The sequence below is a fragment of the Cnephaeus nilssonii genome (assembly GCF_951640355.1).
Source record: "Cnephaeus nilssonii genome assembly, chromosome: 14".
NCBI classification, from domain to species: domain Eukaryota; kingdom Metazoa; phylum Chordata; class Mammalia; order Chiroptera; family Vespertilionidae; genus Cnephaeus; species Cnephaeus nilssonii.
This window is the reverse complement of record NC_137085.1, coordinates 34,849,539-34,992,716: the sequence shown is the minus strand read 5'-3', so window position 1 is coordinate 34,992,716 and position 143,178 is coordinate 34,849,539. Positions and strand designations below refer to the sequence as shown.

General features: G+C 42.4%; 1 protein-coding gene and 1 pseudogene across 8 annotated transcripts; one reads left to right on the top strand and one right to left on the bottom strand.

The window, feature by feature from the left end:
* The first annotated feature begins 32,966 nt into the window (after positions 1–32,966).
* On the top strand, positions 32,967–35,285 carry LOC307110671 (protein FAM161A-like; annotated as a pseudogene). Its single transcript has one exon. The product of its transcript is annotated as a protein FAM161A-like (transcript).
* Positions 35,286–43,774: 8,489 nt separating this feature from the next.
* On the bottom strand, positions 43,775–129,293 carry TLE1 (TLE family member 1, transcriptional corepressor). Of its 7 annotated transcripts, none has more exons than XM_079790306.1 (20): positions 127,950–129,293; positions 127,036–127,136; positions 125,061–125,124; positions 124,905–124,949; positions 100,009–100,071; positions 98,482–98,586; positions 85,714–85,918; positions 84,964–84,980; positions 72,784–72,900; positions 70,120–70,173; positions 69,476–69,628; positions 67,945–68,089; positions 66,856–67,046; positions 65,464–65,540; positions 52,433–52,682; positions 50,665–50,912; positions 47,124–47,271; positions 45,467–45,617; positions 44,505–44,581; positions 43,775–44,362 (listed from the first exon to the last, which is right to left on the bottom strand). In XM_079790306.1, the coding sequence occupies exons 1-20, from the start codon at positions 127,971–127,973 to the stop codon at positions 44,255–44,257; spliced, it is 2,343 nt and encodes a 780-aa protein (XP_079646432.1). In that variant the 5' UTR covers positions 127,974–129,293; the 3' UTR covers positions 43,775–44,254. The 7 variants fall into 7 exon arrangements, with proteins under 7 accessions (XP_079646432.1, XP_079646433.1, XP_079646434.1 ...); XM_079790307.1 differs by having other exon boundaries at positions 85,714–85,915; XM_079790308.1 differs by having other exon boundaries at positions 98,512–98,586.
* Positions 129,294–143,178: the final 13,885 nt, after the last annotated feature.

Below are 143,178 nucleotides of genomic sequence, written 5' to 3'. Positions count from 1 at the left end.
ATGTCTAACAGTACAATGTCAGATATTATAGGGCTTTAGCCTCCTGCAAGGCTATCCCATTGGACAACCAAATCTATGTGAATCTTGCACATGATGGAAATTGGAAAGCAGTCTCACGTATATTCATACAACCTCCTAAAGTTATTTCTCCTCTGCCCTGGAATGCACAGGAAACAGTGTGTTTGGTCCACTTTCACCAGATCCAACCACCAGGTTTAGGTAAGCAACTCTGTCTTAAAATCTCTCTCTCCCCCTCTCCCTTCCTCTTCCTCTAAAAAATTCAATAAATTACACACACACACACACACACACACACACAGGTGAGTATGAGCTAGGAGACAGCAAAGCATAATCTGAGAGAGTCTTTTCACCCAAACGGGCAGGAACTAGTACAGACTCTCCGGATTGATTTGTGGCTATCCCAATGAAGAGAACATAATTATGTAGATCCAACCCTAGTTTGGCAAGAGATAATACTAGCCTGGATGCCCCTTAATAAAGAAGTACAAAGTGGTTCTTGTGGGGTTTCAAGGAGAGGAAAGTTAATGATTGTGCTACAGAAGTCTGTTCTGGATTGAAAAAAAAGAACTCTGTTTTTATCCCCTAAATCTAGGAAAAATTCTTCCAGAATAGCAAAACTAATGGTAGCCAAAGCTAATGGTGTGTTCTAAAATGCATTTTATTCTTTCTCAATGAAGCTCCACGAGTATGATGACATTTTCAGAAGGAGCTGAAAGCTATTTTGCCAAAATTAAAAGCATGGTTAGAAAATCTGCTCCAAATACAATGGTCTGCTGGATTTGAAATATTCCTCCAGAGACAAGCCCCACGTTGCAGAATACCTGAATCAGCAGAAGGTGGGAGGAAGTGTGAAGATGGTATTTATTATGTCTTGAGATGACTCCATAGGTCACTGCTGATTTCTGTTTATACTGCGCTGACCTTTCACACTCCAGAGCAGTTTGTTCAGCTGTGATCTACAATCAAGAGTACATGCAGTATTTCATCCGGTGGGCCCTGCTCTAACCTCCTGGTATACCCAAGGAAAGATGCAGTACATAGAAGGAAATGCCCATCAGACTATAGTTCTTTAAATTGTCTGTTTTCTCACTGTGCACTTTCGTATTAATAAAAATTTACGTGTTGGGTTACTAGTATAAACCATGATCCCAATGGACTGGGTTTTAATAAAGCAATTGTTTTCACTTTACATTATGGTAATTGGAAAATGAGCCTCTGGAAACAATCCTATCTTTAGGTCATTTGTTCACTCATCTCAATTAGGATATGTTCAAATACTGAAGAGCAGTCTAATACTTTTTGTAATGGTCTGTGCCAACTCTTTTGCAAAGGATTACTTGAGGTCACCAACCTGTGATCATAAAGAAACCATGGGCAGTTTAGTTAGCCTTTCAGGTTGATATTTATGTTTAAACTTACTGGAAGTCTGTTACTTGGAGCTCCCTGATCATTTTATCCATCCATTCAATAGCAGAAGATTCCTCCTGTTTTTCCTGGACGTGAGAACTCAATTATACTGCCACAAGAAAATGTTTTGTGATTTTTTAGGCCAAAAAGTCTTATGCATGTGTAATATAAGCAATAATAATATAGTATTGTTTCCCAGATAAAACTACAATTCCAGGGACTGGACTACTTCAGTCACTCATTCCTGAAGTACAGCTTAGCCTGTGTGGGTCTCTTAAAGACGAACTTCCATATGCAGATTACCTTTAATGATTACTTCCCTAAGAAACTTTCCACATATGCCCCTAACCTGTGTACATTTAGCACCTTGTACTACTCCCCCCGACCCCCATCCAGCACTCAACACTGCACAATAACCCCACACAAATTAGCTCTTTGAGATAAGGATCTTATTCATCCATAGAGCCCTAGTGCCTAGCACAGTACCTGACATACAGTAGGCCCTCAATAAAGTCATGAGAGTCCACAGTGATAATAAACTCATGTCCTTCATCAATAGGCCTCTGTCTGTTCTTCCTTTCTCCAATCATTGTGTGCTGTTCTGACACCAAATGAGAGGCATGCATAGTAGGAAGCATATGCTTAGTGACTGAACCAATGTGTAAGCATCTCTGAATGGTAGGTAAGGGCTTCAGGGCAGGGACCATGACTAATTTCTCTTGGGTCCTCAGTCACTGGTTTATAGCAGGTGCTTAATAGATTTATTTGTATTGAATAGGCCTGATCTTTTAATCTGTAAAAAAGTTTTGAAACATGATATGCCTTGTAATACAAATGCCTATAAATTGAAAGTTCACAATATATTCTTGAATGGAGGAGTAGACACTGATTCTTTTGCTTCTTCCTTAAAACCCACTGTTATCTTGGGTTCTGGGTCCCTGATTCCTTAAAAATAATTGAGAGGGAGGGGGATAAAAAGAAGGAGGAGGAGGAGAAAGTGAAGGAAGGAGGAGGTGATGGAGGAGAGGAAAGATAGAAAGAGGAGGAATAATAAAATAAAAGATTAAAGGAAGAAAGAAAAGAAGGAACTGAAGGGAAACCCATAACTCTATGTCTAACATAAAGGATGATGGAGTAATAAAAGGAATAATGTTGATGAATATAAAGTGATCAAGTAAGCACTATTTTTCAAAGATGAAACAAAACAGAATTTATAATTCTATTTTCAATAACATGGTAGACTAATCCCTCCAGGCATAACTAAAATGCTGAATAAAATATTTAAATTGTCATTTGAATACATGGCTTGGCTGGCAGGAAACTATGGATGGATTGGAGACCAAAGATGAAAAGTGTGAATCTAGAAATATAAGTAAGCAATAGAGAAAGCCCTTGTCCTAGGATTATCTAAAAATCCTCGAGACCTATAACTCATTTTTTACTGGGCTGCACCCATAGAACTTGGGGCTCTAGCAAGGGTATAGGTCAAATTGAAAAGCTTTGGCATAAAGCAGCCTACCCTCTCCCCTCCAACCTGTAATAGATACACTCTCAGAAGGGAGAGGAAAAGAAAAAACATTCCACACACTTTACAGAGGGAGATGTTGGGCATAAATGCCTTGTTAGGCTCTGACCTCGGGTTTAGGTGAAAAAGGGGGGAAAAATAAGCCTTGAGAATTTCTAACCACAAGCCCTGTTTATGTTAGTGTAATCTCAGAATTCCCTCTGTGTGACTCCCAAGAAAATACATACTGAAAAAAATTTTTTTTCTTAAGTGGTCCAGCCATCACATCCATATGCTGGAATGAGAGAGAGAATGAGGAGAAAAGCAAGAAAAGCAAGCCACCTCCATTTCCCAGAAGTCGTACACACCGATTCTGGCCCCCAACTTACTCATATACCGATCCTAGCTTTGTATAGGTTGTCTTTATTCTGGGTTCCAAAATTTATTGATGACGAAAAATGCAAGAATGAATATTGGACGTTGTTGTGTGGGAGTAAACTCTGCCTTTATCTTCAAATATTGAGAAGTAAGGTAATACTTGTTCCTTGGACATCTTTCTGGTTAGAAATGGACAGGATTTTTGAGTCATATTGTGGAATAAATCCGTTTTGCTAGTCTTCAACTTTTCATTAAGAAAAATAACTTGATAAAAAATATATATGAAACTGGTAATCAATGCTTAAATAAAAAGAAAGATGAAAGAAGAATCCAAGATCAAAAAAATTATATAAATTGTAACTAAAGTTCTTTTTCTAGGATATTTGAAGTCACTAGGACACATAAAACTGATTAGAACTGAAGCAACCTTATTGTTTCCTTTTATTTTGCTCATCTTAACACAAATTTCCTCAAAAGAGTGTAGTGGCCAAGCCCTCCTGCAGAGCTAGAAAAACAAGGAAATCACTGAACATTTTCTTTTGATGGAATGCCTTGCTTAGGGCTTTTTGTTTGCTTGTTTGTTTTTGCTTTGGTTTGGGGTTTTTTGGTTTCTGACTAAACCATAGGAAATAGTCATTTTAAATTTTATAAAAGGTTAAAAAAAAGACATCTTCTGTAATAAGATAGCATCTTTTTAAAAAATCCTCAGTTAGTGCTATTAATTATTCTTGGAAGAAGGGAAATGTAAGTTTCTCTTTATAGGAGTAGGTTTACATTTTTTTAAAAAAAATCACAGCACTATATCTGAAAATCTACAATAGAGGCATGTGCAATTTCCCAAAAATAAGGGAGGTATTTTCTTTTTCTGTGCCATGCTTCCAGCATTTTACAAGAAAAAAAATAAAATGTACTGTTGTGCAAATATCAAAATAACACTGACTCATGACAATACTTAACGCTGGCTAAATTAGTCTCTCTTCAATTCTGGGTTAATCTGGAGATGCAAAGAGGAAATTTCTACTGCTGAAGGTTCTCACACACTCACACACAAACATACACCTATGTATGTATACTTGTGTATGAGTCACAGCAACCACGTATTAGCACAAAAATTTCCAGCCCAGCTGGTGTGGCTCAGTGATTGAGCATCAACTCATGAACCAAGAGGTCACCCATTTGATTGCTGGTCAGGGCACATGCCTAGGTTTCCAGCTCAATCCCCAGTAGGAGGCATGCAGGAGGCAGCCAATCAATAAGTCTCTCTCATCAGTGATGTTTCTATTTCTCTCTCCCTTTCCCTTCTTCTCTGAAATCAATAAAAATTAAAATAAAAAATAAAAAGCTTAACCAAGTAAGGTTTTATTTTTCTCTTGTAACAAATACAGGAATAGGCCATCCTCTTCTATTTCTATATTTTCATTCTGCCACATTTAGCATTTTGCTTTCATCCTCATGGTCTCAAATGGCAGCTATACCTCCAGGTATCACATCCACATTCCAGACAGGAAAAAGAAACAAGTGATAAAGAGGAACAGGAAATGTCTACACCAGAAAAGCAAAACTTTCCTAGATGTCCCCAATAGAATCAAACTTATTTTTTGTTGGCCAGAATTGAAAGAAAGTCTAGACAATGGGCTAATTTTACCAGACATATTGCCATCTCAAATTGAGGTTCTAATAGGAATAAAAAAGAATGATATAAATATTTAATGCCAAAATTCTAGCATTTCAATGCATGAAGGAAGTTATTAAGCTTCTCAGAGAAAAGTATAATATCGTATTTATTTTCTGTTCACCAAGTGCTGACATATAGTTCATAGTCATTTAACAACTATTTCTTCAGCTCCTATTGTATGTCAGGTACTATTTTAGGTGTTGGGGATACACCCAGATAAAAATTCTTGTCCCCTTAGATCTCTCATTCTAGCAGGCAGAGACAGCTAGTAAACTACAGTCACAATAAATAAAGTCTACAGTTTATTCAAAGGTGATAAATTATACGGAAAAAACACACAGCTGGGTAAAGAGAGTTAGGCATAGAGGACAGAATAAGAAAGAATGGTATAAATATTTCATGCCAAAATTTTAGCATTTCAATCCATGGAGGAAGTTGTAACAAAAATAAACAAGGTAATGTACTAATTTGTTTTTCTTTTTATATCTCAGTCCCTTCTGATTTCTGGAACGTATTGCATGTTTTATCTTTAAAAATAATTTTTTTAAAAATAGGTCAGTATTCTTTTCAACTCCCATTCTTAAAAGTGTTGAATCCAACTGCTGTTATTTACACAAGAAATGTCAATGATTGTGTCAGGTAGCGTGGTAGACTAGACATTGCTTCACACAGTGCAAACTGTTTGCAATTTGTTTAAAGGGTCTGATTCCAGGAGGAAGAATGAAAATTGCAAGGGAAAAAAGGAGCAATTAACAAAGAGAAAATGCTCTCCTGACCTGGTGCCTCCTAAGTGTCAGAAGCCTGGCTTTTCTAGGGAATGTGCTTCTCAATAGGCATAGTGCAACTGGTTAACTCTCCTCTCCTCTACTTTAAATCATAAATATAAGAACTACATTCACACAAGAAATTACATTTCAGAGTTTTAAAAAAATTCCAAAATCAACAACATCTCCCAAGGGATTGAGGTTTGATTGATTTTATTTAAAATCTGAGTGGGTTTTGACCACTAAATATTTGTTTAATGATCTCAGCAGTGAAGAGTGATGCTCTCATTAGCAGGGGTTAGAAGCCCATCTGTGTTCTCTGTCTATCTTTTGTACATAATTGTAAACCCGCCAATTGAATGTACAGTTGGGGAGTTGGGAAGTTGTAATTGCAGCTCTGATTATCCTGTGAACGTGGGTAAAACCATTTATTTTCCCTGGGCCTTGGCCTATTTGTGCATAAAATGTAGTTAATGCTACTCCACTAAAATGCAAAATTTCAATATTTAATGCTAAGCTAAAGAGTGTTGCCTTGTATACTGCTCACTGGCAAAAAGTGATGTTCTCCCAGTCCCTGAAGCTGGAGAGCCCAATGACAGTAAGAGGAATCTGATCCCTATGAAACTTGCAAACACAGAATCACAAAGGTGCCATGTCCCTGCAGAAAACCGAAAGTGAAGGCTTCTCCAGAAGGACAGGAAGCACAGTGAATTTCACAAATGTTAGGGAAATGAGCCAAAGTCATTTGATAGTTACTTTCAGCAGAGGCAAATGCAGATTTTGTGAGACTTTGAGCTTTTATTTTATTTTTTCAGGGAGAGGGAGGTACTCTTCAGTGAAAAGAATACTTAGTGAATGTTTCTGTAGCATGAAAAACAAAGTCACAATGAGTTATAAAAATTTTTAATGGAAAATATCACTAGGTCACAAAATGTGTAAAAATACTGACACTTGGAACTGACACACCTCTATATGTTCCCTTCATTTTTTGTCTACATCTTTAATGATCTCTTCAGACAATTTTTTTTAATTCATTGATTTTTAGAGAGAGAAGGGAGAGAGAGAAATATTGACTTGTTGTTCCATTCATCCATGCACTCATTGGCAGGGGATCAAACCCACAACCTTGGCCTATTGGAATGACGCTCTAACCAACTGAGCTACCCAACAGAGCCCATCTCTATATATAAAAAGCCAGCGACCAGAACACTATAACAACCGGAACGCTGTAATGACCACAGTCGCTATGACGCCCACTGTGCCAGCAAACTGGCCTGATCGGGGGCGGGGCCGGCCAGCCAACCACCCCCCCCCCCAGGCCTCTATCCTCTGGCCAGCCCCGCCCCCGATCACCACCCCTCACCCCAATAGGGGGCCGGGCCAGCCAGCCAACCTCCTGCAGCCCCACCCCCAGCTGGCCCCACCCCTGATCGCCCCCCCACACAAATCGGGGGCAGGGCCAGCTGGCCCACCACCCGCAGTCCCTCCCCATGGCTGACCCTGCCCACAATTGCCCCCCCCCCACCCCAAACAGGGGCAGGGCCCGGCGGCCAATTACCCGCAGCCCCTCCCCACCGGCTGACCTGGCCCTGATTGGGCCCTGATCAGGGCGGGCCGACTGGCAAACCTCCCACCGTCTCCTCCCAACAGGCCCTGCTCCAATCTGCCCCGATCAGGGCTGGGCCGGCTGGACCCCACCCATGCACGAATTCGTGCACTGGGCCTCTAGTACAATAATGACTTTGATAAACATTCTCAGAGGCAGATTTACCATGAAGCAAATGAAGTTACAGTTCCAGGGTCCCTCACTTCCATGGGTCCCTGGCAAGGCCCTACACCAATTTTGTATTTTCCTCATTCCTATCACAAAAGAAAAAATTATTGTATCTTTATAATTGTGCATGTTGTTGCATTATTGTGTTTCTATTCCTGAGAGGAAAGAACTTCCATTTACTAGGCTTCCATGAGAACCAAATTTTCTATTAAGAGATGACAACTGGACAAAATCTCCATACTAGCTTCTGACTCCACATGTTTCAAATTATTGTCTTCCTCCACTACAACCATCCTTACAATGCCAGGCTCTATAAGACACACTCCCAAAGCAAGACAACTTCCCATGCCTTCATGGCACAACAGTGCATCAGTTATCACAATGGACAACAGGAGCATTCCTGGATGCATTCTCATAGCAGTACACCTAGCCTAATTCTCATTCTAAATAAACGTTCACTATGTACTTCTATAAGTGACTATGAACCACATAAAACCATCTCACTAAACACAAACTGCATATACCGCCAACTCAACTTCCTCTTAGCTAGTTCTCCAACATACAAAGCCATTCCAATGCCATCTCTATGAAAGAGAAAGAATAAAGGGAAGTTAGAATGGAAAGAGACTATGATCTTAAACAACGTTTTAAATGTTTTACTTTTATAAATTTTATACATATGGCCTTTCAAGTGTCCCTTTAGTTTAAGCATCATTAATTTAATGGTAAATCTTTGCTAATGCTGAGTCCTGATGGCTTGGGTTTGATGGCTCAGAGGAAACAGAAAGCTGTGCAGGTATATAATATTCTGAGCTTCAGAAATAGCATTTTGGCATTTCTAGCTTCTATGCATCCAAAGATGTGAATTCTGATTTGGATTTCTGAGGACACAAATTATTCATTCAGTTGCAGTTCACTTATATATCAAGTCACACAAAAAAAATGCTTATTGAATTTTATCATCATTAAGAAACTACTAAAAGCTGTAGGTGATTGAAAAGTAAGCCATAGTCCCTGCCTTTAAGGGATCTAGAGTCCAGAAGAGGAGACAAAAACAAAATCACAATGCAAGGCAAACTGCACTGGAAGAACAAAGGAAGTAATGTCCAAGTAGGAGTCCACATGATCAAACTGCGGGCTGTTTATTTAAATGACTTTAAAACCTCTGATCCTCAGCTTCCCCATATACAAAATGCAGGTAATTAAATACTGATCTCACAAGACTAATGTAAAGATTAAAGGAGATAAAACTGCCTAAATAGAAGGATTTCTATAAATATCACTCCCTAGAGGCCAAAACAATCTTATTCTTTTATATATTTGCTTCTGTTCCAATGCTCAATAAATCTCTGTTGAAAGTACAATAATAAATAACAGGATGAATGAAATCCTATATAATAAAAGAGAAACATGTAAATTGACCGTACCTCTGCTACGTTCACCAGCCAATCAGGAGTGAGTATGCAAATTAGCCTGACAAAGCTGGCAGGTTAATTTGCATATGCAGGCACTGAGCACCCTGGGTCCTGGGAACATCCTCCAGACCCAGGCCGCTCCTAGTCTGTAGGCCCGCGCATAGGCCCTGAGTGGCTGGGATACCAGAATGCCCCCAGCCACTCCAGGCCTATGGGCGCAGGCGCCAAGTGGCTGGGGGCAGGGCGGGAACATTACTGCGTTGCCATGGCGATAGAGCAGATGTTCCCGCCCTGTGGTCGCTTGTGTGTGCACTAGCACCAAGTGGTGGCCCAGGTCCAAGCCATCTGTAGGACATCCCCTAAGGGCTCCCAGTCTGTGAGAAGGGGCAGGCTGGGCTGAGGGAACTGCCCCTCCCATGCACAAATTTTGTGCACCGTGTCACTAGTAAAAATATAAGAAGAGATAGTGAGGGCTTTCCAGAAAACATTTGCTCTTACTCAGGCCTTAAAGAGCTATCAAGAATGTCTTGGGCAGTAGTCTTTGAATGACAAATGGCAGAAACCCAACTCAAACTGGCTTCAGCAAAAAAGAGGAACAGTTGATTTATGAAACTGAGAAGTCCAGGAGAACCCTGGTATCCAAACAATATTCCCGGAACAAGTCTCTCTCCAGTGTTCCTCTTTGCTTTTTCTCATGTTAGCTTTGTTCTCAGGCAAACTCTCCCCGCTCCATGGCAAATAGTCACCTTCAGCTCCAGGTCTACGTGGCCCAACTCTGCAATATCTGTGGGGTCTCAGATTTGGAATATGCTGATTTGGAATATGCATCAAGGTGGTTGCTGGGGTGGTATACAAATGGGGTGGTATTTCAGGGATTGAGAATAAGAAGGGGTTGATTCTTAAAAATATCCAGCAGCTAAGTAGGAGGAGGGAAAGGACTGCTGTGGAATTCACCTACAAAGCACATTTCAGGTAAAGAAGAAAACAAGAGCAAAAGCGCAAATGTTTACTGAGTATATGCTTCCCTGGTGTCTGGGAGCATACAAAGGTGAGGGCGATGTGATTCCGACCTCGAGTAGGGAGGTGAAGCATGTCTGAAAAATAAACAACCATAATCCAAGATGGGACGCGAGCAAAGCCCTAAAAAGGTTGGTTAAATGCCATTTGCTCAGAGAAGGCAGAGATCTCTTTCAGCTTGAAGGATTATAAACTTTCCAGCAGACAAGGCACTTGAATTGGATTTTGAAGGAGACTATAGGAAGAATGGTTATAAATCATCTGAAAATTGAAATATCAGCCCCATTTCCCCACCCCCTTGAGAAGAACCCCAACATTGGCTTTTAGAGTTGAGGAGTTATAGTTTTGATACATGAGAACATCCAGTCATTTCTCAAACCATTATCATGGACAGAGATTAGAAACAAAGGCAGATAAGAAAGGTCACAGAGTGGTTTGTAATGTGGCACAAGTAATACTGCCTGGGCTAAAATTTTAAGTAATTATATCTTTTCTCATTTGTTCTTTTATGCATCAATTTAACTAGACTTTTTTTATTGAGGTAATAGTTGCATAACATAAAATCAACCATTTTAAAGTATATAATTCAATGGCGTTTAGTACATTCACCATGTTGTTTAATCATCACCTAGGTCTAGTTCCAAAACATTCTCAATCTCCCCAAAAGGGAAATCTGTACCCATTAAGCAATCATTCCCTCCATTACCCCATTCCCTGTTTCTCCCGGCCCCTGACAACCACTAGTCTGCTTTCTGTCCCTATGAATTTACCTGTTCCAGATATTTCATATAAATGGAATCATATAATATGTGACTCTTTGTGCCTGGCTTTTTTCACTTATCATATTTTCCAAAGTTAACTGGACCTCTTCTGATACTCCTTCCAAAATTCCATAACGTGGGGCTATGTACAGTGAGTCTAGCAGCACTCCTATGACAGGCTTTCTACCACCCACTGTCCACTGACCCTGGCAGTCAGTATGAATCCAGGGATCATGTCATAAGAACTCCTTTGGGCTCTTCTGGACTCATAAACAAGTACTCACTTGGTATATAATAACAAATTAGCTGGTTGCATATTGGGTGCTTGTAAACTCCAAAATAAATTGTTTGACCAACAGAACTCTGTTTATCCTGGGATTTGAAATCTGGAAGGTTCTTAGATAACATCAATTTTTTAATCTGTTCTTTAGATAATGAAACTGAGGCCCTAAAAGCTTTAAAAAATTACCCAAGAGCACAGAGCCCATATAAAAGCTCAGAAATTCTCGGGCTAAATTCAGCACTCTCTGATATGATATGGTTTCCAAGACTTTGCCTCTAGAAGCAAGAACAAAATGCAAGAAGACAGCAGATCTAAAGAAAACCTCTCAACTCTGGAAAAACCAAGAGGAGTCTCATTTCACTATTTAGGAATCTGTGCAAATAATAGGGGAGTTAGGGGTAACACTGTAGTTCACAGAGGAAGAAAAGCTGGTGTATCAAAACTGAGACCAGTTTTTTTTAAAGACCAATTTTGATCTTAAATTATGAGCATATAAATGGGTGGACAATGCTTTCTACCATGTATAAATTTGGAGCGACCATTGGAGTATTTTTCCCTGCGGGGGTGTTCTCCTTGTCAACATGGCTTATGTCTTATATTATTATAGCAATGATGATCTACATCCTGCCATCTCATTTCAGATTTGCTGCCGGGGACACTGAAAATGAATGACCCAGCAACGGGGAAGGGGTTGGGGGTAGGGGGCAGTGTTTAGGATGCAAAGGCAGTGAGAGCACTCAGGAGCAGCTAAACTGTTCTCCCTCTCCAAAGATATCCTTTGTAAATGAGAGCTCAGATCCTTCTAGGTAGAAATGTAGGCCTCTAAATATCATGTCAGGAACCTTACTTTTTTTTTGTAACATAAAGTCAATGATGCTTAAAATATGCACAATATGTACCCCTGTGGAACACTCAATTATCTTGATGTCTGAACTTCTGGGGATGGTCTATAAAAAAATAATTCAGAGGTGAGCAGAAATAGACAGAAATGTAAAACACAATTAGGGAGGGGTTGTGGGGAAGCCCCAGAAGAATATGCAGCAGAACAAGGGAGAAACAAAACAATGCTCCAATGTGGTCATCTTTGTTCTTTAATCTCATCTTTGAAAGATGTATTTCCTGGATTTTTGTCTGAGAGATTCATAGCATTTCCTGGAGACAATTTACTTTTTTCTTTTTAACTTGAGGCAAAAAGGTGTTTTCAAAAACAAGCCAACTGAACCATTCTCTCCCTGCAAAGCTACAACACACAAACTCTCTGTACCTAAAACAAGTAAACAAACAAAATCTCCTAACTAATATTTAGGCTTTCAAAAGCTGGTCAGCTGCGAGCCTGGCTAGGATAATAATTTGCACCCTCCTTCAGCCACACATAATACAGTCTTTATGCAGCAAATAGCAAAGTTGTTTCCCCGCAAGTCAAAGGTCACTTTCTGCTGAATTAATAGCTGCTCTGGGAGGGTCAGTGTTGTGCTATCCTACATTTTTTCCAAGGCCTGGAGATGCAATTTCCTCCAATCTGCAGGCAATTTCCCACCAATTTTCTTGGGGAGCTAATAGGCTGTGACAGGAGATGGAGCTAGCAACTAGCAGGCATCTTCAGAAAAGACAAATTGCATCTCTGCCACCTAACTGGGCAATCTAGATCGACAGAGTTTATAGCTTTGTAGTGTTATTGGGCCCCATGCTAACAGCAAATCATTCACGCTGCTCGCTGAATTTCATATTCCCTTCCTTCTGAATTTGTTATTACCACATATCACTTTGTAGCACTTTCCCTGGAAATTGCAGTAAAAAGGGGGATCGCACATATATTAGTGACTTAAATGTCTCCTAAATTGCTTACCAGAAATGATTAGCTTTCAGTAATTTCTGTTTACAGGGTTGGGGCTAAGCTGGTACTTTTTAAGTGATGGGGTGGGAAGGTTGGAAAGATGAGCCAGAAAGGAATGAAGAAGTGCTGTGCAGCAGGTTGCAGCCTTTGGCCAGCACATAGAGACTGTGTCTTCTATCTGGTAGGTGCTTATGAATAGTCAAATGCATTTCAAAAATAAACATTTGCAAAACATGTTTGCAACACTGCTTTATGCTTTGCCTAGATTGTGTTTTAAAAGCTAACAGTTTAATGTAACAGTGGAAATGTTTTCATAGAATTAAAAGGAAACACCCTTATTTTCATTTATTTTTTTCTCATTACATAAGTAATACATGTTCAAACTAAAAGATTTAATAAGGATAAGAGAAGGGAAGAAAAGAAAGGCTGATTAAAGAAACACCTACTCATTGTTCCACTCAAGCATTTTTTAATTGCCTGAATTAAAAATGCACAAAAATGAACAAGCTAGGCTCCTGCTGCTGGGGAGTCAGCCGAGTGGAGGAGATAGGCAAATGAGCAGATACACTGTAAGACACTGTGTCCCAGTAGTCTGAAGACCACTTTTGAAGAAAGGGGGAACAGACTGCCTGCTCCACTAAACTGAGGTGAGCAGAACAGGTCAGGTGGAGTTAAATGGGGCAGGTAAATTAACAGCAGAGATTTGAGTCAGCTTTGCTTTCCTAAAGTGATGCTAGCTGAGAGGATCAAAATGAAAGTAAGTAACCATTGCACTCTCATTATTTGTATCTAGAGACCATCACTTGACAAGCATATAAACAATAATGCTTTGGACAACATGCTCTATGCTGTAATAATGACTGTACTAACATTAGAGTAATATTAGGGTATAAAAACGATAAGAGTGAACCTTAGGATTACTGAGGCCCGCCCCAGGAAAGGTGTTGAGCAGAGACTATGCTAGAGAAAAATGCAGACATCCTAGTAATCTTAAGAACCTCATTCCTAAATGATACCTATCTCTAGAACTTAGAGAAAACTAAAATGCTTTAAAAAATTTTTTTCCTATTTAAAAAAAACTTCAGGAAGGCTAATTAAATGTTAGGAAGCACCTGACCTTGACAGATAAGTAAAAACTAAAGCAGAAATACGCCCCATTTCATTAGATCAGGAGGCCACTGGAAGGATCATATAGTCTCTGCTCTATTTGCCAACACCTTCATAAAGAGTAGTGTTATGGCTCAGCTAGCGTGGCTCAGTGGTTGAGCATCGGCCTAAGAACCAAGAGATCACAATTCCATCCAAATCAGGGCACATGCCCAGGTTGTGGGGATCCCGGTATGGGTTGTGTGAGAGGTAGCCAATCAATGATTCTTTTTCATCATTGATGTTTCTAATTTCTCCCTCCCTTCCTCTCTGAAATAAATAAATATATATATATTTTAAACATAGTAGTGTTATGATGTCTTCTTTTTCAGCTCATTATCATACCAGTATGCCTAAAGGTAAGCAAAAAGGATCTCCTCAAAAGGAAAAGGAACTAAGTTTGGTGTGGAACTTGTTAAACCTTGGGGGTTGTCATGTTGATGTGAGCAGATCACCCTGGCTTGCTGGTTTTGAGGGCAAGTTCACTCAAGCAGTAGAAATGTGAAGGGTGCAGCAAGATGCCTGCTCTAACTGATCTCCTCCACTTGCTAGCTATGAAATCTGAAACTTCATCATCCATATTTTTCCTACCCAGAAGGCCTATTTAGGTGACCCTGAGCCTTAAAGGCAGAGTGTGTTTTGAATCTAAAGGTGTTCAGAGGTAGGCCTACAATAATCCTCCATATATATTAACTGACTGAATTGAATAGAATCAAGTCCCCTAATTAAAATGCAAATACCCTCTGATAGACACCAGTCATTATCCATGGGCCTCACCCAAGCAGGTTCCCATTAAATGGGTCTGAGCAAAGGCCTCAGCATCTGCACAATTCCCCTGCAGAGCTAGTTTTGGAAACCCCTGTCTAGATGTGGGCTGAGAGGAGTGGGGTGGACATGAAATGTATACCCATAAGAACAGCAATGTCACATTGTGGCAAAAGCCTGGGAATGGCCCCTCAAGTCAAAGCTGCCCTTTAAATCTTAGGAGCTATGGGAACTCAGCCAAGTGACCTAATCAGAACTTTTTGTGTCCTTAACCCAGTGGTCAGCAAACTCATTAGTCAACAGAGCCAAACAAATATCAACAGTACAACAATTGAAATTTCTTTTGAGAGCCAAATTTTTTAAACTTAAACTTCTTCTAACTCCACTTCTTCAAAATAGACTCGCCCAGGCCGTGATACTTTGTGGAAGAGCCACACTCAAGGGGCCAAAGAGCCACATGTGGCTCGCGAGCCGCAGTTTGCCGACCACGGCCTTATCCTGTTATCGCGAGGTGGTTGTGAGGGTCACAAGAGGCAATGCTTGTGAACCTCACCCCATCATGGTCAGCACTGGCAGGGCACCTTGCACAGGGGAGGCTTATAAAAAATGGCAGCTCCTTCTGCCCCCCCTTCCCCCCACCCCCCTCCCCCTGCCCCTCCCCCTCCTCCTCCTAGGTTAGCAATGGATCTTCCCCCCCTGCCCAAGCCACTCCCTGACTCATGAAGTAAGTGCAAAGCTTCTCCCAGGTTTCAAGGTTCCACATGGATTCAGCTCAAGCACTGGGCATAGTGTTCTCTCCCGTCCTCCCACTTCCCTGTTATTGCATTTCTCTTGGGCATAACTTCCCAATGGGTGAACCATTACAGCGCCACGACTGGCTGTCCTCAGTTCCTGCTTAAGCATGTTGGCTTTTAATCCAATCTGTACCACTTCTTGCATGCTATATTCACTTCTCTCTGTCCATATGAGAACCCTCAAGTTAATACCACTAGAACCGGTAAGACACAAAATGGCACCCTGTGGCTGGAAAGAGTCAAAGGGCTTCACTGAGCATTTCAATTGCTACTTCAAGAATTAGGTAAGGGAGAGAATGTAACTCATTAAATTTCTTCCACAGGCAAAGAAAAGTTAAGGACTTGTCCAAGATCACACAGCATTTCATATATTCTTCAATTTCAAAACTAAAAAAAAAAACACACACACACAAAACACTTTTAGACAAATTTTATGGCCTTCATGAACAAGGGTTCAGACCCCATGGCTTTTCTGGGGACACCCAAGAATTCAGAATGAACTAGGAAAGGTCACTGGTGAGAAAAAAAAATTCCATCTTTCATTTCTGTTTAACCTTTAATACTAAATGCCTATCAGTTACTGAACCTAAGAATATTTAGAAAAAATGATGTTGAATAAAATTAGTAAAGTTTGCAATTTTTCATAATATGAATAAATGAGATAGAATTAAATATGTTTCCTACTTAAATTAACACTGTCCAGTGGGAAAGAAAATTAGTTTATGCTTACTAGAAGGATACATAAAATTTTACTATAATTCAGCCCTAAGGAATTTTTTAATTACCTCAGTAATGAAAAATGTAAAATTACTGTGAGTGCAAGTGCTGGGATCTTTCAACACCCATTCCTCAGCTTTAAACCATTTGCCATTTTAATATCCAACTTCATAAATATTTTATTTCCAAAATGTTTGGCCCTTCAGAAGACAGGAATGAATGCAAGATAAGATCTAGCAATAACTAGCACTCAACAAGGGCGGGGGGAGGGGGGTGGAATGGTAATATCCACAGAGTGTACAGATCCAACCGAGTTTAAATGCCAACCAGTCATTTCTTAATCAGGAGCAGTGACAAAAATCACAAATTTCATTGCTGCTGTGTCTTCAGAATTAGGTCCAAGAAATAAAAAATAACGACCTTCACTTGTTTGTGTGGTCTGGCAAAGGATTAAGCCAAAAAAAATAAAATATTTTCCCAATCAGCAAATGTTCCTATGAATGGATTGGCCAGCAACCCCAAGAACATTTCTTTGAATTATATCTTGCATGCAATCCCATTTTTCCAGTGATCCATTAGTTAACCAGAAATACTGTACAGAATTTAATGGGTTAGGAGACCTTAAGGGAATTGATGCATCTCAAATGAATGCCTCAGGGGATGCTGGTTTATTGCACAGAAGATAATTCTTTCCTGAAAAGGAGCAAGCTTCATTTGAAATTAAGATTTGAAGATCATAAACGGAATCAACTGAGCCAAGAAGTCTTTTGTGATGTACCGCACCTGGGAGGCAAAGGCGCATTTGCAGAGAACGTGAGGAGTGAGAGGAAGGCCTCATGGAGTGACAGAAACTTCCCCCCCCCCCACCTGAAAACAGTATGTCTTGTGAAGGAAACGTAAAGGTTTTTTTTCCATGTCAGTGTGCCACACTAAAAAATTTGTTTTTGAGATACAGATAGATGATAGGCAGGTAGGTAGGTTGGTAGATAGGTAGATAATAAATGTTGGTTGTGTTCCAGAATATCTTGATGCAGTTAACCCCAAAATAAATAATTAGCTTATTGTAAATGCAGCCAGTTTTTACAGTCCTGGAGTAATCCACTGTGGACCGCAGCAAGGAAGTGGAACAAAGAGTGTGAAATGAACAGATGGATTTGATTTTAAACAAATTAGACCCATGACAAGGGATGTAACAAGTCATTTTTCAGTTTTCCATGCTATGGGTGAGCTTCCCTGTGCCCTTTCCAGCCTGCTAGCTCACTTTTCCCCTTCTGGGAATGCAGGCCTTTCAGCTCTGGGCTCTGTGATTGTAAACTAAGGTCTCCTGCTTCTACTAAACTCATCAAACGAGGCACCAGAGGGACTGAAACAACAGAACGCTTGATTAGTTCATCTCCAAACTATTTGTTCTCTTAATCTCCGACTCGTTCCTAGACACACTCATAAATACAGGAACAAATGTTCAGGAGATATCACACCTTTGAAACTCTGGACTCTGGGAGTATTCCACAATCCCTTATTGCCATACCCATCGATGCGGCTGACGTCATCCCCAGGCTGGCTCATTGACATGAACCATCCTTGTCCTTTCCACGGTTTTTTAAAATCCCACCCCTGCCTCCCTGCCCCAATTTCATGGGTTCCGTGGCTGAAAGCTGCCAGAGGTGGCCCCTGTGCACTGAGGCACACCCCTCCACCAAACCTGAACTCCCCAGCTGCATCCACGGCCTCGAAATGTCCTGCTGCCGTCTCACTACCTCAGTAAAACTCACATCTCCTTACTGCCCATATCAACTAGAGCTTTGAAGGGAAACAATGGGTCTCTGTAAATTTATACTAACAGGTGAATGACTGACTGGCCCCTCTGACCTAAATGATAAGTCCCCTAACTGACCCTTCCCTCTAGGCCACCTTCACAGAGCATCTAGGGGTGATCTGTGACCCACAGAAAACATTGCAGCCCCCACCCTCACTCCATCGGCGAGCCCACCCTACCCAAATACCCACCCGCTCTGCCCAGAACTTAACCATTGCTCCTCCCTCTTCCTGTCACAGAACGATACTGAGGTTTTCACCTTGCCTCTGAACTCCCTTGATGCACTCAGAACACACTTCCTCTGTCACAAGAGTTTCGCGAAATCTGTGTTCAGAATCTTTCTTTTTTTAAAAAATATATTTTATTGATTTTTTTTTTAACAGAGAGGAAGGGAGAGGAATAGAAAGGAATAGAGTTAGAAACATCGATGAGAGAGAAACATCGATCAGCTGCCTCCTGCACACCCCCTACTGGGGATGTGCCCGCAACCAAGGTACATGCCCTTGACCGGAATCGAACCTGGGACCCTTCAGTCCACAGGCCGACGCTCTATCCACTGAGCCACACCGGTCAGGGCTGTGTTCGCAATCTTGTAGTTCAAGCACCATTTTATCTGGAGACACTCCCGGCTCACACCCACCCAGGAAAGGTCGCGGCTCCCGTCTTGGCGTCAAACTCTTACCTAGTTCACGACGGCGACTCTCGGCAGCCTTCACTTGACTTCTGCAAGTTCCAATGTATCCAAACTTGTCCAGTAGTCGGCTACGAAAGGTGACCGCCGTGCACTTCTGGATTCAGTACAGAAAAGCAAAACCATCCAGTGTGTAAATAAACGTCAAAAAAAAATGAGTGTGCGGTAGAAAGCGGGGAGGCTTGTGGCTGGTTCACGTCCCCCGCGAGCTGCGCGGGGAAGGGCCCAGTGGGGCCGAGGTCGGCGGGAGCTGCCACGTTTCCAGCGACGGCAGGGACAGGCCCAGGATCTCCCAAATATGCCCCCCAAAGCCCTCTTCTCGTCAGCCTGCTGTTGGGTTTTGTGGGGGTGCAGAATCCGGAAGACGGCCAGCAGGTACCGCAGGAGCCAGGCGACCGGGGTGCAGGAGCGGTCTCGCTGCGGGCCCTGTGCGCCGCGCTGCCTCCCCGGCGTGGAGCGGCAGGACCAGAGCGGACCCAGCAGCTGGCAGGTCGCGGAGAGTGAGGAGGTGGCGGAGGGAAACCGAAGGGGACACGGGTTTCGTCTCCGAGACGCTTCCGCTTGAACAAGGGGGAAGCTTCGAGACCGTTCCACGGAGAGAGAAATTGCACAAGGGGGAAGGCCTCGTGGGGAGGCCTCGTGGGGAGGCGTGGCTGTGGATCTCGCGAGAAGTGACCCTGGAGTGGTGCTTGCTTTGCGGGGAGGGCAGTCATGCACCACTTAACGGGAAACAGCTGGTGGAGGTGGAGGAGGGTAGAAGGGAAATAAGAGGTGGTGGGGGGGGGGGGGGAAATAGTAAAATAAAGAGGGGGAAACACGGGGAAACGTTTTTGAGAAATGGTCCTTAGGTGGTTTTGACATTGTGGACATTGTGCAAATGTCCTACCAAGAATGCACTTACACAAAAGTTTGGGAACCTTTGCTTAAGAGAATTGAATGATTGTGTACGTTCATATAGATACATAGCGCACTATTTTGCAGTTTTTGAAAATGTGTGTCTTTCCTCCTTAAGGAAAGAAATTGTCTTTTTCATCTTTGCCCAAAGACAATGAATGTTTGCTGCGTGACTTTTGAATGAAGGGTAAAAAAAATGTCTATTTATTTACTTATTTATTTTTAAAACCACTTTTATTAAGATATTATTGTCATACGAAAAGCTGAATATTGCTCACTTGGCATGGCTCAGTGGTTGAGTGTCGACCTATGAACCAGGAGGTCACGGTTTGATTCCTGGTCAGGGCACATGCCCAGGTTGCAGCTCAATCCCCAGTGTGGAGCATGCAGGAGGCAGCTGATCAATGATTTTCTCTCATCATTGATGTTTCTCTCTCTCTCTCTCTCTCTCTCTCTCTCTCTCTCTCTCTCTCTCTTCTCCTCTATGACATAAATACAAATATATATATTTTAAAAACAACGAAAAGCTGGGTATTTTTAACACACACAACTTGATGAATTCAGAGATAAGTATATATCTGTGAAACCATCCCTACCACAAAGAGGGGGGGGAAAAAACCCTTTTTAAAAGGAAGCTCGCTAACTCCTAGAAGAATGTAGCTCATATGTGATTTCAGTCAATGGGATAAAATAGGAAAACCTACAAATAAGAGAAGGAAAGAAGGAAAATTTGGGATCAGGAGATTTGAGGAACAGCGTTTTCTTTCCCTGAGTCTTAAAATGACAATACAGACACAGTGGCTCCCTCTGTTATGGGAGTAGCGCGGCCTTTGTGAGAGCAACAAACACAAGATAAAATTCTTTGGGCCGAACATTAGAGCAGCTGATGTCACCACATCTATCGCGCCATCGCCAGTGGAAAACCGCCCATTCCTCCTTGAGTTAGCATAGAATTTTTCAGCTGTGTCCAAAGCATTGCCACAGGTGTGCTCATTTTGTCACCTGCTTCTCGGCAAACAGCACAGACCCCTCTGGGCCCCAAGCCTGGCCCTGGCTCAAATTCCCTGGCTTTCCAGAAGGCATCCAAGCCTCTCTGCTTTTATACAGGCAGTATCCCCTTGACCTTTTGCAGTTTTCCACAGTTGTGCCATAACTGGTCACTTGCAGGCAAGCACAATTATTTGCACTGCCTGGTGCCAGGGGAGAAATGCCAAGCTGGTGAGGAAATGAATCAAAATGAATTGAAATTAACCTGCAGAGAACTGATGAGGAAGACTCATGCTGCAGCAAAAATCAATGAATAAAAAAAAATGATCTGCCTAAGAAAAATCAATGAAACCAAATGGGCTGCCCATGGAGAAGAATTCTCTCATATACACAGGCTACGCCTGACCTCAGATGTGCTCAGCTAATCCAGCACTTGTCAGCTTGCTGAAGAGAGCATAACCTGTCTTTCCCCCCGCAGCAGAGGTTCTCAAACTTTAATGTGCACGAGTTACCTGGGGATCTTGTTAACATGAAGATTCTGATCTAGTAGGTGTGGGGTGGGGCTCGAGAATCTACACTTCAAACAAGCTTCCAGGAGATACTGATGTTGCTGGTATGTGGACCACACTTTGAGTAGGAGGCAGCAAAGTGTGTAGTCTCTGGACCAGCATCATCAGCATCATCTGGGAACTTGTTAGAAATGCAAATTCTTGAACCCCGACTCCAAACTGACTGAAGCAGAAACTCTGGAGATAGGGTCTAGAACTCTGAGTTTTTACAAGCTCTCCAGGTGATTCTGATGCACTCTAAAGTTTGAGAACCGTAAATATTCTAGATCTAAGCCATGTTTTTTCATGTAGGTCCATGACCATCTCTACCATGAAAACTTCTCAGGGTAAGCAAACTTGAAGATCTCTTGCCTCCCTTTAAAATCATCATCCTTTAATTTCTAGTTTATGTTAACTTTTTAAATGCTCTTTTTTGTCTCCTAAATTCCATCAAGAGAGATTCTCTTGGCTTTTAAATTCTATCAGGAGCCACTTGAGAGCCTGGGCCATACCTTGTTCATCTCTGTATCTCTAGTTTAGCAGTGTTTGTCATAAAGCATGTAATCATTAAACACTTGTGGATAGGCTGATGATAGAATGTGGATTCACAGTGAAGCCAAATATGGTTAAGTGAAGGGCAGGAATTCAGTTGCCAGTTTGAGCATTCTTTTCAAGTGAATAAAATATAGATATCTGCATTAATTATCTAATGCTGCATAACAAACCACCAAAAAAACTGAATAATTTAAAACAGCAATGCTCACTTATTATCACTCATGGTCTCTGTGGATCAGGAATGTGAGTCTGGCTTGGCTTGGGGGTCTCTGATGAGGTTGCAGTCAGATATTGGCAGGCTAAAGTCGATGAAAGGCTTGACTGGGCCTGAAGGATCTGCTGGCTCACTCACATAGCTGGCAAATTGGCGCTGGTTGTTAGAAGAGGCCTCAGTTCTCTCCACGGGGCTACTTGAATGACCTCACAACATGGCTGCTGGCTTCTCCCAAAGGAAGCAATCCAAGCAAAGAAAGCAAGACTCCCATGCTGTCATTTATTATTATTATTATTCTATTGGTCACATAGATTAACCCTGATTCAGTGTATGAAGGGACTCCACAGGGCCTGGAAGCCATGTTGGCACCTGGCTATCATAATGTGTATCTTCAGGTTGCCACAGATATTGACTTTGCTTTCAAGGAGTGAACAGCCTTGCGGGGGAAGAAAAATAGTGAACAAGTTCACAAATAAGGATTTAAGATAGAAATACAAGCATGAAAAAATAAAACAGTAGCAAGGGGACAAGGTGGGAGGGTGGTGACTTTAGATAATGATGTCAGGGACTCTCTAAGGCAAGCATGTCAAACTCGCGGCCCACGGGCCACATGCCTTGTTTATTTGGCCCATGTTAGCCTTTGAGTTTGACATGCTTGCTCTAAGGTAACGATATTTGAGCTGAATGATGAGGAGGAACCTCCATGTGAAAAACAGGCAGAAAGAACAGTTTGTGCAAAGGTACTGGACAAACTTGAACAAGCTTGGCATGTTTTAGAGATGGAAAGCAAGGGTGGCTGGAGGGTTATAAAGAAACTAGAGGCCCGTTGCATGAAGATTCGTGCAATAGGCCTTCCTTCCCCTGGCTTCCGGCACTGGTTTTCCTCCAGCACCCTGGACCCAGGCCTTCACTCTGGCCGCTGCCTTCCACCTTCACTCTGGCCAGAGTCTACCGTCTTCATCTTCGCTGCAGCCAGAGTGCCACTCCTATAGATCCTTCGCCCCCCCCCTGCCCTCCCTCTCATAGCAGGCGTCCTGCCCTGCCCAGCTGCTCCACACCTGGAGTGGCTGGGAGGTGGGCTGCTGCCAGCTTTGTCCTTCTAATTTGCATATTCCCTCCTGATTGGCTGGTGGGCGTCACAGAGGTATGGTCAATTTGCATCTTTCTCTTTTATTAGTGTAGATAGGGAGTGACATGAGGGAAGGCCAGCCTCCAGAGAGGTGGGAGGCAACCTGGCAGAGTTTGGCATCTCCAAAGTAAAGAAGGTGTTTCTGGAAGGACAGAGTAGTCAACTGTTTTAAAAGCTGCTCAGAGTTAGAACAAGGAAAACATGAAGACCTTGCCAGTGGGCTTGGCAAGAGAGCACTGGAGACCTTGTCAGGGGCAGTTTCCATGGTGTGGATGGGATCGAAAGCCTGATGGGTGTGTTGAATGGAGGCAGAGGGTGAAGGAATGGAGGCTGGGGAATGGAATTCTTCTGAAAAGAACTGATGTGATAAGAAGAAGACAAATGGAGTAGTACCTCTGGGGCATGGAGTTAAGGAAATTTTTTTGTTTTGATGTTTGTCTTTGACTTTTGGTTTTGAGATGGGAGATAGGACAGCCTACATGGGCTGAAGTATGCTGAAAGGAATGAGGTAAATACAGGTCTCTGAAACATAGATAGCAATCTCTTAATATATGTAGTTCCCATCTTTACCCTTGTGACTGAGTTTTATTTAGACCCAACTAATTCTAGATAGCTAATTTGGCAACTTGGAACATTTTTGTACTTTATTTAATTGGGAATTATAGTTCTTTTATTAGCTCTTCTGATTTAACCCATGAGTAGATATTTAGACTTTAGTGTCTAATTTATAGAGTTTATGAAAGTAATAACGTGACATTTTTTTCTACAATATACAGTTTTAAACTCCCATTAATTTAGACTTGTCTACTGAGTTTTGTGACTGCGGTGACCAGGTACAGAGACTCACAGTGATATCACAGGGTAGTGAAAATTTTCCTAACAATTATAGAAATAGTCAACTTTTATTGACTTTAATTATATATGTGTTACATGATAGAAGGCTTTTGTGTGTGTTTTAAACAAATAGCCAGAACTTCCCATTGTTGCCCTGCGGGTCTGGAATAGTCAGTACCAGCAGCTTCTATGTCTCCCCCCTCTCTACCCCGCCACTGTATCTTTTCAGTATTTGTGTGTGTGTGCCCTGACCTGAAAAAGTGGAGAAATAATGATTTTAAAACACTGAGTGGGAGTCAAAAGTCAGACCAGGCCTTGTTTTTTTCCTGATTCCTCCTAGATGGGCCCCTGAGCGTCCTCCCAGCCTCCACTCAGTCCTGTCCTGCTCCCTTGGGAAGTTCCTCTCCTCTTGCAGTTCAGTGGCCTTGTATATATAGGAGGGGGTTTGCAAAAGTAGGTTTGCAGTTGTGAGTGAACGAAACACAGAGTTTATTCTTTTATTATTACTTAATTATTGTATTGTTTTCCACACGATCAACTGTAAACCTACTTTTGCCCCACCCTGACCCCTTATTCACAGGGGCTAGATTCATTCCAAGACCCCCAGTGCCTGAAAGTATGCATAATACCAAACACTATGTGTACTGTTGTTGTTTTTTCTGTATATACATGCATGCCTATAATAAAGTTTAATTTATAAACTAGGCACAATAAGAGATTGACAATGATAACTAATAATAATATAGAACAATTATACTGAATTAAAAGTTATGTGAATGCGGTCTCTCAAATAACCTACTGTGCTATACTCACCCTTCTTCTTGTGATGATGTGAGAGGATAAAACATCTACGTGATGGATGAAGTGAGGTGAATGACGTAAGCATTGTTGTCAGAAGGAGGATCAAAACTAGAACAAATGTGTTTTTCCTTCTTCACAATTTTACAGATAGAAGACTCGTTCTTACCATATATCTTAGCATCCTCAGCATACAATTTTTTTTTCTTTCTTTATTAAGTTGAGAACTTTCACCTCTTCACTTAACGGAAGCACTTTATGGCTTCTCTTTGGCATATCCATTGCACTTGTGGCCATTATTAAGTAAAACGAGGGTTACTTGGACACAGGCACTGTGATACAGACAGTTGATCTGATAACTCATATGGCTCCTAAGTGACTAAAGGGCAGGGAGTGTCTACAGTGTGGATACGCTGGACAAGGATGATTCACGTCTCAGGCCTGAGAGAGTAGAATAGCACAAAATTTCACCATGCTGCTCAGAATGACATGCAATTTAAAACTTACGAGTTGTTTATTTCTGGAATGTTCCATTTAATATTTTCAGACTGTGGTTGACTGAGGGTAACTGAAGCCGTGGGAAGAGAAACTTTGGATAAGGAGGGACTTATGTAGGTCTGAGGTTTCTGCCTGGAGGAAGGAGAAAGGAAAGAGACGTCAATAAAATCATGGATCCACAGGATGTGTAGGTTATGTCCATCTCCCTGGTAGTTGTGAGCACTTGTCTAGTCAGGGATCCCTACTCTAGGGGCAGTGAATTGGGAAGTAAAGGACCCGAGTCCAGAGTTCATACTCCAGATTCTGCAAATGCTTCAAATATCATTATCTAAATTAGCTTTGAGGGTTCCTTAATTAGCTTAGAAATGTTAGGTTTATGTTTTTCATTGGAAGAATAAGTGTTTCCAAGCTGTATGGTTAGCTAGAATGATTATGCATCATCCTGCAGGAACAAAGTGATAAGCCCTGGGAGCCCTGCAGCCCAACAACTTCAGAGCTTTCCCAGAAGTCCATGCGGTCCTGAATGAATCTGCTGCCTGATCCAACTCAAAAAAACTTGCTGAGCCTCCCATGCAGGGTGCTATTCAGAATGCTCATGAGGACGGAGAACAGGGGCTGCACCACGCCGAGAGGACAGGTTGGACGATATTTTCTTACACAAGTTGGTACATTCTGAGACCAGCTATCATTTTTAACAATCACCTATGTGAGTTACCTGTTGCTGTGTGACCAACACCACCCCGCCAAACTTAGTGGCTTGAAGCAATGATTTATTAATGTTCACAATTCCGTTTGTTGGAAGTCTGGTCATTGTCCTGCTGGCCTTGTGCAGGCACCATCTTCTGAGGGTTTGACTGGGGCTGTCTTCAGTTATGTCTGGCTGTTGCTTCTGGCTGTCAGTACCCCGTTATCCTCCACATGAGCACTCAACCCCAGGAGACTAGACTAGACTTCTTCACACATGAGAGTGTGAGAGTGGAAGCTAAAGGACCTCTAGAGAAACTAGCTGAAGTCACTTCCCCCATGTGCTTTTGGTCAAAGGGAGTCACAAGGCCAGCTCATATTCTAGAGGACAGAAAAATACACCCCGACTTTTGGTGGGACTAGCAGTAACCTCACATTGCAAAGAGGTGCACAGGGAGGAATAATCCACAGGGGCCATTTAACAAAAGAATCCAACAACATTAGGCTGAAGTGCATCCTTACCCACTTTTGTCAAACAGTCTTCTTGATCATTTTGAATTTTTCTTCGGGACAAACTTCTTATTAGATCTAAAGAAAACCTCATCTTTTTTTAATCTAATAATTATTAGATCTAAAGAAAACCTCATCTTTTTTTAATCTAATAATTTGATGAAGAGTTCCCGATACACGAAGTACAAGTGCCAGCACTGATATTTTGGGTTTCTTATGCTTGTATTATTTTCAACCTCCAACCCCACTGCTGGAAATCCTTAGTACAGAAATCCACTTCACCTGTACACGGAATCTGCAACACATCACAATTTGCTTTTAGGACACCACTGTCAACTCCCTCCACTGCGCCTACCATCCCTGAGGCACCTTGTGAACCGAATGGGCCATGTAACCATGTGTGAAAGATGCTCCACTGAGGCATGGGAGAAAACAGTAACATTTTAATTCATATTTATGTATGTATATTTACATTTATTTGCAACCTAAATTAATAAAATAAGGCTTACTGATATTAAAAGCAGAGTTAACAATATAACCCCTACTTGGTTCATATGCTATATGGTTGAAATCATACAGTATGTAGCATTTTCAGATTAGCTTTTTTTTACTTAGTAATATACATTTAAAGTTCATCCATTCTTTTCATGGTTTGATAGCTGATTTCTTTTTAGTGCTGAATAATACTTCTTTGTCTTGATGTATCACAGCTTATTTATCCATTGTATTAATATGGGCTCTCTGGGGAAAAAGAACCAATAGCTTAGATATAGACAGATAGATAATGCAATATATATTATAGATAATGCAATATACACACACACAACACACACACAGGGTGGGCAAAAGTATACTTACAATTGTGAGTACCTGAAACACAGAGTTTGTTCTTGTTTTATTATTATTGTATTATTTTCCATATGAACAACTGTAAACCTACTTTTGCCAACCCCTGAATGTATTACATAGTATTACTCAATATATTACTATATATATAGTAGTGGCCCAGTGCATGAAATTCGTGCACATTAAAAGGGAATTAATTAGAGGAAATATTTTAATATTGCTATTTGCCCTTTCTCTATAATAGAAGTGTCAGAGATGAAAGAAAATTAGTAAAATGTATATAAAATCTCCCTCCTGTCAGAGTCTGGGGCGCACCGCAGGACCTAGAGCCCACCACCCGCATGCGCTTTGAAAATGCAGGAGACCCAGACCCGGCTGGCCCCACCCCCATTGGGTGAGACCCAGACCAGGCCGGCCCCACCCCCATCAAGCCCCTCCAGGTGGGGGGGCACAGCCTCAGGTCCCCCATCAAGCCCCACCAGACGGGGGCATGGCCTGAGGTCCCCGTCAAGCCCTGCCGGGCAGGGGTTGCAGCCTGAGGTCCCCCGGCCTAGTGCTGGGGTGGGAGGCGCAGCGTGAGGTGTCCTGGCCTGGCACCGGGGCGGGGGGGTGTGGTCTGAGGTCCCCCATCAAGCCCCACCAGGCGAGGGGCGTGGCCTGAGGTCCCCTTCAAGCCCCACGGGGCAGGGGGCGCGGCCTGAGGTTCCTCGCCCTGGCCAAGCACCATGCAGCCTCAGGTCCCTGCTGTTCAGTTGTGACATTACGGTGTCCTGGCTAATTTGCATATTATATATATATATAAAGAATCAAGCTGGAGACCCAGAAGGTCCGAAGGTATAGTTTCAGTCCAAGTCCAAGTAGGAAGAAACAGAAGACTGTCCCAGCTGGAAGACAGGCAGGAAGAGTGAATTCTATCTTACTCAGCCTTTTTGTTCTATTCAGTGATTGAAGGAAGCCCACCTCAATGAAGGAAGAGGGATATGCTTTACTCAGTCTATCTATTCTAATGCCAATCTTATCTAGAAACACCCTCCTAGACACACCCAGAATAATGTTTAATCAAATATCTGGGCATCCTGGGCCCCAGTCAAGTAGACACACAAAATTAACCATCATATCCACTCACTTACTGAAGGACCTCTGGTTACTTCCAATTTAACAATTATGAATCATAAACATCCTTGTGCAGGTTTCATTTTGACTGCTTTGTGAAGATACCAAGGAACATGTTTGCTGGATGGTATGGTAAGCATATGTTTAATCCCAACTGGTTTAGCTCAGTGGATAGAGCATCGGCCCTTGGACCAAAGAGTCTCAGGTTCAAGTCTGGTCAAGGTCACGTGCCTGGGTTGCAGGCTCAATCCCCAGCCCTGGTTGGGGTGTATATGAGAGGCAACCAAATCAATGGAAAAATATCCTTGGATGAGGATTAACAATAAGAGTATGTTTAGTTTTTTAAGAAGCTGCCAAACTATCTTCCAAAGTGACTTTTTTTATTGCAATTCCACCAGCAATAAATGAGTTTCTGTTGTTCCATTTCCTTACGGATATCTTGATTACTGAGGTTTTTTTTTTGTCATCACCTTAAACTTTGAGCTTGAGTAGTGTGCCTTCCTCAACTTATTCTAGTCCTGGCCCTGGACTCGGATTTTTTTTTAGGGCAGAAACTAGGTCTTATTATTATTTTTTAAATGAAATGTGGCAAGTAGAGTACTTAGTAAAGTACCTGATGTACAGTCAGTGCTAAATAAGTGTTAACCATAGTAATTACTATTGTATCTCTCAAATAACACCTACCAAAGTTACCTGCACGTAGTAAATGTTTGTTAAATGAAGTAATAAGCTTGTTATACAACTGACATATCTGTATCTAGGGTTTGGGCTAATGTTTTTATCAACTCTAGTTTTATTTGATTGGCACGTATTTCTTCTATGATTTCCCCCACATTCTATAATCATTGAGGTGTTGATGCAAATGACTTAGAATATTTCAGTTACTGGCAAATTACAGAATGGTAATTCCTAAAATTGAAATAGCCATAAGACAGAGTGACTCAGAATACAGACAAGGAGGAAAATCTTGTGAAATAGATTGTGGAAATGCTGGGAGAAAAAATTCCCATTGGAACAGGAGAGTCACTGATACTTTTGTGACTGGGCCTGGAAGCTATTCCAAAAGGTCTCACCATTATGCAAGGCTAGCCATTTCACCACCTGCCTTTGAACAACTGTCAACTGCCAACATCAGGAGCCACACACACCCTACAAGGAAATTTCTGTTCAAATCAAATCAAAATCTTATTTATGCACATTTCTGTATCTCCCAACTTAACTTAAAGAAATCATACGTGTATGATTTTACGGAAGCCCAGGTGGGATGTCAGCCTCACCCACTTCACAGTCAATTTGAGGAAAGAAGAGAAATGGTAGGTTTAATGTCTTTTTCGCTAATGATAATATTATCTAACAGATTTATCTTACTGTTTCTCCACCCCCATGAGTGGGGATAAAGGCCAGTACTGAAATCCATTTCAGCATTTTTCTTATTGAGTCATTCAACCAACCAACTCGTCCTCACGTCGCCCTTAGAAAATATTGCTCAGCTGTGGCTAACGGGAAGGCATCCTCAGCTGTGGGTGCTAAGAGGTACATGGCTGACAAGGGCAGCATGGACTTGGGTTTGAGTTACTCTTACACAGGTATAACTCTACAAGGTGTGTTTTATCAGAGAGGTAGGTTTGGCTAAAAAATTTAAGAGTTTATATATTTTGTACCACCATTAATAGGTAGCAAGTTGATATTTACTATGTGCAAATAATCAATTGAAGTTTAAAACTTAAACAGCAAACGTCTCCTGTATTTAATATAAATCATTTAAATCTAATAGTAACAGAGGAGCTCAGAGTAGATGACATGTAGAATTATATTTTGTTTTTAGCAGAAGCCTACTAGAAAAACAAAAATCCATAGAACGGGTGAGCTAGCATTTCTACACAGCAACGGTAAGAATTGATATCCCTTTAAAGCACGCTGCTCCTTCCTATAGTCCCTTCTAGTAATTTTTCCACGTTCATCCAGTGTTGAAATGTTCAATTGAATTATGGCCATCGCGAGACATTTTTTTTAAACAGTATCTCGCTTACCTGCGGGGGATTGGCTCTGCAGATGCTGGGGACTACCTAGAGCTTTTCAATGATTTCAATGTCAATGTTAAGATTTCTAACTATTTCATCCCGAGAGTCTATGTCTTCTAAAAGGCAAAACATCTAAAAATGGACATAAATTAGTAGACAATGTGACACCTATTTAGACACTGGTGCAGAGATTAAAAACAACACTAACATTTACACTCTCAATATTGAAGGTATGGAAAGCCTCATATTCTGTCAAAATATAATAAATTACAGCCCAGAAGAGATGGCTATCACGCTGTTAAGTATTAGCCCCAATATTAGAAAGACAAACATGACTGACACGGAGGTTTGTGTATTGACAAAGTGTGTGTCATGGAAAGCAATAATAACAGACTGGACCACATTCCTGAATGATTGTTTAATAAAACATAGAAGGACAGACATCTTGGCTGGGTAGATTCTGTTTTATTCACTCTTCAAATAAGAGAGTCTTTCCAGCCCGACGATATGTCACAGGATTGTACAAATTGGCATTTGCAGATATCAAAAGGATGCCTGCCACCTAGAGAGCAGGTTGCATTTACTGTCAGTTGCTGGCTGTCAGCGGCCTTTCTGATCCTGTTTCCATGGAAATTGACATTAGATAGGTGGGGGGAGAAGGGAGTTACGGGTTGCGTTCTTATTTCATTATTTCAAATAAGATGTTTGAACCTTTTACCTGCTTTGCACCCATCTGAAACTGGTTTCCCTGGTAACGGAATCAGGGATGTGGCCCCCCAGTTGCTGAGAGCAGGTACTCTTCCCCTGCTGATCTCAGAACACAGCACGGAAGGGGAGAGTCAGCAAGGCCAAGAGTCCTGGATTAGCTGAAAGGGTGTAAGGAAGGAAAGAAATTGGAAGTGACCTAAAACTTCATAAGGTTGTTGTTTTTTTAAATACAAGTTTTTCTTTAATTAAAAATCTAGTCATTCAATTAAAAACAAATATACAGGTGGTGACGGTCTGCCATGGACCTTAAAAACGGCCGCCCCTCAACTGCTAATCCCGCTGCTCTACCCAGCCCCGTCCCTGAGGCTCCGACCCGCTGCCCATGCATTTTCCTATACATCATGCTTACTTTTCTTAGAGGGTTAAAAGAGAAAAAGGAACAGTATAGACAAGGGCTCACTGGCTCCTCCTCCATGCCCCTCCCACTCCCCCCTCTCCCCCCCCCCCCCACCCCCCCGACCCCGAGATCAATGTTTCCTCATCCTGAGTGACTTGCTTTTCAAGGGACTATAGTTGTTTTTAAAAGGCTTTTCACTGCAGAGGATATGCATGGGGTGGCACTAAAATGGCAGTCTTCTTTAAAAAACACTAATATACAAGTAACCTTAGGGGAAAGAAAAGAGTGGCCAATAAACTAAACTATTAAGAATGGTTGCGCTTTACATTCCAAATGTGAAGTTATGTATCGGGGCTATTCCAATCGCAGAGTGCTATGCGCTGGATTCAGTAGAATGGCCATGTAAATTGAAAAGCAAACTAATGTCTCTTCAAGCTCTGGAAATCACAGAAGGAATTTGCTCCCAAGTGGAAAACGCTAGGCAATCAACCAATGAATCACTCACCCAAAGAACAAAAGCTTTGTCTTTCTCATCAAGTGTCTTTTATGCAGAAGTAGGATACGGGTCACTTCATGCAATATCAGGAAGAAAACCAGAAGGGCAGAGGTTTCGGCACATAGACCTCACTTGAGTTCTGATGTGTTGTATTATGGAAAGGGGAACAGTGTATTTCCTTCCTTTAATTTTGCCATATATAAAACATTCCCCCCAAAATATTACACCTGAAATGCTTGATAAAAATAAAACTCCTGACTGAGATGCTAGTGTTGGGTGAAGGGAAGAGATTTTACTTTTATGCAAACAAGAAAGCTAACTATAGAAATGAAATACAGGCTTATAATGCATTCCCACCCTACGATCTAGTAATTCCATTCTTGACATTATTTCAAGGAAATATTTCAAAAGAAGAAACAGTTCTATATTTGAAGATTATTAATGCACTATTAGTTATCGGAGTTAAAATATGGTAAAAATAACCATGCAACATTGCAGAAGTAGTCTAATAAATGGTGGTGTATCATTCAATGTTGCCAAAAAAAAGAACTGAAGACTGCAGAAATATTGGGGGGGGGGGGGCAGGGGGACTTATGATAGCTTAATGTGAAGAGCAGAAAAACCTTATACACTGCTAATGGGAATGTAAATTGCTGCAGCCACTATGGAAAACACTACGGAGGTTTCTCAGGAAATGAAAAATAGAATTACCATTATGACCCAGGATTCCCAATTCTGGGTATATATCCAAGGAAACAAAATCATAATCTCAAAGAAATACCTGCACTCCCACGTTCATTGCAGTATTATTCACAATAGCCAAGGTTTGGAAACAACCGAAGTGTCCCTCAACAGATGAATAAAGAAAATGTCACACACACACATACACACACACACCCCAAGAATATTATTCAGTCTTTAAAATAAGGAAATCCTGCCATTTGGGACAATATGGAAAAACTTGGAGGGCATTATGCTAAGTGATATAAGCCAGACAAGACTATCACACGTTATCAGTTATATGTGGAATTTTTTAACAAGTCAAACTTAGAAACAGTAGAATGGTGATCGTCAGGGCTGGGGGAGAGAGGGAGACGTTAGAAAAGAGTACAAGGCGGAGCTGGCGGCCTCCAGAGTCCATGCCCCCGTAAAGCCCAACACCCCTGCGCGGCCGCCCAGGTCGAGGACCCTTTAGGATCTGGTGGCCGCGGTGGCGGCCTTGGAGGAAAAGGAGGATGAAGAAGAAGAGGAGGAGGAACAGGAAGATGAGAAGAAAGCAGTGCGACAGGCGCAGGCGATGACTGACTTTAACATCATTTCCGGGGTGAATAACCTAACATATATGAACTCTGAGGCTCCTGTGGACTTTTCTGATATTTATCACTCTAATGAAGAATATTTCAGGAAACTAGAAGAGCTGAAGACTGCCCACATGGAAACTATGGCAAAGTTAGAGAAAATGTACCAGAATAAATTAAATTTAAAGGAAGTGCAGCCAGTGATCATCAGGGATGAAGCTTCTAGCGTCTCTTCCATGTGTGTATCAGAAAAGAACTATCACCCTATCTCGTTAATCACATCACTTTCAGAACCTGATTTAGGTCATTCTTCCTCCTTGATTGTGTCTTCCTCTGAAGATGAGCTGCCCAACTTGGAAAAAGACCATCCTGAGAAAAGCAGAATGATGACCTATGCTAAGGAGCTCATCAACATGTGGACCAACGTTTCTGTTAAAGATTACATTCAGTGTGAAGATGCTGACTTCCCAGCAATTAAAAAAACAAGGAAGAAATCAAAAGAATGGGTGCCAAAGATTACAGTACCTGAGCCTTTTCAAATGATTAGAGAACAGAAGAAAAAAGAAGAGAACATGAAATATAAATCAGATGTTGAAATGGTACACAAACTGCTCAAAAAACAAGAAGATTCAGAGTGTAAGAAAATATTCCGAGCCAACCCAGTTCCAGAATTTGTCTTTTTCCCCCTTCATCATGATATAGTCAAGCAAAATGAAGAGCGAGGACTATGAAGGAGAAAAACAAAGGGGCGCTTTGGCCTCACAAAAGCCATTAAAGTTTATTGCAAGGGAGGAACAAAAGCGAGCAATCCGGGAAAAGCCGCTGAGAGGCTTTGTTAAGTCTAAAAAGAAAACAAATCGATTTAAAGCCAGACCTATACCTCGATCTACTTACGGGTTCAACTACCAGTTACAGGTTAAAAGAAGAAGAGCTCTTTAGAAACATTAAGACACAGCGGAGAGCCCAAGAACTTTTACCGAATTCATCCCCTCCGCCTTAGAGTCCACCTCACAGAAGTTTTGCTGCAAGGAAGCCCAAGGATCCCGAACGGGCTGAAAAGTTGAAGTGTAAATGCAAGTCTAAGAGCCGGATTGCTGATTCTGGAGAACCTCCTGAGAGATATCAGAAGCACCTCTCAGAACAGAAAAGTCCAAAAATCCTGTTAGTTTACAAACCATCTGATCTTCATGCAGCCTCACATGCATCCACTAAAAGAGAGAAAAATTAGGCAGATAATAAAGCAGATAAAGAAAATTTGAAAGAAACACATTGGGCTTATCAGTCTCTAAGGCACAAGTCACCAGTAAGAAGTCCAAATGCAAAGCATGTGCCTTATAACTACAACCCTCCGATGCCCACAGTATCTTCCAGAGGAAGAGAACAAGCCACCAGATCGCTTGAGGAAAAGAAAATGTTGGAAGAGAGAACTCGGATCCTAACTAAGCAGAAACAAAGAATGAAAGAATTGCAGAAACTCCTGACAACCCGGACTAAGGCTTATGACTCACAGCCAAGTTTAGCTGAAATGTCTAAATCCAGAATAAAATCTCTCAGAAAGAGTGAAAAGGAAAGGATGAGAGAATACCGACGAGAACTAGGAGAAAAATTAAAACACAGGCCACTGCTATTTCAAAGAGCTGCTCAGAAAAATGCAAGAATGGCAGCAGAAAAGCATTATTCTAACACCCTAAAAGGACTAGGAATATCTGATGAGTTTGTTCCAAAGAAAGGCCAAAGTGGAAAAATATTTGAGTCCTTCAGCAATCACGAGATGAAAAGTTTCACTGAAGATAAAGAAAGCTTTAATGAAGAAGAAAATATAGGAAAAAGAGAGAATGGGGAAGAAAATTATTTTACTGAAACCAACAGCCAGGATTCTTGCAAGGAAAAAGAAGCCGAAGAAGAAAGTGGAGAAGAGAAATCTGTTGAAGAATAAAACAGAATCAGCAGGGCCTCCTCTCTGTGCCTTTGCTGTTATTTGCAGCATCCAGTGTTAGCAGCTTTGCTTGTTTTGTTAGGAACATGGATGGGAAGGAACCCTTCTGATGTGTGCAGGGCTCTTTAGCAAAGTTATCTGTAGCCAAAAAGGCAAGTCCAGCTGATTAGTCATTTAGTCCGAGTAAGGCTTTGCCTATTCAGTTTTTTAAATGGCTACATGTGCTCTGTTTGCAACTTTGCTCTTACTTGTATTTTTTAAAAGCAGTTGAGAATCACAGCTGTCACAAACTGATTAGTTATTATGTCATTATTTTTGGTAGAAAAAACTGGCTTAGCATTGAGGGCAGAGAAAAGTATTGTCCTCTGGTGATTTGTTTGAAAAAAAATTTCTGGAAAGCATGAATCAATACATATTTTAAAATTGTACTGTTTGCCCATTCTTTTTCTCTGCAGTACATCTCACAAAATGAACCTTCACAGTTGTTTTACTAGTTAACTTTCTTATCTGAACCATTTTTATTTTTATTTAATTTTTAAAATCTGGACCATTTTTTAAAGTAATAAAATATAGGAAAAAATAGGTACTTGCAAATTTACATTTATTTCTGCACTGAAAGTTTATTATTAAATTATCCACCCTATTATCAGTTTTTCTTTTTATCTCTGGTTTTATTCTAAATTATTTTTGACATATAAATTATTAGAAAAGTTTTTATACTTATTTTTTAACCTTGTGTATTATGGCAGATAGAAATAATTATAGCATTCTGAATTATAATCATAATAAATAACAAGCTGGTTTTAAATGAGATGAAATTGTGCATAATAACTTGTCCAAGGTAAGTCTCCAAAGTAATTCAGGCTTACCTCTTTAATACTAGAACCAGGGTGTTCAATTTTTTACACATTATTGCAGACACACTTTGTCTTTCTGAGAATGATGTTATGACTTTTATCATTCTTCCTCTGTAAGCAAATTTTTTGTTATAAGAATTTAAACCAGTCATAAAGATGTGATAGAGTGAGACATTTTCTTTTATAAAAATAATCAACTTATAAAGAGGATTAACTAATAAAGGTATATAATAGTAGTATTTACTTACTGAAAATTTATGCTTTAAATGAAGAAATAAGGTGATTTTTTTCTAATTAAGGGCAAAGGTTTATTTGCTATTCCTTTTTTATAGTTTGTGTTAAACTATTTGCCACTACCATTAGATTGTAAACTCCTTGATAGTTGGCATCATTTTAAAATTCATATTTGTATTCCTTTAATATTTTGCACAGGATTGTGCATATCATAGGTACTTAATAAAGGTTTGGATGAGTAAGTAAAAAAAAGAAAGAAAGAAAGAAAAATAAATAATATAAACTTACCTATAAGGTGAATAAGGTCTAAGGCTAATACTGTTTAACTGAAATTTGCTTGAGAGTAGAATTTGTGATGTCACCAAAAAAAGTAAATATGTGAGGTGGTGGATGTGTTAATTCTATGGAGGGAATCCTTTCACAGTGTATACATGTATCAAATCATCATGTTGTATATACTTTAAATAGCTTAGAATTTTATGTGTCAGTTACACCTCAAGCAGAAAAAAAGACAGAAAAAGGAAGTGAGAAGCAGGTTCTAAAACCATGTGGACAAGGAGGTAGAACAGTACCATTAAGACAATGGGGCTTTGGATGGTGACCTGCCTTTGGAGGCTTAAAGCAGACTCCAACAATTAGCTGTCTGATCTCAGGCTGTTTACTGAATCCGTGTGCCTCAGTTTCCTCATCTGTTAAATGATATGAAACCAGTAACCACTTCACTGAGCTCTTGTGACAATTCAGTGAGATAACACGAAGAGCTCACCTATCCTTGACACATGGTAACACTCAACCAGTGCTCTTATTATTAATCACCTGTGTTATTTTTCCTAATAATAGAGAAACATGTAAATTGACCATACCTCTGCTACGCACACAGCCAATCAGAGTGAGTATGCAAATTAACCCAATAAAGATGGCGGTTAACTTGCATACATACCTGGGTCCCGGGAACCTCCTCGGTACCCAGGTCACTCCCAGCCGGCCATCCTGCGGAGGCTTTAGGCTTGGGAAGGGGCCGAGCCTGCCATTGGAGGGGCGGGGGGTGCCTACTTCTCAAGCCTACAGCCTGTTCAATTCCCATTCAGGGCACATGCCCAGGTTGTGGGTTCCATCCCCAGTAGGAGCTTGCAGGAGGCAGCCAATAATGATTCTCTCTCATCATGATGTTTCTGTCTCCCTCTCCCTGCCTGGGATGGAGCAGGGATTGGAGGGGCGGGGGTGCCCACTTCCCAAGCCTACAGCCTGGGGCGGAGCCTGTAGGCTTGGGAAGCGGGCACCCCTGCCATCGGAGGGAACGGGGAAAAAATCAATGGAAACATATCCTCAGGTGAGGATAAAAAGAAAAAGAAAAAAAGAAATGTCATATCTTATGAAAGGCACATCTTGAAAATGCCTAAAGAAAGTTGTCATTTTTTCATGGTGAAGGGACTGGAGTCCATGTTGATGAAAATACCTTGGTGGCTGCGGTGGCTGGCAATGGCTGCAGTAGCAGAGTGATGGGACTGGCGCCTTCCCCTGATCAGCCCGGTCGCCTCCCACATAGGGAGGCCAGACTGCTCCAACAGGGAGTGGGCCTAAGCCATCAGTAGGACATCCCCTGAGGGCTCCCAGCATGTGAGAGGGGGCAGGCTGGGCTGAGGGACCCCTCCCCAATGCACGAATTTCATGCACCAGGCCCCTAGTATTTGACATAATTGGCATACAAAGTATATTTTTCCTTGGTGGTGCAATTGGGGATTTTAATTTCCTTCTTTGTACCTTGCCATGTTTTCCAAATGGAGAATCAGAGTTGTACGATACTTTTATAGAATGAAAAATATATATATCAGGAGAGAACATCTGGAAGCCCTTGGCTCAGTGCCTGGTGCACAGTTCTGCCAGCCACTTGTTGGAATGGCATCACTGGTGGTCCTAGCCAACTAATGTCAACGTAGTAATTCACATCCAAGATGCTGAGAGCTGCCTGCCCTTCCCTTGCTGTCGGTTTCCTCAGGGCAGTGCCTCACCCACATCCTTCCACTGCTATCAGCAGGTTCTTCCTCAGGCCCCTCACTGGAACAATTTCACCTTGGTCATCTGCCCAGAGGCCACCTTGCCACGTGCTAAGTGAGATCACATCCTCCATAAATGCTGGCCGGCTGAATCTTACGATCATTTGAATAAAAACATTCTATAACAGTCAGCAGCTTGTTGTTCAACACACAGTAAGTATTCCACTTTTTCAGAGAACAATTTCTAACCTTTAATTATGCATCATCTCTCTAATTAAACACATGGACATTCTTGAGGCTTCCACTGTACATTAGGTCATCTCAGTAGGTTTTCCAAGCTGTAGAAGACTCACATAACTCACATTAAGTTATGGCTAAGTTAAAAAGCAACATTTTAAAAAACTTGACTTTGGTTTAGACCTATTATAACATTCAGCTTCAAAAGTTAGTTTTGGGGACAAGAACCATATGATTTCACTCATATGTGGGACATAAAACAAAAAGCAACAGACAAAACAAAACAAACTCATAGACAGATAACAGAATGGTGGTTACTAGAGGGGAAGGAGGGTGGGGGAAGTAGAGGGTAAAGGGGGTCAAATATATGGTGATAAGCACACAATGCAATATACAGATGATGTATAATAAAATTTTATACCTGAAACTTCTATAGCGTTAACCAATGTTATCCAAAAAAAACTTTTATTAAAAAGAAAAAAATAGTTTTGGGAACAGGGACTAATGCAAGAACAGCAACTTCAAAACAGTATCCCTTGCCCGGCCGGTGTGGCTCAGTGGTTGAGCATCAACCTATAAATTAGGAGGTCATCGTTCAATTCCAGGTCAGGGTACATGTCCAGATTGTGGGCTCGATGCCCAGAAGGCGGGGTGTGGGAGGCAGCTGATCAATGATTCTCTCATCATTGCTGTTTCTTTCTCTCCCTCTCCCTTATTCTCTGAAATCAATAAAACACACATACACACACACAAACAGTATGCCTTGCATTTTATTGTCATTTTTCTTTTAAACCTCAGCCCCAAAGCCTAAACTGTGGTATGGTTCCAGTCTTAAGAGAATATGAATATATTCAAACATTTTCTGAATATACTAATAGCTCTATTGTTAGGAATGCTGCTCCAAACCAGCACCCTCAGGATCACCGGGCAACTTAGTTTGAGAAATGCAAATTCTCGGCTCCCATACGGACCCACTGAGCCAAAACTCGGACAATGGGGTGCAGAAATTTGAATTTTAACTAGTCCTCTTGGTGATTTGGATGCAGACAAAAAGTTTGGGAAAAGCTTCCCTAGAAAAACGAACTCAATTAAAACCACTGAACTGTTTAAGTGCAAGAAGTCCGGGGAGTAAGTTCCCCTGGTCGTTACCCTTAAAGACAAGCGTCATCTTGCTCAGGGGAGCTTGAAACTGGTGATCTGCCGACTTCATTGCCAAGCGAGAGTGAAGAGAAGACATCCTTGAGAAGCAAACAATCCATGAACCTGCAGCGGCGGGGACTTGAAATGTCATCACTCCGGCTCAAGCTGACGAGGGGCAGCCGTCTCTTGATGGAATTACACAGGATGCTGAAATTAAGAACTAGATCCCTGGCTCTGATTTGTTGGAAAACTTTTGGGAAAGTCACAACCTCAGTGAGCCATTAGCAAAAGTGCAATTTTTAAAAGCCCTGTATAAACGCTCCACGGGTTTAGAACCAGCTGCTGCTTCTCAGTCACGAAGTCTTAAATAACCCATTAAAAATCCCATCTCTGCCCTAACCCAGTGGTCGGCAAACCACGGCTCCCGAGCCACATGAGGCTCTTTGGCCCCTTGAGTGTTCTAACGCCACTTCTTCAAAATAGACTCGCCCAGGCCGTAAACCGACTTCTGTGCATGGGCCACGAAGTTTCAATCGCACTGTATGTGCGCACCCGCACATGGTATTTTGTGGAAGAGGCACACTCAAGGGACCAAAGAGCCGCAGTTTGCTGACCACTGCCCTAACCGGTTGGGCTCAGTGGATAGAGCGTCAGCCTGTGGACTCAAGGGTGTCCCAGGTTCGATTCTGGTCAAGGGCAAGGACCTTGATTGTGGGCACATCCCCAATAAGGGGTGTACAGGAGGCGGCTGATTGATGTTTCTCCATCATTGATGTTTCTAACTCTCTCTCCCTCTCCCTTCCTCTCTGTAAAAAATCAATAAAATATATATTTTTTAAAAATCCCATCTCTCAGACACTGAGAATCATAATTTGTCAAACACTTCCCTATCGCCTGGTAAATAACAGAAACAATAAAGGTGAATGAGCCTATTGATGAAATATGTTGATATTCTTATTGTGATAAAAACATCTAGTTATAAAAAAGGCACTACAAACCTATCATACTAGAACTTCAGTTTTTACACAATGAACTTCAATTCCATGGAAGAGTTACATGGCAAAAACTTGCATGCAATGTATCAGTAAAGACTGAGTGATTAAAAAAAAGGTAAATATATATAAGGTAAACCTATTACAAAGAATGAAGAAAACAATTATCTGCATAAATTATGTTAGTGAACACAAACCTACCTACTCTTTTCTTATATATATATATACTAGAGGCCCGGTGCACGAAATTCGTGCACTTGGCGGGGGCAAGAGGGTGTCCCTCAGCCCAGCCTGCACCCTCTCACAATCTGGGACTGTTGGCTCCTAACCACTCACCTGCCTGCCTGCCTGGTCAGCCCCTAACCACTTCTGCCTGTCAGCCTGATCACCCCCTAACCGCTCCCCTGCTGGCCCAATCGACACCTAACTGCTCCCCTGCCGGCCCAATCACCCCCAACGGCCCTCCCGGCTTGCCCAGTTGCCCACAACTGCCCTCCCCTGCCAGCCATCTTGTGACAACATGGAGATAGCCATCTTGTGGCAACATGGGGGCGGGGCGGCCATTTTGTGATGACGCGAGGGCAAGACACCACCTAGGCTTTTATTAGTATAAATATTTTTATTGATTTCAGAGAGGAAAAGGGAGAGAGAGATAGAAACATCAATGATGAGAGAGAATCATTTATTGGCTGCCTCCTGCATGCCCCGCACTGGGGTTCGAGCCCGCAACCCTTGACCAGAATCAAACCTGGGACCGAGCCAAACCGGCTAGAGCAAACCTACCTACTCTTATACTATTGCACCAGACCAGTACCTAGGGAATTGAAGGTAAGAGGCATTTTGAACCGCTTGGAAAAATCACAACCCACTCAGTTTGAAGGAACACAGACAAGACCCATGGTAAACCCGAATCTGGTTCTGACTCCTATGAAGCCACAGTTTTCCTGAGTCTTGCTTACTTAAGGATGACGATGGTCACCTCAATTTTTATATGTACAACTGACGAGCATGACTCTTGGCACATACTGGTGATCAATGTCTAGCTGAATCTGTAATTTATTGAACCCTAACTTGTAATCCACATTCAAGACAAGAGGTACACAAACGTTTGGCTCACCTGGGTTTCAATAACCATGATTCCCACCACTTGGAGAGGAGTGTTAATTCAGTTACTTCCTAAATTCACAGCTTAGGAAGAAATCTCCCATGCATGCCCCCTCCACTCACAATCCTGTTTCACATGCCCATTTCTGATCCTCAAACCCTGAAAACTGGGCATGACAATTTTATTATTTTCATTTTTATGAGTGGGGAGACAATTTATCCAGGCAATTCTCTACGATTCCAAGCCCCCTGAGCAGAAGGACTAGCTCTAGAATGCCTCTTCCAGGACCAAACGAGTGCCTCATCCAAAAGCAAATCCTTAAGTTGATAAGATCTAGACCTTATTAGAGAAAATCCAATTAGAGAAAGAATATCGGAATCTGGGGAACCTACAAAGCATGAAGGGAGAAAATGCAGAACAAAAAAAAAAACAGGACTATTTCTTTAACTCAGAATTCTTTTGAATGTGCCCCCCCCCTACACCCCACTTCATGGACACACCGACACCCAGCTGGAGACTACATTTCCCAGTCTAGTAAGTGACTAAGTCCTTGCTAATCAACAGGACGGGAGGGATGGAGGGATGAACCAATGCCTAGTCACCTGCTTGAGCACACATCCCTGCCCCTGGACTTCCACTCTGTCCACTGCCGGCTGGGAGTGGGGACGATGAAGCCACCCCGGAGGCAGAGCGGCACTGCTGGCCTAAGTCTCTGGGTCTTATGTGGGAGAGACGCAAACCTTTGTGGTCTCTAAGCCACTGTATAGTGGGGTCTCTGTTCCAGTAGCTTAACCTCTATCCTAGTATTACAGAAAATGGGGAAGTGAGGCAGGGAAGAAGAGAGATCAGAGAAGGTACACGGTCCTTTAATCAGCCATCAGAGTCTGTGGTACAGAAACCTGCTTCATTACACAAGGAAAGGATGAGAGAAATCAAGTTAGTAATTAGGGCTTTGCCATTCGCTTAATAAGAGAAAATATTTAACAAACTCTGTACATAAACAAGCATTATTTTGGCAAAAAGCAAACAAAATAATGTTGTTAAATGTATAAAAATAAGGTCTGGATAGCAAACAAAAAATATATTACGACAAACTTACCAACAGCTTTCGGGATCATAAGAAAGCAAGAACATTAAAAAGCCCTTAGATGCGATTTTTAAACAGCCAGGGAATGTGACTTAACAACATTGCTCATTATTTTCTAAAATATAACAGTAAACAATAGGTATATATAGAATGAGCCCTGGACACTTTTCAGGAGGAAACATGTATGGCAACTTATTCAAAGCCCAGGGTTAGATTTCATCTAGTCTAATCAGTAAAAGCTCACTCACAAAGAGGAACAGACTCACGACGGAGAGCAATGGCTGAGCTGCAGGGGAAGCCTTAATGAGGAGAATGAGGTGAAGCACTGGGTGTGGTTGGCTTAAGAACAGTAAGTTAATATAACAGATCAAATAAGTATTAATGGAGACAAAACCAGTTGACAGCTCACCTTTCTTTTACAGGTTAATAAACTTGACAGCTTCGTGAACATCATCAATCTTAACAGTAGGCCCCAGTTACCTCCACTCCTTGAGACGTGAAGCTTGTGAAGGAGAGATTAAAGGTTTGAAAAAGCTGAGCCTTCCCAGAGAAAAGAACATTCTGTTCCCCAATGAATCACCAAGGGAAGCAGAACTTTCACCTGTGACCTTGAATGACAAGAGTATCCTAACAAAAGAATAAATTTTGACCAAGTTATCTTAGCTTCCCAAATAAAACTTATTTATATACCTTCGATTTACTCGCGATACCTAGTGTTGGGTTTCCAGTAACTCAAAAGTGTTGCCTGGGATGCCATGCAGCAGAAACCCATGACCAAATACATTAACAAAATCAGAAGTGCTTTTAAAACTTCCTCTACAAATGTTTGGACTTTGCTTATAAAACCCACATCTATGATCCCAAAGTGTTGATAAAAACAAGAAGGCAAAGGAAAACCACTTATTGGTACTAAAGCCTTTACTGTAATAAACCAAATATATTTACAATTTATACAAATGTTTAACCTTCAACAAAAATACAAAAAAACATTTCACAAGATGCAAAACCAGGAAACAAGTTCATTGGAGACACCACTGCGCTACCAAGGACGGAACGTGAGGGAACCGCAAGGAACACAAAGGTAATCTGTGCAGATCACACAGAAAGAAAAGGACCGGCTCTGCCTGGGCCACAGGCTCTGTCCCTCAAGCCCGCAGCCCCGGCCCCTCTGTCCACCTGGCCTTGGTGCTCCATTTGGTCTAGGCAGATAGGTGACCTTCTGTTGATGGACGCGTCGCCTCCTCTTTGTAGACTCAAAGTCGTTTTGTGTCAAGGTTTAAAAACAGGTTTTCTTGTTTTTAAAGTTACAACTCTTCTATTTCTACAAATTCAAAACATTTTGGCCCAATTCAACTATAAACATTAAACCACATAATGTTTTCAGTAGATGACTTCGTAGACTGTAGCCTTCTTGTCCCCTGAGCCAGTGACTATGTACTTGTCATCCACAGAGATGTCGCAGCTGAGCACAGAGGAGGACTCTTTGGACTGGAAGAGAGAACAGTGGGGGCATGTTTACTGTGGAACAGAGATACTCAGGGGCCCTGCTCCCTCCAAGGCACCTTCCACTTGGGGTGTCACTGGACCGCCGAAGCCAAACTGTCCTCCTCGGTAAGGAACACTGACTCACCTGGAATATACTAGCTCCGTAGGGGGTCCGCCAAGCGTTGAGGAGGTTATCTTTCCCAGTACTCACAAACCACTTACCTAGAATTAGCAAAGGAAGATGGAGTTTAACAAGATAAAATCTCTACTATACTATTAACTCCATGGACTTAATCAAACTCAGTGCATTTTTAGTCATGAACTATCTTGTCCAAGGGCTGGGCTATGCTATGAGTAGAGACAGCAGTTTTAAATCCAGGCTCTGCTGTGAATCACCTGTGATCTTGGTTTAATGAAAGCAGCGGCAAGGACCACGTCAGCGTCCTTAGCCACGATGGGTAGCACCACACCCAGCACACAGTGGGTCCTCAAACAGGGAATCAGTGACTTTGCTGTCCTTGTTAGTCTCCCCATGACAAGATGGGGCTAAGAAGGATTAAATGACAGACCTAAGTAAAATGCCAGACACGACGCATGGCGCACAGAGTGCCATCAGGGGTGATAGCTACTCATCCAGCATTGACCTTGCGAACAAGTGTTTGATCCTGTGTGGACTTCTTTCCTCTGTATCCTCACTGCAGGGTGCAACCTTCAGGCTCAGCTACACATTACATCCTGACTGTGGGCTCCTTACCCTGGTCACTCCCCCATGACTCCCTCCACTCCTGCCTGCCTCTTCAATAAATCCCCTCCCAGCCCTCTTCAGAGCTGCAACTAACTGTGCCCCACCCTGACCCCAGACTCTCCCTACCAAAAACAAACGTGTCAAAACCTTGTATGAGGCAATTTCATTGCCTGCTGACTTCTCTCGAATTAGGAAAACAGACATCATTGTGCTCTGAGGGACATATTAAGACAGTGGAATTATTACTTCCAGCTGCTCAGAGCACAATATTTTTTTCCAGATATGATCTCGGCTCTATGTTTCTAAAAGTCTTTTCCACAGAGGCCATCGCTGTCCTCGGGGGTCCCTTCAGCTGCACTCACCACAATAAGCAAACTTCAGGGACAGCACGCAGCTCTCGTGGAGGTGCAGCTGGTACTTGTCGGGCTTGTTCACGTGGAGGACCTCCACGTTGCTGCTCTCCATGCCCACGGCCAGCCACTCCCCGGTGGGGCAGTACCCCAGGGAGAAGATCTACAAGAACAGAGCAGCTCACTGATGAGTTTGCCTAGTAAACTTACGATGGAAAAAGGCAATAGGGAAGGGGGAAAAATAGCAAGAACAGGAGGATGGAATCAGCAAACTCCAGACTGTGGTCAAGTCGACAACAAGCAACTCAACCCAGATGAGCCAAGTGTTAAACATCTTTATATGAGACAACTGGAAGAATGGGAGCAGTTATATGTGATGAAACTAAGAGGTTATTCTCAATATTAGTGGTATTTTTGTGTGTGTTGTTTCAAGGATCCTTGTCTTTACAGATACTAACTGAAATACTTATGGCTGAAATGACAGAATGTCTGGCATTTACTATAACATAAGCTAGTGTTTGGGGCAGGAGTGATAGATGAGACAAGACGGGCCACGTTCACTAACTGTGAAAGCTGGGTGAAGGGCAGGTGGGGTTTACTGTACAATCCTCTGTCCTCTCATATATGCCTCCACATTCTCTGTACTCTCTTATGTATTTGAAAATTTCCACAAGAAGTTAAAGGAGGGCAGACCAACAGAATCCTACTCATACTGGGGGAAAAGGGCTAAAACAGGGAAGAAACTCCACAAAATTTTAACAGGGACACAAAATTTAGTAGTATATATAATTATTTTCCATTTTTATCCCATTTTTTTCTGAGTGGAATGATTTCATTACAAAAAAATAAGTCTAATGTTGAAAAGAATACTTTTTCCCATCAGAAAGCACTTAAAATGGCAGTCTTTCCCCAAACACACCTAGATTCAGAAGCTTGTCATCTAAATAATCTTCACAACCCACAATCAAAGTTGAGAGTTTTATATCATTTCAAAACTCTATAAATTTAGTCAGCCATGAGTCTATTTTCTAAAGGGTGAGTAATAAAACAGGCACCCATGGAGAGGCTGCAGCACTTTTTTATGTTCCCTGATGCAAGAAAAATGAATTAACTTTCAGAGCTGTTGTGACTTTCCTCTACTCCGTGTGATGTGCCTGCATGCTTTTCAAGCTGTTTATATGTGAATCAAATTATCAGCTCTCACCCTCACATGAGGCGGGGAGAAGCAGACCCAACCCGCTGCGGGAAAGCTGGATATTCCTGATTGCACCGACTCCTTAAATGAACTCATATATGACTGTAACAGCTAGCAGGGCTTAACCTACAGGAGTTTAGACACCACTCTAAGTGTGTCTGGGGCAGGAGTGATAGATGAGACAAGACGGGCCACGTGTCGCTGTTAAAACTGGGTGATGTGGGGGCAGGCAGCTGTTTCAAGGGCTTTTTGTTTGTTGGTGTTTAAAAGAAAAAAATCAGTATCTCAAATTTAAGCCCGGTCTGTTTGTATAGCCACTGCTGTCATGGGGTATGAAGGGAGGGAGAGTGCGTACACACACACACACACACACACACACACACACACTCTCTCTCTCTCTCTCTCTCTCTCTCTCTCTCTCTCTCTCTCTCTCTCTCACCACCTCCCAGATTCCAGGTAGGAGGAGCCGGGCACCTGTGAGGTGAAGTCGTGCTGCTGCAGCTGCCGCCCTTCGCGCAGGTCCCAGGATCTGACCGTGTTGTCCAGGCCGCCCGTCCAGAGCTTGGTGCCATCATTAGAAATGTCAATACAGCTGGCCCCGTCTGTGTGGCCCTGGAATTGCCTGATAAAACAAACCAGATTGAATAATGATTTCCTGCCAGAGCTCAAGGTAAACACTGTTGTGTTGTTGGTTTTGGACTCGGGGTGTGTGTGTCATCTCTTCAGTGTCTGCTGATGTACAAGATCAAACCACCCTTCCCCGAGGAGGAAGACGGTGCACCTGCAGGTTTTCTTTTTCTTTCTTCATGATCCAAGTGCTAAAGAAATGGAATGCCATCTTAGGTCACTGCACAGAAGTCAAACACGCTACTATAGTTGTTCTTACAGACCCGCCTGGAAGGTAAAACCTCTCCCAGGTCTGGAAAAATGTTTTATGTGTTAGAAGAAGAAAAAAAGAGACAACCACACAGAATCCCAGCCGTATTCCTCAAAGAAACATGAAGGCCCGGCTTTAATCCTGCAGGCCCGCATCGCCACATTACAGGCTCGGGGTCTAGCAGCGCTCACAACACAGCAGTGAGTCAACACTGCATTGCCCTTCTAGCCAACAGAGGCTGAGCTCACAGTGACTCACCCTTGCTCTCTGTGTTAGAAGGAGCCCTACATTCCAAATCTGGACTCCCAAAGGCAAAGGGTTGTGCCCACCTCCGGACTCGAAGGTGCTGAGCAGAGATAAAGCTAACAGCTGAAGCTGACCCCTGACACCTCAGCAAGACTGAGCACAAGGTCGGTCTCTTAAAGGGAACCCTCGAGCTTCAATCACAAAGTGACACCAAGAACAATCAGCCAACAGGATCTGCTGAGCACAGATGCTCTGCTAGGCAGCAGGTGGGGGCCGCTGGGGGAGGGGATCAATGTAAGTCGCTGCAGGGCTGGCAGTCTGGGGGTCCGGGACCCGGTTCTGCATGCTCAGAGGGAGCTGGCGGGAGAGCCACCAGAACAGGTGAGAGATGCTCAGGGGCCCAATCTCGATGGTAACAGGACCCAGTATAGAGCTGCTTGGGAATTTCAATGCCAAGAGGGGATTTTCCATACCTGTCTTTCCACTCACTTATTATTCCCACAGGTCTGCATACTTTTATAAGCTGAGCTTGGAATTTAGTAAGCGTGTAAGGGAATAAAACAGCACCGCTGTTGCCCAGAATTCTGAGACAACATGAGAACCATCCCTTCAAAAATCTTTCCTCTGCGAGCCACTCTGAACTTCTGTCTCTGTCCTCCTCTTCCCCAACAACCCTGTTCTCCCAAACTCTCACCATGCACGTGCACCCCAGTGGGCTCCAGACTTCCCACCAGTCGCACAGGCCTACGGCAGACCCTGCTCCACGTGCTGCAAGTGCAGCTTCTCTTTCCTCCAAGCACTCTTGAAACCCAGTGACTCCCCTCCATTTCATCCTCCACTTCGTCTTACTTCCAGAACTCATGAAATACTCTCACTCCTTGACTACAAATGTCTTTGCTGACTTACAGCGGTTGGTAGGTGTCCCTCCATCCCTCTGTCCACACATCTCTGCACTGCTCTCAGGCTCCGACAAGGCAGGCCCCAGGACTGTTCGGAAGGTGCGGTTCACAGTAGATACAAAGGTATTCATAGACTCTACACTGCCTGGTTGCTCAGAGCAGCCGGTATCCATAGGTGGCCGGCCAAACTGAGAAAGAGGTTTGTGAAGCACCACCCCATTATATGAAACAGGTACTGATATCCAGGGGGCTGGCACCGAGCAGGGGTTCAGAACACAGACATGAGAACAGAATGCCCGGACCCAACCACAGCTCCATCATGCCGGGCAGTGTGACCCTGGGCAGGTAAACTTAAACTCTGTGCCTCCAGCTCCTCTTCTATAAAATCAGAATAACAGGAGTGCTGACATTATGAGGATTAAATGGGTTAAGAGTTGAAAGCACTGAGAACTGGTATTTTGAAAATGCTATTTCCTAAGTTAAAAAACAAACACACAGAGAGAAAAAACAACGAACACTTGCTAGGCTAAAAGTCTGAAGCAGTTGTCAGCTCTAGCTCCATTAATTTGCTCATTCTGCCCAGTTAGTGGCAAGAGAGAAATAACCACCACACCGTCACGTGCACACAGGGACAGAGCCTGGCTCAGAGACTCTCACTGGAACGAGAGGGAGCTGCTCTGATGACCTCCACGGTCTGTCCAACCCTTCCTCCAGCACACAGGCCCAAAGCACTGGGAGGAAGCCTGCTAAGCAATTCATGAGCCTAAAATCACACCATAAACGAGCGTTTCAGAGTGAAGATGAACTGTGAAATGAAAGGGCGAGAGATGCTAGTTTTGCCTGGATGTTTTATTGCTTACATTTTCAAAGATTTTTCTGTAAAATCTCTGGTGTGAGCAGTGACTTAGGTGGAGGGAGTGAGCTGCCGGAGCTGAGAAGAGACACAAAGGTGGTGACTTCAGCTCTCACTACGGTTAGGAGCACAGGTTCCAGGAAGTCAGGCTCATTCCTGGTGAGTGGCCCTGGACAGGGCTTAGTTAGCTAGTTATCAAGAAACACGGATATGCCCTGGCCAGTTTGGCTCAATGGAGAGTGCCAGACTGAAGGGTCCCAGATTTGATTCTGATCAAGGGCACATGCCCATGGTGTGGGCTCGACCCCAGTGGAGGGTGTGCAGGAGAGGCAGCCAATCAATGATTCTCTCTCATCATTGATGTTTCTTTCTCTTTCTCCCTCTCCCTTTCTCTCTGAAATCAAAATAAATACATAGATAGAAACAAACACAGATATTTGAAAAACAGTGTGTGTGAAATTCGTGCAATCTCCTCTTCAAATGTTCGTTTTGTTATCCTTTATTAGTTGGCTGTTTGCACAAACAAGGTTCTAGCCAAAGCCAAAACTATCTGCCCTAGCTGGTTTGGCTCAGTGGATAGAGTGTCAGCCTGAAGACTGAAGGATCCCAGGTTCGAGTCTAGTCAAAGGCATGTACCTCAGCTGCAGGTGTGCAGGAGGCAATCAATCAATGTATCTCTTTCACATCGATACTTCTCTCTCTCCATCTCTCTCCCTCCCTTCCACACTCTCTAAAAATCAATGGGAAAATATCCTCAGGTAAGGATTAACAAAAACAAGCCAAAACCATCTACCACTGAGGACCCTTCATACCACCATGGAATCCATAATGTGCTGCCATGTGGCGAAAGCCAGGAATACTTTTTAAACAAGCCTGGCATCTATATGTGCCTGAAGAATGGAAATGGGAACATTAGGGAGCTAAATATAAAGTCTAGGGGACACTCGAGCACAGCATCAAGATGGTGAGTCCGCCAAGGGAAGCCACACAATTCCGTCTTTGCACTCCCAATACCCGGCTCCCAGCCTGGCACACAGTGAGATCTGAATGTGTGGGCTGAGTGCCTGGGGGCAGCTGGAGAAGCAGGGGAGACAGGAGGCCTTCTGACCTCCCCACTAATAGAAAACCACCTGTGCTCACCTCACCAGCGTCTGGTTGTGCAGGTCCCACACAGCGATGTTGCCGTCGCTGCAGCAGGAGAAGCAGACCTTGGAGTCAGGGCTGATGGCCAGGGCATAGCAGGCGGGGGCTGAGGACGTCAGCTCTGCCTTGATGCGTGGGGTTGGCGCGGCCAGATCCCAGATGGACAGAGTGCTGGCTTCCCCTCCCACTATCAGAGTGCAGCCATCGGGGAGCAATTTGCAGGAACGGATGTAGTTATCTCTGTTCTGTGAAATAAATACAATTCAATCGCTGCATGTACTATACACTAAACCATAACAATGCCATGTTCTCTAACTGCTATCTTGGTTTTTTGACCTGAAAAGTGGTATTTCACGGACACTAACAAGCAAGAATTCTGTCGTAAAAATCGGGATCCGATTGCAGCTGTCTCCCTCGAAAGAGTAAACGAAACGAACTCAAAGGATTGCATGCTCAGACAGGACTGTCCCTCATGTTCAGTTCTCGCCGAGTAGACAGAACTGAAGTTATCAGTAGATGTGAGGTAGATACACACAGACTTCTCTATGAAGAAACCTCTTTTCAAAGCTAGTTTATAAATATTTGATCTCATCATTCTCTGTTATTTACTAGTATTTGGGGACTGTAGACCCCCTGCCTATGCTCTGGTGTCCATTACTCTTACCTGTACCTAGGCCTGCACCGTGTCCTCATTAGCCAGGTGCCTCCTTGTCTAGGAATTTAACAGAGCTGCTTTCCTGTAACCTCGCTGCTGTCATTATTTATGCCTCTCAATCCAAAGACAAAAGAAATTAATAAAAGAGGGCATCTCTCCATCAAAATCAACACATCTTAAAAAGAGAAGTGGGACCTAAAATGATAGCCCTACCCCTGAAAGAAATAACTGCTATCCTCCAACCCAAATAGACACACAGTAAGATTTTTGCTATGCTTTCACCATGGTCTCTCAATCAAAGACTGGAAATCCTGCCACCCTTCCTTTTGGAAGCACTCTCCAGAGTCCAGGCAGGCAGTGAGTGAAGGGTACCACCTGTACAGCCGAGTGCAAGCAGACTCCACCCAGGGGCAGGGTGGCCTTTGCCTGCCTCAGGCCAACCATATGTGGTCTGTAGATCCCAGGGTTACAGCTTAGCGACCGGAGCATGCCCAGCATGTCCAATGATCCTGGAAAATGCATAGTGGTATTCTCGGATGCTGAGAGGTGGACGGGGCACCTGGGAAAGCCTTCTCACCACTCCTGTTTTGATGCCCTGATTTCTCACAGCGTGATCCATTAACCCTTTCCTGAAGTTAAGGTAATAAAACCCAGCCAGCTCCCCAGGCCTCCCTGGAAACACAGACCCTGTTCAGACTGGTTTTAATGCCACGTTATCAAATGTTTACTATTCAATATTTATCCAAAGGCTGCAGGGAAATTAAAAGTTGAGTGGGTTGCAGGGCTCGGAGTCCAGGGCTAGCTGAGCTTTCATCCATTAAATGGGAAACCCCCTTTTGAATACACATTTGAACAAGGACAGCTTCTGTAAACGACTCTAAAATATTTTTCTAAAAGAAATCCATCATGGGATTTAACCACCGAAAGAGCAGCAAATGAAAACTTCACATCTACAGCAGAGGGGTGGCAGGGAGCTAAATCGCTAACACAGGAAACAGAATGGGCTTCCATTTCCTCCTAATGGGAATTAAAACCCAGGCCCGGACAGCTATTTCCTTACTGAGTCTCCAGGGAGAAATTACCCTTGTGCACCAGGTTCTGCTCACTCACCAGACAGTCAAGCTGAGAGACAGGGCTCTTATTGCCGGGGTGGCTGATGTCCCAGACCTTGACGCAGCCCTTCCCACCCGTGTACACGTGTCTCGTGGGGTTGCTGATGGTCACTGCGCACACCACCTCCCCGTGGTTCAGGGTGTTGATCTGGCGAGCGTGTCGGGGGATGCCGGGTCCGATGAGGGCATCGGGGGGGAAAGGGACAGGCTGCATCTGCCCGTCTGCTGTCACGTGGAAGGAGTAGGCACTTTGGGACGGGGTGATTGGAGAAGAGAGAAGGGCAGGAGAGGAAAACAGAAAAAAACATCTATCATAAAGCAATTAGTCACAACCTCCACACACTTCTGTGAGAAAGACAAAGAAAAGGAAAGATTCGTTTGTTAGGATTTTCTTTTAAAATCAATGTAAGTTGAAGTATTTACTGATGGAACAAATTTAAAAGAGTAACAGAACAAAAGACACATATTGAACTGTATTTATATTTTTAAATTGTGTGTATCCATTCCATAAAGCATTCCTTCAAATCCAATTATAAAACACTAAATGTGCCTCCAAATGAACATAATATGCCTCCTTCCATGTACTTATAACTGTATCATTTCTTTATATAATGTTAAATGATTCTTTTTGATGCTTATGTCAACCACTTATGAACTTATAATAATTATAAACAGTAAACAGTGCCTCTCAAAACAAACAAATACAGCTTTCTAAAGTACCAATTTCAAACTCTTGTTTTGCATAACCAAGACAAAAGAAAAGAGATTCTCTTAGGTCAATGGCTTTGTGACAGCAATTTCACGTTTCTCCTGCAACAATCTCCCTGTACATGAACTCCAACAAAGCTCCCAGCTAAAAGACTACTCTTCCCAGCTTCCTTATAGCCAGCCGAGTCCCTGTTCTGACCACAGAGACATAGGTCAAGTTCTTAATCTAAAACAAAGGGGACCCAGTGGGGGCATGAGTGTTATCTGTACTTTCCTCTCAACTTTGCTGCGAACCTAAAACTGCTCTAAGAAATAAGTTTATTAATTAAAGAAACAAAAGAAAGAAAAGAATTATAAAAGGGGAGGTGTGCCTGCCCTCTTCTCTTCCTCCTTCCTGCTGCCTACAAGATGAGCAAAAGGACTGGAGCTTCAGCAGCCTTTTGGGGCCAAAAGGTGACTCTGAAGGTGGAAATCAATTGCTGAGGGAAGCAGAACAGAAAGACAGGATGCAGAGGCCTTCGTGACACTCTGGGAGAGAGAAATAAACTTCTCTGCTATTTAAGCTTTTGTTTTCTTCTCCTATTAAATACAAACAAACTAATCGTAGTGCACACTTCTGTTTCCACACAAAATCTCAACGTGTATTTTCTCTCTCATGTAAAAGTGCTTAAACTCCCAGCACTAATATATAACAGATGTTATAAAAGATACACAAAGTTAATAAGGTACTTTAGAGAATGGAACTACTAATATGTTCACCCCACATCCAAACTGATGGAATTCGGCACATGGCACTAAAGACTACTCTTACTTTCTCTCGTCGGAAGGTCCACATTAAACCTTTTCTATATGTCCATATACATAAACAATAAATGAAGTATGTAAAGTTTCCTCCTTCCCATAACCCTCTGGGGTAAATCTGGACACTCTCTGAAACTTGTCATTGTCACCTAGCAGTCCCTTTACAGATCTAAAGACCATGAGTATTAATAAAGAATTTAAGTTTTTATTTTGATGCCAACTCAAAATTTGTAAAATAACTTAGCAAGCACAAAATTGAAAAGTCATACAAGATATCAGGTCTCTACTGGCCTGCACATAAAACCCACATACATGCTTAGCTTGAAAATTAAATATACGCTATTATTTTTCCTATAAAAGCAAAATATCAAACACATGACTTTTAAAAGAATCCCTCCTGCCCCCAATCAAAGGATACAATCTTACATATCTGCTCTCTCCTGGCAAATTGGTTACAATAAATAATATTAAATGGTTCAGTGGCCCAAATCCTTAAAGTTACTCTTCATCTGAATAATTGAGCACACAAAATGGGGACCACACAGACTGCCCCAGGCAGTAAATACACACATAAAACTAAGACAGCTCAAAGCCTTATGTTACCAAACCACTAAACCTCATACTTTTTAATCCAACAGTATTCTTTGCTACCCTTAGTGATGTATCAAGTCCACATGATAGTTCAATACGTGCACATTATATAGCTAATCGAACCTATGCCATTTATTATATTTGAAATCAAATCGCATTTTATTGCCCTGGGAAGAAAACTAATACAAAATAATATTGACTATAAACTGTGAGTTAAAAAAACACAATCGAATTGAATGTATTTAGGGAGAACAGTGGTTGGCACAGGGAGAGAACTTGCCTCTCAAAGCTTTCTGTGCTGTGACGACAGTGGCAGGAGTGAAGGTCAGTTTCTCTGCCATAAGTCACTTCCACAAAGGCGAAGTTTCCCATCAGAAGCCCTTTCGGCAATTCTGGGTTTTTAAGGGAAGGAAATTTTTTCTTACTTCCACTGGAACCCTGCTTATTAGAGTTAAATGTTCCAGATCAAAACAGAGGCACCATGTCCAGGCAAAGAGCTGTCCTGTCGTCTCTGAAGATGCCACCTCTGCCCCAGGCATCCTCTGCTTTACACTGCGCAGGAGGTCTGCGATCATGTGAGCAATTTAAAACTGACTCACAGGGCAGTGAACTGCTGCCAGAAGCTGCGAACACTTGTCCGTCCCAGGGGAAACCCGTATGGATGTTAATTCCTCAGTCCCAGGGGGCCTCGGAGGAAGCGGGCACTGGCCGCTGTGCTGGGAGCCTAATCAAATGAACAAACCAGAACAGCGATGCAGAAGGTGGAGGGTCCCAGAGAGGAGTGCACTGGAAGCAGTGACCAGGGAGCAAGCGAGATGGTTTGGAATTCACTTTTCATCCACAGAACAGGACCGTCTCCGAGAAAAGGCCACGCTGATGGTGCACCATGAGGATGTTCAAGAGACGCAGGAGGAAACTTACGTTTCTGATCGAGGAGCTGGGAAAGGGTCAGACCAACCAGGAAGGGGGATTTACAAACAGAGAATATTTATGAATATATCTCAAGACTGAATTCTGAAAGAATATGTTGTAACTGCCTTTACAGTTCAATCATAGACAAAATTCAAAATCTGAGTGGTGGTCACCCTGGGTGACCCAAAGGGACACAGGAGGGTTCTAGAGAGCTCTTGGTGAAAAGTCACTGAGCTATACACAGGTGACTCACGCACTTTCCTACCTCAATAATTACAATCTTGGATTCATTTGTTTATTCAAAAAGTCAAGGGGGGTGGGAGGGTATTCCTGAGTGATGAGCATGTTAGAGTAGGCCTGTGGTCGGCAAACTGCGGCTCGCGAGCCACATGCGGCTCTTTGGCCCCTTGAGTGTGGCTCTTCCACAAAATACCACGGCCTGGGCGAGTCTATTTTGAAGAAGTGGCATTAGAAGAAGTTTAAGTTTAAAAAACTTGGCTCTCAAAAGAAATTTCAATCGTTGTCCTGTTGATATTTGGCTCTGTTGACTAATGAGTTTGCCGACCACTGAACTAGGCCCACAGTCAAGTCGAGAGCCCAGGCTTTGGTTTACGAACCTGAGTCAGGAAGCCCCGGCTCACTGTCCTCGCTAACAGTGGCCTTCCTACTGGCGTAACCACCTGCGGCCTATCACATGTCTGTTTGCTGATCCACAAGGTAGAAATAATAATAAAACACAAAGGCTGAAGGGGCTGTGGTTAGGACTAAGAGATGACAGCTGCAAAACTGCAGGGCACAAACCCAGTGCCTGACACCTGCAGGGGCCTTCGGGCAATGGCAGCATCAGTATCAAACACCCGTGACTTTGGAAGAGGAAGAGGATATGCTGAAACAAGGGCTCTTATCTGGACCAGTGGACAAGTGTGAGGGTCAGGATATGCCGAAAGGGAGGACGGTGTGGGTGGGAGTCAGGAAAGCACAGGGCAATGGACAGGCACAAAAACCAGGAAATTCAAAGGCACGGGAGGGTGGGGAGACGGCACAAAGAAGAGGACGGCTGGATAGGATTGTGGCAACCTGTGGGGCAGAGAGAACAGTCCCGATAGCCCTCATTAGGGCGGAACTGCTAGGGCCACCCACCTTATCCAAGAAAGAGAACGGAGCCCCCGCCTCACCCCAGCCAGCTTTCTGAACCAAGCACCGGCAGGTCAGGATCCTAATGTGAAAGCTGGTTGTAGAACTGAAAAGAATAAAGCCCACTGGACATCACAGACTTAAAACCGAATGAAATCACACATGGTCAGAGCACGAGACTCTTCATTTATTGGGCACACAGCAGAGAGGGAGGAACTCAAGGGTCTCCACAGGGATGCCTCGCAGCGGCCGTGGAAAACTGGAAAACAAGACTGCGTCCGGGGAAGCAGGTTGTTTTTTCCTGGCAGGCTGGCTCCTGTTAATAAAACTATGCTGTGCTCCGTGACCAAAGGAAAACAGGTGTTTACAGAGTTATTGGTTCCCTATAAATAGATAGCAACAGCAGCAGCAGAAGCCAGTAAACAGTAATGAAGAACCACGGACCCCAGAGATAAAGGCTGTGGCTAAGACCCCTGTGGGCTGTGGAGTTGGCACGCTTGACGTAGGATTTCTTGCTGTATTTAAAGGTATCAATTATGTCAAAAACCTTTGCTTGCTCGTCAAGCTTTTGGAATCAAGTCCTTCACAACTGAGCCTCTTTCATGGGACTGTCCTGTGTCCTAAACTCCCAGCCACGTGGAGCAGGCCAGTCCCCTAAAATATCGCGGGCTGGGCTGTCCCTCACCGTGTTGCTCACAGGCTGTTCCCTGCCGCCTAGACCAGCACCGCCTCCTGCGGACGTGCACTCACGTCCTCCCTCCCTCGCTGGCACACCGCCCCAGGCGGGATGATTCTTTCCCAGGGTCCGGCTCATCCTGTATCCTCCTCTCAATCTCGACTACGGCACGTCTCACACTGTGGACTATTTGCTGCACGTGTTCACATGTCTGTCTTTCTCATTCCAGCGTTCTTCGGGGACAGGTGGATGACTTCACCAGCTAGCACACAGCTGGCACTCAGCGAACCCCAATGCTCCAAGCTGTTTACTGCTACCTAATCACTTATAAAGGAAGGCGTGAAAGGTTGCTCCGGCAAGGAAAGTCAGCTACTATGAGAATGTGGAGAGTCCTCTGACCCCCTGGGTTATACCAGCCAACTTTTCCCAAGGAATTTCTAGAGGTTGCACCAAATATTGATAAAAGATGGTATCAACTTTCCCAAGGGGGGGAGGAGAGCAGTCCCTCAATAGCTGATATGAACAGAAAGGCAACAAAAGCAACTGTAATAAAGGAGTGAAATCCAAGCCAGCAGAACCCAGTGGATGCAAGAACCCTGCAAAGCAAGCTGAGGCAGGCGCAGCCACAGGTCACAGGCTGCATGCTCAATCCTGTGGCTGGTGGCTGAAAAGAATGCAATAACTAGTGAGGAGACAGGTTAGAGTCTCAGTTTAGCCACTAATAAGATGTGGGGATCTTATCTAGCTCATTTGGGCATCATTTCCCTACTTTTACAATGTGCTATGACAATGCTGACCCTGTACACCCGATTGCTGAGGTGTGGAGTAAATGAAGTGATGTGGGACAGTACTTCCAGCAAAGTTATGAAGTACACTGCAGATTTGACCTCTGTTCCCATGTCCCAGGAGGCAGCGTACTATCCCTTAGTATTTAGAGAGGAGGGAAGTAGTACAGTAGAGGGTGCCCCCCTATCCCCTGACTAATGAGTGGGAGCAGTGATGGCGAACCTACGACACGCGTGTCAGCACTGACACGCGTAGCCATTTCTGATGACACGCGGCCGCATGCCGAGGATGAAACATTTGCTGCTCCTGAGGATGAAACATTTGCGAACAGAGTCTTGGAGTTAGTTTTTTCCTCAAAGTGACACACTACCCGAGTTATGCTCAGTTTTTTGGCGAAGTTTGACACACCAAGCTCAAAAGGTTGCCCATCACTGAGTGGGAGAATCAAGATCCTGGTCCAGGGCAGGTTGGTTATAAACATGGAGTTCTAACCTTTACAGTAGCTTCCATATCAGCACTACCTCTGACATTTTTGCCTCAAGAGGGATAATGTGGGCCCAGCAGGAAGGAGACACCTACCCTGCACTTCAAGAGACATCAGGTATGTCAACATATCCGTGCACTTCTTTACAGAGCCCTGGGCACAGGAGGCTTGGAGGGCTGGAGTGTCTGGGCTCATTCTAAGATGAGAATAGTGTAGTTATGATTCTGGAGTGTACTCTTAGCTTCAAGAACCAGGAGAGTGAAGGTGGTGGCTGGGGGTGGGAGGGTGTGACATGGGGTCATAAGAAAATCAGAGTCATATTACCTCTAAGATTTCAGCAAAAGAAAACAGGTCCTCAGGACTTTAATTCATCTATGATGGTAAAATTTCTCTCTTTGCCAATATGACATTTAACATTTCTTAGGGTCTGCACATCCAACCCATAACACCTATAAAATCCTTTACTTCTTTCCCAGGATTTTTCCAATTTGGCGTCCCAACAGAATAGAGGGCTTTGGAAACAAATTAGTACAAGTTGAGGACTTCAAAGCATTAAGATAGAAAACTTTTTGTTTGTTTCCTTATGTAGTTGACTATATTGCTATTCCTGTTATTAAAAAGGCAAATGCAGAAAAAGTAAATGGATATGAAAAAGTAAATTACTAGAAAGAGAAAACAAGAAGAGATGGCCTGATCAATAAATTGGAAGGATCTCTGGCCAAAGTAGGCATTTATGATTCTGTGTCCTGTGCCCTTCTTCCTCCATCAATTAAATATTTTCAAATTTGTTGATGTGCTGAGGCAGAAATGAGGCTCCAATGTAGGAAAAAGATACAAATCAAGAGATTTCATGAACAAGTGAGACAAAAAGAAGTTTAAAATACAGCCATTTCAAAGCTCAATTCAAAAATTCTAGCCACGAATCCAACCACTATAGGCAAACAGCATGATCTACACAAGAACTGTACAAACTACTTAATATATGATAAGCAGAAAGTAATTTCTGAAGAAGGGAAGAGGTAGAGAAGTAAAGAGAGGGTTAATTGGCTAGCAGGTTAACGTACCTCACATCAAAAGAAAGGGCCTCATATGTCAATATAATCTCAAGAAATTAGCGACACATTCTCAGATCATCAAAGGATAGAAAAACAGAAGTTAAACGAAACCCACATGGTGATAATAAGGCATGAAACAGGTATGTTACTTTTAGCGTTTAATAGACAAAACACCCCAATGTCATAACAGGTAATTTTCAAATCCAATAAATAAACCGGCTGTGGAATCTAGACATCAGAGGAACCAGAAGTAAATTCAGTAATGGAAAAAGGGGGTGGGAGGACGCAGCCACTGAAGTGTCCTTTGGCCAGAAGCCAGGGTGGCGTCTCTTCACAACATGTTTCCTAAGAGGCCATTTTACCCCAAATGTAGTTAACATTTTCTTTTCCCTTTAGGCTCTGACTCCTAAAAGGTACTTTAACGATTTATTTAAATAGTAAACAAGTGGATGGAAGATTTCTCAATTACATGTCTAGCATTAAAACACAGGGTGAAGGAACCTGGAACTAAGATGGAATCTTAAGCTAAACTATGATTAGTGACTTCTAGGTGCTACGAGGGAGGCAGGTGGAGCACAGCCCCCAGTATTTATGGAGGACAGCAATGCTCCAGGGCCAGAAAAAACGTCTCCACAACAAAGAAATGTCAACCTGACTGAATTTCCAAACCTCTTTCACCAGTGATCTACACAGAGCTTAGGGAATGCACTGCCTACAACTAAAAATGAGTTCCAGTAAAGCCGACTAAACAATGCCAAATAAATCTCACCTGGAGGGTTTGGAAACTTCCAGGGTTACCACTTATAAGTCAGCACCACTTCCCTGCCGGCCTGGTTCAGTGGTTGAGCGTCGACCCATGAACCAGGAGATCAGGGTTCGATTCCCAGTCAGGGCACATGCCTGGGTAGTGGGCTGGATCCCCACTGGGGGGTGTGCAGGCGGCGGCCGATCAATGATTCTCTCAACATTGATGTTTCTGTCTCTCTCTCCCTCTCCCTTCCTTCTCTGAAATCAAGAAAAATATATTTTAAAATAAAAAATAAATTAAAATAAAAAACAGCATCACTAAATTCTAAAATGCAAAATGTGAACCTCCTTTTGGAATGCTGAATCTCAGGGTCTCCCACAGTCCTGGGCTCATCTCCCACTAGTCAATGCAGCAAATAGCTGTTTACTGGGATGCTCCAGGGACAAAGGGACTTCATAAGCTTCCATTCTCATGGGGAAGTAGAAGATACAAATGACATGTGGACATCAGTTTACTCGAGGCCAAAGTGTGAAAAAGCGGCATGAGATGTTACAAGGTGCCACTGGAGAGAGATCATACATGGGAAGTCATCAGCAAGGCTTTGTGAAGAAGGCAGCAACTGAAGCGGTCTTTGAACAGAAAATACTTCCACAGGAAGAGGAGAAGACTGATGAGAAGGCAAGCTGCTCAGGATAGAAGGAGGAACCTTCAGGAAAAAAACTGGATATCCCATCTGGCCTGAGCACAAGATGCAAACAGACATGAGGCTGGAGTGATGGTACCGAGGGCCCTTGAATGCCACATGGGGAGCTTATATGCAACTTTTGAAGACCTCCGAGCAAGAAATGGATCAGATCAGGTAAATACTTTAGAAGGGGGAAAACTCATCTAGGATCCTATTGACAAAAGTGAGCATAAAATAAGTAAGAATTTTAACAAATAAAAGATTAAGTAAAATGAGAATTAAATAAGGAAGAATCAAAGGCTAAGCTTGGGCCCAGATATCAGAGAGAATGGGGAATATGCCTTTAACAAAGATATAGAAGTTAGAAGAGAACAGTGTGGGAGAGGGAAAATAACCATGTTAATTGCAAAACCCTATCGAGATCTTAGATGACTTTAGCACCAAAAACAAGTACAGGATAGTGGCGACATGAGTCATCTTGCGCTCGTCCAATTTGATAAAAAGAATGTAAGGCCACGGGACCTTTTGCATATGCTGGTTCCTCCCGCTAGAGGTTATGCCCTGCCCCTAGGAGGTTAATGCAGCTCAGAAAACACTACTGAGAATCCTTCTTTGACCCTCCCCATGGATGGGATCAGCCCGTCACATGCTTTCACAGAAGAGTTCCTCTGTCATAGCTCTTATCTCAATTATAATTAGGCATTCGTTTTTTGCAATGATTTGATTAATGTTGTCTCTCTATCAGTAGGCTGTGAGCTCCCAATAGGGTCCCCTATGCCTATGCAGCAAGTCTCGATGAAATCTGTGGAAGTGAGAACAGGAGGGAGGTAACTGTCTAGATCTCAGTGAGCAGATGGTGCAGGAACCTGAATCACATCCTACAAGATAGGGCTGATGCAGGGACACGTTCAGCCAGAAGAGACGCCTCGTGGCAGATGGTGGTCTCCAAACATATCTGAAGAGCTGTCGTGAGGATGATGGATGAGCGGCACACTATGTGGTCTCAGGGGGAAGGAGAGAACCAGGATTGATGGGTAAAGGTTCCAGGGAGACAGATCTCAGCTCAAGGGCTGGAAGAGTTTTCACACAGCTGGAGAAAACGGATTGCTCCAAGCAGCAGCAAGTCCCCTTCACTAGATACGCTTGGTCAGAGGTGCATAGCCACTTGGTGAGGCTATCGCAGAAGGCGAGCCACAGATGAGCATTCACACCAGAGGCATCTCAAGGTCCCTGCAGTCCCCACTGGACTCTCCTAGAGGCAGTCATCCATTTGCTCCCTGTGCTGGCAGCTTATCTCACGCTTTCCTCAACAGCCCACCCTCTCTGTCCCTTTTCCAGGGGGCTATTCCTTCTGCACATGCGTCAGCCTTCAGTGTGTCCACCTCACCCCAGGAAGCCCTGCCCTTCCTAACTGGTCATTCTTCAAATGTCCGCCTATAACCCACTGCTGTCCTCACAGCACTCATCACCGACCATACACACAGCTAAAGCATGCGTTGTTCCTTCAATGTCTCCACTACATCAATAGGCCCCCAGGCGGGGAAAGCAAACATTCTCTTGCCTGAAGCATGCCCACAGTCCAGCACAAAGCCTGCCATACAGTTCTTGCTCAAACATCCATGAATAACCACCCAAATATTTCGACTGGTGTTTCTCAGAGAGACCCTTGCAAAGCTTTTACCACCTTCTTCACCCAACTCTGGACTTACTGGTTTGTCTCCCTTTCTCTTAAGTGTCTCAGCCCAGTGCTGGTCTAAGTGTGGTCTGCAGACCTTTGCTATTGTCAACTCACTGAGAAACGTTTATACAACAGTCAGTTCATGACTCTTATACTACAAAACTGGGATCCTTTGTGTCATCCCCCATACGTCTGTGTTGTATGTAACAAGAGTGTCAATGTGTCAAACTAGGAAAAGACTGGTCCGTGATCACAGCCGGTAGAGAAGCAGTCTCGGGCAGCATTACTTTACTAACTGGTAAGAAGTTACTAATTCATGGATTGTTATGGGAAGAAGGCTGTACAGCCCAGATCCTCTTGACAATGGGGGAGTTCATTTTGCTCTCTGATATTAACTCCATCTTGCTCACATGATATGCATGCCTCAAACTTGAAAGATAATCCTAAAAAATAGATTTTAATTGTTTTAGACAGCAAGGACCGTTCTGATCCAAAGACCAACACCAGTGGCCATTTGACCCAGGGGAGAAAAGCACCCTCCTATGTGAGAGTCTCACAGTGTTGTCACTGTGCCACTGTCCTTCTCTCTGGGCACCTCATAGCCTGTTTACACCGCTGTAAACACAAACCCAAAGTGCTCACAATCCTCGCACATGAATATTTTGGCTCTAATAAGCATGACACCAGTATTGTTCACTGAAGGTTTAATCTTTGTGTCTAATCACGTTATTGACATACACAATACTATATACAAACACACACAACACTGTATACAAACACACACATGCACAAATACTGGGAACTGGGTGTCCGTTAACCATCCCCTGCACACCAGCCTTGGAGACCAGCACTGTAGTTCATACCTCTGCCCACCTTCCCCTCAACTTCCTCACACATCACATTCAAGGGGGGATCTTGGCAGCGGGGCACATCTCCTACCAATGACTCTTAAAACTGGCTTTCCTTAATGGTTGGTTGAACTTAGCTTTATGTGCCCATTCCTTTCCCAAAGATCCACCAATGACTATGAATTATTGCCTTTTATCACAACACTAGTAGCCCGCGCACGAATCCATGAGCCAGTTGCTCTCTGCGGGGCCTGGCCACTCCGCACCTGCTGCCCAGAGGCTCTCCACAGCCCAGAGGCCCATCCGTGTCCTGGCCTGGCCAGAGGCCCATCCGCGGCCCAGTGCGGAACGCTTGCCTCGTTGCCAGGTCAATGAAGCAAGCATTCCGCCAGGCCGCTCACACTGTCTGTTCTCAGCAGCCGCCCCCCGCCCCCCCCCCCAGGACTGGGGGACTCTGGCGGGGCTGAGAGGACTGGGCACCGCCATCTTTGTGATGGAGTGATGGTTAATTTGCATATTGCCCTTTTATTAGATAGGATTACTTGTTTTCCCTTTATTCACTCACAAGACAATAGGACATCCAACAGCTACCCTGCCAGCAAACACATATAAGAAAAGCCCATCCTGCACACAGGGCCACACACCCAAGGAAACACACAACATAGTAGCTAATGGGTATGTAATCGGAAGGAATCTACCAGCTAAGGAAGCATCTGCAACACTGTCCCACTCCCCAGTCCTACTCTTCCCTGGGCCTAACATGTCACCTTAAATTCTTAGCACCTCTATTAGTTCCTAGTGTAGAGAAAAGCCTAATCTCATCATTAATCAAATTACTATGAAACAGATATTATAATGCATGAAAAGTGAACAACAGGAATCTGCTTTCCTAAAGGCAGGTGATGGGAATAAAGAATTCCATTTTATCTCATGCTCCCGGTTTAGGTGAAACAAGGCTCCAATCAAAATCACACAAAGATGACCACATTGTTGAATGGACCACTCAAAATAATGCAATAATAATGTTTGCTTTCCACTTTATGTGTCCTTTGCAAACACACAAAAGTAGAATGTAACAAAAATAAACTGAAGGCCTATGACATGTACCTTTATTGAGAAAAATCAACAAAACTGGAACAGGCTTTTCTGCCATCTTCTATCCCAGAGAAAGGCAGAGTACTTGCTAGGAAGTAAGACATATTTCAATTATGCTTTAAAAAAAAAAAATTGAGAACTTGAGGAATTCTTGGAAATCACATTTCTAATTACTAACTATGGAAAGCAAGTGATTTCATATGACGCTGGAGGAATAACCACCAGGGTTTTTCAAATTCTGAATGCTCTTTTGCCCTTTAACCTATCTGTCTTGCTTCCCCACATAGGCACTCTGCTCTTATAATTCTGAACCTCTCAGAGTATGGCATTCAGCAAAACTTTACTTGGGGGTCAACCTCGGATGTTGGCATCCGACGGAACATACTCTCTTTTCAAACTCTTGTTTCTACCAAAATAGGGAGCAGGTAGCACTGAGCTGGGTAAAGAGACAACATGTTTAAAATTTCTGAGATTTCAAGAGTTCATTATAGGTTACCCTCTAACCACATGGCAAAGCAGAGCAGCTTTCTGCCGAAAGGTCAAGGGAGGAGGGCCACCCACCCCTGGTCCTTGCAGTGCTCCTCACCCTGTCTCCAACAGTTTCTCTCCAGAAATAATGGAATGCATGAGCTCACCCGCCGGGAGAAGACAGAGGCAGGACACCTACAGGGTGCCTATTTATAGAAAGTGTTAACACTCCTCAGGAAAAGACACTAGAAATCTCCTTGGAAACACCCAGGCCTGTGCTCCCTTTGGAATTCTGGTCTGATAATACCCATGACTAAGCAACCGCCTTGAAAATAAAACTGAGAAGTTGGAGGTACTTACGGTTTCCCCCCGGGGATTCCTGCCAGGTTGGGAGGGATCGTAGGTACTCGCATGTGAGGGGGAGGATCAAACCCAACCTGGAAACAAAAGAAGGCATCGCAGACTCAGTTTCTACTGGGCAGGCACTTGGTGAGCATCACTACAGATGTCTCACTGGAAACTCAGGTCCCCACAGCAGCTTAAACAGGAACAGTGGCACAGGCTAGCAATACCCAGAGGAAATACATCATAGGAGAAGTAATACAACCAACTCTAAATACTACAAGACACACTTCCTTCTGAGGAGGTGGAATGGAGAGGGATCTCTTGTGCACTGAGCCAGCCTCCCATGGCCAATACAGGTCTGCCTGGTCCTGGCGGTACACAGCGCAGCATGTTGTCTCAGTCAGCATTTCTCAACCTTGACACTATCGATGTTTTGGGCCAGACAGTTCTTTGTTGGGGGCTGTCCGGGAGAAGGCAGGATGTTTAGTAGCATCACTGGATGCTATCCTCTAAGTGCCAGTCACACACCCCAGTTGTGATAATCAGAGTATCTCCAGACATTACCGAATGACCCTGGGAGGCAAAATCGCCCCCAGTTTCATACCACTGATCTAAGTTAATCCTTAAGGACTCATACACGATTTTGTGCACCTTAATCGCAGTACCTAGTCCCTCAGCTGCCCACTTGGCTTTAAACTATCCTGTCCTCCACTGCACTGCTCTTCCTGCAAGTGAAACATAAGGGAAGAACCAACAAATGAGAAATGCACATGACCTACTGCAAACAACCAAGAGGAAATATTTTCTATTTGCTATGGGTTATAAACTATCCCCTTGTCCTGAAGCAGTCAAGGGCTCCACATTCGATTTTCCCTTCCTGTGCAGTTTTGTATCTCCCTGGTCAAAAATGAGGCCAGAGAGACAGCGCCCCATGGTTCCCGTCCCTGTGTGTGTTTCTGCCTGTTGCACTGAGGTCACTCCTTACACCGAAGCCATTCTATTGGGTTTAAAGAATAATATAGGCATGGAAAGAGAAAGTTATGGCTTCTCAAATATTTTTTCCTAAGAATTAAAGAGGAAAAAAAAATACTCAAGAAAATGAATGAAAAGGCTTCTGTGAGCTACTTAAGTCATTTCATCGCCTTCCAAAACCCCCCCCCCCCCCAAAAAAAAAACCACTTAGGTGGGAGAAAACCAGATGTCCCCTGAACCGCTAAAGGAGCTCCTAAACACTGCCTTTTTCATCCACAAAGAGAGTAAAGCAAAAAACGTCTGGCCGTCACTAAATGGAGCGGCATGTGGATGAAAGCGAACAAGGCGAAGGCAGGCACAGCGAGGACACTGGGTCTTTGTTTCTGCTTTGTGGGAGCTGCCACCTGGACCCACCATGCTCCCAAGGTCACCTACCATGGGAGAGCGCCCATAGGCCACCACAGCGGCAGCAGCAGCCGCCGCACTCATCTGCGGAGACATGTTGTGGAGGCTGGCGTAGGCGGCACCGGGGCTGGTCAGCTCACCGTTCATGCCCGCGTGGGGCACCATCCCGAATGGGGCGGGGTATGGGCCGGGCACTGCCAAGGGCGTCCTCAGGCCAGCCGCTGCAAGGAAGCACAAGCCACACGTGACTCAACTGGCAGCTCAGGTCCAGCCTGGCTGGCCATTCAGGGAGAGCTTTTAGTGTTATTCTTTAGGGAGAAGGAAAAGGGGGAAGGAAAGAAGGGTGACTGTGGGATGGTGAATCAACTCCAATTCGTACACAGGATCCCTTCTTCCCCAGAGCTGACTTCATCTGGAAAGAACAGACCCCAGGGGAAGCACTGCCTACACATTTCCTCCTGAGTAGCACTGGGAAACCAGGGGGAATTAGCAGCATCCCTGCACCCAATTCACACAAGGCAAACTGAGGCAAATGAAAACCTGGTCCTGGATTTATGTAAACCAAAGCACGGATTTAGAAGATATATTCTGGGGCCTCTTGTCCTTTGAGCCTTTCCCAGTGAGGAAGATCAAGTTGAAGGTTATGAGTTTATTCACAGGCTGGAGTCTCATTGAAATTCTCCAGATTTCTACTGAAAGAGAGATTCCGGATTCCTGATGGACCCACAGAAAACCGGCCAATTGAAGTAAGCAAGGAGCACACTTAGGCTGGCCAGACAGGCCATTTTGGTCAATATTAGCGAACTCAAGACACACAATAATAGTTTGGGAAGGAGCTTACATTTGGAATAATTATCAGAAACTTTACTGAAGTACCTAGGACTTGGATTATTGGGAAATAAAAGTCAAATGTAAACAGCTAGAAATAGGAAGGGTGAAGCTGCTGAAACCCAAGGATGAACATCTGCTTCTTATCAGGGCTTTTCTGAGATAGGAAGGAGGGAGGTGGGCAGTAACTACACTTTGTTCCTGGGGAAACTGCGTCACAACAGGAACAGATGACGAATCAAGCTGGGGAAGGACAAACAAAACAAAGCACGAGAAGAGGCGATGCCCTACCCGCCTGGTTAACGAGGGGGTCCATGGCTGGAGGCTTGCCGAGGCCGGGACGGAGGCCTGGAGTGGCACTGGTGCCCGGTGTGGGCATGTCACTCCGAGGCGTCGGTGTGCTGGATTTCAGAACAGGCGTGCTGGCTTTTTCATGCTAGTATCATTAAACAAATTAAATGAGTATTATTTTTAATCCAAGCCCTATTACACAATTTATCACAACAGCAGCTGGAACACTGGGCACCTTCTAGCTACTCCCTCAGCCAATTTTCATAAATCCACACAATGTTGACAGCATTAACTTGTGAGCGAGAAATGTTGACCTTTCCTCTTCCTGCCAGAATTAAAACCCTAGCGAGAGACACAGAACATGATCACACTTCTTCCTCCGCAGGTTGTTATTTTACGAAGTATTTTTCCATCAGGCTTGTGGACTTTGGATCGAGGCCAAGTCAGAAGGATGACCATTCAGAGGAAAGCTCCTGGTCACTCAGAAAAAAATGCCAGGTCACCAAGAATGCCAGAGGGAAGACCCCTCTTCCGATCTTGCCTTTCGTGGCAGTGGGAGTGAGACTAATGGTGAGACACCGCAGGGCCGATGATTTTATGAGATGCAAACCAGCATCTCAGAGGCAAAAGCCCTAGACTAGTCCCATTGCTGTGTTTGAGAGATATGCCTAAAATGAAGAGATGGTGCTCTGGACTTAAGCATCACGGCCTGCTTGCCTATTTAACCCATGTGGACCATTAGTGCAGGCGTCAAGGCAGCTACAGGGTGACAGAGTATCTTCTTTTGCCTCTCAATTTTTCATGTCCTTTAAATTCATCTGAGTAGCTCTGTGGCACAGTAGCAAAGAACATGTGCTAGAGAGAGACCCCAGCTCTGTCTGGCTTTGGATCTGATGGGCTTTATAAATTGGCAAGTGCCTCAGGCTTCTCTCCCCATCAGAGAAATGGCTTGAGAAATGACTGTAAGGATTTACTGTAGTTGGTTATGGCTCAACTAGAGTGAGTTAAGAGATGACGCACTCTACAGTGTTTGCTGTCGACTGAAAGCAAGAATGGGCTCTGCTGCAGTCCCCTCCCCCCGCCAGCTCCAGCTTCCCCCCAGTGCTGCCTGGTGTGAACCACCAAACTGACTAGCAGCCCAATCACAACATGCCCCAACTGCATGGTTCCGTCTGAAACCAGGTAAAAATGGACAGCTGAAGAAAATGAGGACTTCTCAGGACCTAGGAGGTCTGAATTATTTGCTAACTGGGAAGTTTCAGAGAGCCTGTGCTAGGAGCATATCCCCCAAATAAGAAGGCAAGGAACATAGAATTGTATTTCTCTCTAATTACAGCCCAAAAGAGACAACTGAGAGGGGAAGAGCAACACTGTATGGGAACAAAGAACAGAAGAGTACGTGTCACTTTTAAACACTTAAAAATACAATTCTCAATCAGTAAAAACTCGGCATTTCAAATACTTTAGGGTCCCCCGGTTCACAAAGAAAACTAAACTGCTAAAGAGGCAAGTGAGAGTTCTTATTACCTACCAAGCTCATTTCTTTGGATTTCAAAGAAGCAGAACTTCCTGAAGAGGCGGTGGATGCTGGGCTGCTGGAAGCATCTTTCTTTAGCAGGCGGTTTTTGTCGATCCCATTTTCCCGGGGTGAGTGGGTGGGGCTTGCTCTCGGAGAAGCAGGGTCCTTAACAAGCATAAGCAAAGCTTCCATGATTTTGCTTACAATGGACAGATCTTTCCCTTACACACTCTTATTCCCACACTAATCCTCTAAAGTAAAGGAAATGCTGAAAGTCTAGATTTAGGGGACTCGAGGATATGCGCACCAACACTGTTCTCCTTAAAAGGATGGTGTTTGCAAATATACCCAATTAGACACCATAAAGAAGAAAAAAATCTGGGAACAACCATATTCCTCCTCATGCTCAAATACTTTGCCCAGAGGGCACAGGAAGAAAATGAGCACCAGGGACCCAACTTAGGGATTCAGAATGATTAGGGAAACATTTATTGTAAAGGAAACAGAAGTTCGGGTCAGATAGAGCATGACTGCTCCATCCATGAACAACCATTAAGTTCTCAATGGATAAAGGTGCAAGAAACCAAACACTGTGGCTCCACTTCTTTTTCTCACAAGTCACTCGGAACATAAAGTTTGATAAAGAGTGTAGTTACCTCATTAGACACATCCACAACTAAATTGTCATCGCTTTTGTCACCATCACTGTCCTAGGAAAAAAAAAAGTTTTAATTCCATTTATTAAAGGTTTGAAGCCCAGATAAATTTCTATAGTTCTTGATAGCAGGCAGACTAAAGAAAAAAAAAACACCTGGAATGTGCCTATGGGCTCCCTTAGAGATCGCCAGCCCTAGTAATGAATCCACCTTCTCCCCTTATCTGACCTGAGGCTACACAAAGCCCCAGGCAGGATTTCTGTTGCAATAGCATACCAGTTACATAATCACAGCCTGCATATGAGGTGTGGCACATAGTATGGGCTTGATAAATGTTTTCAACCTGATTGCCCTTATAATCTGAAATCCGCATTATATCAGGTCTTTTCTCATTGAATTTTAAATTATGAACACAATTCATGTCACTGCTTTAAAGAGCATCACCTTGAAGACAGCCAACAAATCTAACGTTCACAAATAATTGATTATAAAGACAAACTTAAACCATGTTCCCATGGGGTGACTCATTACTACAAAAAATATAAAGCAAGCAAAAAACTAAAAACAATAAAGGTAGTTATTGGCTGGAATAACAATAATCTTAAGAATATGAACATGAAATGACCTATGTTAAGAATAACCCTCTTTAGCAACCAGCATAAAATATTTTTGGAGAGATAGAAGGAAGACAGGATGGCAATAATGGAGGGCACCAGCATCCTGCAGTAGGGCTTTCATCGTCTCTTCATAAAGCCATAGTTTGATAATCAGAGGAAACTCCAAGGTTGCACTGAGTTTGAAAAGGCTTCAGAAAAGCTGTCCAATGTAAGGATCACTCTTCAAGTTTGAGGCAGGCTGAAAAAGGCAGCTTACTTTCCTAGTCGAAAAGCCTGACGTCCTTTGGTGCAAAGTAATACAGCGAGCATACAGAAAAAGTAGGCTATCACAACAGGCCCTAATTCCCAAAAAGAAGTAGGCCTGTAGTTTATGACCTAAACAGTCTTTTTCCTGGTGTCACTGTCAATTGAGAATTCACAAATAATGTTTGAGAAATATTAGTACAGTGCAAATACTACCCACATTGGCCTTCTGTGGGACACAAGTCCAGGCTGGAAAGTTACCCTCAGCTTTAAAGTCAGGTCTTAAATGTTTTCTATAATCATACCTAGAGCATTACGTGCGGGAGACCTAATTTACTTTCTTCAATAATGTGTTACTTGAGACACTGTCATAAAAGCACCATGAAATTCACCAATAACAACATAAAATTACCACCAATGAGGAAGCCTAGGCAATTCAAAATGGTCCATTGAAGGAAATACTTTCAGGTAATAAAAGAAAAAAATTAATACTAAAGAAGACTTGCATTTGCTTAGTAAAGCACACAGAAAAGCTTAAATATTTCCAGGTGTACAGAACCCAAAGCTAGAGTGGTGATAAAATAGAAGCTGAAAGTGTTTCCCTTTTAGGAAAAAAAAAAAAAAAATTATAGAAATGGTTAATGTAACTCAACTGGCAAAAAGTAGCCAACAATTAACTTATTATAACAGATCTTTGAAGTGAGTCCTTAAGTTTTCTGTAATTTAAATCTTAGCTTTGTATCGACCCTTCTGCCAATATAAACCTTCACAGTACAGTATTCCTGTGATGGGTCCTGAGGCCTTTGTCCCAGATTCTTCAACATCGCTTCAAAACACCCTCAACCACCTATGCAATTAGCCATACACGCATGTTACAAAACAGTCATGCAGACCTATGGGTTGCAGCTCACTCACTATTAAATAACTTAACATACATAAGTAGAACAACTTGAAAGTGTATCGGCAAATTTCCAAATTTCTGCATATCAGGGACCTTCTCACTAGCTAATTAATAGTTGATGCTATATATAAAAATACCTGCACGGGACACTGGCTCTGGGCAAAAGATAGGGGCAAACATTATGTGCTGAAAGGCTTGGGCTGGAAAGGACCAAAAACCTGGGTTCTTTGTATGTATGTATTATTATTATAGTGCAAAGTGTAGACTAATTCAAAGGACCTCTGACAAAATATCCACCCTAAGACCTCGGTTTGGGAATCCTAGCACAGTTGTTAAGAGATGGATTCTGGAGTCAGACTGCCTCCAGGCTCAGCCACTAGCTCTGACCTTGGGCAAACCACTTGCAAGGTCTGTACTACAGTTTCTTTATAAAATAGAAGTGATCAGAATAGCATTCAAAAAGGTATTTTGTGGCACCACAGATCTTACCCTGATCACTTTAGCAGCACAGGCCCAGGACAAAATGAAAATGCAAGTCCTTGTTCAAAAATTGAGAATGTGAAGATGGCTGAGAGCAGAGCAATAGAACCAAGGGTGAGGCAGGGTCCTTTTACAAGCAGGGCCCTATGCAACCGCACGCCCATGAGGCCAGCCCTGCATTCCTGTGTCCCCGCTTAAGAGTAACTAAAGCAGAAAGCCTAAAATTTAATACTAAGCCTGGCAGAAGGATAATTTACAGTTCTAGGGGGAAATAAAATCCTGCAGTGTTAAGACTCTATCCTCTTTATGGTATTATTTTAAGGGCTGTGGATTATCACTAAGATCTTAGAGTACTTTTGTATACTCACTTGGAAAATAAGCAAGTAAGCAACAAATATTATTTCAAGTCTTTTATTTACTTACATAGTGGCTGGAATCCTTATCATCCACCTTTCTTTTTTTGATGTCGTTGGAAAATTCAGGCCCATTTCTGCGTTTATCGGTGCCTCGCAGACTGTCTGGGACCAAGAGGGAATTACTCTGCAAGACAAAAAAAATTAATCAAGGATTTCTTCCCAGGTCTCTTTGTACACATGAAAACCCAACCTGAACGTGATAGCTATTTTAGAAAGGTGATACCTACATCGCCTTTCATTCCATTTAATTCATCTCATCTGAAGACTGGATGGCAAACACTTATACAACTTTAAGTACTTAAAAGGGAGACCCTGGCTATGCAATCAAACCATTTTTCAGGCCCTACTGCTCACTTAAAAAATGTTCTGTTAACTGTTAGAGAAATAGGAACTTGCTGTTTATATGGGGATGTGTTTTTATTTTCCCACTGCAACTTCCTGGTCAGGAACATGAATGGCCTATGAGTAGATCCTGAGGTTATTCTATTAGACTTATTCTGTGACTGCAAGTCAGAGTGTGTCACTCCTAAAAAATGCAAGGAGAATAGGTGAGGTTAACAGCACAGTTTACTAAGTCAAATCAGCACTTCCTGCAGCAACAATGAAGAAACTCCTTTGAGTTCTTTTAATTTATTGTTGAAAATAAGATTTGATGCTCCTCGCAAAAACACCGAAATTTAAGACCCAAAGAGAGAATTTCAGCCAGTGAATCTTCAAGGGCCAGACCAGTTCCCACACATAAAAGCAGGAACAAGGACTAATCTTTTCCACAAACCACACAGGATACTTTCATTTGCATGTGCTGAGTACAAACTGTTGACCCAAAGAAAAGAGGCATTTTAGATATTTGGGGGTCACATGACATGATCTGACAGCTGGTCAATTCCCATCTCCTCTGGGCTAATGCATCAGAACATGTTACAATGAGTTATTTTAAGGGCGGGATTAGCATATGCAAGGGGGCAATTTGTTCAGTGATGTGTTACAGCCTGGAACAATGCTGAGCGAGCTGTGCAAAAACCTCCTTTCACAAAGCAAGATAACCCCAATTTCTGAAAGATGCTGGCGAACTAAGAGGAGGGTGTCCAGGGCCAACAGACAATTATGTTACCTTCCTCTGCCACAATTTAGAAGAGAAGGGTCTGCTGAAAACCTTTGCATTAGACCACTCTAACGCCACTGCATGTACCAGGAGCAAATCATTTACATATATTTTTAACCACCGTGGGTACCTAACTAGCCTACAGTAATCAGCCAGGTGGCTGGCTCTCAGAGCTCCCACGTGACAACTGTGGACCCCACCATAGGGGCCTCCACAGCTTAACCACATGCAGGAAAAAATAAAAACTAGGAACCAGAAAGCAGTCTGATGCCTCTCTGCTTACTTCAGGGGCTGACTCCGTTCTCCCTTGAGCTGAGCTTTTCATTCATGACTGTTCAAGCTACACAAAAGCCAGGAGGCTTACAGAAAAACCGGGGAGGGACCCTGCAATTCAATATAAAGCAGCTCAGAGTAATGTCTTTAGCACAGGGTGGGGGACTGAAAGGTGAGCTGGCTGGATCCCTGAACTAATTACCTTGGTAAATGTCAGCTAAAAATTAACCCCTACAACCCAGAGCCACACAAGATGCCTGACAAGATTCAGGGCCTAACTAAAAGCGCCAAGTGCAAACATGCACTCAGAAAAGCTGAGCCTCCAAGGGGAGTAGCAGCTTGCACTTCAGTATAAACAGTATCCAAATAGAGCTGTGCTATAGAATTATACATCAGCCCCAAAGTCTCCTCTCCAGACTCTGAGCAGGTACAATGGAAGGGCAGGGCTGAACTACTTAACTTCTGCCCATGTGCCCAGAACCTTAGAGTTGGTGCCCACTGGTAATTTTAAAGTCTCTGATCAATGTCACCTTTGTAGCCCTTCTGCTGAATCTAGCACTGGGCATCCAAACCATTCAGTCATTCAGAGACAGCTCTGAATGATCTTATTTCTTTAATGATGTTAAGTGGTATTGCGAACACAAAAGTAAACAACACTTATTAGGATCAAGAGAATTTTTGTTAGAAACAATAGCACTCGTACAGCTGGACCTGTAAGCACGTCAAGTGTTGAGGCCTTCCGACTAAGTCTTAGAAGTTACTACTGGAATTCCCCGCTTGAGCCGCTTAAATGAGGCCTATAATCTGAATGCGGTTTTGAAAAAGCTCTGAGAAGTTCCTCTAAATTTGGACAGGGCTAGTAATTAGCACCCCTACTTATCTGAAAATTGGCCCCATTCAAATGGCAGACTTAGACGAGTTATGAAACAAAACATCTCATCGTACCTTTGATGCTGTAAAACTGATTCGAAACAGGTGGCGAAGAGTGTGGGCTGGAAAGGCCCAGAGCCACGGCGAGGAGCCAGCGGGTTCCTGGCTCCCGCTGCAGCCCCACCAAAAACGGACCACCTCCTTTTACCCTTGTCCCCAGGAACCCAGTTTTCTGTGTGTAATTGCCCCTGACAACCTCCGGGCTCTGACGCTGCCTTCATTGTTGTTCCTGATTTAGGCAAACAGTTCCTGTCTAATGAACTTCACGTCAGCAACAATAACTTCCTGGTTAACTACTGCCTAGGAGACCCCAAGCTTCGTGGTTCCTTCATTTGCTCCCCAGGAGCCCAACCAAAAGACTTCACAGGTATTTCCAGAATTCTCATGAGACCATGAGTCTTTCCCTCTCATGCTGTGTTTCCCCCCAGGCACCTTCCAAAGGCTCAGAGGTGGAACACAGCCATTTTGATGGTCATTATGAGCAGTTTCATACCTATTTTAAGAATGAAGAGATTATACCTGGGTACTAACTTTAATATCCTTTGGATCCTTCAAAATTTAGGGTTCTATCTTGATCTGTTAGTTTGACTAGGACAAGTCAGAATCACCTTTCATACTAGGATTTATCAACATTTAAGAAGAGGCCGTGGCACAAGCATGAAACTGAGGCTACTTTGCTTTGTTGTTATTTAAAAACTCATGCATTCTAAACACAGAGGAAAATTAGAATCCAACCTTTGAAGAGGCTAGAGCAACCTTAAAGACATACTCTTCATCCCCTTCATCCCCTCATTTTACCAGCAAGGGGAGGCAATGTGCCTGAAGGCAATGAGCTCTTCCCACTAAGTCAAAGTGCCACCACACCCAGAAGAGAAATTTCTAAACTCAATTTATGTTCCTGCATTACTTGGCCCCCAATACTTATCACTTACAAGTCACATTGGCTCATTAGCCTATGAAGCTTAATTGACCTTCTAAAGGACAGAATAATGCCGAATATATGTTGCGTGCTTTCTGTTTCCTCTTCCTAACCTCAGACACTCTCTCTCTCTCTCTCATACACACACACCACACACACACATCCTGATTCACTTGGTTGATTATCCACAATATAAAAAATGTGAACATAAAATTAAAAAATGAACATTTCACAGCCTACTTTAAAGTGGCCTAAAAGTAGTCCCGAATTCCAACGTTTACATTCATGAGTCCTACCATTTATAACCAAGATTCACACAAGAAAAGAACTCAGCAGAGAACAAAGTAGTCCAGGGACCCCCAGCACCAGTCCGATGGGATGGCAATCTTGGCAGAGAGTGATCCCACAGACCTGTTTACCACCACAGACCTCCCTTCCCAGAGTCCCTACTTCTAAAGATTTTAATCTACCAAACAGCATTTATCAAGTACAATTCATTTGTCCAATATTTACTTGCCAAATAAATATTTAAGTGTGAATCAGGTATTTTTGATCAGCACGAGATCTCCAGACAGTATATATGTTTTCCTTTGTTTTAAAATTTTGTTAAGAACAAAACAAAATCACCTTATTTTCCTTATGTCTTCTATACAAACTCAAAATAGGAGTTTTAAGCAGCGCGCGCCCCCCCCTCAGGGGGGGGGGGGAGTATTTAAATATGAACAAATCAAGACCTGAAAACACATTATGGTTTCAAAACAAAGTTTCTAAAATCGTGATTTTCTGCACCTTTCGTGTTGCACACACTGGTAGAAAGCTAAGTAAATAGATCAAGGGAGATGCATATCCGACACATCTCTAAAGAAAAATGAATCCCCTGGAATATTCAGTACCAGAGACAGAAAGTGGGTCCAGAAGACCTATTCGCCCAACAGGCATGACTTCCTCTCATTTTCACATTGAAACCACATATGAAATGACTAGATGAGGTGCAAGTACAGAGAAAACATGCTCCACAAGAAGTTATGACCTGTCCCTCTTAAGGTAAATCTCCAGAATATAAAATCTGAGTGGGCCTCTTCCCTGACAACAGGGAAATTGTTCACTATGACCAATAATATGCAACCTGAGGGCCACTTCTTGCACTAACAGTGATGTGATGGTTAGGAGCTACTCAGAGAGAAAAGCAAGAGTAGCAGATCTTCCAATATTACACCAGTGTGCACTCCTTGAGTGGTCAAATCCATAGTAGCTTCCTAACTGGGTGAACCATGTTTTGTAAAAGCAACACCAGGAATATTCTCTGCTATAGTTCAGTGGAGTCAAGTTGACTAGACAGTTAGTAGAGGGTTTGAATCTAAATGGGTAGAAGTAGACAATATGTTCTCTTAAAATAAAGCAAAGTTAAACATCCAAATGCAATTATTAAACCATTCGTTCATGGAAGAACTTAGCACGTTTAAGTAGAAGAGTCTGTTGAACTTAAGAGAGCATTGGGTTGAGTCAAAAGAAAACGTCAAGATTCAGACTTTGTGTTTGTTTCCTTTATTCTGACTGTTCCTGACAATGTTGTTTCTATTTCACGCTCTGATTACCCACTCAAGACTGAGGGAGAGACCCAGCTGCTTCGGGATGCATAAAACCAGTCTTTAGAGTCTTATTCCAAGAATTTTACTTTTCTTTAGCAATTTAACAATAATAGTTGTTCATGTATGTGGAGGTATTTTGGAAGGCAAACTCCAGAAGACATGAAAGAAGGCAAGTTTAATGAAACGTTCCGCTGACAGTGCTACCGGAACACTTGTTCCGAAGCCCTCATATATCCCTCATCTAATGTAAGACCTCAAAGCAACTCTTCTGCCAACCAAATATCAACCTGGAAGCCACCAGCAGCAAATCTGAAAGGAAAAACCTCTCATGGATACAGCAAAAGCTAGACAGGTTTCCCTAATGTGAAAATAATGTACATTATTCAAATGGATTTCTTTAGCTGCCATGCTGATTCCCCTAGGGAACTTTCTCCTCCCCGCAGGAAAAGTGTTTGTGTCAGAGGTACAGATTGGAAACGCATGACACCTCATTTATCCTCAGTTACACTGAGGCAGTGGGAACCTAATTTGCTAGCACACTCTACACTGACAATTAACTTCTCGGTGAACATTAAAACAATTAGGTAACGACGCACCCCATCACATCTGTGTGCTTTCTTCACTGACACCTGATACCAATTAAGTCATCACCCCACGCTGTACTTTTCGCTACAGTCCAATTGGTCAGTCTCGTATTCTGCCTGACATTTCAACAAATATATTTTTTGCTCATAAAACTAACAAGATCCCCACTTATCAATGGTGAAAAGTGGAAGAGGGTGGAGAAGTGTGGAAACGTGTCCACTTGGCAACCACATCGCATCTCAGAAGCCCTGGTGGTGAAGCGGGTCTGGTATACATCTATTTTTCATAGTTAACATGCAAAATACAGAAAGAACCACTGTGTTCTTGCATCTTGATCTAGGAACTCAGCACTGTCGGATGCAGAAGGGGGACTCAGTCAGGAGGACTCCCAGGAGAGAACATAGCCATGTAGGAAGCATACAAACCCAGTCAATATTTGGGCTAGAAGAGGTATTAAACCACACGATGTCTTAGGCATCATCCTCCACGCCCCGCCCCCAGCTTGCCTTTCCACCTACCTTCTCCTGGTAAAGCAAAATAAAATAAAAAACTCTTGAGCTGACAATAAATATAATCACTTAAAAATAATTTTTAAATGAACTCAGGATACCTCCGTTCCCCTAATCAGGACCTTGGTCACAGAAAAAAAAAATCAAATCTGTTATTTCAAACCTTTTTTAAAAGCATGTTTTCGAGGAACTACTTAGGGGTTACTGTTCATCTTCTTTCTCCAGCCCCTGATGAGATACCTTCTATTGCAAGATAAGGCCCTGAAACTAGAAAGCACTGGGTCAGGACCTGGATGTGAGTTATTTGGGTATCTGACAACTTCCATCCACCCCTCCTTATCTGAAAGTCAGCAGATGCAGAGCTTGCTGCCTACTACATTCCAGAGGTGGTGAAAAGATTATGGGGCCAACATTTAGGAAAACCTGCTCCAAATGATAGGCATCAAGTTATCTAATTACAGAACACAAATTAAGTCTTTAAAAAGGTTTTGAAAGGAGAAAATACTCTCTACCTATTCTTTGTTGTTTTTTGGGGGAGAGAAGGAGTCAAGATGCCCTATATTCACTATGATCACAGTGAGATAAAACCTAAACATTTCTCTAGTCACACACAGGCTCCCATACCCATCTGAACATTTGTCCTGGGTCATACACAGGCCCCGATACCCACCCGGTGAGATACGGCAGCCACAATAAACGGACACCACCACCACTCTCCCCCCTCTCCCCGCCCACTCCTAACAACCTGGAAATAGCCCAGGCTTTCCTTTCTTCAGGGGTTCACCCTTCTCACGACAGTGACGCCGATTTTCCCAGAGGATCCATTTTTTTTAAGCACATGGTTTTAAATTCTGTCAAAAGGGGAAATCTGCTGAGGCAACTGCCTGCCTGAGAAACGTCAGTATCCTTCACTGTGCCTAAATACTGCAATTGTAGATGACGCATCTCGGTTCTATCCTTCATTCCCAGGCAATTCCTTGGCACGCACTAGGTCAAGATAAAGTCATGAACATTTAGATGAAAATACCTTCTCCAAGTCCCCCCTACGTTTGGTGAATTTGAGTATCATGAGATGGATCAAGGGCACAAAAAGCTGAGATCAGTTCATGGTCCCAACATCCTAAGAAACACCATTAGCTGCCACCCTGTCACAGGGGCCTACCCTCCACAACTGTCTCACCCACTGTATTTTAAAAAGGAAAGGACACCACAAGTAACCTGGTTGGGCATGACTAACAATGCATTTACTGTCTTGCTAGCAGGTGCTGAGGGGAGACATGCCTACAGGCTTGTTCTGCTGTGTCTGAGGCCTTGCTGTTTCTGGTTCCTCCTAAGTCTTCACCTGCGAGGCAGCCCCATCACCATGTTTCAGATGACCTGCCTGTGCAGCCAGACTCCCTTTGTCCACAACAGGGGTTCCTTCTATCCCCCCCCGCCATAATGCCATGGTCCTGAGGAGCCATTGGAGATGACGTGAAACTCAAAATTAAAATTTCAGAGAAAGACCAACGATGCCGTTTTTCCAGAGAAAGCCTCACGTCCTACTTCCCCCTGTGCTCTCCAGTGCTGGTCGTTTTGAGAAAAAGTGAACTAGGAACTGGTCCTGCCCTACCTTGGCCAATTAACTAGCAAGCAGGACAACTAGAGAAGAAAAACAAGATAAAGACACCACCTTATAGTAAATACAGTGATGACTATCATAACTACTCTTACGTCCTAAGTATGAACCCAAAAATTTTAAAAGCCAGTTACGGGAGTGACAACACAGTCTCTTTAAGAGACATGATCTAATTCTCAATGGCCATTAATTAACTAAATGTATGACCAGTGGCACCCAACCTCCCTGAGCGTTGTATCTTACTAATGAAATAACTTCCGTTATGATCTCTAATGTGGATGAACAGTACTTCCAACTTCTCTGGACCAGGAACCCCTTTTGAGAAGTTGATGAAAGTTCTTTCCTCAGAACACTCTGCATAGTTGTTAGAAGGTTCAAGAACCTTCTGAGACCCATCTATGAAACCTGCTTATGTCCATAGACCCTCTATTCTCTGGAGTCTCTGCCAAATTCCCACCCCCAAGGTTCCTCCCTTTTCCAAATGTTCCAAAGAGTGATTACAGGGGTCAGGAATTTCAGTATTTTCATTTAAAAAAACAACAACATCTGACTATGACATTAAAAGGCACTACTGCAAAATGGCAACAAATATATGCAGTGCCTCAAACAGTGCTGGGCACATAGTAGCTACTCAATAAATATTTGCTAGAGTAATGAGAATTTAAACACATATTGTATGCTATTTTCTTTTTTAAAAAATATATTTTATCGATTTTAGAGAGAAAGGGAGAGAAAGTGATAGAAACATCAATAAATTGATCAACTGCCTCCTGCACGTCCCACCCTGGGGATACAGCCTGCAACCTGGGCATGTGCCCTGACCAGGAATTGAACTATGACCTCCTGGTTCATAGGTCGATGCTCAACCACTGAGCACACTGGCCAGGCCTATGCTATTTTCTTAAAAGCCATATGACTCTTAGTCAACTCTCTTATTCCAGGTCTTTCAAGACTTGTTTAAATGATATTCCCTTCAGCCAAAATTTAATATAATTCATCTCTAAATGAAATATCTAACGTTTTTGTTATTACTGAAGAAATAAAGGCCTTTGTTAGGTCATTTAATATTTCTTTGTTCAACAGTGAGTAGCATTCTGATAGTACACTCATGTTAAAAACCACCACCAAGTTTTGTAAATTAGGAAAGCACTAGTCAAATCTTAATTTATAAACAGCCAGACAGGAACGGAAACCTCTTAAAAGTAACTGGCTTTATCATTCATCCCTTTCAGAAACAAGCCACTTACACAGTGTCCATGTTTTCACCCTGTTCTTAATGCTTTCATATCCTGAGTTTTACATTAAAACAGGTTGAATTAAGGCTCATGTGTTTTCCTACCATAAAACCTTAAACTATCAAATGGAATAATTTTGTCACTAAAAAATAAGCAAACATGACCTTTGAACCAGTTTTAGACTTACAGATACAAATTTATACACACTCACATCCCCTCTGGATCTATGTAAGTTCCTAGGTTTTGCACTTAATATAAATAATGTGTGTTCAATGTAGGAAGAAGAAGAGCAGGAAGACATAAGCCTATAGACGGGTCTGGAATTTTTCAGAACTCCTTAGTCTCATGGCAGAAGTCCTCAGGGTTTGGTCCAAGAACCCCTGAGGTTCCCAGGGACTCTTACCTACCTCTTTGAGGGCAGACTTTCTTCCTATTCCTCCAAACAATGTTTCAAAACAGAAAGAATGCAGAAGTTGATGAAAATCCAGCTATCCTTTTAAAACCAGGCACTAAAGACATTTGCAAATGTGTAAGACAAAGCCACTCTTCCCACTACAATATTTTTTTTGAAAATAGTTACTTTTCATTAATAATGTTACCACAAATTAAGTAGCTCTTTATCTGCTTAAGTGATTTTAAAATTTATTTTCTTTCTAATTCAGAAAATTTTCAAAATATAAAACCCACATAAACAAAAGTTCTTTGGGGTTATCAACAATTCTAATTTAAGGGTAGAAAAAGATTCTGAGACCAAAAGGTTTGAAAACTTCTGCCCTGTAGCAACTATCCATGACCCCTTATTGGGTAAAAAGAAACAAGAGCATTACAGGGCAAACAGACTTTATCTACCAAGTAAAATTCAACTTCATAATTCAAACCACTTTATTAAAGAGGTAAGTACTACAATATTTTAGGCACTAATGGTACACATCATCTTATTACCCATTGCTTCTCATATTCAATTTTACACAAAGTTTGAAGAGCTACTTAATTTTATATAACTGCAGCAAAATCCCACTTACGTGGACAGCGAACAGTTTAATTCCTCTCTAGAGACTGAAGTTTAAGTAAATGTTTATACTACAAATTAGTGTAGATTCCCATTTTATATCACCTACAGTTTTTTGTAACTTAACAAGCAGGAAACACAGTACGTATTCTGAAAGTATTTTGAAATTATCATTACTTGTCAAAAATTTAATGTGAAAAAGGAAACATACAAATAACACATTATTTTATATTTTTACAGACTGCTTTATGCAATGTATCCACGTTTTGACTTGGATGCTCACTGATTGCTAATGCAACATGTGGACTTAAAAACAATCCACAGCTGCATACAATTCAAGAACCACTTTGTCCTTCTTTAAGGACATAACTCATCATCCTTCCTCCATCTCACCATCACTTCCACAATGAATAAAGTTCTTGCTTACATTTTTCAGCCAAAAATACAAGTAGGTTATTAGACACATTCAGAAATACACAAAGAGGTCTGAAAAATGCCCCTACTACCTTCAGCATGCAAATCTCTCCTCATTCCTGTCATGCACTGGCATTTCACAGAGGTACATATCATGGTATCTCTTCCAAAACTGCCTAGAATTTTTGCTGAAACTTTCTAGACTATATTTTAGGATTTTGGTCTCCTTTCCTTGGTTCCTTGAGAAAGGCCTTGTGATATATGTGCCTACGTATCCCAAACTACAGACGCGTTTCCTATATTACCTTACATTCAGTAAATAAGAAACATACAGTGATTTAAGGTGAAACCATAATACTGAGAATAAAAAGTTAAAGTCCCAAACCTAGAAGTAAATTAAATAAATGACAACACGCAGCACGCTAAAGGACATGGGCTCTCTCAGCATCTTTTTGCCTTCTGTTCTCTGGTCCAGGATTAGGGATTTTAATTTGACACACTATAGGATGAACATAACAGAAAAAATGATAATCTAGAGACACTAAAACTGCAAAACAGAAAGGTCACCTCCACAAATCAGTCAGTTTACTTAGGTGTGTACTTTGTGAGGATACTTTATTCCCTAGCTGTAATTTTTTCTCTCCCCAATATTTTCCAGAGAAAACTTACAGTACCAGAATTTAAAAACTAGCTACCCCATACTTTCACCATTATCCACTGCCCCCAACACATCCTGATACATAAAATATTCCAAGATCTATCTCAAAGAGAATTTTTAAAGTCCCTACTAATTCATCCTGGTTTGTGGATGTGGCTTAGTTGGTTGGGTGTTGTCCCGCCCACCAAAAGGATGCCTGTTTGATTATTAGTCAGGACACATGCCTGGGTTGTAGGCTCAATCCCAGTAGGGGCGTGTGGGAGCTGCCCATCCATGTTTCACTCTCACATAGATGTTTCTCCCTTTTTCCCTCTCTCTCTCTCTAAAAATCAATTAAAAACCTTTAAAAAAAAAAAAAAAGATAAAACACACACACACACACACACACACACACACACACACAGAAAAGGGAGGGGAAAAAACATAAACTTTTCAGAATGAAAAGAATTGCCTATCTTCCTCCCAAACAAAAAAGTTATCAGAATGACTTACAAGTTCAGTATCTCCCCCCCCCACCCCCCCGCCGCCCTTTTTGTAACCAGTTAGATTTATGATGGTCAAAATACTGCTATGTTCAAAAAGAAAGAAAAGAAGGGAGGGAAGGAGGCAAAAACTGTAGATTATCATTGCTGAAAAGGGGCCAATTCTCACTCTATTTCATCATGACATTTGCGAGATGCATTTTAGATACAGATCTCCCGACAGCTACTGGTGGATATGTGTGCAGGTCTGACATGCATTGTGTGAAATGCGTGAGAGCCAGGCCGGTGGAAAGATGAGCTCTCCAAGCACAGAATCCCGGCCGCTGAATTTCCTTGTTTTTAAGAACTTAAGATGCTCAATTCTTTGGTCTAAAATAAATTTAAGTTCAAGTTCACACTCCAAGGACAATTATGAAAAAAGAAAACTAGATATGGAAACCTAGCAACTAAGAGGCATTTGCAGAGGATAATAAATGGTTCAGGTAGAAATAACACATTACTAACCAATTTCACATGTGGATTGTGACCTCTTGCCTGTAAAACTGATTTAAGATAAAAAATGAATACTCTTAAACTACAGGCAACCTAGCCTCAAAATGCAATGGGAAACGTATTTTTAAGTGGGCCTGGGGCACATACAGATAATAGCAAACAGCTCTGCCCCAAAATCATGTTGCTCTCATCTAACGAAAGTTTTATAAAAATACAGGGTTGGGTGGGGAATAGTCATATTTTTAAAAAAAGCAAAAACCTGGTCACTGAGGGAGACAGGGAAGATGCACGTCTGTGCTAAGGAAAGGCAGTGTGGGGTGCACTACGGGAAGGGGGTATGTGCGTGTACAGCAGGCGTTATCGAGTACTTACTGTGCCAGGTTCTCTGTCTGCTCCCGAGGTTACCAAGAAACGCACAGACATGCCCGTTCAGACACAGAGGCAAGAACAGAAATAAAAAAAAGGGGGGAATAATTAGAACACAAGCCCCAAACAGTTTTAAAAATGGCTTTTATTTATATAAGTCATTGCACATTCCTAATACAGTGATTTCCTGAAAATTACAGTATTTTGTAAACATAAGATTTACAGTTTAACCATACACAAAGCCTATTTTTTTATTTCTTGACAGAATAAATTACTTTTCTTCAAAAAATTAGTCAAGTGCAATTTTGCCCAATATTTAACGCATACTAGAATTAAAGCCTATGAAGCTAAGTAGTAACAGATGCAATTATCAAACCTCTCATTTGAACACATTCACTTTCAGATTTAACTTCTTATTTCGCCCCATTTAACAACATTACTTTCTTTGAAAATTACCCAATTAAGCAGTTAACAGTTTTCCATAATATGGTACAGGCCATTGGCATTAACTAGGCAGTTGCCAAGATGTCAAGATGCCTGCAATCTAAAGAGATCGAGAAATCTACAGATGCCCACACTAAACCCTGAGAATTTCCAGGGTGAGCTGTATTTCAGTGGCCAAGCTTTGCGGCAGTTCCTCTTAGCTCATTGTTTGCTCTCTGAATAGGTTGGGGCTTTCTTTAGCGGTGCACACAACTTTGCAGCACTGTATGAGTGTGAGGACAAAGTCCTAATCTGGCTTGCCCGGCCGCTCACCTCTGTGGTGGTCTGCATCATGGTGCTTCTTGTCATCTTTTATTGCCAAGTGAGACTGCCCACTAAGAGCACTAGACAGCGCCAGAAGGCCAGCACTGCCGCCCAGGGGCGGGATCCCAGGCGGCTGAAGTCCTGAAGGGTGAGGCGTAATGGGGACTGGGGGTCCGTGGCCATGAGAAAGATGCTGAGCTTGCAACTGCTGCTGCTGTTGGTGGTGGTGAGGGTGGTGAGGGAGGGGGAGGAGGAGGAGGAAGAGGAGGAGGAGTTGTTGTTGGAGTTGGTGGTGGCGGTAGCAACATCCAGGGGAAAGTAGACATGACATGAGGATGGAGAACAGAACAGGAGGGTAAAATACACACAAAGGGGTCAAAGAAGGAGACAGAGGGAGGAAAAGAGGGGAAAAAGGTGATTAGTACTTTCAGTTCATCAAAAGCTTTTACCTGATAAGATACAATCTTCCCAAAATATAATCCTCAGATCTACACTGTCACTTTCTGGCATTAAGTTACCCCGAGAATGTAGCTGTTTATTATCATCAGCAATCCTGACTATGTTAGTAGCCCCTCACATGTTTGCTAGTTCCATCTCTAAGTGCCTCGAGGGATGAAATCCATTATGTCATTGAATCTAAGATGCCAAAGATTCAAGACTCATTCTGATTTCAGAAAGGCTAAAACTGGGGAAGTGCAGATATGCACCCTACAATATAGTAACTGAGTAGTCATCAGTTATTAAGTGACTCCATTTCACCCTGACCTTCTTGCGTTAACTCACCACAATGGTATTATGAAAGAAAACCAACCTAGTACCTTCAACAGAACTCAAGAGGGCAGGAGGAGCAGTGCATCTCTTATGCACCCCACCCCCAGGCATGTGACCTTATTTCACTAAGCCCTCACTGTGAGTAGGTCCCAACATTCCCATTCCACAGAAGGGGCCAAGCCCAAAGCACTGAGAGAATTGCAGAGGTTCTCCTGGCAGGTGGGAGGGGAGTGGAGTCCCTGTAGGAATGACCCTTAGGACTCACTAATCACTGAGCCACCACATGCAGAGGGAGGTCTCAGGGAGCCAGGCATGTGACAGGTGGAAGAAGCTTGTGAAGGTGAAGAGTTGTTTATCCTGTACTTCCTCTTGAGCTCCATGCTCCGAACCCAGTCCTTCAACATCACAAGGAAAACACTGAGGCCCAACGAGTCCAAAGACCTTGACGGGAAATCACTCGCACTGTCCTATGGGACACCAACCACAGACACCCAAGTCCCCAGTCCCAAATGCCACTGCCTCTATAGCTTAACCCATTCCAGAGATCATAAATCTTTTCACATTAAAAAGTATCACTGCTCTCATATATTATATTTAAGAGCATGTTGTAGAAATGAAAAAGTATCTAAGAAATGGCCCTTGTACCATAAATCTGGCCACATTTCAGCTGTCCAACCGAAAACTCGTTTTTGATGAGACAGTAAAAACGATTAAAGCTCAATTTCTAAGGTGTAATGTTGGGAAATTCTTAAGATTCTGATTTGTGCACACTTCCCTGGGACTCAATTACTCGTTTTATTTATTATGCTCTGGCGTGTACTGAATATATTAAACCTCACACCAGATTTTCAGTAATTCCCACCCAGACTACTGATCTTTAATTGAATTCTGAGCATGTTCCCCCTCCAAGAGCAGGAGAAAACAGCATCTTAAAAGCAGAAATCAGTATCTTACAATCATTTCACAGTAAATCTTCAACTCCTACCAGCATCTTTTAAAAAATCTTTAGTTCTTTTTCAACTTCCATTCCTTCCAAAGAGAGCACAATTCTAATTAGAGGGAAGTTGGAAAAGGGGGAGAGAAGTCCAAGAGGATAGCTTTAACAGTATTCTTGGAAAGTATTTATAAACTACTCATTCGACATTTGAGATCATAATAACAATTTCTTTACGCATAAAATCACCTTCCTGTCATCCCAGAGACACTAATTCTTGCTCTGTCACCTTTTAAGAGCTTGGCAATAGCAAGACATAAAACTGAAGAAGCTGGCAGTGCGTCACGGTCCGCTAGGCATGCTCATTAGCACTTAATTAGGAACTAGACACCTGCCATAAGAAATGGGCTTGCAGAAGGATGAGGACCAGGTCTGCCCTACCAGCAATTACTATCATTACTTGGAGAATAAGAGCTATGTCCGGCTTCTGGGAGGGAAATGCAGTGATGCATACACAAGAAGCAAGAGTGGCGGGGTAATTAGGCACGGCACTGATCAAAAGAAGATGGGAGAGGCTAAGCAGAGGGGAAGGCAGTTAACTACAGGGCTGAGGATGCCACCCTACCACGCCCCCTGCACACCCCTGCTCCCCAAAAACTCCAGAATCCAGTCACCAAAAGTCGACTTCAGAGGTGGGATTTGATGTCAGAGCAAAGGCAGCATTTGGATACGCAAGAAGGAAGCCGATTTCCTGCCAAACCCAAGTCAGTTTTTAGAAAAATGATCTGGAAAGTATTCTCTGATATGCTGTTGAAAAGAAAGGTTAGCTTATATAATAAAGGGCTTTGCCACAGCTGTGAAGTAGATCCCGTGGTTAAACCCAACATTTAGGCTAATAACTCAGTGGGGATATCCTAGAGCCTAACTGGCCACAGGCAACTCTACCTCTACCCACCTCTGCTCTGAACTTCCCCCTGGAAGAAACAGCTCACTGTCCATTATTAGAGGCAATTAGGTTTTTCCATCCTTAACTTGGCCATCTTGAGAGCTTCTTTGTTTTGTGTGTTGCTGTTTTTTAAGCAAATCCTATCAAAATGGAAGGTGTCTAGGAAGCAACAGTAAGGAGCAGCTATTGAAGATATTGCAGGCCCAGGAAACAGGGATATCACTGTCTCACATTTACTTCTTTATCCAGCCAGGAGAGCTCCCAGATAATATTTTCATCTTCAGTATCTGGCCTCTGCTCAGAACACACCTGGGGCAGGGAGGGTGGGCATCGCGGCTCCCATTTAGCAGATGACAGGGTTGCTTGCCTTGGGGCTCATAGCCGGAAGGATGACTGCAAAGCTTTTGTTCCCTAGAACAGCATTTCTCCTGGGACCACAGCAGCATAGTCACATCCACAAAAGCTCTCACATTTCTCTCCTTTCCAGGTAATGAGAGGCTCAAGGGCACGCAATACAGCAAACTTATCACTAGATTTACCTGGAGACAGACCCACCTGCACCATGTAGACTAGCAGTGATGGATGGGAATTTGAGCTGAGGTTTGTGACTCTAGAGTGTCCACTCTCCTGTCCCCACTCTCTAACACCCTGTCCCTACATTTGAAAAAGGAGGCTCTGTTTGGCTCCAGCTCTCTTCTAAGGAAGTTTATAAAGAAGAATCAAGCCTAAACACAGAGTGCTCTGGCTTCTCTCAGAACAAGATGCTCAACAGATAAGAAGTGTTTCTTCAGATAAAACATTTATTGAAGGGAATAGAGGGCCCTCATCCTAGAGAGTGAAAAAACTCCAAAATCAGCCCACCTGCCCCACATGTCCTTGGAAAAACATTTTTTCTCAACAAGGCTTACCTGAAACTGGCAATCTAGCACCCATCACCTTCACTAAAAGAAAAACCATTTATGCTACTTAAACATATGTTTTAAAATAAAAGAAGTACTGACATTGCTATACAGCCAGAAAAACCTCAAAAAACAAAACAAAAAAAACCACCACCACCAATGGCTCTCCCAATTGGGGGAATTTATATGCATCAGTCCTCTGTGACCCAAACCTGAGCAGATCATTGGGAAACTATAAAATGTTTCTCAACATGACAGCAAGAGTGGAAAAATGCAACCATCTATCCATTTATTAGTTTACACTAATAAGTAAACTTTTGTCCTAAATTAATGCTTATAGATCTATACAGCACAGAACACAAAACAGTTAATAAAGCTATCAGAAAAGGCATTTTTGATGAGCAATGGTGGTTTTTAGCAATACAGCTGGTTATTCAAGTTATCGAGCTAGACAGGTGGGCTCTCACACGGAGCAATTTTGACATTCCTTTGCCCCAACCCAGGGACACTTGGCAAAGTCTACAGATATTTATGGTTGTCACACTGGGGATAAAATGTTACTGGCATTTAATGGGTAGAGGCCAAGGATACTGTTAAACATCCCACAATTCACAGGACAACCCCCACCACAAAGGATTATAAAGCCCAAAATGTCAATAGTGCTGAGGTTAAGAAATTCTGGTCTAGATCTAAGCTGGAATTCTGTCCCATTACATTAGAATTCAGGTTCTTAAACATCCAAGGACTTGTCAAATTGTTGTTTAAAAAAATAAAAATACTTCTCAACATTCAACTGTTCATTTTCCTGTTGTCACTACCTTGTCACAATTCAAAAAAAAAAAAAAAAGAGCACCTACTTCCTTGACTTGGCGCAACCAACAATTTCAAATAAAAACTTTCTGTTCTACAAAACAACTTGGAAAAGGACTACACAGGTAACTTACATATCAGTGTTCTGGTGCTCAAAGGCGATTACGAAAGGGTTGGGTTGGTGGTAAGGCGATGAATGCACTTGCTCTCTCCCAAACAATCTGAATAGGCTGAGAGTGAGCCACGTAAAACAAACACCAAACCCTGAGTTAATGATACTGAAAACCCACAAGGAATAAAGAAGTAACCTCATCCATGTCAAACAACAGCCACACATTCTGACTTGTAATTCCCGCTACTATAATGAACCTGACTTGGCTGTTTACATTCAGAGCTTCAACGTATCAGTCCCGTGTTTACACATTTTTGTTTCTCAGCCAGGTCTGGCACAGTGCTTTATCACCACAGAGCTGCCTATACAACAGGAAAGACACCCAGAATACACGGGAAGGCCGCTGCTCACCTCACCCTCTCTAAATGCTAAGTTTTTCATCACCAACCACAGAGTCAACTTGAATTTAATCCGGTATAACCTCAGGAAAAACGATGTCACATAGATCACAAACTGAACCCAACCCAAACTAAAACCATGCCGCATGGTTTTAAAATAGCATCTCTAATGCTGAAAGCGCGACAGTAAGTGGCATTTATAGCACTTGGTATTTAAACATTTTTAAAGTGAAAATGATGTGGAAAGTAGCATTTGTTGACAGTTCTCTCCAATCACTCTTACTTGATTTCTGCTATTTCCCTGTTCTTTAAAACACTCACTTCTTTTTCTGCACTGGCATTTAATAGGTAGAAAAAGAACAGTGGTATGCTACAGCAAACAAGTGGGAAAATCAAAGACAGCACTACAGAAGTTATCTGAAAACCTCCCATTACGTGAACGGCCTCTTGCATAAAGAGGGGTAAGGATGATAAACAGGCAAAACTGCTTTCTGGGGCCAAGAATGCTCAAGACACTGGAAGAAAATGAAAATAAAGCATCAACAACAATCCAAAGACCCGATCTCAATGTAGCAGCACACAGAGAATGACACAGAGAGGGAAAGAACGAAGGCCTGTATGCAGACAGACACCAGGATGAAGGCCTAAAATCCTGAAGGATCTGAACTCATCCTTTCTACATTTCAGCTAATCCACAGGCCAACTCAGTCTGCAACATCACCGACTTGCTTGTCCAACCTGCCCTAAATGACTGTTACAGTTGTGACAGTGACCAAGACCCTGGGACTTACAGGCCTGAATTACAGTAAATTTTAAAAAGTCATGTTTATTTAGGAAGATACACTCCTAAAACCACATAAGGTTTTAATGGAAAAAAAAAAAAATGCTCACCATCATTAACCACTAGGGACATGCCAACCAAAACCACAAATGAAATACACCACTTCATACCCACTAGGATGGCTAGAATCAAAAGATGGACAATAACAAGTGTTGACGAAGATGTAGAGAAATTGGAATTCTCATCCACTACTTTTGGAAAACAGTCTGGCCATTGTTCAAAAAGTTAAACTAAGTTACCATATGACCCAGTGATTCCACTCAAAAACGTGTACACAAATGCTCATGAGCAGCATTATTCATCACCAGAGGCCCAGTGCACGAAATTCGTGCATGGGTAGTGTCCCTAGCAACTGCCAGCTGGGGCCTCCCTTCGTCCCACGCTGCCCCCCTGGTGGTCAGCGCACATCATAGCGAGCTACTGATCTCCCGGGTGGGTCGAACTCCCAAGGGGACACTTTGCATATTAGGCTTTTATATAAATAGAAGATAGTCAAAAGGTGGAAACAAATGACCATCAACTGATGAGTAGATCAAAAAATATGGTAGACAGGCCATGTGGTGGCTCAGTGGTTGAGCATCGACCTATGAACCAGGAGGTCGGGTTTTGATTCCCAGTCAGGGCACATGCCCAGGTTCTGGGCTCAATTCCCAGTAGGGGGGGCTTGCAGGAGGCAGCCAATCAATGATTCTTATCATTGATGTTTCTCTCTCTCTCTCCATCTCCCTGCCTTTCTTTCTCTAAAATCAATAAAAAAATATATTTTTAAAAGTGGTATACTGATGCAATGGAATATTATTCATCTATAAAAGCAATGAAGTACATGCCACAACATGAATAAACTCTGAGAACATTATAACATGTGAAAGAAGCCAGCCACAAAAGGCCACATACTACATGACTGCATTTATATGAAATGTTCAGAATAGACAAATCCAGAGACAGGGGAGGCAGGGCAAGAGGACTGACTGCTAATCGGGACATGGGATTTCTTTTTGGAGTGTTACAGCTATTCTAGAATTAGGTAGTGGTGATGGTTGCACTGTGAATATACTAAATATTTAGTGAATATACTAAATATACTAAATATACTAAAATCCACAGAATTACATGCTTTAAAAAGGGTAAATTTTATGGTATGTAAATTATATGTGATTTTTTTAAAAACCACATAGATATAACTCATAAAATGGGATGCTCAATACTAGGCTTTTTTTCCAAGGAATCAGGTACAAGTCACATGAAAAAAAACACATGGGGACATTAAAACGTAAACAATGCTTCAACAAGTTTCCTAATAACTGAAAAGCACTCTGACTACTCGGAAGAACCCAGACATTGAAGCCAATCCTGCATTTGTCAGAGAGACCTAGCTGTGCTCAGTAAAAAACTGAACCAAAGGAGAAGGTGCATAAAAGACTTCTTTGCAATACTGCTCGCTCATTTTGAAAAATTAATAAAAGAACTGGCCCTAGCGGGTTTGGCTCAGTGGATAGAGTGTCGGCCTGTAGACTGAAGGGTTCTGGGTTCAATTCCAGTCAAGGGCACGTACCTTGGTTGCAGGCTCAATCCCTGGCTCTGGTCAGGGCAGGTGTGTGAGGCAACCAATTGATGTGTCTCTCACACCTTGATGTTTCTCTCCCTCTCCCTTCTACTATCTCTAAAAATCAATGGAAAAATATCCTCAGGTGAGGATTAACAAACAAGTAAAAGAACTACACTGCAGGATTTTAAGTGGAGGGTATGTCACCAAATACAAGTTTGCAGAGTTGGAAGACCCATGTTTGTTGTGGCCATTTCATTTTCTCTTATTGGTAGCAGGCTAGGCACTATCCTCCTAGGGCGAGTTTGTTTTATAAAGAAACTTACAGCTGGGTTATTGATGGGCTTTCCAGGGATTAACTGCATACTCATAAGAATAAGAGGCTAACCTCATCCTCTTAAACATCACACACTACAATCCTATAGATAGCTAACAGCTATAGCCCGAGGAGAAAAATAATCCAACATTTTGCTAATCCTTAAACCAATCATCTTCTGCAACAATGGGAGTCCTTTAGGTCTACAACTCAATCTCTTAAGGACAGAAAGGTTCCAGCTCCAGACACATCAGGAGTTTGTACTCACAGCCATCCCCTACACAAACAAACCCTGCCAGCATCACAAAATACCCTACACTTATTTCATACTAAGTTGTTTTAAAGTGAAGAGCATTACACATTTGCCTATGAAGGAGGAATACACAAATCTAACCAATAAATGGAGCCCCAAACCTGAGGCTCCCATAGGCTTTGACAGAAGTTATATTCATGGAAAATAAGTCAGACTGTGTCCAAATGGATGAGAAAGGAAAAACAAAGTTGCCTACATTAACCCCAAATTTCTTGAGTTCCTGAAGTTCATGGGCAATTGCTATAAGAAACTGCTCAAATTGTCTTATATCTACAGTTAGCATGGAGGCAGTTATCAGAAATCTGGCATATCTTGGTATGGAAAACCCCCACTGGTCACCTGGACATCTCGCTTTCCAATTCTTTCAGTGATCCTTGCCACCTCCCAGTGCCAACAGAGGCCTTGTTCCCTTACTCACATTTTTGCTTCTCAATTCTCTCTATATCTGTTCCAAAAACTTAACTTTAACCCCTTGGTTCTGAACTTTAAGTTTGTTCATCAAAAGTTAAATGGCAGCCCATCCAGTGTGGCTCAATGGTTGAGCATTGGCCTATGAACCAGGAGGTCAGGGTTCAATTCCCAGTCAGGGCACATGCCCAGATTGCGGACTGGATCCCTAGTAGGAGGTGTGCAGGAAGCAGCCGATCAATGATTCTTTCTTGTCATTGATGTTTCTATCTCTCCCTCTCCATTCCTCTCTCTGAAATCAATATATATAAGTTAAATGGCAGCACTTTTGCACTGTTGTGTCTTCATTAAAAGTCATGCATGCATGACAATGTATGTGTGTGTGATGAGCAGAGCATCTGGCTGGGTCTAATCTCAAGACACCAACATCCAGGTAACCACTAGAAAAGACAAAGGAGAACAGCCACCCCTCACAGGGGGCTTGGCCAACTGGATCACAGATCTGCTCCAGACACTTAAGAGAAACCAGGCAGACAAAACTGCAGTTCAAGGAGCCAGGACCAATACTGGGTGAGGGCTGCCAACCAGGGTCTTATCCCCACAAAAGCCATGCAAGCAAGATGGTACTGTCTATCTACAGATGGGACATTGATCGAGGCGAACGGATCGTATGAGGTCACAAAGCTAAAAAGTGGAAGCACCAAGTGTCCTACTCAATGTCTTTAAAAAAAGAAAACCACACTTCACTACTGTTTACTTTCTAATCAAAACCCAATCTTCTTTGAAGGAGTGGGGGAAACTGCTGAGAAGAAGGACAAGGAACCTCCTGAGGGGATGGAAACACGCTGCACCCTGAGAAGAGAGGGCTGCACCCTGAGAAGAGTGGTTACAGAGCTGTCTGTGTGCCCAAAGCCATCAATCAAACTGTACGTGCAAGATCTCTGCATTTCACTGCATATAAATTACACCTCAGTTAAAAAGAACTGTATGTGCAGATATGTACGTATCAAAATCTATATGATATCGATTTATGTCATATAACCTAGCTTAAAAATAACTCTAGTTATTTGGAATCCCAAATTCAACTAAAATTAATTATTTAGTGTCAGAGCAGGTAGAGGAGAGCTCTTCGTTCCAAACTCCCCAATACAGCGGGGAATGATCTTGAAGAGTCCTTGGTTTTTCTCTGCCTTCAGGTAGCCACTAACTATCCCACAAACAAGTGTTTCAGCATTTTACGAATCTGTTTTGTTTTATGCATTTTTAACACAATTCCAAAGTTTTAAAGAAAATCTTTGAGGGATGCTGCTGAAATTGTAGAGACTATCCTGATGTAAAAAATAAAAAAAATAAAGGTCTCAAATGAGTTAAGTTCCTTTTGCACAATGAACTTGTTTCTAAAGCACAAGTGAGCTGTATGTCAAAACAAACCCTTGTGCCTTTTTTAAGATCTCTATATTATTAAATACTCCTCCTATTGTTATAAGAACGTAACATGTTTAATAGCAAAAGAGCTTATGAAAAGCAAAATTCAAAAAGTAAATCAGCAGTTACTATTCTGCCAATTATCAATTTTGCTATCATTGAAAACTATTGAAAATGTTTAACAAAACCATTTCAATAATTTCTCCAAATTTAAACTATCTAAGAATCTTACAGGCCAGTAATTTAAAGTTGAAGGTAGGTGCCGTGGTGGAAAAGATCTTAAAATTCAATTTTTCTATCAGATAGAAGAACAAGTTTTCTATGCTGGTGAGAAATGGGCACCATTAATTCACTCAACAAGAATGGAAAAAATATGTCCTCTCGCTCCTAAAAGAGCATCCATAGTCCTGGGACACAGCTGAGTTTGTCTAGAAGCTTGGTGTCCTTGAGAATATTTAACGTTCTCCTGGTTTGCTAAAGAGAAATATCGTTAGCCCTGTCAAGCAAGCAGTGAGCTCCTTGATTGTACCTTAAAGGGAATGAGAATGTTTCGGCTCATTTGCATTTTAAAGGGTACTCTTTCATGATCTTTCACACTTGTAATAGATGTCTAAACCGTTAAATTACTATTTCTTTTCTTAGCCTGAAAGTCGATGCAGACGAAGAGCGTGGCCTCTCCCATTGTTCTTTCCCCTAAGTCGGTCCCTGAACAATACTGACAGCTGCTATCAAACCGGGCTGCATTTACTTTGCGCGCAGCTGCTGCTTGTAGGAACAGACAGCCTCCCGGAGCCTCCTCCCCTCTGGGGAGACAGGTTGACACACTGCATGTTCAATGAAGGGGGTCAAAGGTCCACTGAATTGTCAACCCAATTTTATGCTACTTCGATTTTCCAGGACGCACGCAATTACTTTCAAGCAAAAATCAAGCATATGCCAGAGCATGAAACTTATGGTTCGGGGTAATTATTGATCACTACAAACTTTAAAAGAGCCTGCTGACATAAATTAATATACTGATTCAAAAATTACAATTATAATACACTGATTCAAAAATTACAATGATAAAAACCACACAGGCCGAAGACATGCAATTGGCGTTTAGTCCTGAGCTGGGTCCAATGCGCTGATTTGCGTTATTGTTGCTAGCTAGCAGAGCTCATCTGCCTTTCTAATCTCAACAACATGTTTCCTGGACTAAAGCCATTCATAAAATTAGCGATTCATCTGCCCTTCTAAAACAACCTATTTTTATTTTCTGATTTGGCTCAAAATGAGTATTACCTATAAACATCTGGTTGATACAATTTTCCCCTTTCTGATGTGTTGTACTGGGCAGTGCCTTTGAGAATTTAAAAATACAAGTTTTACCATCAAGAAATGATATGTAAAAATTTAGAGCCTATCAGAAAACAAATGTGTTCCACAAAGTTTAACTGGGTACTTGAGACCTGCTTTGCATATGTTTTCTTTTAATCAAAACAGGCTTTTCCATCCTCATTCATTAGGGTTAAAAATTCTGTGCTTAAGCTACAAGTACAATTTGCTATTAGTCTTTGCTAATCAAACACGGTACATGCAAAAGTACCAGTGAATATTTGATTTGATCTCTGAAATAAAGCAATTCATTACACAAGAAAAGGGTACAGAAGGCAGCAGACAAATGCAGATGTAATTGTGTTTTTTGTTGAATGTGATTAGAGAGCCCACTAAGTAACAGTCAAAAATGTGATACTAAAGGGGGAGAAATGCAGAGCCTGGACTTGGGGGGAGGAGAAGGAAAGAATTGTTTATGCAGAGCTAAGCTGTCAAGTGTAATAAAGCAGCTTGAATAAAATTTAAGCTGAAAATCCACTGAAGCTCCCCATTTCAGGGAGGAAAAAGCTATTAAAAGGAAATGAAGGTCACCCTCCCAGTTTATTTCACCTAATTGACTGCCAATAGCTTACCACAGGCAACCCGACTGCAGATCTGCAATTGAGAAACTGATGAAAGGAGAGTTTTCAAGCTGAGGCTCATTCTTTAATCCTCCTTGGCTCTTATGTTTTTTCCCCATCTCCAGTTGGGATGTAATTTTAAACCCTGATGGATTAACTGGTTCCATTGTCTGTGGCCGTCATTGGACTATGGCACTCTTAATCCGTACAGCAGCATGTCTAATTATCATTACAAAGTGTCTCAGGGAACTATAAAGACCAGCAGGGCATCTTCTCACAAGCAATTAACATAAATTGATAAATGAGTGATTTGAATCTGCTCAAGGCACTCACTTATGAATAAAACCAGAAAGGATGGTCCCTTGTTTCAGCTACTTCTTTCACTTGGTCTAGAAGGGCAGAAAATCTGAGAGCCATCCTGGACCCTGAAGGGGGTTGGGGGCAGATAAACTCACGCAGGGGATGGACCGCAGGGTTCACCAGGCTCATTAATGCAGAGCAAATAACTTGTGATTGACAACCAGTTGCCAGCGAGGAGCACTAACTGAACTCAAAACAGGAAAGTAGAAACCTGGTGAAAGGCTAGAGGGCAGAAGGGCAGACAATTATCACTTCTTCAACAGCAAGAGAGAGTTCTTTTCATTGGGGTGCCACTTAAAACTTCATGGAAGAGGCACAAGAAAGAGGAAGACCAAGCAGTTAGAAAGGTCCCAATACCCTAGAAAAACAAAAGGCAAAAGCAAAGAAACTAAATGAAATGGTCATTATGAGATGTGTCTTGACTTCGCTGTGATCTAAAGTTATAGGACAGAATAAGGAATAGTTTAAAACTCTAACCTAAAGGGTATTTTTACCTGGCTACTGGAGCAAAAGTGGCTTAAGTGTCACAGGCTCAAGGATATTTATTTTCCCATTAAAAGGTAGACTGATTTTTCTTCTCCTCCTAAAACGGTTTCTCCTATCATCTCCCTTATGCTAATCTCTCTTCCTGAGCAGAGCTCAGCATACCTGAATCCCCCCCCCCCACCCTTATCAAATAGGTCAATGTTAAGCTACACAAATATCTTATATATACAGAGATTAAGCCATCAAATTAATAAGAAATGAAAGCTGGTTATACACACTGTAGGAGGTAGACCTGGTAGGCCACGTACCCCGATGATGGCATTCAACTCTGCCATGGTCACCTGTTTGGCACGTTCGACAGCCTGCGCCACCTGTTGTTGATGCTTTGAAAACAACGAGAAGAAAGGGTAAGCAAGGCAGCCAAGAACTTCACGTACCTTCCAACGATAACAACAAAAAGGCAAACGCCACATGCGATGCAGACTGAAGTATAATGCAAAGTTTGGATTTGCTAGTACATGAAAAGTTTGTCGAGCACCCGTTATTTCACAAAACACATGTAGAAAAGGGGAAAGAAAACAGAGCAGTGCTTTCCTTGTTTCTAACTCACTCCGGTCACCACTTAACTTCTGGTGGAAAGCTAAGGCTCGGAATGGTACAAAGTCAAAAAGGACACCAAAAATGGTTAACCTGGGGCTTCAGAAAATAAACAGTATGGGATCATTTAACATCAAATCTTCTATTAGTTCTCTGGTCAACACATCTCAACCCTCAAGTAGTTTTTGGAAACTCTGGTAATTCCTCTCCTTTAGACAGTTCACCCTACACAAGGGAAAGGAAAGACCCCACTCTTAGTTCACAGTCCGGAAACACTCTACCGACCTCCCGACTTCCACCCACAAGTAAAAACAAAGCCACACCTGTGCTTTGAGAGGCATGGGACAGACCACCGCAGAGACCAGGATTACTGAACAGGGAGTACACATTACTCTGGAAGAGGCTGCTAGAAGAGCAGAGATGGCTGCGGTATGAAGCAGCTGATGACAACTAAACGAACAGCCCGTATTTCAGCTCCCAGTCCAACAAGCTTTGTCTCAAGATATATGAATCCTTGTTTAGCATTTATAAGTTTGTATCCAAAAGTAAGGTAAACTTTAAGGTCAAACTAAAGCATACTGGTTTTGAGTCAATCTCACAGATTAGTCATATACAGAGCTTTTCCCTCTCAAAATATTACAGTTAAACCCTGTGGTTTTGAATCTTAATAAAAATGGCATACACACACACACACACACACACACACACATGCACAACTCTGTAAGTTAAGGTAACATGAACACTTATTTCATCCTTAAGAGTACTGGCACCCACTCCCTCCATGGACAGCATTAAGTCAACCATTATGCAAGTACAAATGAAATACCTGCTTCCATGGTCAAGTCAACCCTGATGGACCCATTTTTAAAATTCAGAATAAGAAAAGCTCTCTAGAGAAAGGACACTTGGAATCATCAGTAGCAATTAAGCTTATAAATTAATTTAATTTAAAATTAGAAAAGCTTTATGTTTGATAGTCATTTTGCAGTTTTCCAAAGGAAAAAATTTAATTTGAGGTTGAGCTATTGCCATCACTTCTAGTGTGCCCTCAGATCTGTTAGATGGAATAGCAGGGGTATACACACCACAGCTGTAACAGATGTTCTTCACACTTGTTCCTTGTGATAAAATTAACATCTTAAAACTAGCTAATTTGCAAACAGAGAAGCAACATAATTGCACTTTAACAGCTGAACAGTTTTACTTACTTCCTGAGACAGAAATGGGATGACTTGTGCACAAATCGTATTCAATCTCTTGGCGATTTCAGTCTATAAAGACAAAGCCACATAAATGTTTAGTATACTTCATAATCAGTTCAGAAAGATAAAACTTCACACCCAACACTTTAGCCCTGCACTACCTCCCTCTTGAGGGCATAAAATTGCTTTTCCCAGCTACCTTACCAATATTTATCTTGAGATAAACAGTAGATATTAATCCCACTTGCAAAGTAAGACATAACTGCACGCTTTATTGGTCACTTAAATAAGAGATAATGAGCACTTTAATTGAATTGGAAAATCTACGTGGTTTAAGGCTATATAATCATTTAACCTGGTGATTGCAAACCCCTTCGAATACTTATTCAATTATGGTGTACCGGGCACATTTATGTAGTTACAGCAAGTTCATTCAAACTAGCGTCAGAAACAGGCAAGCAGGAGCACCATCAAAGCAATCTAGCTTTCAATACAAGGTGTGAGAGCAGCCCCTTTCCACTCGTCCCAACTCTTGTACAACTGAAACAGTATTTGAATGTTAGTAGCCTTCATTAAGTCTCGAAATTGCAAACAAGCCAAGAAAATAATATTAAAACAGAACTCAAGTCCAGAGGGACAGTCACATCAAGACGTTGAGTATCTGTAAAGTTTCAACACAATTCAGCATCAAATGTGAAGAGCTCAGTACAGGGTCCACAGTTCAGAAGGACATAATGAAACGTGTCCTGAGTGTCTGTGGCCCAAGCTGTTGTAAAGAAAGTAGGAAGAGTCTCTGCCCAGCTCCAAATCCGCAAGATCCTTCTGCTACAAGGGACAGACCGGCAAGGGAGGGAATGAAGGATGCTTCTGCTTCCAGCACAGGGAAGGATCCACCTGCCTGCCCCACCGCCAACACCCTCCAGCAAAATGCAAAGCAACTCTGCCTTCCTTTCCTCTAACTTTAAGGATCCAGTTCTGCCTTTAAAAAGAAAAAAAAAAAAAAGTCATCTAAAATGAGTCCCAGATTGGACCTTATTTATTCCATCATTTTCCATCAATGCTTACTTACTAATGCCGCCCGATAGTGAATTAGGTAATGAAAAGGATCATGAGCAGACGAAAATTATGAAGCACATAGCCATGCCCTTGAGAAACAGAGAATGGAGTAAGATAAAGTAGAAACCGTATAATGAAGTATATCAAACAAGAGCTGCCTTTTGTCCTCTAAGATGATTCTAGTTAACACTGAGTAACAAGGCCTTCAGCTGGATGGGACTGGATTGGGGTCAACCTAACTCAATTCTCCCTGACTACCAATGAGATAGGGTTCCAGCCGGGGCCTTGTTAGAAATGTAGTACTAGAAGAGGAAATGACTGGTATAGACCTTGCTTTAACCAGCAGGGCAAACAGATATATGGAAAAAGGGTGCAGCTGCACCAGGTGTAAAAATAGGACAGGGCAGCCACACCTAATTCACCCGATTAAGCTAACTCAAGGTCATAGCACAATAGGGTTAGGGAGGGTGAGGGTGGGTGATGTGTGTGTGTGTAAAGGAGGATGAATGCCCTTGGTGGACTCTTAGTCCTTGCCCCCCATTCCCTAGCTACAATATATCCAAACTGCATTCCATACTTTCCCCTTCTCCAAAATTCACACTTAAGGTTTCCCAATCTTAAAAAAAATGCTTAATACTCACTTGAAGTACACACAGATGTGTATGTAGAAAAATGAAATAACTCTAGGTCTCTCATCCAGGGATAAATAACACTGTGGTGATTCTGGGAAGCATCATTCGAGGCACTCACAAGCCCAGAGTGGAGAGACTTTTATATCAAGGGCCCCTACTATATGTACTGCTTTTCTCTAATTTGTTATTTCTACTCAAAAATGTCTCATGGACACTCTCCCACTCAATAAACACAAGCCTACTGGTGTTTAAGCACCCAATATCAGTGGATATTTATATTTCATCTAATTTGCCACATTTATAAATTGTGTCAGATAACCCTCTACAAAGATCTCTAAAAGAAACCCCTAGAAATGAACCTGTTAGGTCAAAGTGTATGCATATTTTAAATTGGAATGCATGCTGATAAACTGCCCAGTAGAAAAGCTTACCAATTTATATTATCGCCAGTCTATAAGGGAACATGCTCTCCCACAATGTCAATATTGGGTTTTGTTGACCTTTTTAAAAATCTTTATTCATCTAATAGAGTAAAAAGTGATCTTACTTTTATTTGCATCACTCGGATTCTTCCTGAAATTAAACATCTTTTCACTTATTTATTGACCCACTGAATTTGTTTTTCCTTTCTCTGTTTTTCCTTTGGTATTTATTCATCACTGTCTTTTTGTAGTAGTTCTTCCCATATGACAAATATTGACTCTTTCCCCTCGTTTTCCCAGCTTGCCATTTGTCTTTCAACCTTATTTGCTATAGCTGTTTGCTGTGCATAAACTAAGTTTTTATGTGGTCAAGCTAAAGAATACTGTTTTTATGTTCTGGCTTTTGGGTCAGAATTATAACACTCAAAAATTATAGAAGCCATTTTCTAATTTTCTTCTAGTGCTGCTATAGTTGTACTTTCTATACTTAAGTACTTGACCTTGATGGAATTTATTTTGGTGTAAGAAAAAAATAATCTCTTTAATTAATAATAATATGTGCTATTACATGGGAGTGGCTTTAAGGTAGAACTGATTTTAACTGTCAGGGGACACTTAAAACCTTGTCTGAATGAAATGAACTTGTAAACCTTTAATAATATTAGTTATTAAAAAAAGAAGTACAGATTAAAGCAGAGATCATATAAATTGAGTTAGAGTAGGTAAGACAAAAACAGGAGGAAGGTTGAAGATCAAATTGATGAAGAAACATCAAAAGCCACACCATCTTTCCTGGGAATCTATATATATAAAAGGCTAAGTGACCGACTGTCCGTCCGTCCAACCGGCTGGTACATATGACACACACAATTTAAAAATAAACATTGACTCACACATGCACGATACATATAAAGCTCTTGCTGGCACCAATTGCACGTTGTGTTTTAATTTTATAATACTATATTATATATACTATTTTGACATGTAAATTTTTGCAGTGACATAATTACCACACAGATCGTTCTTCTAATTAATTTCCTTTCAATGTGCATGAATCTGTGCACCAGGCCACTAGTTCTACTAGGTGTACCGGTTAATAATGTGGATTTTTTTCAATAGATGGAGTTACACATATGTTGATATATATGTGATTTGATATGTATGCCATTTTGTTGTATTGACAACAAGCTTCAAAACTTCATCTGTCAAAGTTTCTAGAGGTGTTAACATCATATTTTTACACTAAGAAATGTTGAATTTCATGCCAAAAAAAGAGCATTTGCAGGAAGTTTTAATTCATTATTTTGAAGAAAAGTGCTACTCAATACTTCGGGCAGCTTATGGTAAACATGCTCCATCTCAAGATACTTGTGAACGCTGGTTTAAACACTTTAAAAGTGATGATTTCAATATGAAAGAGAAAGAACGTTCAAGTCAACTGAAAAAGTTTGAAGACCAACAATTACAAGCATTATTGGATGAAGATGCATATCCAACTCAAAAACAACTTGCAGAAAGATTGAACGTTGCTCAGCAAATAATTTCTGATCGTTTATAAGCAATGGGAAAGATTTTAAAGGAAGGAAAATGGGTGCCACATCAACTGAACGAAAGACAAATGGAAAACCGAAAAGTCATCAGTAAAATGTTGCTTCAACGGCACGAAAGTCTTTTTTGCATCGAATTGTGACTGGCGATGAAAAGTGGACTTATTTTGAGAATCCCAAATGCACAAAATCATGGGTTGATCCAGGTCAACCATCAACATCGACTGCAAGGCCAAATGGCTTCGGAAAGAAGACAATGCTCTGCGTTTGGTGGGATCAGGAAGGTGTGGTGTATTATGAACTTCTAAAACCAGATGAAACCATTAATACTGATCGCTACCGACAACAAATCAATTTGAACCACGCTTTGATCGTGAAACCACCAGTATGTTCCAGAAGACACGGCAAAGTAATTTTGCTTCATGATGACGCACCATCACACACTTCAAAACCAGTTAAAGACAAAACACGTTAAAAGATCTTGCCTGGGATGTATTAACCCACCTGATGTATTCACCAGACCTTGCTCCTTCAGATTACCACTTGTTCCGATCAATGGCACACGCACTTTCTGAGCAGCACTTCAAAACATACAAAGAAGTGGAAAATTGGGTCTCTGAATAGTTTGACTCAAAACAAGAAAAGTTCTATTGGGACTGTATCCACAAATTACCTGAAAGATGGGGGAAATGTGTAGCTAGCGGTGGACATTACTTTGAATAAAGCACTTTTGCTGTTTCTCTGGAAATTATCGTGTTTTCTTTGATTACAAAATCCGCTATTATTAACCAGTACACCTAATAAATAAATGGCCTGGAGAAGAGATGGAAACAAGAACAGAGGAGGACCTTTATCCCACTCGTCTCCTCCTCCTACCGGGTCTGTAAACCCTAATCTTAAACTGTCCTCTGACAAGTGAGCTTCATTTTGAGCAAAGAAGCCTAAATTCAAGTCTCACCTCTGGCTCACCCAGAAATTCTCTGAGCTGCCCTGGCTTCTCCATAAGGAGAGTTCTCACCTCCAGGCAGCATGAGGATGGGTGGGTCCACTTGTTTCCCTGATAGTGCTTTCTTTTTGAGTTCTAAACCATTACCACCACCCCAGGAGGATTTCATAAATGTTTTTCCCAGCCCTTAAAAAAGTCTGAAAAGCAGCATAAAGACTGTCAATAATATTATCTCGTTTCAATGCAAGACCTATAACTGAACACAAATTAACAAGTAGTGTTTTCCACCCATGCTTCCATTCCTGACCACAGAATTTGCAAGCAGGCTGTGTATCTGGCCCTGCTAAAGCAGGTTTTAAGAAAGTTCTGTAAGCTTTTCAGACAGCTTTCTACCTCTTGCAAAGGTTAGATGACTCCAACAAAAAAAACTGCAGGCTAACTGTGTTTTCCACCTGGAAATCATTTTCCTGATGAAAGCTGAAGCCGTATTTGGTTCCTGCTAATAGTTATAAATACTTATAACTAAACTTTCCCTGTGCCTGTATTTCTGACACCATATAAGGCAACAACATTATGTCAGGTTCAAGAGCTATGCCCAAACCAGATTTGCATAGAACCTTTGTGCCCAGAAACTTAACCAGCTGGGTAAAGGCCCCAACATCAGGCCTTATCATCCTGGCTAGCCTCCATTCACTGAGACAACAGGAAGCAGGTATCCAAATTATCTGTTCAGAGCCATCTTTTATTCTCCCTTGCCAAAGCCAGCTCTCCTAATGACTTGCTTATAACAGAGTTGGCCCTCATAATCCAAAAACTTGGGTTTGCATCTCAGTAAACCAGTACTACTAGTAGGTGTCCTTAAATCACTTCAACCGCTTGGCCACAGTTCTTATCACCAATCTACTACACTTCAGTGTTTCATCAAAATCAAATAAGTTAACATGTGAACTCCAGCTGAACTACTGCAAAGAGCATTAACCGAATCCTTCAAGGCCAACCTCACATCAACTTGAAAGCTACCTTTCCCCCCAGTAATACCAGAAAACAAACTCTTCTCTTGGCCCTTCAAGATCCTCCACAGCCTTTGCTGTCCTTTGATACACTACTAGTAAGTCCATAGGTTTAAAATCACATCTAACATAAAGCTACCATACAGATTCTTAATAGCTTTCAGCACCCATGTCTTCTCCACACGACAAGGTAGGAGGCATGAGAACAAGACTCCTACTAAACATTTGACACAGCTCCCCTCTGCACCCTCTGCCAAGAACACTGCCCACATGTGCTTTTAAGGAATGGTTCACTGTCTAAAACGGAATCCCCTTGCACCCAATGATCAAGAGGCAACCAGACAAACTGTTACTAAACAGTGTTCGAATAAGGCTGTTTACAGTAACAAATCACATCTTATGTTAAAAAAGCAAAATTCAACTGAGTAAATTTGAAGATCTAATTGGCTTTACTCAATGAGTCATGAAGCAGACAGCATCTGATCTAGCAAACAGAAAGAAGCTCCAAAGAGCTATCCAAAAGGAAAGGTGTTTAAAGGCAGAAAGGGGGTGGAAAAAGAAAATTATTAGGGATGAACGTACTGTTCTCAGGCAAGGTTGCCCACCTAAGGGGAATGGAGGGGGCCTATCAGTTGGATTACCTCATTTTTGCTATTGACTGGTTAATGGCTATGATCCTGGGAGAGGATAAAAACCTATTACGTCTTGGTTTGCCAATGTGAGCCTTAACACAAGTGACTCCATTTTGAGCCTGTTGTTTCTTATTAACACTTAGATTCACATATTTTAACTAAATATGATCAAATACCTCGAAGGCTAGCTTTTGAACCAAACCCGGGTGTATTTTGCAGGACTCTTAAACTGAAGACATGTTCTGTGCATCTGAACTTAAGTTTTAGGATTTTATGATTCCTAAAAGCTAGACTCTCCACCTTCTTATACGCCTTACACGTAGTCTAATTACAAACAGAAGAGGTCACTCCTCAATGTCTGCTCACTTCTCCACTACAGAGTCATGTATAATGAATGTTATTTGAAGCTCAAAACAAGGTGAGGACTGCTTAAGAGTAATTGTCCATGGTCTCAAAGCAATCCAATGGCACCTTGCCCAAAGTCAGCTATGGGAGGGGAAACTCCATCACCATTAAACTGCAAATTGATGGATCATAAAAAAGGCTGTTTATGCTGAGGGCTGGCAAACTGATTTTTTTATTTGAGTCAAGCAGGAAGCCCAAAAAACATCAAAAGCCACACCATCTTTCCTGGGAATTCTAAATAAATGGCCTGGAGAAGAAATGGAAACAGGAACAGAGGACCTTTATCCCACCTGTCTCCTCCTCCTGTGTCTGGCAACAGATAGACAAACAAGAATATGAAAACAAGCCCAGCCAGTGTGGGTCAGTGGTTGAGTATCAACTCGCCGGTTCAATTCCCAGTCAGGGCATATGCCCGGGTTTTGGGTTTCGAGCTTGACCCCCAGTAGGGGCATGCAGAAGGCAGCCGATGGATGATTCTCTCTCATCATTGATGTTTCTATCCCTCTCTCCCTCTCTCTCCCCGAAATGAATTTTTAAAAAATAATATGAAAACAACGCACACAAAGGAAAATGGATAACGTCTAAATCCCTTCTGACTAGAAATTTCTGAATCTGCGAAAGGACAATGTTAAATACAGAAAAAATGTTCCACCTCTGGGTCATTCTGCACCAGTTAAGTTAGTTTATTAAAAAAATTAATGAAATCCAACATTGATGAGTCCTCTGGAAAACAAAAACCATCATAACATTACTGATGATAGAGTAAATTGGTAGTCGTCTTAGAAAGCAACTGGGCAATGTGTTCTAACAGCATGAAATTATTCAAACCCTTTGGTAAGGCTTCCCACAGCTAAGAATTTATCTTAAGGAAATAGTTCAAATGAAAAGCATTCCATGCATGAAGCTGTTCACTGCAGCACTGATTTCAAAGCAAAAGAGAAAAAACAGGTAAAGATGTAACAGCAGTTCAACACATCACAAACATTTGCAGAATTTCTGAAAATCTTAACATTTGCCCTCCTGAGAAATCAGTTGTCTAATACTAGGAGAACAGTATTAGACCCAAAGGCAAGGCAAGTAACCATTAAAGTCACATGTATGATAATGATGTTTAAATAGCCAACACATTACCAGATGAAGCAGGAGGAGAACAAAGACGTGATGTTAGTGTGCCTGTGTGTTTTTTCACAACATATGCATGTGGCCAAGGACTGTTGATATCCAAAATAAAAACGGTGATTATGCTGTGGGGAAGGGTTACTGGTGACTTTTTATTTTCTTCCAGTGACCTTGTGAACACCACCTTTGATTTACTGTCTAACTCTATTATTAAACTGGAAAGAGAGAAAAGGATGGTCGGGCCCACCACCTCTGTGATTGACAGTGGCACTGAGTCACAACAATGCTGGCAAACCATGACACCATGTGGGCGCCTGGCCCTCTTACAATCCTCACGTCACATATGGAGAAACCGATGTCTACAGGAAATGACTTGCCCAGGATCATAAAGCAAGATCAGAGGCCACATTCTTTGCCTAGTCCTTTATCCAGGAGCGGAAATGGAAAATTGGGACATACTCAAGATCAGAAATAAAGCTGATAAGTTCAGCTTTGTTTTGCAAAGCAATACAACCCAAACAGGACTGCAACAGCACAAGGCCAAGGCCATGCCGTCTCTCAGCCAAACAATGGTACCTATCTGTCAACAACAGGGGCACTGCATCCTTACTGCCCTGGTGTAAGTACTCTGCAAAGCTAAGTAGGCATTTTACAAGGGACCTCGGTTATCAATTGTGAACCTTAGATAAGCAAGTCACAGCCAAACTGCACTTTAGTTCTCTCCTCAGGCAGAGAGTGTTAGTGTATCAGCACTAACATCAATCTGGCCCACCAATAGAGCAAAATCCACAAAATCACATCTACAAATACATCTCTATTTCCTGCAGATGACATTTATATACCTGGAGAAAAGTCAAGATGTTTGAATAAAAACCACATACCCAAAATGACAGATGCAAAACACTGCAAATAATCTCCTAAAACACCGTGGTCTACTTTGGAGGGGGTGGGGGAACCTTTGCCTAGAGACCTACTTTAGAGTACCCAATATTCACCAGATTTACTACTACCCCACCATACACCTCATGAAAGGGTTAATTTTACCTTAAATTTTAATGCACCAGAGTAGCTTTCTTTTAAAATAGAATTGTGTCAATAAACTGACTAATCACATTTTGGGGAAATCCAAATGAAAAGAACTTGTGGTGTCATTAAGTTGAGGTCGTAATGAGGTTATGAGGGATTCTCAAACTTAAGAATGCTTTGGAATCACCCGAGAGACTTGCCAAAGCGTGAGCAGCTGGGTCACACTCCCAGATTCTGAGTCAGGAGATCTGGGGCCCCAGCATCAGCACTGCTCTCAAGTTTCCAGGTGATGTGTGGTTATTGGACCAAGACCACAGCCCGAGAACCGCTGTCATCCCTTAACCACAACAGCGGCAGAGCCTATTGCTTAGCACACTGCAGGTCCTCTTACACCTACTCTCAAATCCTCAATCTGAGCAGGTCCCCTGAAACTAGGGTTTAAACAAGTGGGCTGGTAAACCAGGCCTGCCTCTCTCCAGAGCCTTGCTACAATGCCATGGCTGCCTTCGCCACGCATTTTTTACAAAACAAGGCCAAGGCAAGAACACAAACCGGGGGTGTCGGAACACATTTGCCTACTGTGGGAAACAACCTCAAACAATATTCATTTAAATGATTCCACCCATGGCAATGTAATCTCGCCCCCTCCTTAAACCCTATGATTAAAACAAAACAAAGGGTACCAGATGACAGAAACCCTTTAGTGGCTCAATTAATCAGAACATAAGTCACCAATTACTGGCAGATAATAACTTTTGTGTTCCATCTCCCCCTCACTTGGCAGCTCCTACTGCATTCTAAATCTGAGCCCTTTCCAACTGGGCGCAGACTCTATCCTTTCACTGCTCATCCTTCACTGTGGCTTCTTTGGAAACAAGGAGGGGGTTAAGAGAAAGGGGGGAAACCTGCTGAAGGCTGCAGGGGCGCAGATAGCAACACTAATTGCTCCCATTCTCTGGCTCCTCCTGAGACAGATTGCAGGGCCTGCATCTCCAGAGAAAGCTCTTGCTCTTGTATCTCCTTCGTGGCAGCTCTCAGCAGAGCAACTCAAGTGCCCTTAATTGTTTATGTTCTTAATGCAGAGTCTCTTGAATGCATTCATTTTTAATAGCAGGCTTGAATATGGGGCCTATCAAAGAATGACAAAGCAACTCTATTCATTGGTTCCCCCTTCCAGCAATGATGGTCTTTTGATTTATTTGCAAATGACAAGCTTGGCTGGCCCCACTTGAGGGCTGCGCTTTTTTTTTTTTTTTTTAAGAATTCAGTTGCATTTCCAAGATGAAGTTGAGTCTGCAACACTGTGTATTTGTGTAAATTCCACCTCCCCCCTTCAGTTCCTTCTAATTAATGACTTAAATGTTTTGACCCAACTGTTGCCAAGCAGAGCATTTGGGGTTTAATTTGTCACTTTGGTAAAGATGCATCCTTGACAAAAGCATGGCAGCTGTTTTGGTGCCTAAACAGCACATTTCCATTATTCAGAAGCCCTTGTTATGGGGTTCAGACAGTGCTGTTCACATGAAATCATACTGACTTGTCCCGTGATAGAAAAAGACAGCATTTGGCAGCCTCAAAGGAAAATGCACTCTGTAAAGCCACAGAAGGTTTTTAAGACAAACTCGGTAGGGTGAATCAACTCTGTAGGGTGAATCACAGAGCAGCTCTGTGAAGTCATCACCTATTGTTCTCAGAAGGGAAGGCGAACAAGCCTCCCCTCAAACACATCCCAGCAAACACACACCTTTCACCCTCTTCACAGGTCTTAGTCATGAGGGAGTTCTTAAGAAATTAGATAATATCATACAATAGCAGAATCAGTGGGAGGAAAAGCTGACTACGTCATCATCATTGCAGGAAGGCTAAAATTACAATTATAAAAATAAAATATGTAGAGACAAAGGCTGCCCAGGAGTACGCAAAAATCAAGTTACCTCTGAAAACTGGGTTTCTGAGAAGGTTCTTTCTTCAAATTTTGTAATGTTATTTTCTTTGCAATAAAATTAAAAACACTTCTTCATTGTAACTACCTCATAGGCCTGTCTTTGGTTGGTACTGACTTCCAACCGTCTGCGATCACTAGCTCCATACCTTCCAGCATGACAAAGCAAGCCACCAGCGCACTATTGATCATTGGTTTGAGCATTTCCCATCGCCCTGCTCCCCACATCTTCTTTGGAGAAAACTGGCTCAGAGGTTTGGCATGAATAGTTCCCTAACAGGTTGGAATCTCTAGCCAATCCAGATAGTGGGAAAGGAATTTCCTGCCTGAGGTGACCGTGGACAGTGCTCCCTAATTTTTTTGCTACACATGAGTGACACGGTCGCTCTACTCCCAGAGCGACTTCTTAGGGAAAGCAACTATTCCACCAGGACGCCATGTGGCACAAAGCAGAATGGCCACAAGTTAGAGACATCAGCGATGGTGAAGCCCCAGGGCAAAGCCACTGAGCCCCCAACTCAGTCTCAGTCTGGAAGCCCCACCCAGACCATTACTCCCCCACAATCTGAGTCACTGGAGAGGTGGTATCTTGGGAAGGAAGACAAGGTTCTTGGGCCTTCCCAATTGGAACCTGTAATTTACTTTTCAATCAACATCATGCACCAAGAAACCTGAAAAGCTCCAGAATGCAATTTACTATCCGAGTGGCCAGAAGACTGTTTAAGGGAGGGGACTCCACTACAAATTGGGAGCCTGCCTCTGCTTTAGGAAAAGCGTGCACAGCTGTGCCCAGAAAGCATGGGCATCACAGGTTGGGAGCCACTGAGGTAGAAAAAAACTTGTGCACAATGAAGTCAGCAGTGAAGAAAAAATTGTTTTCTCAAAGCATCTTAGCTCATGATTAAAATGAAATCTGAAATGCTGGTGAAAATTTTCAAAGCATAACCTTTTGGAAAAGCTTTTAAGTATTTAAGAAGATGCTAAATACAAGGATCCTAGATGACAAACTTCACTAGTATATTAAAGATTCACAGAATATTAACTCAGCTATGCAGGTGGAGGCAAACAGGAATATCATTTTAAATACAAGTTAAATTACTATTTTAAAAAAACTAATCAACACATAATACAATCCACAGAGAAATCTAAGCAAGAGAAAAATAATTTCTCCAAGATAACAGCCAAGCTACTTTTCAGGGGGATGTGTATTGTATGAATGAGAATTTATTCAGGATTGCATGGATTGTCCAAAAATATATATAATTAAAAGTATGCCAAAGAAAAGCCCTGGGTCCTCTTATGTCCGGTCATGACAATTTACAATTTTAAACTGTTGCAATGTGAGTCTAAGATATACTGGGGAGCTATTAAATGAGAAGGGAGAACAACTAAATCATGAAAGTGAGAATGATTTATAAAGGAGGGGCCACCCGAAGTTACCATTCCTGTAATGCACCAGTTATTTTACAAGTAGACAAATCAATTTCTGTGCTCGTGTTTTTAGAAAGCATCCTAGATATCCTTCCATTAATTATGTGGGTTCAGGACATGTCAATTCTCGTTTCCCAGAGCACCAGAAACCAAATTTAACCCACAGATTGTGTTACGCTGGTCTGCCCTCACAGGGTTCCCACAGGGCTGGCTTGGTTCAATAATGCCGAGCTCCTTCTGGAAGAACAGCATAGACTTCCTGCCATTTGGACTGTGAAACACAGTAATTCACCAGGGAATAAAGGTCAAGGTTGCACTTTTGGTCATTACTGAATCATTTGAGATGATCTGTGGTGAGGATGAGAGGAAAATCGAAGGCTGTGAGAACGCTGCAAATGGCTTGACCTCAGACCAATTTTCGTCTCCATCTGTCTAATAGACATGTGGATAAAGAGCCCTCCCTCCTTCTGGGCTGCTGGGCTGTTTTCAAATCTGCAGCACAAGCCAGGAACCAGTTAAACAATACATTAATAGGGAGAAATAACCTTCTAAGCCCCAGAGTGACGCTTACTCAGGTTTGGGGTCATTGGCTAAAGTTTGGAAGGCAATTTCTCTAGTCTGCAAGCAGTCCTGCAGCTTACTAAAAATTGTAATGAATACAGAGAATCGTCTGCAGCGCAGGAGCAAGTCAAAATCTCCTTATTCGTACATGCAAATATATGCATACCTACACCTCCACCCCCCACTAAAAGACATCCACATTCTATTATGTCTGTTCACACACACACAAAGGGAGCAGCAGTTCCCAACACTGCATGCTGCTGAGAAATCAATCTTTTTTCAAGTGTCCAATTAATGCTATTTAATCATTATTAAGGCACTTCAATCCTTAAATACAAAATGGGAACCCAGAGCCTAATTATCATTTAAGCCATGGAATCAATGTTAATATCCCAATTTTATACTAATACTCCCCACTCTCCTATACTGGTTTGGCCGAGCTACTTTTTTAAGGGAATGTTGTGCCATATATATAAGTTTAGGCCCCCACAGTATATCAATGTCAAACAACATCGTGTCAAGCTACGATTCAATTCAGGTAAGTGCCACTGCCAAATTTTCTTGTTCCCAGACGGGCTTTAAGATTATTTTATTGCTTAAAATTTAATTTGTTCCAACTCGTGTCTCCATGACAACGTTGGCTAACCCTGCAAATCATTTGGGTAATTGGATATCTTATCTTTCTATTGCTCTCAAATCGAATGATTCTGCTAGAATTGTAACAGCCAATCAAATTTACAGTCCTCCTGAGTAATAGACTTGGAAAAGTAGCCACATTCATCTCCTCTTTACAGCCATATTAACCAGTATGCGACAAACAGTAGAATCTGGTCTTTAAACTATCCTCCAAATTATAAATGGTGTCAATACCAATATTCTCACAGTGCAAAGTCTACTCAAAAGCCTCTTCCCTTTTATACTGTTTTGAGAAGCAACAATTGGTACTCATTCCATATAAACCTTGAGCAATTTCAGTATTTTGAGGGAAACTGACCAGAGTAATTCCAGTAGCTAATCAGAAAAAAATAAAATAAAAAAGAAATCAGTTTTGCAGGGATATTTGACCTTGTGATAAAATAATGACCAAAACAATGGCTGCACAAGATTATAGTGTATGCTGACATTGATGTTTCTGAGGTTCGTTAGGGAGATAAGTCATATTGGATCCATTAGTCAAGATGTAAGAATACAGATTTAGCAACCAGTTCAAAAAGTCCCTATACCCTTAGAGAAATCCAAGTAGCCAAAATATGACACCTTTTATACTTCATTTAACTCACAAACATCACAGCATTCAGGATAGTCAATTACAGAATACAGATTTCCTATAAAATTCAAAAGTCAGCAGATCCCCTCCTGAGTTACTGGTATGATTTTGGTCTTTAATCAGCTAAAAAGTACAGATGTTGGATACACTTCAGTGGTCCAAGTCCAATCTCTTGGTAGCTGTGCAAGGAGATAGTCCAGACACCGTAAAAGAGCCAGTCAGCTTACAAATGAAAAAGGCTCCGGAACCCAGGCTGAGGGGGTTGTCAAGAACCTCAAGCTTTCCCTACAGACACTCAGGACTTCAGGACCACCTCAGGCTAAACACAGAGAGACAGAAACCTGGAGCTTCTCAGCACACAGGTGTCAGGCAGTTGAGCTTTTAAGCAAGTGTGAGAATAGGTACCTGCACAATTTGTCTCAGCTGTGCCTTCCTTTATCCCCAATAGACATACACAAGTTTCTACTGCATCCTACTTGGCAATAACAGACAAGAGCCTAAAATTCCAGTATGTCCAATTCCAATGGCCCTGCTTTCCTCCCCTGTGCATTTTCCCCCCTGCTTTCCCAAATAATTAGCACAGAGCAGAAGCTGTGAATGTGACAGGACACAAAAATCTCAAGCCCATGATGTACATGAAGAACATAACTACTCAAATTTTTGCAAAGCACCTTACAAGTTTTCATAGCCAAAAGATATACCTCACCAAAAGGTAGACATCATCAAGGCTGAAAAACAACTTCCGTCTCTAACCAAGCAACAACCTGGCCTTGTAATTCATACGCACCCTCCTACCCACCCCCTGTTTCCCCCCCTTTTTTTTTTCAGGGTGACAAATTAAGAGTTGGATTTTCTACATTACATTAAAAAGGAAAAAATCAGAAATGCACCTCCCATCCTTTATTCTGCCAAAACTCACTTCAGTAAAATGAACCAAATCCTCTTTGTTGTTCATCTATTCCTGTAAATGAAAAAACTCAACACAACTCTATTTTCACTGGTAGTTGTATTAACTACTTAAGGCTGCTGCCTTCCAAGGGCTTATTTTACTGTTTGGCCTAAGTAGGGTATTTTAATTCCTCTGGATTCCTTAGACAACAGGTTGCCAATGGGGTCTGCATTAAAAAAAAGTTTCTGCATTAAAGAAGTTTCCTTTTGAGCCTTAAGATAAATGTTTCTGATCTTGGAAGGAAACAAATAAAAAACTTAGTCATTGAGGGAAAATAATAAATAGTGAATAATTTAGATGGAGGGAGGAAGGAAAAAACAGGATGGGGGTGTGGCCTGGAATTCAACAACAGGATAGAGTTTTAAATGGATCAATAACAGATTTCGAGAAGAGCTATCCTCAGAGTGCCCAAGTGCCAGGCACCATTGTGTCTGTGTAAAGAAACGCATTCAATCCTGTAGGGTAGATGCTGTCTTCCTTCCTAACCTACTAGCCTATTAACTCTTTTGTAAGGAGGAATACTTAATATCTACACAGGAGGGAACAGGGGGGCTAGAAGGATTTTACAGAGCACTCCTATAGCACAATTCCTAGGGCATGTGGGAACTCAATGGATGGGGACTATGACTACTCACTCTAAACCCACAAAGCTGACTTTTGAAAGCCAAAGCTGAAAAAGACAATGCTAGAGACCCAAATGGATACCTGTAGCTGCAGGCTGCACAGGACCGCTGCCCTTCCTCCATCCCGGTGGCCCATCCGTTCTTTATTCTCTCCATACCAGACCTAGATGCACATCAGTGTTAAGACCCCCTTCCCTAAACCTAAAGCAACCTTTTTTATTTTCACTCACTAAACCATAGAAGCCTTTCAAATGACACATATAAAGGCGGCTGCATTTTGTTCTCTAAAATCAATTTTCTCCCCAGCCATCAAGTAGATGTTCCCGCACAGAGAAAGAACAGCCCTTCCCTTCTAATTCAAAAATCCATACTGTCATTGCCCTTGCAAACTGCTAAACAAGCAGTATTGGCAAGTCACTTGTGTTCTGTAATATATTTACTGCAAATCCCAAAGGCTCGCCTCCTAATGCAGTTTTCTATTGTGTCTGTGCGTGTCAATACACTGGCTGGTCACCTTACTTGTAAGAGGCTCTGACTGGCTGTTTGCTCAAGGCATCAAGAGGGGACTGAGGCTGCACTCCAGGAGGCCCCCTGCCTTGGAGAGCCTCCTCCACATAGAGGGGTACTCAAAGAGGTTTTGTTTTCTGGTATTTCACACCCCTCTACCACCCACGGCCTCTGAGGCCAACTTAACTTCTTTATTAGGACAGTTTCCAGCCACACAGTCCAAGGTCAGAGTCCTTTTGCACAATTATTTCCCAGTTTTCCTACCTATCAACACTAAAGCTATTTCCCCCAGCAAATATAATGATTGCATCTCAAAGGTGCACTACACAGGGCCAAAGGCAGGAAGGCTTGGGGAGGGAAATTGCCTTTCCTGTCTTAAGTACAAATCTCACTTTCAGGCAGCAGCTGAAAAAGAAAGTACTGTAACACCATACATAATTGTGGATCACCTAATACAACCATGCCAAAAACACAAAGGGCAAGTCCAGGAGGAAAATGTTATAAAACATTATAAACAACTATTAAAATAGAATTCTTAAAATGTATTTAGAGAAAATTCCTCCTCCATGTTATCAGTTTAAAACAGAGTTGATAGCTAGAGGAATGCTCAGCCCTCTAACAAACCATTTTAAAGTTTTCCACAGTTAAAGTTTTCCAAAATTACTCATTTATCCATATAGGGGAGGGTGGGGGTGGGGGTGCAAAAGCTCTATGTAAGATATTTAACAAGCAGATATTACAAAATGTTTACTTATTGACTCGGTATCATATAGGTGGGTACACATATGAGTGTTCACTGTACAATATGTCTTTCTTCTTTTCTGTATATTTGAAATTCTTAAGAAAATGTTTGGAGGGCGAAGGGACTATGTAAAGACTGTAAGTAAATAATTAATGGGTATAATCATTACTATTAAGAAACCTGGCAAGTAAATCAAGTTTAATGCCTTGGACAAAACTTATCATTCAATTTATCCAAACTACAACTCTATCAGGCCTGTGGTTGACCTTAGGAGATAAGCAGTGGTTCCAGGGATAGTAACTGACACACACAATTCACATGGAAGCCCAGACCTTAGCAACATGCTACTTCTGTTTTCTCTCTCTTTTTTTTAGTATAAACCCAAATCTATTACTATAATTAAACTCCCCATTAAGAAGCCTCAGTGGAAAAAAAAAAGTTAAAAAAAAAAGAAGCCTCAGTGGATACTCTGACTATAAATCACTTTTCCAGAAGGAAAACAACTTGAGCAACCACGGTTAGATGAGGTTACTAGAATTAAAGTCCTATAAAACATCTAGTGAAATCAAATAGAGTTCATTCTGAATTTTAGCATAAGGACCCATTCTCTCAATTCAAGTTTTTAATCTGGGTTCCGTAGACTTGCTGAAGAATCCTAACATGTCCACAAAGAGCCAAAATTTCTGGGCAAAGCTATTTTTTGTACAGACAGCTTTCAACTCATTCTCGTATAGATTCAGGATCCAACTACCACTCTACATAAGAAGCATTTTGAATGCTACTAGACAAGTGCCTACTCTGCCGGACTCATTGGGAAGGGTAGACAGATGTAAGTCTCAAACTCAAGCTTCAAGCAGACTGCAAGCTAGCTGGAGTAACAAGAGGCACATGAAAAAACATAATTACAGAAATCAGAGCAAAAACAGTGGTATGACAGCTCCTGCTGGAGCAGTCGTGGAAGCCTTGACATAAACAGGCAGTGTTGTTACTGGAACTGGGCCTTGAAGGATATCAAGGAAGGCCATGTGAAGTTTGACAAAAAGGCCTGGACTTTTTATACAGAAAAAAGAAAAACACAAAACACATTTTAGGCATGAAGAAGAGGCCCATTGGGCTGGATTAAAGGACCTGGAGGAAGGAAAGGAGGTGGCCAAGTTAAGAAGGCCAGGGACACTAACCAGGAGCAGACACAAAGATTGTGAGTGACGGGCAGAGGCAATTATTCAAATAGGAAGTCAAAATTCGAAAGAACAGACATAACCGAGTAAGTAAAAAAAAAACCAAGCAAGCCCCTAAAGGTGTTTTGCAGTCATTATCTTAAAAATGCCACCTTTCCAGGCTTGAGTTCCAAGAGTGTTTGAAATGTAGGGCCAGTGGTCTGTAGAGACAGCAAGCCCTTGGGCCACACAGAACAAGCCATTGTGGTGTACTGAGAATAGGAGGACTTTTATTTCAACCCCTCCTTTGAAATTTTCCATTTATGTATAATAAAAATATACAATATATTAACATGAGAATGTATTTACATAGCTTATAAATTTATAACTAAACAGTCTGGTGATATGTTTTCAAACTTTTTACTGACAGGTTGCACAAAATACCAGACAAATAATCTGGTTAGATCAGTAATGGTACTAGTATCAAACCCAGCCTAGTTCCGCATGTATTTCAGTGGTTTAACAAATTGCATGATTTGGACACACAAGTTCAAATACACCTACTACATTGCCAGAAACAACTGATTCCACTTTATCAAGTGAATAAAGAATATCTACTAACACATTGAAAATAGTTATGTACACAACTCTACCCCCTCCAGTAGGCACAGTGATATACATCCACAACACTTAATAGCAGTTTTTCTTTATATGGCAGATTTAAAAAAATGTATATCCAATGGATAGAATTCTCATTGTTTTTTTCCTTCTATTCAAAATGAACTTTATCTTACCCTTTTTCAACTAACATATTTTGTGGTCAAGAAGGAAATTCTACTACAACTAAAAAAAAAAGAAGCTTTTTATACCTAGTATGAGAACGTGTGGAGAAAGGGGCTGAACAATGTGCTCACAATTATGACTTGATGTTGTTTTAAGGCAGGTAAATGAATCAAACTTAAAAATAATTAAAAATCTGAATTGTAAAATAAGGACATAAAGATTTTGTGCAAAATCACAAGTTATTTGATAAACCAGTTATTTGTGTCAACATTTCTTGGAGTTTCATAAAAAGCGTTATGGTGATTGGATAGTCTATCAATTGAGCAATTCTATAATCATCAGTTTTGCAAACAATTTTATATACCATTTTTTTCTTTAAACAAGTGAACGGCAATACCTTAATTTATTTTAGTATGAATAAATATACTAAATGAATATCTTAATTTATTTTAAAATTTCAGTGTAAATCTTCTTCACATTTTTAGATCAAACCATCCTTCGGAAAATTAGAAAATCTCTCCCACACATAAGTGCCTACACCTACTCTCTCTCTCTTTCTACTCATGTAAAACACCACATACACCACATGGAACAATCTTATGGCACATTTCTTACTGTGGAACTCACCAACCCTTAGTGAGGACTATTTTGAAGGTATAAATGTCCAATCTTGTCATATAAGCTGACAGACCAAAACAGCTATTTAAAACTTAATTAAAAACCATATATCCAACATTCCACATTAAAGGGGGTTTGACACTCAGGACATCTTATAGTTCTGAGCATTTCAATTTTAAAATAATCTGAAGCCAATAGTAAGCAACAGGGACTGAAGGGGATGAGATGACTGAGTCAATCAAAAGTTTAATAACTGAAGAGCAAAGACTCAGATCTATGGAAAAAGTGGTTCCATGAGCCAGTAACTGAATATATCTTTAGCTTAACCACCACACAAAATGATTTATTTCAATATTTGCTAAGGGAACAGATCCCCCCCCCCCCCCCCCCCGTGTTTCTTAATAAACACTGTTTGGAGGGACATCTTAAACCCTCTGGCCAAAAACACTCCTCAATTGACACATGGGAGGTGAGGTGCCAGGTTCCGGTAGGGGTGCGGTATGACTCCCCGACGGAGAGATGAACCAAATCTTAGAACCTGCCAATCTAAACCCTCATTTTTCAGAGAGGAAAACTGAGGCCCAGACAACTTGTTAACGACTTAAAGTCACGAATTGAGGGACCTCACTGAAGTATTTACACCAAGGCAGATCCTATGGATCACAACAGCTCCCAATGGGCCATCCATTTCACCTTTTCTCTGCTGTCTCCGACTTAAGTCCAACCCTGGCTGTTGCCGCCTTTATATATTTTGTTCCTATTGGGAGTTTTTTATATCAATTTTGAATTTTAAAAGCAACCTCGTTTATCCTGAGTACCAAGTTTTTTGATACCTCCCTTAACTTCTCCCAAGGCAAGTGCCTCAATCCCCTCACCCTAGTCAGTCAGCCCTGGACAGAAACCAGCAACAAGCCCAGCTGTTGAAGGGGTTGGGTAGGTGCAGGTTTCATAGTAAGGACTCAGCCCTGCATGCTGATAAAAAAACAACAACAAAGGCTAATCTTGCACCTCAGAATCTAGCTCTCAAAACACAGGGAGCTTTATCTCTTTTAACTTGTGCTTGTAAGGGACAGGCCTGGCTAATGAAAATGAAGCTGGGGACCACTCCAATCCTGATGACAGCTGCCCTCTTTGTATTACAAGATTAACACCTGGTGGAGCTTAACGCTGAGTGTCTGCACTCTAGCTAGTCATTTCCCATTCGGAGACACTGACTTAGAATAAAAAATCTCCAAGTGAGGAAGTATAGACAGAGAACGCAATTGGTTAAAAATAGGGAGAAAGGTAAAACTTGCAGACAAATAGCAAGACAGTCACATCTATGGAATCAACCAACAGGTAAATCCCTAACAGTTCCACTTAAACACTTTTTAAAAACTACTAAAAAACAACTTATTTTTTAAGAGAGACTTTAAAAGCACACATCAAAACTGTAAAAGCAGGTCTAATCCAATATTGGCATGGTCTGAGAAACTGTGCTTGCTGGAATATTGCATGGAGCTTGGAAATGTTAAGCTCTCATCTGGTTTTTCCTTATGCTCCTCTCCTTCCCCAGCCCCCAAGCAGTGAGACAAAGTGACTGACCAAGCTTATTGAACCACTGGGCCTCAACCTGGAGTCCTGGCCATGTTTCAAATTTCCTTTGATTCTTACAAGTTATTTTAACCTGCAGACAGTGTTGCTAGGTTGGTTACAAGTGCAATCAGTATTGCTAATTTTCATAACTTTTAGGACACGCGCCAAGCCCCAAAGTGTCTTGTAAATCGTGAAGTTGGTCAGCACAGACCAAGAGTGAGAATAGGAGAGACATGCAGCTAGGAAGACCTGAGTCACTACACAGAGGCCCAAGGGTGTTTCCCCCACTGGCCTCATCCTCAGGGAAGAAACACTGAATTGAGGACCAGGTGACCCAAACTCAAGCATCAACAGGTGCTCGGCCTTGACAAGGCCCAGACTCTGAACACTTGCTCACAGCTGCCAGAGCAAAACACCTACCCCCAATCTACTTCACAGCATGAGGCAAATCACTTTTGACAACTGGGAAGTGCTGTATAAATTCCAGCCACTAAAGACAACTCATGGCATGGCTTCAACAGCCTGCTGAAAAGATACACAAGTGGAACAAATAAGGCTTACATATCAATTTACAGAACACATTGTTCCCAAAAAATATCAAATGAGGTAATACCATGCCACATGACAGAGAAAAAAAGCCTTTAAATTTCACATGGCTAGCTGGGCCAGTGTGGCTCAGTGGTTGAGCACTGAATTCACAGTTCGATTCCCGGTCAGGGGCACATGCCTGGGTTGCTGGCTGGATCCCAAGTGAGGAGTGTGCAGGAGACAGCCAATCAGTGATTCTCTCATCACTGATGTTTCTATCTCTCTCTCCCTCTCCCTTCCTCTCTGAAATCAATAAAAATATATATTTTTAAAAATTTTACACAGCTAAACACACTAGGCAGAAACCTCAAAGCAACTAAGACTCACAGTAACCTGCTGGTTTTTACTGTACCCTAACACTTCGGTGGTATCAGAATTGCCTTAATTTTTAATGAGAAGTCTCCACCTTTTCTTGTAAAGAGATAGCTAGAGTTTAAAATCTACCTAGAGAGAAATGGACAGGCAGAGATCTATACCAGTAAAAGACTCAAAAGAAAAAACATTTGTCTAATGCTATGATAAAAGATTTAAGTATCCATTACCACCACTAAGCCGTTGACTTCTCAGTAACCAGCCACAAATGGGAGCAGAGAAAGTAAGGGGAAGACTTATCAGGAAGTGTTGACACAACATAAACATGGACTGTGGGCACCAAACCAAGTAAGGAAACCACAATTATACCACTCTTGATTTGGACGCACTTCCACTTTTTTTTTCCCAGACGGAAAAGTCTGGTGTGACTTGACAGTGAAATCTCTAAAACTCACTCCTTCAACAAACCCGCTGAAAGGTGGGAAGGGAGAGCCGCAGTCACACTGGAGATAAATCTTAACATTAAAGCTCTCTCCACGGAAAGTTTCCCCATTACTGCATTTTTTTTCAGTAACAAAGATGTTGTCAGAAATGACAATTTTTTTGTGTCCCCAGATGATGCCTTGCTAGCATTTGGTTATAAGCCATAAAGCAGGACTAATTTCAGCCTGTCAGGAGTCTCGCTAATGCCCAGTTTCCCCCTAGAGAGAATTCCTGTCAAATCTAATGAGAGCTCCAAAGGCCCTCTCTACAATATAATGAGCACTTAGGCCATGCTGGTGATCAGGCGGCAAAAAGCATCAATTTGAGCCTGGCTACACCCTGGGGGCCAGACGTCACCAGTTTTAATAAGAATTATGATTACTAGCTGCATCGAATGTCTCCTCAGAACTTATTATTAATGTGTGACATTCAGGAGGATGTTTTTTCAAATGTAAGGCCACTTTAAACTGAATTATAGCACTGCTTTGCATACCACTCTAGTTAAGGGTCTGTCAGCATTTACAATATAAACTAAATTTCAGAGAGCTGAATTCCCTACTATGAAGAATATGGCATCTCTGAGCTTTTCATATTTTTTAAATTACTGAGCCAGTTACATACAGCATATTATTAATGCATAGTGGCTCCTAGATGGACAAATGCCTCATGGAGTACAGGTTATTAGAAAACTATTTTCACACCATGGAGGTTCCTGACCCTCTTCTCCCCTTCTTCCTTTTTCCTATGTGATAAAGAAGAGGTCACTCTGCCATGTAACCTATAGGAACCCAGAAGAATTACACACCTCCTTAACTCCCCCAATAAATCCAGCACCAGCATATATCACACAAAGATGGCATTCCCTTGTAAAAGAGTCAGGGAGGTTATTAAATCCTTTGAGTTTATGAGTTTAAGAAAAAAACTTGATCTTCTCTTAATCTTCCAGAATACTTGATAGGAGAAAAAAAAAAAAAGATGGGAATAGGGAGCTTTAGGATTAACTTATTCTAAACAATGACAGGTTAGAACTTCTTGACCAAGTTTATTTGCATAATTTATTTAAATGACCATAGATCTTTTAGTCCAATTACTATCAACAAGTTACAAGTGTTCCAATCAGGCACTAGCCATTTAAACACACAAAAACAAAGACACAAAAACAAAGGCACAAACCCAACATAAACTAAGCTACCAACTCTGTAAATCAGAATAAAATCAGCGCTTTGAAAGGCCCAATGGTATTATTAATGAAAGGCCCTGAATGTCACTATCTCTTTCCAAACACATATCTGAGAACAGATCTAATGTACAGGATGATAACTTAACATTATGAAACCTATGATGAATTAAAAATCAAAGAGTGCAGAGTTACAAAAGCAGAATTCAACTCTGAAACACACTTGCTTAATGAAAGTCTTTGAATATAAGGAAGATCTGAAGCCTGAACTAATCAATTTCTCCACTGTGCCCCAGCCGGTCAGCCATGCTCTTTAATTTAATGAAACAAGGGTTTGAGATGAAATAGCACATATACATCAAGTAAGAATTGTATTGTTGCACTTTGAAATGTGTCCAACTGTGCAACTTCATCTGATGATAATTTTTTAAGAGGCAATCGATTTCTAAAAGACTTATTGTACCAGCGTCTTGATGAAAAAGTGAATGTCAGCATATCTCCAGAATACTTACGCCTTGCCATTAATGCTTTCTTTGGCAGACAATGACTACTCAATCGAGGGTCCTTTGGGCTGAGCAATCATTTAGCTTTTCTTCTCTTATGAGGTCCTTAGTGCCTTGTTCCAGCTCAATACTCTTTTTATACACCATTATAGTAGCCATAAGTGTGAATTTTATGGGAACTTGCAAACTCATAGTCATAGCTAGAGCTTTCCAGTCACTAATCTTTTCATGCTTTTAAAACCACTAGGACTGAAGCAACTCCCAACATATGCTGTGGCCATAAAAGAACACTTTTTTTTTTCACCTCCAAACCTGCACCAACTGAGAAATTTTTTCCAAAAAGATGTATGCAAATAAGCCACTAATTCTGAGTATCACTTTATACAGCCCCAAAACATAAAGAAAATTCCATAGTTAGTCTTATATCTTGTTTAACCTTATTTAAAGATGGGAGTGTCTCACAGGTCCACACTTCTTTCCAAACCAGAACAAAAACATTAGCAACTTAGGCAACTCTACAGAATGCCAAAATCTTTCAGGGAGAATATATCTATCCAGGTAGAAAAGGAAACTCGGAATCTCAATTCCCATCTGCCTATATAAACAAGCTAGTTTACATTTCCAAGAACCTCTCACTCAGTCATTTAAAACTTGTGTAACTGTCAAGAAGCAACCCTTGCTGCAGAATACTACCACCAGTTTGCAGGAATACAAAGTCCACTATGTATTGGTTGCTTTACAGTTTTCACTTATAAATCTTTTGAAGTAGGTCTCATTAAATGAGACTAAGGCAGAAAAATGGCATACAACCCCCCTACTAGAGGGCAAAGCCAGTATTAAAAACCACGACTCATTTGTTGTTTTAGCTTGAGACTGAACTAAAGCTTACCTGTTTATGCATTTCTATGTTTAATCCATATGACATTTCATAATACTGTAAAAAAAAAAAGAATCAAGCATTTCATTAACTCACATTTTATAATGCTAAAAACACATATTTGCTCATATTATGTGAAGAGGAAAAAGTCTAATCTTGGATACCTACCATCACATAGTGCCTCTGCATTTCTGTCTTTTCACTTGCCAGTTTCTCACATTCCAATTTAAGGCTGCGAAAACAAAACAGGCAACTTAATGTAAACATTATGTCACTTGTTTTAACATCTGCCTCACATATTTGCACTTCAAGTAAAAACACAGACCAATTGGGAAAAGCCATAAACTATCTAGGTAAACACCCAAAAACTTTGTCCCTTCGTTTAACAGAGAAAAGAAATTAAGTGAGCATTACAGGGTACCCACTCAGCAGCTGTTCAGATGCACCAAGAAGAAAAAATCTGTCAAAACCTCTGATCTACCCTTAAGACTGTTGTCTCCTGGTGGTCATCTGTTCGTTCCTACTTCCCTGCATCAAGGTTTGCTTCTCTGGAAGGACTCCACCAAAATCAGGCCTTGGCTTAATCTTCAGTCTCAGGCATAGGCGGTACTATCTTTGCCAACTCAGTCTCTAGGTTGTAAAGTTACTTCTACAACTGTTGGTCCCTTTGAAAAACTTTGGTTTTTAAATCCCTGCCAAAATATGTCAAGCAGCTATTGTGATAGTGGGTTGGAGTCCTTCCTGATTGGTAAACACGGTGTGGGCAGGTATGCCTCAAGCTCTAGAGATTATTATCTTCAAGTAGACAAAAGGTCAATAACCAGAAAGCCTGACAAAATAAGAAAATTCAGCCCTGGCTGGTTTGCTAAGTGTTTAGAGCATTGGCCCGCAGACTGAAGGGTCTGGGGCTTGATTCAGGGTAAAGGGCACATACCTCTATTGCAGGCTCAATCCCCACCCAGGTCTAGGGCACATGCGGAGGCAACCAATCGATGTGTTTCTCTCACATGAATGTTTCTCTCTCTCTCTCTCTCTCTCCCCCTTCCCTTCCACTCTGTCTAAAAATCAATGGTAAAAAACATCCTCAGGTGAGGATTAACAACAACAAAAAAAGAAAATTCACACTAAAGCATATGTGTGCTTTTTCTCAACCATGACAAAAATTAAGTCAATTACAGCGCTAGCTGGTTTGACTCAGTGGATAGAACAGTCAACCTGCAAAGTGAAGGGTCCCAGGTTGATTCTGGTCAAGGGCACATGCCCGGGTTGTAGGCTCAATCGCCAGCAGGGGGTGTGCAGGAAGCAGCCGATCAATGATTCTCTCTCATCATTGAAGTTTCTATCTCTCTCTCCCTCTCCCTTCCTCTCTGAAATCAATAAAAATATTTTTTAAATAAAATTGTCAATTGCCGTTATTTCTTAGCTCTGATCAGTTAAAACTTCGTAGAAATGAGAAGAAACTTAACATTTTTTGAAAGTCCACTATGTATTGGTTGCTTTACAGTTTTCACTTATAAATCTTTTGAAGTAGGTCTCATTAAATGAGACTAAAGCTGAGATGGATATAAACGTAACTCCAATTCCTTGTCCTACCCAAACCAACCCAGAATGACACCAAAGCTGGTGAATTTCCCTTACACACATCAACCCCCTCGTCACCACCAATACTAGACACGGCTAAAAGCATCTCACTTCCCATAACGGACTTTGTCCCAGACCACCCAATTCTCTAGCATGGCAAACAAGTGATTTCAACACTGGCTTTGCCTCCCTGAACCCGCACTCCAGGGCTGGGCCATCGGCTGAACCAAGGTTTTAGCTCAGTCTGTTGCAAAATAAATAAATGTAGTGCAAATATTGATGGTTCTCATGCAACTCCTAAATACACGAAAAGAGACTCCCTGGAACAGCAGCAAACGGGCAAAAGGGAAACAATGGGAGTAGGAGGAGACAAGAGAAGGGGCTGCCCAGGAAGAGCCAGGAAAGAGGGTAACGTGAATGACAGATCTTTACTGCGACTCCACACGCCACCGCCTGGACGCCTGAATCAAGTACAGCCGTCGCCACCGCCTCCACCCGGCTGGGCGACAAGGAGCACCGGGCGGTCCGGGCGACTTTTCGCCCGGCAAGGCCGGACACGCACCTGTGATACTGAGCCTGCAGAAACTGGAATTCCTCTTTAATGCGGTCCAGGGACTCTGGAATAGTGAACTTGAAGGGCTGGCCTGCAGCCTGGTGCGGCGTCTGGGGCGACAAGCGAGGGGGACCGCAGGTCGGGGATGTGGGCGGATGGATAAAGCAGTAAGTCAGAGGAGAGAAAAGTGGGTGGGATACAAACAAACAAAAAAAATTACGTTAGAAGTGGTACAAGACGGAGTCTTGAATTCGAGTTTGCGCTTTACTTTGGGGAGGAAGAAAATGAACCCTCCTTTCCAACCCCCAGCTTCTAGAGAGGCTCGGAGCCTCTTCCAGCCTCCAGGGTGGGTCGTAATAAGTGCGCCGGGTCAGCCGGCTGGAGGGAAAGGGGTTCCCTAGCCGCCTCTGAGAATCGGGCCAGACAGTGGAGTGGAGATGGCCGCCCCCTCCCCCACGGGGGCGAAATGACCCGGGGGACTAGAGGAGAAAAACAACTCCCAATCGCTCCCAGTTCCCAGAGTCGCCTGGGCCACCTCCAGGCGCGCCAGAACGGGGGCCTCATTGATATGCAAATAGGCGAGACCAGAAACAAAGGGGGGCGCCCTACCGCCCCGGGGGGAGGGGAGGATGTGGCTGCGGGAGCCAAACCCCAGCCTCTCCGGGCGCCCCCGCCCTCCCTGTCTAGACGTCAAGTAGGAGTGGGCCCAAAGGAATTGGGGGAGATCGGGAGTTTCAGCCCACAACCCACTCCTGGAGGCCAGAAGCCGGGACCTCCCAGCCTTGCACTTCCAGAGACCGGAGGTTCCGCCGAAATGTAGCCGTCACCCACCTCCCTACGGCTCGGAAGAGCACCTCCTCCCCCACCACAGCCCTGCCCCCCCCCCCCCCAACTCCCCACTTCCCCAGCCAGCCGCGCCTCACCGGGTGCCGGCTCTGCGGGAACATCGCTCTGGCGGCGGCCGCGGCTCTGTTCCCGGGCAACTCAATTCTCCGCTCAATTTCCAACTTTAATCCCGCCGAGGAGAATTAAGCTGGGAAGCAGGCAGAAGCGGGACGCGCCGGGGGCCCGCGGGCCACGCACGCAGGCGCGCTCCGAGGGGCGCACCGGCCACTCGGCGCCCCGCGACTCCTGCTCCCGCCGGTGCGGGCTCTCCCGGTTCAGGGCCACATCGCGGGGCACCCCGGGCCCGGCAGCACCCAGAACCTCCGCAGCGACGCACTGTTTTCCAACCCGTGGGCCTCGACCGCCCGGGCGGGGAGGTGGGGGCGCGGTGGCTCCGGCCCGCTCCCGTAGGCTATCCGCGTGCGCGGCAAACGTCCCGGACAAACAAATCCAGGCGGGTTGCTTTCCTTTGCTCTGCTCCCGGTTCGTCTCTTCTCCGGGGTTTCCCCGTGGCGCCGACGGCGGGCGAGGTGCAGGTGGTTCGGTGCCCCGGCTAACCCCACACAAACAAACCTGGCGACGTTCGGAGCCGACCCCCGCGGGTCCAGGCAGCGCCTTCGGGCGGGCGGGCGGGCGGTCGCAGGCCCCCGAGAGACGGAGGGAAGCGAGGTAGTAGGGGCCGCGGTGGAGTCTCAGTCCCGGCAGAGGAGCGCCGAGGCGGGGAAAGTGCGGAGGACGCGCCGGGAGGCTGCTCGGCACACCCCGTGCGGCCGGCACTCGATGTTCTCTCCGGTTGCACAAACGTTCCAGGCCCGATGGGGGCTACTCCACGGAAGGTAGTGCCCCAGCCGCCCGCTGCTCCTGGAGGCTGGGGCGCATCCGGGCGCGGCGCCCGATGAGCACTCGCCCCGCACGACCGGCCCGGCCGCTTCGGACCTTTCCTCCGAGCCCCTTCCTCGGTCTTCTTCCCTTCCCTTCGTCTGCCTCCACGTAAAAGGCGCTCCAGCCCGCTGCAAAGTTCTCTTACGACCCGGGGTACGACATCTACGAGATGGTGGCGAGGAGAGCAGGAGTGAGCTCGGCTGCTCGGCCTCCCTCCCGGCCGGCAAACTCCGGAGTAGTCGCGACAGGGGCAGCCCGCGGGGGTTAAGGCACCGCCGGCCGGCTGAGGTCCGGGCTGGTGGCGCGGGTCCCGCCCGGCCTGGAATAGGTGTGTGGGGGTGCGGGGGGAACGGAGGGGGGGGGGGTGCAGCCAGCTGCCTCGGGGACGCGGGGCACAAGGAACCCGCCGACGCCGCTGCTGCTCCTGCAGCCGCCGCTCCAGCCGCCGCCGCCTCCCGCGTATCTCGCGCCGGTTACATTAACACGCGGTTTCACACTCCGGAGCTAACCAGCGCGAACCCCGCCCAGCCCCACGCGGGCCCCGCCCAGCTCCGCGCAGGCGGGGGACGCGAGCACCGAGCCGGCCGGCGACGGAGGCCGGGGCGGTTGGGACGGGGGGCGGAGCTAGCCAGCGTCAGCCAATCGCGTGTGTCGTGCCCAACGTGGGGTGCAGACGCCACACCTTCCCGGAGCCTATGGCGGCGCAGGAGTGGACTGGCCGCCCTGCTCCCACTCCCCCTCCTCTCCTATCCTACTGGCTTCCATCTCCGCTGTCTCCCCCGTCTCCCTCCCGCCCCTCCTCAGCCAGCCGCGTCCTACAGAGCTGGGTGAGGAACTGTTCCTGGAGGAACCGCGGGACGCGAAGCCAGCCAATGGGAAGCGGCGAGACGCGGAGATTGGCAGTGTGGATGGGAAGGTCGGTGGGAAGGAGAGCCGCGGAGCCGGGCTGTCAATCAAAGTAACGTGGGGCCGGCGAGGGAGCGCGCTGGGCGCGCGCGAGCAGGAGGGACCGGCGAGCGTGTCTCCGCGGAAGCTGGGGGCCCGAGTTTGCTAAAATCCTGCCACTTGTTCACTTTTCTCTGGAATGGAAATCCTGAGATTTAATGAAAGTAACTCAGAGACTATCCGCGTAGTTTATTGGAGGAGGATTAGGGGAAGAGGAAGGTAGGCTTTTTGTAGTTGAAGCCAAATGCATCTTTGGGGTGCTGGCCTCTTGTTTGATACTACACTTTTGAGAGTGAGGTCACATTTTAAAGAATATATTTTTTTAATTGATTTCAGAGAGAATGGGAGAGGGAGAGGGAGAGGGAGAGAGAAAAACATCAATGATGAGAGAGAATCATTGATTGGCTGCCTCCTGCACGCCCCCTAATGGGGATCGAGCCCGCAACCCGGGCATGTGCCCTTGACAAGAATGGAACCCGGGACTCTTCAGTCCACAGGCTCACACTCTAGCCACGGAGTCAAACCGGCTAGGGCGTGAGGTCACATTTTAAAATTTCTCTGAGGTTTGTTTTTCCTTGAGTTGCCTTTTCGCTACTGCACAAAAAGGAGTGGTCTGTGCACTTAGTGGAAAATGCATAAATGGGCAAAGCATTGGTTGTCGTGTAAGACTAGGCTTTTCATGCCCACGCCCCCTTTGCACCCAGCATCACAGGATTTGGTTTTTATCTGACGATTTCAAACCATTTTGCAATATAGTCAATCTGCCTTCGTTTGGCGGCAAGTATACCCAAGGTGCTGCCAGGGTAAGGCACTGCGCGTCCCAGTCGCAAATGCGATGCTGTGCCCTGCGGCTCGAAATTTAGGGTCCCTGTCTTAAAAGTCCCAGCTTCGCAGTGTTGGGGGATAAGCGGCTGCTGAGAGTTTTATGGGTCTCAGCAACCCGATCATGAGTCTGTCTGCAATTCCTGGAAACAAAGGGAGACAATAGGATAAGCGTGCATTGAGACCTGAAAAACCAGCCCTGCCCACCTCCCACCCATAGTTTGGGTGATACCCCAGGGCTGAGTCCTAAAGGAGCTAAATGGAAAGTGTTGGTGTAAATGCCTTGACTAAAATTATTATGAAGTGGAAATTGACTTAAAAGGGTTTTGAGATTTTCAATAAATGGGCATTCTGTATAAACTTCCAGTTTCTGTCTGTTTCTCCAAATATCCCACACAGCAGAAAACCTTCAGTATTGCTGCATTTATTCTTTTGTTTAAAGAACAGTTCAGTGGAGCTATTTCCACATGATTAGTGAGTGAATAATGCTGTTTTAGCCTAATGGTGGTGAATTCTTCCTTGAGAAAGACACATCTTTGACAAGCATTCATCTTACGTTGGATTGTACTTACCAAGTTTTTAGTGCTAATAACCAACACCGTGGTCCTATTATTTTACTTTCAAGAGACTTATGGAAAGACATTTATTGAAACAAATACAATTTGCAAAGATCTTTTTCTTGAAATATTAAAAGCATCCTTGTAGATAATACATTTCACTGTTGGAGTTGTTTTTAAATATGTATGCTATTGATTTGTCTATAATTGCATCAATCCCAAATATCAATTATAAATAAAAAATTAAAGGAGTGATATTTACCCAGCCTTTACAAGACCTTGGTAAGTTCTTAAACAAGTTTGGCTTTGTGGCTTTCAGTGTTCTTATTAAGGAGGTTTAGGAAGGGGGTCATAGAGAATGGGAAGGAAGGGAACACTGCCCCTCTTTTCTTGGTTAAATTTAGTGATGACCAGAACAGGCTTGCTCCACACACAGGACTTCTTAAAGTTGTATGATTCATGGGCTACTAAGTTTGCCCTTTGGCAACCTCTCTGCCTTGAAATCTTCATCTAGTGATCGGGACACAGATGCCACGTATGATCAGCTCCAGGACATTGTAGAAAGTCCTTGCCTATCACAAATATGCCTGTGTGTTTTTGGCTGGAACAGCTGGGGCCACTGAGACTTCTCCCTGGCTTACCCAAGTTTTACTTTGATTTACTGGCACAGGCTGATGATTAAGTTTAACAGGAATGAAAATATTGCTACGTCTCTTCTACTCTCACCTTTCCATCCCCTTCAAAATCATTTCTAACACGGTGCCTTTAAATGTTCTCTAATATAGCTATTCAAAGCAAACATGTCTACTCACTGTATTTCCCAGTTTGCCATGGGTCACAATTTGAAAGTCTCTTTTAACCGATGCTTTGTTACCAGTAGAGTTTGAAACACCAGGCCGTCTGGTTTCCTTATACTGTAATAACTGGGAAAAAGAAAGAGTAATGATTTTTAAATTGGAAGGCCTTTGATTGTGTGCATAAAGATGGTGTGTTTTCGATGGCTTCTCTTAGGGCAGCGCATTCTCCTTGAGAGAAGGGCCCCTTTTCAAGGTCATATTTTCTCTGTGATTGTCATGCTGTAATAATTACACTGTAAAACTCTCACCAAACTGCATTACAAGTGATGGTGTTTAAATAATCAAGTAGCTTTAATCTTACGTTTTAAATAAATAATATATGTGCAGATTGCCTACAGCCTGTTTAAAACAAAATGGTCCTACTCATGAAATCTATAATTTTGATCTTCTATTTAAAGTCTGTTAAACATAATCTTCTTTACCTTTAACATATTCATAGGTTGATGATGGTTTTACATGAAATAATATTAAACATTCCGCTTCCATAGGAAAAAAAAATTGTCTCTGAAAAAAGTTGTCTTTTTATTTTCTGAAAAAGAAACAAAAATATCATCAGATTGTTTATTTTATCTCCATATATGTATATATTTACATTCATTTGTTGCTGATTATCAAATGCTCAACTCAGCAATGGTGTAAGTCAGGCGTCCTCAAACTATGGCCCGAGGGCCACATGCGGGTGTTTTTGCCGTTTTGTTTTTTTACTTCAAAATAAGATATGTGCAGTGTGCATAGGAATTTGTTCATAGTTTTTTAAAAAAAACTATAGTCTGGCCCTCCAACAGTTTGAGGGACAGTGAACTGGCCCCCTGTTTAAAAAGTTTGAGGACCCCTGATGTAAGTAATTACAAAAACTAAATGGTACATATAGAGCAATAGGAAAAATTATGGCTGCTGGTTATAGAAATGATGCATCTTCTTTTAAATTTATTATGTTTTTATTTGAAATAAAGAATAATTATATCAAATTTTAAAGGGTGTTTTGACGTTTTCTCTATTCTCTATCTTTTAACTGTGAGTTATTGTGTATACATTTCCTCATTTGACTTTTTTTTTTTAGCTGGGAGTTTCTTAAACCTAAGAATGTAGGGTACAGAAACGTTTTTTCCCTAGAATTGCTTTATAACCTTCCCTTCCCACCTCTTTACCAAAGAAAAGCACAGGATGGGCATGGGGGTGGGGGTGGGTGGGTGGAGGGGAGAAAGCAGAAAAGAAAAAAAATCAGTAGCAGATCCATGGAGCAGTAAAACCTCAAATAAAATCACATCCAAAGAATCTCTTGTGGTTTCACACAATATGGTAAAATTAGAGATTGCAGGAAACCAACTAAATTAAACTGGGAGCATTTGAAGAGAAATGAGCAGACTTTATGAAAATGACACATTGACTGACCAGTATGCTTTTTTATCAACAATTTTTTGTTAAGACGCAGATCAAAGGAACCTGCATATGTTTTCATTTTGTTCTAACTAGAAAATTACATCCAGATGTTTAATAGGCATTCGGTTGGTTTTTCAGCATTGATTAGATATGTTGGTTCTGTTTGCTTACAAGTGTAGCCGGATCATTAGCTAATGCAAAGAAATGTTTGCTGTGAGTTGCTAATTAGGGCTTTTGGAAACCCTCCATACTCAAGAACAATTTGTACAGTGGCCAGAAGAACTTGTGGGGCTCAGGGAAGTTGTTTTCCCTTTTATGTCTGGGTGGGGAGAAGCAGACAACCCCATTCCCTAATCTCCCTTTGCCCACGGGGATTGCGATGCTATCCCTGAGAACTGGAGTGCAAATAAATTAGGAAGAGACCACACAGGCACTCCCAAACACAGAGATAAGTGTACTCTCTCTGGAACAGCCACCAAGTGTGTCTTTGGGGATGGGGGGAATGAACATCTAAAACGCTGAACATTAACATGTGGAAGATGCTTGGTGCTAATGTTATCAAATACACAGCCTTTTTAAGTATACTTTAGAGACAGATGGGAAAGCCCTTTATGATAAACGAGTGTACTTGAATTCATTACTGTAGTACTTATAATTAAAAATGTCTCCTTTGCAATTTCAGTACTTTAACAGGGTACAAGAGACCAAGCTTGAAAAGGGAAAGGCTGGGGCTGAGGGCGCGGAATTTGGGGGGTGGAGGATGAGCCTGGGAGGAAATGCAGTGTTTACCTTCCCAGCCCACCCATTTGTTTACCTTGTTAAAGCCCCAAAACTTGTAGGAGATTACCCATTCAGGAGGCTTTCAAATAAACTGTTTGAGAATGTGAGGCACCAGGCAGATAAACATCTTGGCTGGCCAATCATGTTTTTAAAAACCACTTGGCCTGCAGAAGAACACCGCCTCTGCTGGGGCCGAACTTTTGTTTATTTAAGTCTGTATTTCTAGAGAGAGGTATTGGGTCAAAATAGCCAGTGTTTATAAGCCATCATAGAAGTGCAGATACAAATGCTATGGTTGCGTGTTCTGTGTATCCACGCGCCTTCCAAGCCTGTTAACATCTGTCTTGTACACATGTATGGCACACTCCTATGTGTTAAATGCAGAGAGGTTAATTTGGGATTTTCACACCAATAGATTAGATTCATTAGTCTTTTTTTTTTTTAATAGTTCAAGCAGAGGGCTTTTCCGTCTGAGCTTTCCAAGTCCACTTAGGGAGATGTACTTGAAAAGCAAGAACAGTATTTGGGGGCAAAATCAGATACTGCCTGGAGCTCAGGCCATAATAATGGGTCTCAGTAAAGTTAGCTACCTACTGTCCTCACCCCCACCCCCACTCCCACCCCCCCTTAACCTACTCTAAAGTCTGATAAAAGTTGTGATCATATACTTTTTTATTCTTTCATTTTAGCATTGAGCTCAAAAGAAGCTGAAGGGCATTTGGCAGACAAAAGAAAAAAGTAGTTAAAGGAAGCACCTTTGATGCTCCTTCCTACATATTGGCATAACAAGAGCAGACCTTAGCCCCTTACTGCTCCTTGCCTTGACCCACCTTGCTACAGGCTCTGGACTTGCTAGAAAATAACATTAAACTGAGACACCTTTCCTTTTATATTGAAAGCTTTTGCCTAAGCAGTATCATTTAAATAACTTTCTCCCTGGAGTTAGCAATTTCTTTGAAGGGTTAAAGTCAGAGTTCAGCTAATCTGTGATCTCTTTGTATTCATGGTTGAAGGCAGGTGAGCTCTGGGGATGGAAAGGGGCTAGAAGGCAAGTAAATATTCCATATACCCCCATGGATTCTAGAATGACAAGTCTAGGCCTAGTCGAACAAATCAAATGACACAAATACAGAATGTTGAGACATTTCACAAGACAACTGTCCTGAACTGTTTAAAAAGTAAATATCAAGAGAGGTGTGGGGGCGGGGGGGGGGGGGGAGTGGGAGGACTATTCCCTAAAAACAAAGACATGATGAAAATGCAATAAGTGAATATTTATTGGCTCCTGGTTCAAAAAAAAAAAAAAATCCAGCAATTAAGAAAGATGTTTTTGGACAATTTTAATGTGGACTGGATCTCAGTAATATGGAATTACGGTTAAGTTTTTGGTGCAAGAATATTGTGGTTGCCTACGGGGATGTTATTCTGAGAAGGTACATGGTGAAACATGCAACTTAAAATGATGCCGGCAGCTTCAAATAAGTGTATGTGGAGCAAAAGAAAGCAAATTTAGCAAAAACTATACAGTTACAGAATTTAGGGATAAAATCTGCAGTTATTCATTTTACTATTCTTTCAAATGTTCTGTATGCTTGAATTTTTCATGATAAAAAGTTTTATTTCTGAAAATACAGTGGATAGAGCATTGGCCTGCGGACTGAAGGGTCCCAGGTTCGATTCTGGTCAAGGGCATGTACCTTGGTTGCAGGCACATCCCCAGTAGGGGGTGTGCAGGAGGCAGCTGATCGATGTTTCTCTCTCATCGATGTTTCTAACTATCCTTCTCCCTTCCTCTCTGTAAAAATCAATAAAAAATATATATATTTTTAAGTTTAGGGAACAATTTTAGATTCATTGTCTACATCTTTTTCTTTATATGTTAAATGGAAATTTCTTTTGGAGTTAAAAGATTAGCTTGCAATGTTTCCAGTTTTCAAAGGTACAAAAAAAAGTGATCTCTCTTTTTTTTTTTTCTGATCATGGAAAACCTGTCATATTAATAACCAAAGTATTACCCAGTGTTTTTACCCTGGATCTTTGAGTAATTTTATTTTGTTATTTATGCTATTTTATATTTACTTATTTTTTTCTGTAATCTCAAATATCCATTAGTTATTAATTAATAGAAAATGGAAATCTTTAAATAAATTAAGGCATTACATTAGCAATCCTTTAATGCATGGTTTTGTGGGCCATCAAACTCAGAATCACCAGGAAATCTACTAAAAAATAAACTATTTGTATGTTAAAAATAAGGTAGCAGCAAATACATTTTATTTTAATTTTTTAATTTCCATTATAGATCATTGTTATGCTCACCTTTTCATCACTTAAGCCTAGCAGTGAAATTTATAAATTTGATTTGGAAGTTTCTTTGATATTTTGAAATATAATGCTGAAATGGATTATTGCTGTGAACTAAGCTTTAAATATTAATCTTGTAAAGAAATGAAAATAGCACTAAATGTTGAACAATGATGTTATGCTCATCTGGAATCATAGAAGCACATGTTTATGAAATGCTAGTAAATCGTTTTATAGCCTGGCCAGTGTTGCTCAGTGGTTGAGCAGGGACCCATGAACCAGAAAGTCACAGATCGATTCCTAGTCAGGGCACATGCCTGGGATGTGGGCTGGATCCCAAGTAGGGGGCGTGCAGGAGGCAGCCTATCAGTGAATGATTCTCTCTCATCATTGATGTTTCTATCTCTCTCTCCCTCTCCCTTCCTCTCTGAAATAAATAAAAATATATATATTTAAAAAAAATAGTTTTCTAGAAAAGTCCTGAAAAGCCACAAAGCATAATCTGAGATGTGATAGTTGGAATGTGGCATCCATTTTTTAAAATTTAATGGTAACTAGCATGTTTTAAAATTTTCCTATCACCATCATGTTTATTTGAAAGGAAAAATTTCTGTGACAATGGTAAACAGATTCTCATTTGCATACGAAAAGATTAAATCTACAATCTCCCATGAAAAACTTTCCTTAGAGACAAATATGAAAATACAGGGAAACTAGGACTTTTCAAACACAGTGACTAATCAGTCCATACAATATTTCCAGCCACCATGCACATAGCAATGATTATATAAAATGAAAATGTTAAAAATAACTGCTTCACCATGACAGAAAAAGCCCCATGGGGACAGAGTTATTCTGGTTCCCCCATTCGCAGTCTCCACACTTCAGAACTGGCAAGCTACAATTGACACTTGAAAAACTGTTACAAAACACTGACAAGTAATAGAGAAATGTTGATTAATGTAAACAGCCTGCCTCAAGGAATAATACCTTTCTTAAGAAAACTGGTTTTCCAATTAGCATTTCTATGGCGACAGGTATCTTCAGGTAACTCCAGAGAGCAGTTCAAGTTATTTGCCTTTGCTGGAGAGAGAGGATGTGATCATATTTACATGTTTGATTTCTGAAAATTAAAAAAATAATTGACAGGTTAAAAAGTCAATGTGCCTTAGAAAGAAAGGAAATCCTGACACATGCTACAACATGGACAAACCTGGAGGACATTATGCTAAGTGAAATAAGCCAGAAACAAAAAGGTAAATACTGTGTGATTCCACTTATATGAGGTAGCTAGAGTAGGCATAGATAGAAGGTAGAAAGAATAGAGGTTGCCAGGGGGTGGGTAGAAGGACGAATGAAAATTATTGCTCAATAGGTGTGAAGTTCCAGTTTTGCAAGATGGAATGAGTTGGGTGGTACCGCAACAATGTGAATGTACTTAATGACACTGAACTGTGCGGTTAAAAAATGGTCAAGCGCTAGCCTGGTAGTTCAGTTGGTTAGAGAGTTATCCCCATTGCCGGTTTAATCCCCGGTCAGTGCACATACAAGAATTAACCAATGAATGCATAAACAAGTGCAACAACAAATCAATGTCTCTCTCTCTCTTCTCCCTTCCTATCTCTCTCTCTCTCTAAAACCAATGAATAAAAAATTTTTAAATGTTTTTAGAACATGGTTAAGATGATTATATTATGAATTTTATATTATGTGTATATTACCAAAATACGATACTTTTTATTATCTTGTACAAGTTTTACTACGGATTCTCATCCTATTCATTTCCTGTATTTGTGCATACCTTTGTTTATTGAGCACTTAAGAGTGTCAGACACTGTTCTAAGTGTTTTACTTGTTCGTATTACCTCATTTGACACTCACATCATTTCTGATAAGCAAGTATATTGTTGCCGGTGAAAGTGGGGTTCTTGTGGTGTCCCAAGGAAAGCATTCCAGGAGACCCATAGGGAGGAGGAGGTCTGGTGATAAGATTTATTTGTGGTGCCAGATGCAAAATCAAAGGAGTTCCCCTGGGTTTCCAATGTCCCATCTCCATCCGTCCTGCTATGGAAAAAGTCCAATCTTGCCTTTATCGGGCCTAGAAATAGAGCCAGTGTCCAGATATTTTGTGCAATGCTAAGGCTAGATCAGCCCAGCCTTTCTCCCCCTCTGGCTACCCTTCGGCTGGGGCCCATGTTCAGAATCCGCATGGCTGCTGGGGCCACACATGGCTGTTAGAGCCACATGATTACTATGGAGAGAGAACATGCAAATGACCTGGGTGAGTGTGTGTTACAGAGAGAGAGAGGGCGGGGGGGTGCGCTTTGTCTTTGTTAGTCTCAGGTTATATTATCTCAGGATTGGGAAAGACCATGCACTTTTTCAAAATAACCAATCAATTTCCCAAGCTTTCTCAGGCTTATGATGCGTCTACCCTCTATCCCATCCATTCTTTCCCCAGGTTAGACTGACAGAACTCTATGGTTGCCATCTTGGCTCCTATTGTACATGTGCTTAACTTCCCCTTTATTGCTCTATCCCTTCCCCCAGTGATCTGTGGGGATGGAAGGTGGTTCCCTGGGGAGTTTGTGAAGCTGTTATTTCCCAAGGAAGTAACCTATGCTTCTGAGTTGATTATGCTTAATAATGTCTGATTCCCTTTGCTCCCTTCCTTTATTAATACCAATCTACCTACACTAACACTATTGTCATCCCTGTTTTACTGACAAGAAACCTGAGACCTAGTACTTTCCCAGAGTGACATGTGCTGGCTGGGCCTTGAACCCTGGCACTCCAGAGAGCCCACTGGCAGCCACTATCCAGAGCTGAGTACTTAGTTACCCGACAGTGCCATTTCTCACTCTGCTCTCACTAGGTCACATCCCCCATTGATCCACTAATAGGAAAACATTTATATGTGTTTTGCCCACAAGCTTGGTGGGATTTCTCTTGGTACTTTTGAGGTGAGGTTGATACTTTAAGAATTTATATTCCTGTAAACAGAGCTAACAGTTGCCTCAGGGCTCTAGAATTGTATCTGCCAGCAAAGAATTGCAGCCACCTTCAGTTGTGTGCTTTCAGGCAGCACCCAATCCATACCCCAAATTGGAATTCAGCGAGAGAGAGAGAGAGAGAGAGAGAGAGAGAGAGAGAGAGAGAGAGAGACTGACTCAATAACCCGCTAAAGCACAGGAATGAGAGAGATAGCAAGTCCTAATTTCATCTAGGATAGCAAAGCGAATGTCCTTATTTACAACTTAAATAATAACATTAAAAATACAAACATATGCCCTGCCAGTGTGGCTCAGTGGTTGAGCATCGAACTATAAACCAGGAGGTCACGGTTCGATTCCTGGTCTGGGCCCATGCCCTTGTTGCAGGCTTGATCCCCCTTGTGGGGCATGCATGAAGCAGCCAATCAATGATTCTCTCTCATCATTGATGTTTCTATCTTTCCCTCTCCGTTCCTCTCTGAAATCAATAAAAATATTAAAAACAACAACAAAAACCAGGGGAGTCATATATAGTTCCGTGATTAATAATGGTTTGGGATATCTTGATAATAGTAGACATGTACTCTGGGTCCTGATAACACGTTTGGAAAAATTTGACCTGTTAAATGTAAATGGATTTGTTTCTATCTTTCAAAGCCCTCTTAAAATCAATGGCTTTCAAATATTGTTGACTATGATCCATACTAAGAAACACATTTTTTAAATCTCAGTCCATTCTCTCTCTTTTACATACACACACACAGGTCACATCCACAGATTGCAACACATAATTTAAAAACACTGCTTTAAATCATATATATATATATACACACACACACACACACATACACACACATACATACACATACACACACACACAGGAATTGGTCACATGCTATGGAGGCCACGAAGTCCCACAATCTGCCATCTGCAAGCTACAGAACCAGGAAAGACAGTGGTATAATTCAGTCCAAGTCCAAGGGGCCACTGGTATAAGTCCCAGAGTGCTGTGAAGTCAGAAGAACCAGGTGCTTGATGCCTCAGCTCAAGAAGAGAGTTAACCCTTTCTCTTCCTTTTTATTTGACTCCCACCCACATTGGTGAGGTCCATCTTTACTCAGTCTATTGCATCAAACGCTAATCTCCATAAACACCTTCACAGACACACCCAGAAATGTGTTACCAGCTCTCTGGGCATCCCTTGGCCCAGTCAGTTTGACATATACCGGTAAAATGAACTATTACAGCTATAGAGTTTTTTAATTTGAATATTAACACCTCCAGCTATGGAAAGTCATTAACCCTAAAACCATATTCATAAAAAATGGCAACACCAGTCTACTCAATAATATTAGGACAGATTGTTCGTTCTTTCCTTTACATTTTTGCAATGATAAATCAGAATCCCTGCCTTAAATGAAGTTATATTCTAACTTCCAAATCAATAGGATTCAGAGCTCTTCAGAGAATTTCCTGAATAATTATTTTGTCATCCTTTCCTCTGCTGTCCCATTTCTGCCTTTCCCTCTCTCCCCTCTTAGCATCCTACCCCATCCTCCACATCTCCTGGCATCCTTCATCTATCTCCAGGGTCCATCTGGAGCTTAGAGTGATATAACAAAAACAGCACCAATCTCAGAGACAGAGTCCTGAAATGGAATTCCCTCTACCTCTTACCTATGACCTTCGGCAAACACTTGTCTCTGGGCCTCAGGTTCCTCACCTATCAAAGCAGGATAATAGCACACTTCTCTCAAGGTGGTTGGTTGCCTGGACTGCAAGAGATTAGCTGAGATGACTTAGTACAGTACTTAACACAATGGCTGGCCCTGACAACCTGGTTCTCTTCATGTTTTTTGCCTGGGGCTTGATGAAGACCCTGCCTCAGGTCACCAGAAGCAGGGGAAATGCCACCCCTACTGATACGCACCCTGGAAAATCAGACTGCAGCAGGATTCCAGAAGTGTGTCCTGTCATAGCCCAATACTCAGACCCACAAAATGCATCGTGATGGTGTTGCTCTGTGGCAGGATAAATGGATCGTAGGGAAAGGCCAAGCCACCGACCTAGAATGCCCTACGAACTAACGCCCATTCATACGCTGTTTGATACTCAAGGAAAAACACTAGTACACATACGTTTTTGGAAATAAAAATGCTATTTGGGGAGGAAAGGTTACATACATCAGTTATTTTTGGTGGCTAACTGCCCAGAGTTGCCCATTTAGATAATGTAATACGAAGAAAAATGTGGCTAACCAGCAAGACGTTAATGGAATTAGGTCTCAAATATGCTCTTGTTGAAGGTCATGCCTTCTCACCCATTGAATATGAAGTTGTGCATTGGAATGACCTTGAGAAACGCATATAGAAATTACGAAGTCAATTAGATATTAACTGAACTCTTTTTAGGAATGTGATCTGGGCCAGGATTATTTTTGAACTGGAACTTCCACTTTCTTCCCAGAGACTTCTTTCACATCATCTATTTTATTAGCGATGGCCAAGGTCTCAAATCTGTGAGTAAGGTTTAGTGAGAATTGATGAGGCCTGACTAAATAAGAATCCTAATGGCTGTGGGTTGCTGTTATGTGGTAGAAGTCAAACTCAATTATCTTTCAATTCAACAATTTTCTGTCTACTGAGAGACTCTTTAGGACCTCTTCCATGTGACTTCCTTCATTTGAAATATTTCATTTGAAATCATTTCTACTTTAGAAAGACAAAAATATATATCAAAATACAAAACCTTCATATCTGAGGAAGTGAGAAAAAAAGAAGAGATTTTTTTTCCCCCTCTAGATTTGGCCTTTTCCACTAAGGAAAAATAAGACTATCAGGAAAACAATCAGATCAGAGTTAAAACAAAAACTCATGATTATAAAGCATAAGTATGTTGAGCTGCTGTATACACAGACCAATTCTACCAGCTTTTACATCACGATTACTTCCCTCCCCCACTTCAGCCATTTAGGGAAAAGTTCTGTTTGGGAGGATAGAACAAAGCCTATCTTTGTGCTGTGAACAGTGCAGTGAGCTCCCAGGGTTGGAGGAGGAGAGAAGAAGAAGGAATAATGAACAGGGGGGAGAAGGTGGTACTTCTTGTTCTTTAATTTCAGTCAATAAGAATTCCTCCGATGTCAAATGGGAAGGCATCTCTAAAATTTGCAGTCTGTCAGCTGTTATGCTGACACACACCTCACTTTTTCCATAAGCGTGTTCACCTAATGATACATTAGTAGACATTAGAACCAGCATGGACTGAAAGGTCCACAATTGCATGGGCTAGAATTAGGAAATGCTTTTCTAGGAATGAAGTATTCTCATTACCAGCATCCTTTTGGACTGAATATAAACGCCAAAATGGTTTGGGGGAGAGGTGGTGGTGGTGGTGGGGTGTTGTTGGTTGTGTGTGGTAGATGTCAATGTTGAGAATTTTTATTTCTAGTGCAAAAAGAGCCTAAAGTGTTCCTTCGGTGAACTTTATTATTCACATTTTGAAAACCTTCCAGGCTCAGTTTTAACTCCCAGAATGTTCCCGAAAAACACAGGTAGAGGCCTCTCTAGCAGTAGTATTGTCAGTTCTGGCATTAGTAGCCTGGTTGTTGTTGTTATTATTATTATTATTACATTGCTTTTTAAGTGCTCCCTGGCTTTTGGCAACATTGTGCTCATTACCATTGCCAAGAAGTTTATGGAAGTGTGAGCTAGTGAAAGTTTATCCATTCTAAGTTTTGAAAAAAAATTT

Coding starts and splice junctions, on each gene's coding strand:
- TLE1 (XM_079790306.1), bottom strand. CDS start 127,973: ATGTTCCCGCAGAGCCGGCACCCG. Junction 124,950..125,060: donor TGCAGAGGCACTATGTGATG/GTAGGTATCCAA, acceptor TTTTTTTTACAG/TATTATGAAATGTCATATGG. Junction 69,629..70,119: donor TTGTGGATGTGTCTAATGAG/GTAACTACACTC, acceptor ATGCTTGTTAAG/GACCCTGCTTCTCCGAGAGC.